This window comes from Nyctibius grandis, chromosome 20, assembly GCF_013368605.1.
Source record: "Nyctibius grandis isolate bNycGra1 chromosome 20, bNycGra1.pri, whole genome shotgun sequence".
Taxonomy (NCBI): domain Eukaryota; kingdom Metazoa; phylum Chordata; class Aves; order Nyctibiiformes; family Nyctibiidae; genus Nyctibius; species Nyctibius grandis.
The window spans coordinates 9,534,226-9,677,288 of NC_090677.1; the positions used below are offsets into that span (position 1 = coordinate 9,534,226).

Below are 143,063 nucleotides of genomic sequence, written 5' to 3' on the forward strand. Positions count from 1 at the left end.
CAGAGAAGGGGGGTAACTGCCAGTCCAAAACAGCCAATAAACCCTTTGTGCTCTCGACGGTAAAAGACAGCACACACCGACCTAGTCAGAGGTAAGCCACGTGCTTGCCCAGATTTCAGCATCACGATGCTTCCAGGCGCCCTGGCGGCTGGCAGCGTGCAGAGCTCCGACCCTGGTGACAGGCAGCACGTCTCCATCAGACATGTGCTCAGTTGCTGGGCCAGGCTGGAGCTGTGGTGTTCTCCACGCAGCACTGCAGGCTTGGTGCTACGAGCAGTTTGGGGACTGTAAGAGGAGAAGACCATATGGCTGCTAAAAATTATCTGAGAGGCAAAACACTTTGTCATGAGCTGAGCATTTCAGCAGAAGGCAGAATAGGTGACATCCCTTTTAACAGCTCAGGAGACCATTGAGGGATCTTCTCACTCTCCATGGCAGAAACCACCTGAACCCTGCCAGGACAGCCCCTCACACACGTAGCTATGCCTTGTATGTTCTTGCAGACCTAAACCAGAACACAGCAATAAGACAGACCCAAGAGCACAAGTGCATTTTCCTGCACACTCGGGAAAGCCGCAGCCCCCGTTCCGTGTCTGGAGGCACAGCCATGCCACCGCGACCTCCACCGCGAAACCATTGCGGGGCTGTCCAAGGGAGAGTGTGCTAGCTTATGCTGTGAGGGCTAAAAGCCTGTTTCCAAGTCTCTGTGAATGGTAAAAATGCCCAAGTAAAATCCACAGGAGGCAGAGGGTTACAGACAGGAGCCCTCAGAGGGAGGGCTGGGAGAGCAGGAGCCAGGGAGGAGCAGGTCTGGGCTGCAGAGCCCAGGGTAACACAGCTTGGACTCCAGCAGAGAGCCAGGCACAGGGATGGGAGAGGCTGAAAACGCCTGGCTGCTGGGGAAGAGTGAGCCCTTGGAGAGCTGATCCCAGGCTAAACTGGGGGACTGAGGCGTGCGATTAGCTAACAATGGCAAGAACAAGGTGTCGGTTTTGCCAAGATTCACCAGTGCTTCAGCAGCCGCTGACGGCGCAGCCCTTGCTGAGGGGGTCGAAATTCAGCACGATCAGCTGTCCCACAGCCAGACAGGGCGTGTGGACCAGTGACCCATTTCATGGATTAACGAGATAAAAAGCCATAAAGATTAAAAGACAAGATTAAGGACACTCAAAGAGCTGTATCCCTGTCTTTCTGAGGAAAGCTGACTTAGTACGTTGGATGGTGGCTTCGCAGAGGTACAAAACGAACAGTCCAAAAACAATCACAAGGTAAAGCAGATCTGAACCCCCAAAGCAATGAGAAACTGCTGGTTCATTATCAATTTCCTCCAGAGGGAAAAAAATTTTGATGACAAATGAAGATCTATCAGGTTGACAGCACACAATCCATGCGGGACCAGGAGGGCTCCTTGCAACTAGTTAATGCAAGACAGTGAGTGAAGACTCATTGGGATTATTTTACAAGTAGAAAGAATAAGTCTTAAAAGCGAGTCTGATGAGAGGGCTGCTGCTTCTGTAATTTCACTGCTCAGAGGTTACATTGCAGAAAAGTCACTTCTAAAAACACCTACAGAGGTGAGCCTCTGGAGCGAGTGCGAGAGTAAAGTGGCTGTTAATGTACACTTAACCTCTACACCACTGAGAAGGTAATAACTGAGAGCAACTGCACCAACAGGAGCCTTGGAAAATGTGAATTCACCTCCACCAAATGTTAGTTAAAACCTGAACAGACCCCGTCGATCCCTTCGGAGACTGCAGTATTGCCCTAAAAGCTCTAACAGGACGAGCTGCGGGTGGAAAAAGGGTCAGCTCTTACGTTTCACAAACCTTGTTCGCTGACTTCTGCAATACGGTAAAAGACAACAAAAGCTCCTTGCTTGCACAGCACACTGCCCAGCAGAGCTGAAGCCCCTCAGCACGGACAAGGCTGGGGGTGTCTGAGCTGCTGTGATTTCCAGCCACAGCCCAGCCTTGCCCGAGGCTCAGCTGGCTCCACTTCTACCGGGCAATGGGAAAGCAGCCGCCTCCTCAGAGCGCAGTGAGGATTTCAGTGTACTGATCTCTACAGCTCCCGTATATAAAGAAACATCGAAGACTGAGCAAAATCAAAGCCCAGAGGACATTTCAGTCCTGCATGCTAGCATTTGCATCACAGCCTGCTCTCACCCCTCGGTGAGGTACTTTGGAGCAGGTACTACAGCAGCCCTGGGCACTCCTGACAGGAGCTGCCTGGAGAGCATCCCTAAGGGACCATCAGGCTGAAAAGCAAGGAGAAAACACACAGCAGTGTCATGGGCAGTGATGGTTTGTGCAAGGCTGTTGTTCTGCAGTGATACCAACTGAAGTCACGCTCTGACTTCTTCCAAGGGAAGACCCATCTCACTGTTGTAATCAGCATCATGCGATGGGAAAGTTGCATCTCCTGGACAAACTGTTACACGGAAGAAATAGTGGTGGTCACCTTATTCTAGAGATGTCCTGTGGTACTGGGCACCCCTGCCAATAGTGTCAGTGTATGCTGCTTCCTCTAGCAGGGCAGGAGCCTTACTAGAGCCCTGGCTTAAAGACTTCTGGCCTCAGCAGAGCTAAGACCCCAGACAGTGGGAGAGAGGGTCTGGGAAAGGGACTCTCAGCAGCCGCTCTGTGTTAAATTACTTCAGTACCATTGCCAGCTACATCGCCCATGGCTGGTGCTGAGGGTCTGCACCACAAGAGCTGGTGGCTTGTGACCTGCATCACGTTCCTGACACCGTGTCCCTACCGGCTGTCGGGGATGGGCTGGACCTTTCCCAAGCTCTGGCTGCAGGGCACCTTCCACCCTCTGCCCCCCAAAACCACCAGTGATGGGGGGACACAGCCCCAGCCCGCTGCACTGCATGGCACGGCACAGAGCAAACCATATAAAACTTCATAAAAATCTCACAGATTGATTTAGGAGTGAGCATTCAATTTTTAGTTACTTCAGGGATTACCTTTCAATGAAACCATCACCAACATACATGGTAGTGGCTAGAGTCTTCAGCTACATTGAGAAAAACATTGTACCAGGTGCTGACTGTGCTTAGGAAAAGACCATTTCTACCCCAAACTGCTCACCATCTAAGTACATCAGACAGACAACAATCTGACACATCAGCTTGTATTTAATATATTGACTTCAAAGATTATATATTAACTAATCCCTTCAAATACCTGACCTTGTTCAATAGCACTTTAAGAAATAATTTTAATAAACAGAAACTTCACACAATACATAAGGAAAAGTAGAATCATTTCTGTGATTTGCAAAGCTATCAGACCTGCCAGAAGGCAGCCACGAAGGCAGGGAAATAGCTACACTGAGCTCAGAAATTAAAGGCAGGGCTGCTGATGTTTACAAAGAGGAAAAACACGAAGTTCATTAGGGAAAGAGTGGTGAAATGATTGGGGGATGATGTCTCCCGAGAACAGAGTACCAGCTGTCTAATATCACCACTCTTCACGTGCGAGTCCCGCACCCTCTGCAGCACTGGGGATTCGGCTCTGGGATCTCTCCCTCGCTATCAGATACACTCATCTACAATTAATCCACTGACCTAATCTATCACACGAGAAAGTTTGCCGATCATGAACGAGCAACAAACGAACAGTTTGTCCTGCTGTGCACTCCAGCCATCTTTCAAAGAGATTTTATCAGTAATGTTATTGGTCACTAAACACAAGGAAAGTGGGAAACAATAAAAAGTCAAGACACTGATTCCTCCACTGCCGTTAGAGTCACAACAGCTCTGAGCCTCTCTAAAATAAAGTCACCGCCTGACTAAGCACTGCACCGAGAGCAGTCACTGCTCACCAGGGTCCTGGGGAAATAACCTCAACGGGGGAGAGGAGCAAAGGCCCCCTTAGCCTCAGAGGAGCATCTTCTACAAACCAACCCACCAGCTCTCAGCTCTTTATAGAGACATCCAGTTCTGCTGTACAGGCTTCACGCAGCAGAGCGCCCGCTGTACCCCAGGGCTGGCTGCAGTTCCGGTTAATCACAGCCAGCCATCAGGACCCATGTCCTGAGTCTAGGCTGAGTTTGTCAGGTTTCAGCGTTCACTGACTGGCTTTTGCTAGACTTTATTTCTGCTAGATTAAAAGAGCTGTTAAAAGATGTTTATATTTCTAGCTGCCAGCTCTGCAAACCTCTCCAAGGCTCTGACAACTGAGCCAAGTTTCTTCCTGGGGATAAGGGAAGCACGAGCTCCAAATAATAGTCTTCATACGCTAAACTTAATCTTCAGTGACACCTGTGCAAACAAAATGCCTTCAGAGGCATTGCTAGAGTATAATTGACCAGCCATGCAGGCAGAAACAACTGAGGATGCAGCAGGAGACAGCTCAACTCACCACTCCCACTGCCCAGAGCCTACAGCAGCAGCAGAGCTAGAGAAAGTGCAGACAGCTTTTATGTCACTCAGACACCCAGAAAAAAAAAATGTCTTTCTGAAAAGAGTCCTTTTAGCATGTTAATGCCTCCACTTCCCCCACCAAGAGGCAATCCACAGCTGATGAGGACATGGGACCAGCCCCATGCAGTTGCACCCAAATGTGACAGCCCCGTGGGGACGGTGCAGGAGCTGTCACCCCTGTGGAAGGCGAGGGGAGAGGGGACAGGGCACGGGGCAGCACGGGTGGTCCTGCCAGGGCAACTCTTGAGACCCCTTGCACCCAGTGTCCTTTCCCTCCTCACCCGCAGCACCACCCCAGCAGACCCAGCTGCTCTCCGACGCTGCGATTTCCAGGTACTCGCGCAGAAAAGCGCAGCGTGGCCAATTATTTTGTGTGTTCAGCTGACAAATTGACCAGACAAACAAGCGAGGCACTTCCCACCCTCCTCCTGCCTCCAAGCGCCAGCTCGCTCTGCGTGCCGAGCTCTCCCGCAGCGGGGAGAGGAGGTCCTTTGAACAGGGAGTGAAGTGCTGCCCGTACCTAGAAGAAATCTTAATTGGATATAAGAAAAGATTTGGTATATTCAGTGTAACGGAGACTAAGCCACTTAGAAAAGGATCAGACAAATCCTCTGAAGTGAGCCCGTATCGTTTGATCAGCACTTGGTGTCTTCAGACTGAGAAGAGATTTTTTCCTTCAGTTTGAGAAGAGGATGCTCCAGTTAAACCGCAGGCTGGGAGCCTCCTGTGCCCACTACGTGAGTGGGAAAGCATTGTCCCCACTGCAGGAATCACTGGCCTCGGATGCAAAACCTATTCACACAAACAAACAATTCCTGTGGTTTAAAGTACAGAGCTGGGGGATGCGCTGCAGCCTGTGATGTAGGGAAAGGCTGGTTCCACCATGGTGAAATAAAGCTATCCCTGAGGCTCATGAAAGGACCAAGCCAGCCTGTTTTACCTACTGCACAGATGATTAAATGGCAGCAGAGTGCTCTCATAGTAAGTGTCCAAGTTCATTTAGGAAGGGCAGAAAGGAGGACAGCTTCTTCCTCCTGCTCCATTCCAGTCAGGTACCAGCATCATCACGTATCTTTGGGGAAAAGAAGTGACGGTAAAGGGCCGTTATGATTTCTGATTATAGGTGGGAATGGGAAACCCAGGGAAGGGGAGTTTGTCCAAGGAATGTAGTGCTCTTCCCCCACCTCAGATCCCAAAACAAGGTTTCCCCCACATCCTGCACACTAGTCCTGAAATCTCACAGTGGTTGTTGCAGAGCCCTGACGTTCCCATTACTGTGTCAAAAATTTGTTTATTTTCATGTTATGAAGATTCATGACAGTGAAAATCGTAACAAGGTCGATGGAGAAAAATATTTATCCTTTCCTCTCTGTCCCCCCGATGCAGCCAGGCCAGGTGCCCTTTTTCCAGGGCAAAGGCAGGGGCTGTCCGGGGCAGGTTCGCAAGGGGAGGAACGAGGCTCAGCAGAGGTTTCCTGCCCTGTCAGTGCGATACCCTGTGCCAAGATCCCAATAAACGAGTTAATTTTTAAGAAACGCTCTGGTTTGCGTGTCCATGCAGCACAGCTGATGTGCTGTGCCGTCACGGGAACAGTTTCATCTGGAGGCTTCTCCAAGAAAGAGAGAAAGGAGAGCGCTTTTCTGTGTACACACTTTAAATGCAAGCTGCGACTTCGGAGCAGCACTCTGGGGTCTGCTCTGCTGAAAGGTTTACACAAAAAGCCATCTAACACCAGACTTTCTCAAAAATGCCTTCACTGGGGAGAGTGCCTCATTTCAGAACCGGCTGGAGACCAGATTCCAGCACACAGATAAACTGAGCTCAGAGGCTGCTGCTTTCTAATGGCACTGCATTAGGCACAGGTGGTTTTCTTTCCTTTTCTTTTAATGGACAGTATGGCATGCTATCTATTCCTACAAATCTGAAAAACAAAGAAACTGAGCCTTTCCTTCACTTACAGGAATGTTAAAGTCACATTTTTCCCACCATCACTCTGGTATGAACCTACCCAATGGCCTCAGCACAGACATAGTGCTGGTCTTGCCAAAAGTGGGCAGGTATCTTTTCAGTCACTGTGGTTTGTTATTCTTTCATCTGTGCTTTATCTAATACACTTCTGAAAAATAGCAAAGTTTCTTTTAAATTATCGCTGAAAATAAATTATTACTGCTTGGTCTGCTTTCCATACGCCCGAAGGCCAGGATCATGATGAATCACAGAATCACTCAGGTTGGCAGAGCCCTCTGGGATCATCAAGTCCAATCATTGCCCTGACACCACCATGTCAACTAGACCAGGGCACTAAGTGCCATGTCCAGGCTTTGTCTAAACCCCTCCAGAGATGGTGACTCCACCACCTCCCTGGGCAGCCCCTTCCAGTGGCTAATGACCCTTTCTGGGAAGAAAAAAAATGCTTTTGTAATTTCATGTTAGCTTGTACAGCATCATTTCTAGATAACAGTAACAAGCCTCAGCCATCGCCTATCAGTGCTCAGTGCAATTAATGAGCCTCTCCTGTGGCGTTAGCAAGTTAACACGAACCCATCAGCTGTCAGACAGGGCACAGCCCCTCTCAGCACGCACACAGGAGCGCTCAGGGCACCCTGCAGCTGGTCATTACACCGGTACCCACGGCAAGGAGCACAAGAGCCTTATAATGCACGTCATTAACACAAGCACTGCAGCACAGGCGCTTTCTCCTTATGCTCACAGCAACGAGGCATGGCACAAAATGTACAAAGGCAACATCAGGCATCTGAACTAAGCGCAGTCCAAGTTATTTATTATTCTCTAAACCAAACTGCAAAATTTCAGATGAATTTAGACACAACTTCAGCTTCAATTTCTGCAAAGCAGGTGTCCTGCGTGTCAGGGCAAAGACAACCTCTGAAGATGAATCATAGAATCACAGACTGGTTTGGGTTGGAAGGGACCTTAAAACTCACCTAGTCCAACCCCCTGCCACAGGCAGGGACACCTTCCACCAGACCAGGTTGCTCCAAGCCCCATCCAACCTGCCCTTGAACACTGCCAGGGAGGGGGCAGCCACAGCTTCTCTGGGCAACCTGGGCCAGGGTCTCACCACCCTCACAGAAAAGAATTTCTTTCTAATATCTAATCTAAGTCTCCCCTCTTTCAGTTTAAAACCATCCCCCCTCATCCTGTCACTCCATGCCCTTGTAAAAAAGCCCCTCTCCAGCTTTCCTGTAGCCCCTTCAGGGACTGGAAGGTGCTAGAAGGTCTCCCCGGAGCCTTCTCTTCTCCAGGCTGAACAGCCCCAGCTCTCTCAGCCTGTCTCCAGAGCAGAGGGGCTCCAGCCCTCGGAGCATCTCCGTGGCCTCCTCTGGACTCACTCCAACAGCTCTGTGTCCTTCTGATGTTGGGGCCCCACAGCTGGATGCAGCACTGCAGGGGGGTCTCACGAGAGCAGAGCAGAGGGGCAGAATACCATAAATTTATCAGTTCTCCCTTTTCTTAGGACCAGAACGCTGTTGTTCCCCAGATCCCACCGTGCCTGACTCACTGCGCCATCTCTGCGCTCCTGACAGATACGAACGGCACAGACCCATCTGTCAAACAGTTTGGTGCAGTCTGGTCACAGGTTTTACATCAATATATGTGGCAAGTTTTAAAGGATTTGCAAAACACCAGCTCTGCGACTGTGTCTGCTCCTCACATGTACTCTGCTCTGCATCTGTTTTCCTATCAAAAAACCTTCAACAAAAACAGGGTAAAAGAAAACCTCAGATGACAAGATGACTTTCCTAGACTCTTGGTCTTTACATAAGTTAACATAAGGCAGATAGTGAGAATGATTATTCATACCCTTAAAGTATGCTGTATTTTAAATCCTGTTTTCACTGGAATGCCAAGAAGAAGAGAAAAACCAGCCACTTCAAAGGAGAGAGATGCCCCCGGTGGGAAGCACGGCTGCCACGCCGACCTCTGCAAGTCTCCTTTCCTATGTTGAGCTACTCCATGTGTGTATATAACCATGAAACTTGATTGCCTGCGCATGTTTCCCAAACAATCCTAGTGAATGGTTTGTGAGTCACGAGCCAAAGCCGCTGTGGCTGAAGATAACTGCCCTTGGAAAGGGTGCCGGTGCTGCCCCGGCTCCACAGCTCCCTCCTCACGCCCGGTCCCCACACGGCTCAGTCTCTCACTGCCCAACCTCACCAGCTCAACACATTAACCCAGCAGTTATGGAATATGGAGTTACTTGTCCACCAAGAGGAGCCCAGCAGACAAGCCCCGCTCCAGGCAGATGACGCAGTAACGGTAACCACTGCCGTGCATCAGCAAAAACGGAGAGGGAACGCCGAGATACTAAACACAGGACTCTGCAATGGGAAATTCTAGCAGGTTATTGCTACTGAACGGTCACTTTCCCTGACTAAAAATCTCAGTTAGTTCAAACAACAGCAGAGAGTTTCCTCTATAATGAATTCAAGGACAATTAGCTGGAATCATCTAGTGAAACCCAAGATACCTCAGAGGAAGTGTTACGGCTTGCCATAAAAATATACACACTTCGTTTGTGATACTCAGAATCCTGTTACAGGCAAAAGGGAGCGCACACCTGAGATGCCAGGAATTTATTGCTAGTCTAATTAACGTTTTACCAGCCTAATCAAAATATGAGAGGCAGTTATTATTAGTCCAGTTACGGCAGCACTAACACTTACATTCCAAATTATCTAATCATTATTTAAAAACCCATTAAAAATACAGCTAAAACCTTTACAGGTAAATTCCCTGGTGTTTCTGCAAGGGGAGCTCCCCAGGGCTGGGGCTCCGCTCCCACAGGACCCCAGGCTGCTGGCATGCTCCTGCACCCATGCTCATCCCCATCACAGCTCTGTTAATGGTGGGGTCCCAGGTGGGTCACACCAACCAGCAGAGCTCCTTGTCAGCCCTAGCAAGTAATTAATAAAATACAGTTAAACGACTGCCCAAACAAACTCAGGCAACAGGCACCCAACCACCGGGCAGCCACTGCCCTGTGCAATCACACTGACTCCATCCAGGAAAGCTGCAGAGGGGCTTTTTACAAGGGCATGGAGTGACAGGACAAGGGGGAACGGTTTTAAACTGAAAGAGGGAAGATTGAGATGAGATCTGAGGAAGAAATTCTTTGCTGTGAGGGTGGTGAGACCCTGGCCCAGGTTGCCCAGAGAAGCTGTGGCTGCCCCCTCCCTGGCAGTGTTCAAGGCCAGGTTGGATGGGGCTGGGAGCAACCTGCTCTGGTGGAAGGTGTCCCTGCCTGTGGCAGGGGGTTGGAACTGGATGGGCTTTAAGGTCCCTTCCAACCCAAACCAGTCTGTGATCCCACACAAAGACGACGCAGGGCTTGAGACCGCCTGGTCAGTACAGAGCCCACAGCACTTTTTTAGCAACAGTAAAATTAAAGCTAATGAGATATTGGTTAGCTAATTTGGTGAGGAAAAACGTCAAGAAAAGCTGAGCCATTATAAAACACTCAGAGACACTCAGGGAAGGAGGAGGCACCCAGCAGGGCGATGGCTGGAGGTACCAGCCGGCCCAGAGCCACACACACCACCTCCATCCTGGGCTTGCTGGAAGGGGAGCGGTGACCCATGCACGGGAGTTCAGAAAGCTTCTCACACGGGCACTGAGCACTACGATGTTATCTCTTACATCTAAGATAATTGTTGGACTAATTAAGAATTTTCTTTGATTTAGAAATCTTTTAAAAACAATTTACTCATAGTTTTGGCCCAGCTATTTTGGCAGCAGCATTTCAAAGAACACACTCTGTGCAAACAGGCTTGTTGCACCCGAAGCAAAGCCCTTGGAGCTGCCCCGAGGAACCCGCTCAGACCTGGGCTCCAGCTCCACGCTCAGCCCCGGGCTACCCACAAACTCAGAAATTTAAATTTTGACTTTTAAGACATCCATACTGTCTAGTATCATTGATATCAAAGCAACTGGATGTAAATTCAATATTCAATATGTATTTTCTCATGGAAAATAACTACAAAGGGATGACTACATTACTTTTCATTCCAGCTTGGATTTATGACTTTTTCAAACATCACAGGGATGCATTTGCCTGTCTCTGGTTTTGGTTTTTTTTTTGCCCTTCCAAGGTCAGGAAACATTTTTAGTCCAAGTTTACTTGTAAGCAGCCAGGGATGCTGCATTTTTAGTATTTTATAAGAAAATATCTGTAATAAACAGCACGACTGTCGAAAGCTTCTGAACAGAACTAAAAGTAGAATATTAAAGTAATCCATCCCAATCTGTTTCCAGCCCAGAAGAGCCTTTGATTGAACCCCACGTGAGGTCTCGGACCAGTCAATAACCCCGACGACCACCACAGCCCAGCCGAGGGCAGCCAGGCGCTGTCATTCACGTGGCACCATAATCCAGGGGATGCACCAGCTGCTCTCCCCACGCTCACCTGGCCTGACTTTGGGACCATATGGCAACTCACAGCACAAGATTTATTTCTTGGACTCCAATCAGCAGGAAAAAATGAGCCTGTGCAGAATAACAGGTCCAGCAGCACAGTGACCTTGCTTGTTCCCTCTGTTAGAAGCTGGTACCTTCCCAAAAGTGATGAAGAGCAACTAGTGGAAAGCCAGCTCGTCCCCAGACAGACTGGATTCGGGGGACGTGACGGGACTGGAAACAAGGTGGGAGCACGTGTAAGTCACCACATAAGTCCTTGCTGAGGCTCACGTGGGTAAAGGGTTTGACACAATCAGGCAAGTGCTATTGCATCTGCCCTCTCACCCCAGCTGCTCTGTGCCCCCATGGCCACCCGCGGGTCCCTCTGCCCGCCCCGTCCAGTGCCGAGGGGGACCCTCACCGCAGCCCCGCTCCTCCGGCAGCCCCAGCTCCTGCCCAGGGCTCGCTGCCCACAGACGGCCACTCACAGGCACCTGGCTCCCACCTCAGGGCTCTGCAGCATCTGCACCAGAAGGACAGGTGACAAATTCAACGTCCCGAGTGCTTTGTCTCCCCCCTCCATCACCATTTCTGCCAAGTTTGAGTCTCCCATCACCAGAAGAGGTGCTGGGGGAACAGCTCGCTTCAGCTTAGCAAAGCCACTGAAGGCAAAAGCCCACACGTGGAAAAGCGTTTCAGTGGTGATTTATTTTCCTAACACTTTTTGATGGGAAAAATGTATTTGCAATGACTTCGGTATCAGTGAGAACAACAGTGGGAAATGCAAGAGAATTGAAGCGGTTCCAGCCAGCAAAGGGACTGGAGAAAGCAGGTTCTTTAAAAAAAAAATATATATACACAAATGAGCTGGTTATCCCACTTCTGAAATAACCGAGACCTCTGTCAGGCAAAGGCTCCAGCACCCTCGCTAAAATACACAAACTGCTTCTCATGTAAATCTCCCTTTTTCACTGCCTCATTGGTTCTGAATAGGGTGTAAAGACAAATAATGCAAGATAAATTTAAAGCAGAGGAAGATATAGCAAATAGGAGAACTAAACAACCTTCTGGGGAGGGGGGGGGGGAAAAGATAAGACAAGATGAAAAGGAGAGCTGTTAAAGACAACAATCTCTTTTTTCACATCAAATAGTTACATTTGCCATAGAGATAATCTGGAAAAGCAGAAAGGAACACCAGTTCCTCCTGTTTATTCCATTATTTCTTAATAGAATATTCTTGAATATTCTTTTATTGCTTCAGAGACAGGTTTGCAGCTGGGGGAGGAGGGAAAGAGGCTTGATACAAATAGCCACAGCATGACCCGTAGCCTATTTAATGGCAGCTGTTAGTAGGAAGGGACCAAAAGAGACACCTGGTCCTCGGTCAGCAGGTTGCTGGCACAGCAGCGGAGCAGGTTAATGCTAGGAGATGGTGGTGGGTGGGTGGGTGCTCTCCCCATCACCTGCCCCCTCCCTTGCCAAGGGAAGCGCTGCGAGTCTCAGCAGCACCTGCTTGGGGCCACACTCCAAGGATGCCCCAAGGATGCTCTGAGGCAGCGATCCAGAAAGCACTGGGCTCCAGCAGGGTGACGGGGTCAGAACGGGGGCAGGTCCCTCCCCACAGCCCTCCCACCCTATGCTGGGCACTGCTGGGCCATCAGGGCTCTCTCAGTGTTTTGCTGTGCTCCAAAGCATCCAGCTGCTCAGCAGCATGCAAGCAAAGCTGCATCCCACACCCCCAGTGGAACAAAGATAATGAAGATTTAACGCAAAAACATAACAAGTGTGGCAGATTCCTCCTCCCCCCCCTTTTTTTTTTTCCTCTTTAAAGCATCAGTATGTGCTTGGAGACTGCAATGCATTTGCCTGGGTCAGAGGTGGACTGGATTTTACTATTTCACCACACAAGGATGGAATCTACCAGAAAATAAAAAAAACAACAAAACACAACAGCCTTCTTACTCCATCCCTAGTTCCTCTGCATAAAAAAAATTACCAACGTACAACCCTCTACAAGCCTGGGCAGACAGAAGGCACCAGTGGCACGGGGGTTGGGGGTGCCCAACCAGGGCAGGGACCGTGCTTGCCACAGGGGTGACGGGCTGTTTGGGATTCTGCCCAACAAACTGGCCGAGGGGAGAGAGGAAGGGAGCTTGTAAAAGCAGAAATCCCGGGCACCTTCACTGTGAAATCTGTCGAGCGAAAGGAAACCATCACGAGCGAGCGCCCACTCGGTATTCACCACTGTCTCCACAGCGGCCAGTGCGGCTGTGAATGGTAATAAGGATTTTATTGCAAGTGACGGTCACCGACTGTTGTTTCATGCCACAAATACACTTTATGTAAAGCAGAAGGCAAATGCCTGAAGAATTGCTAATGCCCCTTGATAAGATCCCCACAAGAGCCCATTAAGGACACTTGACTTTGGGCACGGTTGTTACTGACATTAGAACAGAGTGGGCAGAGCGGCTGAAGCGGCAGCAAGCACCACCCCAGGGAGCAGACACAGCCCCAGCGTGACCGCGGTGGGAGGACAGAGCAGGGGTGGAGGGGGCTTCCTGCGGTCACACCTGAGCACACGGCAAGTGAAACATGGAGCTGCTGCGCTGGCACAGCCCCGTCATCCGGAGCCTTCAGCCTGGGGCAGTGCCACGAGCTGGGAGCCAGCCGCACGGTGACCACAGTTATTCCCACAGAGCTTGGCAGCGGAGCACCAGAGGTACTCGCCTTGCTGCCAGCACCATTTAATTACCTTTAAAAAGGGGCCCCAAGACTCATGCCCAGTCTTTGTAATGTCTCCTGGGACGGTTTCCTTACACTTGTACTCACTGTCAGCATCTTCCAAGCCAGCCCACGACCAACAGCACAAGCCTTTGTCCCCAAAGGGCAGCGTGTGCCCTGGACACTCAGCAGCAGGATCGCCTCGTAGCGGGGTCTCCAGTTTCTCTGCTCCATAAGTGCCTGGTGTGCACGGCCGCCTTGTGAAGGGAAACCCACCACTCCCTTGGCAGCTGAACGCTCCTTTCCACACGTGCCTTCACAGCGGGCTGCTAGTGTGACTGTACACTCTGCGCCCAGGCACCTCGAGGAAACCTGCCGTGTGACCCCTGCCCGGCACAGACACCGAGCAGGCTGCTCCTTCCCTCTTCAGTCACCATCCCCTTCTTCCTTAGGATACATTCAAAGACCACCAGCATATTTGATAATCCTCAGTCCCAAAACATCACTTCTTGGTTTATATTTAATCCAAATATTGAATCACCTGCTCTCTCCTGAGAGAATATTTTTATAGATGGTTAATCATGCCGTCCCCAGAACTCCCCAGCCTGCCCACCCCCCTCCCAGAGGGAGGCACAGAGGGACCCGCAGCCCAAGGAGAAGTCCCTGCACTCCTCCAGGGAGCAGAGGCAAACCTGCCCACCTCGCAGGACCGCAGCCTCCACGTGTGCCCTCGCTGTGTGCGCGGGGCTCTCGCAGCAGCCCTGCCTCCGGCCGTGCCACGCAGCCCCGTGGCACTCCTGTGCTCTGCTCCCGGCACTGGCTCCTCTAGGTCTGCAGCCTCGATGCCCGGGTCACCCACACGCTGCCCCCGGGACCAGCCAAGCCCTCTCACCCCCAGCGCAGGCTGCCTCATCCAGCCGCAGCAAACACCTCCCATCAATCCCGCAGCCTTTTCTCTGCCTGGTGCCTGGTCCAGCTCACAGCCCGGTGCTCTGCACACACTCTTGCTCAGGACAGCTCTGGGCTGGGGTCCTTCCCTTGGGGACAGGGTGCAGGAGTGTCCATCTCCCACCTCCAGCCAGCCCCGTCCGTGGCCACCCACCCCACGCCGGCTGTGCACAGGGGTACCAGCTCCTGCTCACCCAGGGCGGTCAGCTGAGCATCCCGCGGGCACGGCAAACCCAGGCCCTGCTGCAGCCGGGAAGGTGAGCCCAGACGCAGCCCTCACCCCGCGCAGGGGCTGTGTTTTGCCAGCCATGCCTGTCGGCACTCCAGGAACGCGGCGGCAACAAAACCCACACGTTCCTCCGGCACAAAAATACCTCTGTGTGGGCTGAGCCGTGAACGCTCTTTCCGTGCCATCACGACAGCAGTCGAGGTGTAAAAACAGTGCTGCCCACCCACTGCCCCTCCTCGGGCAGAGCTCGGTGTGCCGGAGGGTTACGTGCCCAGGGGGCCCATCCAGCGCCAGCACTCCTGCCCTGCACCTGGGGCATCTGCTCCTGGCAAGGTGGGGCTGGGGGACCAGCACTCCCTGGGCAGCTGAGCTCTGCTTGACAGCAGTCCACACCGCTCGTCTTGGTGGTGTGGAAACAAAGCCCAGTATTTAACGCCATCGTAGAAAACCAGTTAGTCTCTGAATGGCACCAGGTATTGGCTAAAAAATCAAAACAGAATAGAAAGGGGGGAACTGCGTTCTGAAAGGCTTCAAAACTGGCATCTCATTTCTGTTCAGAGGCTGAACCCTGAGCCTGCCTAGAGCAAGTTTGTGTTGCAGCAGCAAGACAGAGCCCGAAGGAACAAGGAGAAGGTGAAGGAAAACCCTTTACCCAAGTGTGCACACACAGCCCTCTGTGCACCCCCTGCAACTCTCCGCTGTGCCATCCTGTTCTGCCCTGACCCACATGGCATTTAGGGCAACGCTCGAGTACACTCAGATGCTCTTTCCTCACCCCAAGGAGCTGTTGCGATACATGTGGGCTGTGGGGTGGGGAAAAAGAAGCACATGGGAAGCAGGAGGGGTCAGTGCCAGTCACTGCTGGACAGGCTGTGCAGGGCAACCCCTCTGCCAGTGCCCACAGCCCTCGGGCTGGAGCTGCCTCTGCTCTGGCACTGAGAACGCAGGGAGAGCGGCCAGAGCCTTCCCTGCCACCTCCCCGGGGCTGCTCCTCCAGCGCGGCGTCAGCCATGACACTGAGCACGGAGTTCAGTATCGATAGCACGGAGCAGAAGATGACCCTGACAGAGCCCTGGCAGCACGGGCTGGTAGGATGCTGCACCAGCCGGCTCCTGGCAGGGACGCAGGAGCCAGAGCCTGCCCTGGCTCTGAGCTCACACCCCCCAAGGAGGAGGACTGCAGGGCTTGCTCTGCACCACACAAATGCTCAGCAAAGAGCATTTCATAAACTCCATCTGCCACCACACAACAGCAGCTTCTACTGTTGTTTATTTAGAAGAGGGGTAAAGGAAGAAAATATTTAGCAGCTGGATGGGTTTTCATGGAGCAAACCCAGAAAGAGCAGAACAGAACAAAGCGTGCGGCTTACCCAGCACAAGTGAATGAGATGCACAGTGCATGCAGGGTCCGAGGGGACCTGCCTGCATCTCTCATGCTCAACAGAAGGCCGGGTTTGCTACTGCGTGGGCAGAGGAAAGGAGATCTCAGAGTCGGTGTGTCCACACAAAACCCCACGTCAGCGGTTGCACCCCAGAGAGATGCCCACGCTGTGCTCGCTGTTGCTGTTCCCTTGGCCCTAGCCCAAGAGCACGCCTTGCTGCATGTTGACACACACAGGTGGGATCCCCGTATGAGCCCTGTACACATGTGCACCCATCACCCCAGCCTCAGACCTGCCCAGACCACAGCAAACCCAGCAGCTCCCCCTGCGCTCCCCGCACCCGGGTAGGGTGCAGAGCCCCATGGCCCGGCACCAGGAGATGCTCCCACGGTCACGCTTGCAGCTGGGGACAGAAAGCCCCAGAATAGAATCACAGGATGGTTTGGGTTGGAAGGGACCTTAAAGATCATCCATTCTGAATGTTTCCACTTACCACGTTCTCCCTTCAGTACCACAAACATCATAGCGCCTTTCCTTGTGCTCTGAGGCATTTAGGGATGAAGGTAGCAGGTACAACCCCACAGCTGAGCCACACCAAAACCAGCGTGCCCTGACCACAGAAAAGCCTCCTCCCTTCACCTGCATCATGCTTTAGATCTTATTTTAGCATCTATATTTCAGATCCCTGATGAGGGAAGACTAGAAGGAAACTGATGATCGCCACTAACTACAGCAACAGGACCAGAACCTTTGCCAGCAGGTACAACCAGTGGTGAGCCGGGAGGTCCCCTCTGAGACACTGCCTGTCCCACCACCCTCCTCTCTGCACAGTCCAAGCCAGACTTTGCCTGAGGGACAGCACACACAGAGCTGGTGTTAATCATCACTGTGCTCCAGCCACATCCCCTGCCACAGCCCAGCAGCAGCGTGCTGAGGTTGTGCACATCCAGGCACCACGCTCAGCGCCAGCTCACAGGAGCAGGTTTCTGCACGCAGCCTCCCCCGACACCTTCACATGCACCATCAGCCAATGCCCTGGTTTTTATAGCAGGCATTCTGAACCAAGGGGCTGGTGCAGCGCTATCTGCATCCCCTCTGTCTTTGTTTAGCCCACACCCAGGGCTAAACAATAGCAGTATTTCTCTCACCCAATGTCCCTTCCCCAAATGAGGAAGGGAATTGGGAAAAGGAGAGAGCAACTTGTGGGATGAAGTTAACCAGATTTAATGAAATGAAGAAAATCCATATAAATGACAACACAAAACAGACAAAAGTGTACTCACCCACAGATCTCTGGCAAGTTGCTCCAGGAATCACAATGAGAAGGAGAGAGCAGAGGCAAAGAGAGCAGGAAGAGCCCCACCTCTACCCAGCAAACCCTCTTTTATAGTGAACTTGATGTTGATATAGGACACACCTGTGGACCATCAGGAAGAGCCCCACCTCTTCCCACAAGCCCTCCCTTTTATAGTGAACTTGATTGTTAATGCTATAGGACACACCTGTGGGCCAGCCTGGGGCAGCTGCCCTGGGTTTAACTGCTGATGGCCTTGATCACCATGGCTGGCCACAACCTGAAACAAAATCCCAATGAAACCACAACAGAAACACACACACAGCTTCAGCTCTCCTATATTGCAGGGATTTTTTAAGTTCGGCTTATTGCAGCCTGTCACAAATGTTATTTGCAGTTTGTACCCTGCTGCATCACTGTGAAGGATAACCTGCGCCTGCACACACAAGCTAGATTAGTTATTTGTTCATTTAATGTTCGTGAGTGATAGGGACAGAAAAGATACTTGTGTGCTGCATTTATCTACCACATCAGCAAAAACATTCAAATATATTTCAGCCCTGTTTAAAATGCAGCGTTGTTATCCAACAGTTACAGGCAAAAGTTTACCCAGCACAAGTAACAGCCGAGAGCACCCCGGGACGGGCAGCGCAGGGGGAGCCGCGGGCTCGCTCCCCTGCCCTTGGCTGCATTGAATGTGCTTCATGAACTGTGTGAGGACTGCCAGGCCAAGCTGAACACCAGGTTGGATTTTATAAAGAAAGAGGCTGTCTCAGAAAGCTACAACTATTTTTTCTCTACTTCAAGAATAAATGTAATTACAAAATAAATGTTCTTGTAAGTGTTTGCCTTCCACCCACCTGTTATAACGGGTTGCAGCCTGACAAAAATGCTAGACACACATATTCGATTTTCAATTTTCTCTGGTTTCGGTGAACTGCACAAGAAACAACATACTTGTAGGGAAAGAAATCTCTCCTGCACAGGGGCTGTGGAGGCTGCAGGTTCAGAGGAGGCACATCAGCGGTAAGCACGGAGCACTGCACACCCCACCCCGGGGACACAGCACCGTGCCGAGGGGTGAGCCACGGGCTGCACGTGGCTTTGCAGTTACAGGCAGGTGCAGCCAACACTCTGGGTACGAGAGGAGTGATCTGACACAGGAGCTGATCCCTCCGGGCCAGAGCCCAGAGCTGTGCTGGCCAGGCTGGGCCCCTTCTCACACCATCCCTGGGAGCCCAGGGCCCGCAGACCCCCCGGCACTGCCACCCTCCACACTCTCCCCAATGCAAAAGCAGTAATAGATCAGAGAAAGTGAAAAACCAACACAGGCACAGGAGAACGATCCCTCACCCCCCTCTTCTAGAGCCAAGGAGACAAAAACTCAGTGGTCTGAGTTCGCTTGGCTGGGGAAAGCAGTAGACGTCAGGAGCCCTGCATTTCTAGAATGGAATACCACCAAAAAAGCCCAACAGCCTCAGACCATCCCTTCAAAGAGGGGACCTGAGCCCACCTAGTCTGCAGGTGAAGCCCAGACAGGCAGAGCCTTTACTCTTGCACAGCACAGTTGTTCGGTGAATCACCTCAAACTGCCCCTTAACAGAGCCAGGAGCCCCAATGCCCGTGCGGATCTCCAGCTTCCCGCAGTGCATTAACATCCAAAAATCCAGAGGGTGTGAACTCCTCTGTAGAAAACCTGAGCTATTGACAGGGGACAGCTCTTGAACACGGCCCTCGGCAGAGCGCTCAGCCCCGCGGGCTGCACGAGCCACCCCTGGCAGGGCTCTGCTCCTCTGAGCTGTGCGGCGTGAGGAGGCACCGACGTGCCAGGGATGCCCTAAGCCAGGGCACAGACTTCCAAGAAAGTCCCCAAGGCTGTGCCAGCTGGAGAGGCTCCTGGCCCCACGCCAGACCGGTGCCCCGTGGTGGCCATTGCGCTGCTGCTCACAAAGATTCTGTTGGCCCTTGTCTCAAAAAGCCCTTACCAAAGGTCCTGCAAGAGGCCTGAGATGCATCAGCGCTGATTTACAGCACAGAAAGATACATCAGCTTTACCTGAAAACCACGGACACCTTGGCTCACCTCGGCTCACCTCTGCTCAGTGGGGTGGGACCCGAGGGGTCCCTGCCCCAGCCCCTTCTCAGGGCAGGGCCAGACCTGGGCTCAGACCAAGTTCTCAGGGCTTTACTCCGTGGGCTCTCAAAAACCCCCATGGACAGGGATCCCCCAGGCTTTCCTCCCCGCTCCGCTGCCCGGGGGGGGGATGTTCCTCCCCACGTCCAGCCCAGACACAGATTAGATTCCATGTATTTTAAAATTCAGTAGGGTTTTAGGACTTTAAAGGTCAGACAATTTTTTAGGGATGAATACTCTTGAATAATGAAGATGAATATTAGACCACTTAGAAAAGAATGAACATTTAAGAGCTGTATAATTACTGCCATTCAGAAGCACGAGCACAGATGCGGCAGTGGATATCGCACCCTGAAACCATTCCAAAGCACTACGTTATTTCCAGCGTAACTGGAAAAAGGGGTTGCCACGTCATTAATCAACAGTGAAATGTCTGCATCAAGGCAGATGGCAGCAGCGTGTTGACATCCTCCTTATCCCACACTTTTTTTACTGTCTTGTAGCCAGGGAAGGTCTCTTTTAGGAGCCAACCGTCATCCAATGGCTTGTGTCAACTGATCCAGTCCACCGCAGATTTCATGTATAGAAAATAAATTATGGAAGAAAGCTCCTGGAAAACATGTGGTAACTTAAAAGGTGGCCCACAATTCAAAGGGTAAAGATTTTTGCCCCTGGCCTCAGAACTGCCAGTGTGTCTCGTCTGGGTGGGACCCAGAGGGTGCTCACCATCTCCTCGTGCAGGTCCCTGGGCAGCCCCAGCTGCACCGACAGCTGAGAGCTCTCGCCCTGGACCCCGCAGTGACGCGGGTGGAGCCGCAGCCGCACGGTGGGACCCCTCCGAGGAAGGCACCTTCACGGGTGTTTGCTGCTTCCTCGTGCTGGTGGAAGGTCGGTGCCACCTCTCCCAAAACGGGCTGTCGCGGACTGAGAAGGATGAGCCCGACCAAACCCAAAACCAACCAAAAAAAAAAACCCAACCAAAAAAAGACCAAGGAAGTCGTTAGCTGTGTCTATTAAACTCAGCGCTGTTTAATCCGAAGGATGCACCCCCAGTACCCACAGCCGGTCCTTGGGTCCATGCCTCCTCAGGCATTAGCCTTGTCTGCCTGGTCGGCAGGTTTGTGACAAACAGCACTTTGCCATCAGTGTGCAAAGAGACTGTCATCGCTCATGGGACACGGAGCCCACTGCAAATCCAGTCCAGTCTGGGTTTCCTGCTTCCCAGGAACTGACCTTCTACAGGCTGCTCTAGGGTTTAATTTGTCTCTGAACAGAAACTACTTCTTCAATTAATTTTCTCCCACTGAAAGAACAAAAAGAAAACAAAACCAAGAAACAACAAAACCAGAACAAGACATGATAAATCTGTGTATTTCTGTGAAAACAAAGTTTAATCAGAAAATTCCCAATTGGCTCGCCCTAGCGCGTTGCAGGACTGCAAGAGCCGAGTGGAGGCTGTAGTAGCGAACGCTGCTGGGCTGTGATATCTGGGCATTTCTCTTGGAATAGCACTAAGATGTCACCCATCATGCCACCACCACTTGGGCTTCACGCAGACCCTGTGAGCAGCACACCGGGCTGCCTGGGAGCCTGAGCTCCCCAGGAGGCTGCTGGGGAGGGGGGGCTGTAACCCCATCTGCCCTTCCTGGACCACCAGCTCACCACCAGCTCCTCAGTGCCTTCAGACACGTTCTCCTGACCTTTCTCAACCTGTTAAGAAAGCACTTTCCAATGTTAAACCATTCATTTACTTTGGTGAGCACCAGTGGTACCAGCGAGATGTTGACCAGGCCTGTGGAGTCACTGGTCAAGAAACCTTCAAAGCATTCCAGCTGCCTGCCTGGGGACAAACCCCCCGCGTCCCAGGCTGGGCAGAGGACGCTGACGCACAGAAGTCGGCTGGTGCAGAGCCCACTAGGAATAAGAAAATGCTGTTCCTGGGCCAGAATTTCCTTCAGCTTTATCAGCTGAGATGATTTGCATGATTCTTCAGTAGGTATCCAAGTCCTGGATCTGTAACAGGTCATTTTTGTTTGTTGATGTGATGCTATTCCTCCAGTCTCTGGATGTAGGGATGAAATGCTACTGAAGCCGTCCCAGGCAAGGCAGCCCCCATTCCTGGTCCACCAACAGGACCATTAATGGCAGCGCGCCACTCTACTCCACAGACCTTTTTTCCAAAATTTGCTTGCCAACTTCAGCAAATCTCACCCCAGTGAAAGCTGGATTTTAACTAACATTGAGCTGACAGGTGGAACTTACCTTGACAATTAATTAACAGAATATAGAAAGGAATCAGCAAGGGAAAAGCAGCTCTGCTATGTGCATGAAAGCTTGAAATTGGAGCCATTGAATGAGGGTAATAACATGATATTAATGTGAAATGAAATCCTGAGAGCTGATACGGTCTGTGCAGCAAGAGTCTGGAGCTTCTTGGCTTAATAAGGGTTTCAGCAGCTGCACAGCCTAATGCGGGGTGTCAAAAGCAAGCAGCAGCCTCTCAGTTCTTGTAACTCGCACTTCTGAGTCACGGCTTCACCCTGCGCGGCTGTTTCACAGCCCTGAATGTCATCTGCTTGCTCTGAGAAAGGTCAGCTGTCCTGTACCTTCACCGGGGACGCACCTGGGTCTGCAGTGAGAGAGGTGATGAGTTTGTGGACTGAATTTCTACTAAACATTTCATTGTATAGTTTATTTTGGGCTCATCCTCCTCCAGAATTCAAACCCCAGTTTCACCATGCCCTAAGGAAAGGCTCAGGGAAGCGCCAGCGTCGCTGCTGGTATGGGCAGCTGCCCAGCTGCCCAGCCCGAGGGCCACCACCTGCACCACCGCTGGGACCAGGGTCCCCCGCTGAGCCCCGGGGAGCAGCCAGGCCGGGGAAGCCACGTCTGGGCAGCTCCGGCTCCTGCCCTTGGCACAGCCGACGTGAAGCCAGTCCTGCCGACAATAAATATTTATACCAGCTGTAATCTGCTCTTCAGAAGTTATATGAAAGCTGGTTGATTCACTGTGGTTCTCGTAGAAGCTATAATTATATCTCTGAGCCATATGGGATTCTGGATGAGGAAGAAAAAAGAACCAAAAAAAGCCCTTGGTCTGGCTTGGGAAGCGAGACGCGATGGGGAGAGCCGCTGTCCCACTGGCCTGGCAGCACGGCCCCAGGGGCGGCCCCAGGCCAGTCCCCAGCTGCCCTCGCCCCAGGCGGTCCCGTGTCAGGGCTGACACTGCACGAGAGCCGGCGGCACGCCGGTGCCGGGAGCTTTGCCTGTGTGCGTGGCACTCGGGGCACAGGGTGCTGCAGGCGCCCGCGGTGCCGTACCCACCCCAGCCCGGGTTCCTGCCTGGTGCCGAGAGGGGCAGCCTGGCTGCAGGGGAGGGGGCTCTGCGGGCCCAGCAGCCCGGGGACCCCGGGGTGCTCCCTCCGCTCAAAGCCCGGCCCCCAGGGGGCAAAGCCGGGCGGCTCTCCGGCAGCACCGGTGCCCGACCCAGCCCATGGCCCTGGGCAGGCAGGGCTGGTGGCCACGGGCTGGGGCCGGGCACAGCTCGCTGCCCTGGCTGGGCAGAGCCCCGCGCTGCAGGGACAGGGGTAACCCCTGCCACCACCGATCAACCACCGTGCCCGTGCGTCGTAGTAAAACATTTATTGGTTTGGCGATACCAGCTACCACGTTTACAGTCTGTGAGCTCACCCCGGCGACATTGAACGTGACTTGGGACTGCAGCTGTTGCCACCAGAATTTTCATCACAAGTTTTAGTTTTATAAAAACCTTGGACAGCAGAGAAAAAGGTATTTAGACTTAATGTGGCAGACGGGAGACGGGCAATCTGTGAACGGGAGAAAGAAGTTTATCTGACGCAGCCAACCCCAACGGCCTCTTGGCTTCGGCTGCAGCTTCAAGTGAAGGTTGCAGTGGGGCGAGCGCAGTCCGACACATCAACCTTCAGTGGGGTGGAGCCGTACTGTTTCCTGCCAAGTAAGAACATCGGTGGCAACGTTTTCGGGGAGCGGCGGGTGGCAGGCGGCCTGCGGGTCGGCCCCGGCTTCTGTGCAAAGAGACAAAACAGACAGTGAGGGGACGGGGCGCAGGATCCGGCCCTTCCCGCAGCCCCAGGCGGTGCCGGGAGGTGCTCAGCAGGGCCAGCCCGGGCACGGCACCGCACCGCCAGCCCCGGGAGCTGCCCGTGGAGCCGCCGGGCAGCAGCCCTGCCGGGCACCGGCTGGGTGCTGGCAGCCCCGCAGGGCCGGGGCACGGCAGGAGGAGCACGGCGGGTGACAGGACAGAGGGTTAACGGCACCCGGCGTCCCCAGCCACCACCACCAGCTTCAGCCCCGGCTGGAAGTGCTGGCACAGTGGTGCTGCTGCTGAAGGGAAAACCAAACCAACAAAAACCTCCCCCAAAAAAGCAAAAAGTAACCAGTAAAGCTCATTGTTGCAGAATCCAAGAGATTTCCAGTTTCCAGAAGGCCAGGCCCTTCTCCATGGCAGGGATTTCACCTCTGCTGCATCGCTCCAGCAGTTTGCACGGAACTGAGAGCACCAGAAGGGAGCAGTGGATGGGCACGAGTCCAGCACCTGCCTCCTGAGGTGTGCGGGCAGGGGAAGAAGGACACATGGAGCTCAGTGCACTGGGCTGGGCACACCAGGCTGGTCTCAGCTTCCACACTCAAAACAGGAACGCTGGCTGAAGCGCAGTGCCTGAAGCAACCTGAGGTGACACAGCTTGTTCCAGCACAGCACAAACAGCAGAGCTTATTCTGCTCATTTTCAGACCCAGTTGCCGACGTGGGCTCTCTCTGCAGCCAGCCATGTGCCACGTTTGCTTTTTTCCCTTTGTGGTTTCCTTCCTCGCACGCTAAGCTTCCTTCTCTCTCCAGCAGCAGCCTCCACGCCTGGCTCTGTGAGCAAATCAACCGCACTGACCGGCAGCAAGGCCAGGAGGGCTCTCCTCGGCCCCGTATCACCGATGCCGGGGGGTAGGTGCTCTAACCCACACCGCTGCAGCCCCACTAAGGCTTTTGTTCCGCAGACACCCATACTGTTGCGACAGCAACACCACAGCCACACTCACACAGTCCGGGGCAGAGCAGGGCACGAGTTTTCTGATTTAGAGTTGACTTAATCCGACCTTCAACGCCCAACGCGATGCACCCGCCTGCAGCTGCGCAGAGGGGAGGACCACGCTGCTGCCCATGCGGGGTGGGCCGGTGCCAGCCGGACTCTCGGCGGGCACCCGGAGGGTCGGTTCGGCTCGGAGGGCAGCGATGGCAGCGGGCAGAGGGGACGGTGCCCGGCGGGGCAGGGGTGCTGCGGCAGGGTACTCACCCACGTCCCGCAGCACGGGCTCGGCGCTGGGTCCCGACACACAGAAACACGCTGACAAAGGGAAAACACGGGACACTTGTTTTCTGTACTTGGGAGCCTATTGACTTGGCCATGGTTTGCTGCTTTTAAACCAGAACTTTGACCGACATTAGAATCATAAGTTACAGGGGAAAGGCACTGTGATTTCATGGCTTTAGGAAAGCAAAGGGCCACCCCTGGCCGCAAGCAGCACCCTGGAACAGGACAGTAAATGTTCCCGAGCTACTGCAACGCTGACAGATGTTGCCACTCTGCGAGCGGCACCTCTGAGACTCCAGCTCCTCTCAGTTAATAGGAAGAGAAGCGATAGTGAGTGGTAGCAGCTGTGACCATTACTGGTCTGCTGGCTGAATCAATTGCTGGGGGAAGAAACACGCTCCCCCCCTGTGCAGGGTGCCTGCCGCGGCTCTGGGCATGGTTTGTCACGGCACGGGAAGGGCTACGCTGGGCACGGTTTGGCACAGCACGGGAAGGGCTACGCTGAGCCTTGAGGGCACACACACGGTGAGGACCACCGGCTGTCACAGCTCGGTGTGGCTCCACCAGCCGGGATGCTCAATGCCAGGCGTGCGCCCGGCTCGGTGACCGTGCTCAGGTGCGTAAGGAGTTACAACAGAACGCAATGTGCAGCCCCCAGCAGTGACCCGCGGGGTTCCCGTGGTCCCCGGCAGGCAGGAGCATCCCTGTCCCGCTGGCAGCCAGCCTCCAGCCCCCAGCAGGGACAAGACAACCCTGCGGCGGCACCTTGGCGGGACCCCCCGGGCAGGCAGCGTGCCCCGGCAGCAGCCACGGGCCCTCCCCAGCCAGCGCGGCCATGCCCCTCTCCCGGGCATGGGGCCATCACTTTCCAGCCCTCTCCTCGCCATGGCAGGGCCGCCCGGGTGTGCGGGGAGGGCTGTCAAACGCACACTGGCAGAAATAAAGCTGACGGGCACCCGGAGCGGGGCAGTACTGTGTATTCCCTATGAAGCACACACCCAGAACAGGAGCAGAAGGGCAGCACAGAAAAAGCTTAACAAACTTCCCACCCAAAAAAGCCCCGCTTCTCCATCCCAGCGGTGTTTGTACCAGCCCTCTAGCACAGCACGTGTGCTCTGGGAAAAGGACTAGGAAAGGCGTAAGGGGAAGCACGGGCCAGCAGTTCTAATGAGAGTGAACAAATTTCTGAAGCAGTTTCTCCTCCTCTGGTGCTGGTGAAAAGGGACACCATCTCACAGCTAAAACCTCGGGTAATCTGTCTCCGAGAAGCACCACGAGGAGCGGACCCGCAGGCTGGGGGCAGGTCTGCACCCACGGGTCCCCCCCGAGCTGCACGAGACAAACCCTCCGCTACCCGGGTCTAACCATTCCTGCACAGTTAGCACAGAATTAAACCAAACGCAGGGACATATGGTCCTTCTACGCTGCTTATCCAGACGCACTGTGGACAGAACACTCAGCTTCAGCGTTTAGAAAATTATTCCTTTGAGTAAAAAATTAAAAGTATAAAAATAAACCTCCCTAAACCCCAAGAACTATTAATATTTTAGCACTTCCATGGAACATCAGACACATTTACATCCAATTTTAGACAACATATAAAGTATTTTAATATCATGTTTTTAAAACGCCAAATTCCTCAGCAGAAAACCTTTAAAGCCACCTCCCTACCGCAGCTCACAGCAAGGGTACCGTCCGCCCAGAGCGGCTTCTCGCTGGGGCACGAAGCCCTCGGTTTTCCCGAGCTTGACCTTCGCTGCTGGACTACCAAAATGGGGACAAACAGCACGGTCCCTGACACTGCACTGCTTCAATAGCCAGTTTCGGTGCACACATCCCCTCGGGAAGAATGTGGACTTCCAGAGAAATATAAGGAGGGATTTTTTTTTTTTTAAACTATTCCAGCAGAAAGCGGTTATTCTAATTTTGAGGCTTAATTTCCTTTTTGGTCTCTGCGTTTCCCAAGGGAAATAAAAGGGCTTTCTAAAAAAGAAACAGCCTTTCTTTATGTCACTTACACCATCCCCACCCGGGCTCTTTTTCCACAAGCAGTAAAACCTCCAAGAGAGCAGCACACGATGGCCGAGAGCAATGGGGTCGCCCAGCGCCGTGCCAGTGGGGCCTTGGAGGCAGAGACCCAGCGCTGCCCCAAGCACGGGTGCCCTCGGGCCGGCCTGCTGCCCCAGGAGAGCCAGGGTGTCCCCAGGCACCTGCTTGGGTTACGCTGCCCTCAAGAACAAGCACACAAGGCGTGAAATTTAACTATTCTGTCACTTCAATGGCTGCAAAGCCCACACGAAACCTCTTGCTTGGCATCTGGGAACGCACTAATGTTGCAGAGCTGTCTCTGACCCAAACATGACAACCATGAGTTTAATTAGAACCATAGAATCACAGAGTCGTTTGGGTTGGGAAGGACCTTTAGGATCATGGAGTCCAACTGTTAACCCAGCCCTGCCAAGGCCACCACTAACCCATGTCCCTCAGCACCACATCTACGCAGCTCTTGAATCCCCCCAGGGATGGTGACTCCAAATTAACACTAATTGTAGCCTTTCCTTCAGAACAAGCAGAGCAGCAGGAGCACACTTGCCACCCTCACAGCACGGGGTTTCAGTCGCTATCACCTATTGCCGTATGTTTACATCCTCACACAGTGGCCTGAAATCATTCTGTCCCACACACACCACAAAGAGCGGGTTAAAGACGAGACCATCCTCCAGCCCCTTCATTGCGCACAGGGATTAAAAAGAACTGAAACACCATGGAGCTCACAGGAAATACGCCCCAAAAACCTAGGAAAGGCGGCGATGACCATCACTGTCCCGACCACGCACCGCTATGAGCCGCTGAAGGGCTGCGTACCCCAAGGCGCTGGCGCTCTGCCTGGAGCCCCACCAGCTCACGGCGTTGGCACTGGGCAAAGCCATCGCCGCGGCGGCCGCGGAGCTCTTGGCCAGGGCCGAGGAGGGTGCGCTCGAGCGGGCAGCCGCCGCCAGACCCAGCGCCGGGGGTGAGGGTGCTCGGGGACCGCAGGCCGGGCCCAGCCCCAGCGAGCCGGACCCCGTCAGGAGGAGAGGGACCCCCGCCCCGGCGCCCTCCTGCTGCCCCGCCGAGCGCGGCTCCGGGGCGGGCAGTCACCGCGAGGCTGGCTGGTGCACCGAGTGGATATTTTATTTTACACAACATAACAACACAGCGCTGTTGTCTCTGTACAGCATCCGCCTAAAAACAAAGGCAACACCATTGTCACGGGAAAGAAATATACAGTCTGGCCGTTTTAAAAAATATCGTTTTACTGATTGATCCAGAAGTGGTTATTTGTTACCTTGGAGGAAATTTCATTTCCTTTATAAAAGGCTTTTTCTGTGAAAACTCTCTCTTTTGTTTTCTGCTACTGCAGAACCAGGAAGCCAGTCCTAGAGCAGGGAAGGCACTGGTGCTGTTTCATGCTTTTTTTTCACCCCCTAATCTTTTTTTTTTTTTCCCCTTTTTTTTAATCTCTGAATGTTGCCTTCGGTTTTGATATTAAATAAAATAAAATGAAAACTAAATAAAACCCTGTGTGCACTGGTGGCTTATACAGAACCCCACATGAACAAGCCATTAATCAGCGAGACAACAGTGGACTTCCAAATCCAATTCCCCGGGAGAGGGAGTTTCACACAACGTTTGGTGTTTTGCTTTTCATTAAAATAAAAAGTAAAATTTTTTTAAAAAAAAAAGGAAAAAAAACAGCAGGTCACACAGTGCTTTCCAATATCCACTCAGAGCTGGAGAAAGTCGCTTTTCCGCTCTGCCCTTCGGGGCCGTCCGAGCGGCCGAGCATCCCGCTCATGGACACGCTGCGCTGGGCCCGCAGGCCGCCCCCGCCGCGGGCGCTGCCCGGGCCGCAGGGCTCCATCCCCTCGCCGCCCAGCGAGAGCCGCCGCTTGGCTCGGGACGCGTCGGCTGGCAGCGTGAGGAACTTACTTGGCTTCGGTTGTGCTCTTTTGTAGGCGGGGGCCCCTCGGGGAGGGGCGGGGGGGCGGCTAGCTAACTGCAGGGCGGTGGAGTTGTTCCTGTTCGTGTTCTGGGCCTCGATGCCGCCCGCAGCGTCGCTCTGCGGCTCGCTGCTCGGCCTCGGCCTGCGCTTCTGCTTCTGGGAGGCAGGAGCGCTGGGAGTCCAGGCGGGGGGCAAGGCGGAGGTAGTGGTGGCCGAGTCCTGGCTGGAGCCGGTCTCCGGCGACTGCGTCCCGCCATCGCTGGTGGCCTTGCAGCACTGGACGCCCTCTTCGTGCCCCACAGCCTGCTTGGACACGGACTGCAACAGCACCCCGCCGCAGCCCTGGATCTGCGCCCCGTTCGTCTGCGAGTACACGTTGCTGACCTTGGTGGCCTTCTGCTGCCCGTTGTTGTTACACACCTTGTAGCGGATCATGAGGATGATGATGAACACGAGCACGGAGGCCACGATGATCCCACCAATGATGATGATCATGGTCCCACCCAGGAACTGGGACTGCATGAAGTGGCAGCGCACGTAGTCCTGCTCGGTGGTGAACTGCGTGCAGCCCACCACCCTGGTGGCCGTCAGCGAGGTGATCCCGTCGTCGTAGATGGCCAGCACGCACAGGTCGTACACAGTCCCCGCGGCCAGGTTGTTGACCAGGAAGGTTTTGCTTGTGGGAGGTATCATTCTGGGGGAGAAGGAAACCAGCGTGAATGACCCGGCAGACCCGCAGCCACCTCCCCGGCCGTGGGGAGCACCACCAGAGCCCGGCTCCCCCGCTCCTGCCACCATCCCCGCAGACCCGCTGCCCTCGTTTGCTGTGGCAGCAGGCACCACCCAGCACGGCAGAGCCCCCTGTGAGAGGGACCACGTCAAAAACCTAAAAGAAATTACCAAGCTCAGAGAGTTCTGCATGGTGTGACGGTCGGGGCTGGCAGACAGCGGCTCTCTGCGCTCCACCAGCACCCCGGCACGGACACTGCCGGAAAGCACCGCGAGGAATGCACTTACGGACACCTTTCTCCTGTGTTTGCATAAAGCTGAGAGCGTTTACATCCACTTAACTCATCTGACTTTAAACCCTCTCTGCCAATCAGGTCAGTTCAGAGGGTCAGAGGTCCATTTGGATTATCTAAAAATAACACCGCTCGAGGTAATTTCCCGGTTTGCGAGTCTTTCCCAAGGTTCCCACCGTCTGCTGCCACAGGCAGGCTCTGCTCAGCTGGCACGGCATGGGAACCTGCCCCTGCAGCAAGAGGGGCTGCCCGGGGCGAAGGGCTGCCCAGGGCGGAGGGCAGCATGGCAGGGCCCTGGCACAGGCGGGCTGGGGCTGCCTTACCTGTAAACAAGGGAGTCATCGTAAGTACCGTTGTACTGGATTTGGAACATACGTATCCCAGGTATATTCCTCTGAAAATTGAATTTCAGCAGCACGGTAGAGGACGTCGCTTCCGCCACGACCACCTTCTTATCTTGGCTGACTTTAGTATCCCCGTTGCTACTGCTCGCGTTGGAGCCCGACTTGGTGGAAGTGGAGATATCCGAGGAGCCGGGGTCAGGCTCATGGATGTGGTTCGTGCTGTTCAGCAAGTGGGGGAGTTTGATTATGTGCAGGTCCACCGTCTGCGTGGCCTCCCCGGCCGGATTGGAAGCAATGCAGGTGAAGGAGCCTGTGTCCTTCACTGTCGTTATAAGGATGTCAAGCGTCCCGTTGTCGTACACCACGGACCTCGTCGCGTTGGAGATCAGTTTGCCCTCGGGTGAAATCCAATGAATCGCTGGCTCGGGGTCCCCCCGGGCCTTACAGCGCAGCGCTGCCCGCTGCCCCTCCAGCACCCGCAGCTCGTGGGTGTGCCGGGTGATGAGGGGAGGCTCGCACAGGAACTCCTCCTCGGGGATCGACCAGAAGTACCGGCCGGTCAAGAGCGTGGGAGACGCGCAGGTCTCCAGGTCGTCTTCCCTCGAAAGACGCCTCAGCCACAAAAGCTCACAGTTGCAATGCAAAGGGTTCCCACCAAAGCTCAACGCAAAAGTCGAGGGGCTGATAATTCCTGAGGTTGCTAGTACCTGAGCTCGCTGGAAGAGAGGATCAGGCGGTAGCTTCTGCAGTTTGTTAGACGTGACGTCCAACCTGGTCATCTTGTGGAGGTGGGAGAAGGTCCCCTTAGGAATATGGTCAATCATGTTGTGGTCCAGACTGAGAGTGTGCAAACTAATCATCTTCTCCACTGCATCCCAGGGAATGGTTTCCAGATTGTTGTAAGACAAATCCAATTCCTCAAGAGCTAAAACATCATCGAAAGCTGTGGAAGAAATCAAAGTCAGCTGGTTGTTGTTAAGTATCAAGTGGTGAAGATTGGAGAGCCCACTGAACATGTCGTTGGTGATCTTAGTCAATCGGTTGCTGTTCAAATGCAAAGCCCGCAAATTGCGCAAGTCAGCAAACGCGTGAGGTGTGATAAAACTGATTGTATTCCTGGACAGCGTCAGGTCCACCAGGCTGGTCATATTGGCAAAGTCTTTCCTTTTAATGTTTGTAACAAAGTTGTCTGCCAGCCGTAACTCCACGGTCCTCCTGTCAATGTTGGGAGGAACAAACAAGAGCCCTTTCTTGGCACAAAGGGTGGCAAGGTTCGGAGACAAGATCTGACAGACACAGCGCTTGGGGCAGATCTGAGCTCTCACCGCTACGCCAGTGAACAGCAGCAACAAAAGCAGTTTTTCCATTGTAGATCAGGTTCAAGAGCCTGTAGGGGAGAGCAAACGGCTGTTAGGCTCTGCAAGATAAACTAATACATCATAAAAAAGCAAAGACAAACCATCTGCGGTTAAACCATGAAACTAGGGTTCATGCAACAGCATGTCATCCTCATCTCGTTACCTGATGACTTTATCATTCCCTGTATCTTGACATAAGAGCTTCTATACCACCTTCCAGAAGAACAGCTGAGAGATGTATATGTTTCCACACACACAGACACCCAGATGCTTACATAAAAGTGACAAAGCAATCTGGGAGCAGCTGGTGGCACCGCACATGGTGTCAGCGGTGCCTTTCGGGCCCCTCCTGCTAGAGCCCATCCCCGCCATGCAACGCATCTCCACCCCGGACACCCAGCTTTCAGAGATGCTCCTGACCTCCTGGTCCGGAGTTACTCTGCCGTAATGCCATTTATGTTTTGAAATCGAGGGATGTCTCACACGTGCTTTACCTGCTAAGCTAAAACTCTCAGCTGCCTCTAAATCATGGCAATTCAATGGGTTTGCAGCCATCTCCACCAAACATTTAAGTCCTTAATGCTATTTTCAGAATAAACAGGGAGCTAATTCATGCCATTCAAAGCCCCAAAATGCAAATAAAACAAACAAACAGAACACCAAGAAAAGCCCCCACAACAACGAGGATCTAAATAAAAATGGAACATGGGCTAATTTTAGATCATCGCTGCTTTCCCAGCTGCCACGGCCAGCAGCGCCACACTCCTCTCCCAGAAGCCTGACAGTTCAATTAGCCTTATCTAGATCTCTCATTGCCAGATCCAGGATCCTCACGGAGTAGGGCAACAAGGAAGATAACAGTGCCCGCACCAGCTAATGAAACCATTCATCAGTGGCCGTGGAGAGCTGCAGCCCTGCGTCAGCATCCCCCCGGCACGGGCCGGTGCGGGGAGGGAGCGGGGTCCTGCGGAGAGGGACCGACGTGTCTGAGAGGGACCTCGTGCAGCTGTGAGCAGCGGGACTCCGCGTCAGAAATGGAGCACCCGGCTCCCTTTGGGACCGATAAAATTATACGTGTACGGACGGGATTACTCAGACACATCGTCATCCCAGAGACGCACTGATAAAGCTCATCTACAATAAAGCGAAGTTTCACAGCTAGCCATGAGCTGGAGTCCTGAATCGTCACGGATATTAAAAGACACTTAACGTCAGAACAATAATTACTGCTCCTATTGTCCAGTCCATCCCTAATCCACCCACAGCGCCATGCAAAGTAAGAGGAGCCAACATAAAGCTGCAAAAGGACGAATGAAAATATCAGCTTCTAAACCCTGCCCTTCAGCACTATCGGTTTGGTTTTTCTCCTGACGCTTCTGGGGACTGTAGGTTTTCATGACTACTGGCTCCAACCCTCGAGTCCCCACTGGAAAAAGAAACTGAGTGTGCTACCGGGGCCTTCAGCTGAGCGCGGAGCTGTGGACACGGCCCATCACTGCTCGGTGCTGGGCACCGTTACCAGAGTCACTGCTACCATTAACTGCAGCACACCGGGCACCTTCCGACGTGGCCACCGCCGTCACACCCTGGGCTGTCTCCCACGGGACTTTTCCCTTTTAATCATGATCTGGCACGTACCAGATCCAAACGGACCCAGCAGCTCAGGGCAGCCGCAGCACGGCCACCGGAGTCCCCAGACAGCCTTGGCTGGGGACACCACGCTCATTTACATTTGCTAACTTAATACCGCTAATCTAGATTTGTGGCTGTGATTAAAGTAATGTGCTTGGATCCAGCCAAGTTCATTTGAAGAGCCGCACAAGATTAAAATCAACTCCGCAAGGCCCGTTTACAAGTTTGGAAATACTGTCACAAGGTGAAACAGTGACAGAAGGAGACATGAACTTAAAACATCGCAGGAACGACAAGGTCATGACAAGGTCACCCACCCGCGGACATGGGGCTTTTTGGATTTTAGCAGAGCTTTTGGTACTGTCTCTGTGTGTCCTCTGGACAGTGTCTGGACATGAGGCTCAGAGGTGACCTTAGTGCAGTCTACAACTACCTGAAGGGGGGTTGTAGTGAAGTGGGAGTCGGCCTCTTCTCCCAGGCAACTAGCGATAGGACAGCCCGTGTCCCCCAGGACGCCAGCCCCTGGCTGCAGGGCCAGCCAGAATGGCTCACCCCCTTGCTGCAGGGACGCAGAGGGGTCCCCCAGGGCACGCTCAGGGCCACGGCCCGAACAGAGATGTTCCAGGAGACGGCAGGGACCGCAGGACGTGGCGGCTTAGCAGAACAGCTGCCGTGAGAAGACACGTCCCTTCCAAGTCAGCCGGGCTGGCCATGCGTCCTCGCCTTTCCCGGCACTCCTTGTCCCTCACCCAAATAACCCACAGTGACAGCAGCGCTGACACAGCTTACAGCTCACGACAGAAAACACTTTTTCAGCTAAGCAAAGCACTAACTGATTCTCATTATTTGCTTAAAAAATAAAAACGAAGAAACAGAAAGCACATTGCTACAGTAAAACCAAGAGGGCAGTGCTAGTTTCCTAGGGAGGCACGCGCTGCTTTCATTTACTATCGGTGTCTGCAACCAGACAGGGACAGCCAAGCTCCTCATGTGCCATCTGTGACTCACACAAAAAAGGCTCTCCTGTACCATGTTTAAATCAATTTCATTGCTATTTGATAATTCACACTGTCCCAGCCCTGCTCCAGTGCAGACTTGGGGCTGCTGCCGCCCCAGTCCCCGGGGCTGTACAACACCCACCCCAGCACAGAGGGAGCACCGGTCCCTCGGTGGGTGCCAGGGCAGCAGGCTCCAGCAGCCCCCGCGCTCCCCCAGCACACACAGACCATCCCTTCAGCATCTCCCGAGGAGAAGATCCGAATCAGAAACCTCCGCAGGGTTTTGCGGGGCGAGGCCCGGCACCAGGGCACGGCCAGGGTGTCCCCAGCAGGTACAGGGCACGGACACCCCAAAGCCTCCCACCCAGCACAGCCGGGTCTGCACCCACACACCCCTGAGGCACCCGATCGGCAGCGGGCTGTGAAAATAAACAACCACCCCTCAGTTCTGCCAACAAACCGAGGTCATGGGAAGAGCTAATGCATTTGAAACTCCTGCCTGGAACTGACCCAGGGGACACGGGAACGAAGTGTCACTACACCAGGCTGACATTGCCTTTCCCACCCACGTGCAGCTTGACAGGTTTTTTTTGCCCCCATCTCCTTTGGGAGCAATGGGTTTACGATGCTCGGTGCAGCATCTGCCCACGTGTCCAGCGTTACAAAGGGCCATTTGCATATCGTGAATCACGTGACACACGGAAGCAGCGGGATCCAGGAGATGGTAATTAATTAGCAAACGATTTCCGCTGCATCCGCTTCTGCTCAGATGGTTGGTGCGATGCAGTCAGTGCGCTGGGAAGCCCAGCACAGCACATGGGCAGCTACTCGGAGCCAGCTGCTACCCAGAGCCTGGCTCAGACATCACCCGTCATCGCTAAGGTCAGGACAGAAGCTATCGACTGCCTTCCCTGCCCCTCAGGCCTCCGCATAAGTTGTGATTTTCAAGGTCTTTGCAAATGCAATTTCGTGGTGGGGAAAAAAAAAGGTCTAGTAGCTGATGACATTCACCTGCTGGGGATGAAGGATGGGGAAAGAGCTGGCACCAGCCACCAAAGGCATCCTGCAGCCGTGCCAAAACGGGTGCATGTAAATGAAGATGCTGTGATAGATGGAGTACGAGCTGCTAAAACTACTTAAGCAGAGAACAAGGAGCTTCAATTTCACAAAGGTCAATGGTTTATAAACACGCCTGAGTGTTTTGCTGAGTCAGAAACAAAGTACCTAAGAAAACAAACACTCGGATCACAGAACCTCACCAACGTGTTTCCCTGGGGGCTCTGCCCAGCCACCCAGGGCCACAGACCAGGGCCACAGACCAGGGCCACAGACCAGGGCCACAGACCAGGGCCACAGACCAGGGCCACAGGCTCTCGCCCCGGCAGCACACATGACGTGCCCCACCAGCCCCAAAGCCCTCTCCTTTGCGAGGAGGACATGCGGTCGGGTACGCTCCAGAGGTGACGTCCCCTGTAAGCCCCAGAGCACGGAGGCGGCCGGCTAACGAGCTGCTCCACGTAGCTGCTCCCGTTCCCCTCCAGCCCCAAGCCACAAGCGATACGCGTGCAAAGCAATGCGTTCCGGGAGGCGATTCTTCTCCCCGTAATTAGGTCTAAACTGGCAAGATTAAAGCGAACAATAATTGTTTTAATTAAAGAGACTTCTAGAGAAAGTAGAACCGGTATCAGTAAGCCCTAGACCGTGCCACGCGCCTCGCTGACGTCTGAGCAAAGCGTCCGCTGTCCTCAGGGGACAGTGACAAAAATAAAGTGTGAGGCGTCCCCTGCCCCAGAGCTGGTGGGGTCTGCGCCCCTTCCCCAGGGGGCAGCGGCAGCAGCACCCAGAGCTTGAGGCACCGGGAGGAGGCTGGGGAAGGAATAGTGGTGGGGAGACAGTGTTGCCCCGCGCAGGGACGGGGCCAGCGCGTGGCACGGCGTGGCAGCTGGAGCGCTGCCGGGCATCCCTCGCCTGCTGCCGGTGCTCCCGAGGAAGGACCACATCAGCACATCCCACCCACCGGGGCTTTCCGTGAGTGGCCACAGAGCCAGAGCTGGAAACACAGGTTAGACTGACCTTTCGTCTGAGCCACAACGTCCTCTCCGGTTCTGAGACAGAAAAACAACTGGTTTTCTGCAGAAATAAATAAGGTGACCACAGTGCTGTGGTGTGGACAGCAAAACTGCAAACTAGAGCTTCCAGGAGGCAAAGATGCTTAAATCAGCAAGCAATGGCAGCAAGAAGGGCAAGGCAGGAGAGGAGACAGGGTGTGAGGGGAGGTGAGGGTGGGTCTGCCCACACAGAATCAACGAGGTTGGAAGAGCCCTCTGGGCTCATCAAGTCCAACCATTGCCCTCAAACCACCATGGCAACTAGACCAGGGCACTAAGTGCCATGGCCAGGCTTTTCTTAAACCCCTCCAGAGATGGGGACTCCACCACCTCCCTGGGCAGCCCCTTCCAATGGCTAATGACCCTTGCTGAGAAGAAATGCTTCCTAATGGCCAACCTGAACCTCCCCTGGCCAAGCTTGAGGCTGTGTCCTCTTGTCCTATCGCTGGTTGCCTGGGAGAAGAGGCCGACTCCCACTGCGCTACAGCCTCCCTTCAGGTAGTTGTAGACTGCAATAAGGTCACCTCGGAGCCTCCTCTTCTCCAGGCTAAACACCCCCAGCTCCCTCAGCCGTTCCTCATAGGTCAGACCCTCCAGACCCTTCACCAGCTTGGTCGCCCTCCTCTGCACTCGCTCCAGCGCCTTGATGTCTTTCTTGTAGTGAGGGGCAAGATTACAGCAGAGAAATCACGCAAAGGCCAGCCAAGGGCCGGGGCAGGGGACACTTCTGCCCTTTCGCCCTGCCAGGGCGGCCGATATGGTTCTCTTCCTCCGGAGACCCCTCGTCCGTCCCACCCCTGCTCAAGCCAGCTGCCAGGGCCATGTCCCTCGGCCGCTCCGTATCCCCCGATGCTACGAGCCTTGCTCAAGTGTGCACGTGGTGAAACTCCGGCCCAAAGTGGGGCCACAGGGTGGTCCTGCCAGCTCACACGGGGACGCTGCATATCCCAGCACAACGTCTGTTTCTTCCTCAAAAGCTCCGCTTCGGGATTTGTCCTGTTCCGCACCTCTCCTACATAACAAAACGCTTCAGCTCTCGCCGTCGCAGAGTACAGCTTATAAACATGCCTGTAAAGATCAGAAATTGAGGAGAAAAATAGGGTAATTACCCTTTATTTACTTTTAAAGCACTTTATTTTAGCATTGTTTTGCTGGGCCAGCGAGCCCCCCCGCCTCCAGCACCAGCTGGCTAAGGGCTCGCAGCAGGCTCACCAGGGGTGCGTGCCACACCAGCACCACGCCCTGGTGACACCAGCGTGAGCGCCACTGACACAGCAGGGACGCAGGGATGGACGCCCAGGAATCTGGCGTGTTTTCCCTTTCTGCCCTGCTCCAACAGTGGTGTGGCGGGGCCGGCACGGCAAGTCCCCTGCGCGGGCAGGCACGGGCGGTAGCACGCTCCCTGCGCCCCTCCTGCACGGCCCTGAGCGAGAGCTACGCACGACGCTGCCCAGAGACCACCACTGCCAGCTACAGCAAACACACTTGAAAGGCAGAACACACGCCAGAGGAAGGAGCACCCCAACACGCGGGGCTGCGGCGGAGGCAGCTCGTTAGGCGTTTGTATCGCAGACGAGGAGCCGAGTGATACACGGGATGACTCAACGCGGCAGCGCAGGAACACGACTGCAGCTCTGCGATTTATTAATAGCTGCGCCGTGAGGAACACGAGCCAGGCCATCCCCTGCAGCCCCCGGTATGGGGGGCTTGGGGGGCAGCTCTCCCCACCTCCGCCATGGCCTGGGGAGACGGACACGGGTATTTAACCTGCAGAGGAAAACATCTCCCGGCTTCATTTGTACTTACAGAAAGGGAGGTGTGCGCACTCTGACCTGCCCCGTGTAAGACCCAGCGCGCTGTGCCCATGCCCGTGCCATTCCCTGCGCTCCAGCAGCCGCAGCTCAGAGCCTGTTTCGGCTTTTTTTGCTCTACTTCCCCCTTGTCCTTGAAGCAGCCTCAGCAATACACCCCCTTGGCCCGGCAGCAGGGCTCCCTCCCAGTGAAAGCCCAACTTCCCGAGGCGTCTCCAAACCGGCGCACACTCGTAATTCCCACCACCCGACCTGTCCCCCACCCCTGCACCCATTCCCCTTCTGCCCTGGTTGGAAGCAGAGGGTGCTCACACACCACGAGCACCCAGGGCTTCCTGCTCCCCCACAGCTGGCAGGGCTCTGTACACACAGCCTCTGCCCAGGCCCCTCTATAAGATGTGCATTATTAATTCCTTCCTTCTCTTCTCTTTCCCACAGAGGGGGCTGCACAAAACCCACCCCACGTACGGCAGCAAACCAGCGTCGGGCTTTAACGTCAGACACACCAAGCTATTGCCATACCAAACACCACACAGATACGCTAAATGCTGGCTCCAATATCGGCATTAATTACACAGCTTAAAAATGCAAACAAGCCTAAGTGAATAAAGTGAATAATTGTTTAAACGAAACAGCTTTTAACTGATCAAAACATTTTTATTCGATTGGAATGTCGTGGCGTTTTCAAAACAAAGTGGTTTTGCAACAGCTGAACACAACGCGGACGCGAAGGGCTTTGCTCTGACACCTCCCTGTCACCCCGTTTGCCAAGCGGCACATTCCCACACGTGGTTAAAACCACTTTTGCCAGAGCTGCAGATCTGCTCTGCCAGAGTTTTAATCCCAGATTACAAAATTACTTAGAAAATTTAACTAAAAAAAACTCAGAATAGGTTACTCTGATTTTTGTTTTTCACAAGCAGCCCTTTACAGAGCCCGGGGGAGCCCCATGGGGAGCCCCCCGGGTGCCACCACCTCTCCCACCTTGGCCACCGCTGCGGTGGCTGTGGTGGCCGTGTGTGGCACGGGGCCCTCCCGAGCGCCGCGGCTGGCCGTGCGGTTTCCACCTCGGCAGCTTTTGACAGCAAACAGCGTTTCCCAAATCTAATTTTCCCATGAGGAAAAATCTCATTATTTCTATCAAAAACCTGATTTGCCATTCAGAGAACCAAAGCGAGACACTCTGTTCCAGCCTGTTTGGGTGCTCATCAGGACATTTCACACTGCTGAAGGACACTACTGCTTTCACCTGCCTAGGAGAATGCCAGGGTCCGGGTCCTGGCCCCCCCGGGAGCTTTGGGCAACGTGGGGCTGGGGCGCGCTCCCCCCTGGGCCAGGGCAGCAGTCCTGTGAGGCCAGACAACCCCCAGCCCCATCCTGGCTCTGACCTTGTGCCCATGCCCGCTCCCAGCCCTCCTACCCAGGCAGCCTCCCCGTCCCACCAGGCTGCTCCCAGCACCCAGCGGTGGTGGCCACGGTGTCCTGCAGGACTCTGCTCCACCGCAGTCAGCACCCACACCTCCTCGTCACCTCGGGCCAGTGACAGCACAAACCACTCCACAGGACAGAGGCTCACGGGCAGAAAGATTTGAAAAATTCAAAACAACGTGTCTTGTAGTTTAACTCAGATAATTTCAAAATTACATGTTACATTAAATTGAAGAGAGACTAAGCAAGCGCCCTGACGTGTCCCAAGTTCAGCCAACTCAGCGTGCTCACGTGCAATGCTCTGTGCCCCGGCGTGCTGGGGGATGGTGACACAGGCTGTCCCCATTCAGCCCATGCCCATGGCGAAACACTAACCGGTTGTTCTCTGACCCAGCATCCCCTCCCCAACCGAGAAATGGAGCTGGGAAAAGGAGGGAGACTCGTGGGTTGAAATTTAAACAGAATTAATAAAATAAGAGAACCCATATCAATGCTAATACAAAACACACAAAGTTATACTTAGCTCATAGAGTGGCGGCAAGTTGCTCCAGGGACAGCAATTATGGAGAAGATACAAGAAGGCAAGAGAGAAGATCAGAGTAAAAGACCCCTATGCCCCCAAGCTTTCCCATTTATAGGGAATGTGACATTAATGCTATAGAACACACCTGTGGCCAGCCTGGGGCAGCTGCCCTGGGTTTAACTGATGATGGCCTCGATCACCAGCCCACAGCTGGGCACACACTGAAACAGAAAAGGGATTGGATAAATTTTATTCCCCACGAAACCAGGTCAGAGGCTCAGATTTCCCTTCCTCCCCACCCGTGGTTTGGAGGCTGAAGCCCCGTCCCAATGTCTGACCAAGGAAGGTGACCAAGCTGGTGAAGGGTCTGGAGGGTCTGACCTACGAGGAACGGCTGAGGGAGCTGGGGGTGTTTAGCCTGGAGAAGAGGAGGCTCAGAGGTGACCTTAGTGCAGTCTACAACTACCTGAAGGGAGGTTGTAGCACAGTGGGAGTCGGCCTCTTCTCCCAGGCAACCAGCGATAGGACAAGAGGACACAGCCTCAAGCTTCACCAGGGGAGGTTCAGGTTGGACATGAGGAAGCATTTCTTCTCAGCAAGGGTCATTAGCCATTGGAAGGGGCTGCCCAGGGAGGTGGTGGAGTCACCATCTCTGGAGGGGTTTAAGAAAAGCCTGGACATGGCACTTAGTGCCCTGGTCTAGTTGCCATGGTGGTGTCAGGGCAATGGTTGGACTCGATGAGCCCAGAGGGCTCTGCCAACCTGAGTGATTCTGTGATTCTGTGACTCGGGGGCTCTTGCTGCCGTCCCCAGTGCCCGTTGCAGTGCCACAGCCAGCGAGCGGGGTGGGTAAGCCCCAGACAGCACACGAACACACGTGGGGATCTGCCCATTTCTCTTCCAAGGAGTCAGGAGAGCAATTTTTATTCAGGTACCCACACGGACATGGGGTAGCAAAAGGGAGCATGAAACGATATATCCCAAAACGAGAACACCAGAAGGCCCTTCCTTCCCTCCGCACACGGACGAGCAGGAGGCTCAGCATGAAAACCATCCCGAAGGATTATTCCTTCCGTGATCAGACCCTGCCAAAAGGCTGGCACCACTGCACGGCGAACCCTGGCGCAGCGTGCCGAGCCCTGGCACGCGTCCCTGCGAGCAGGCACACGGAGAGACGGTGCAAGTGGCAAAGCCAGGACAACGTCTGCCGGAGGCTCCTGGCAATGGAGCCCGACCCATTCGGGTGCACTGAGGAGCGGATTGCTGTGCCACGCAGCTCGTGGGGGGGCCACCAACCCCACCTCCAGCGCCCGCGCTGCCTCCTGCGGGGACATGCCTGGGGGTGCCGGCTCTGCACGGCACCGCGGGGAGCAGGTCTGGCCCTCCGGGAGGGCAGCTGGGACCGGTGCTTGGTAAGGCACGGCGCTCCGTAAGGCACTGTGCTCGGTTTGGCACGGGCTGGTGACCCCAAGGGCTGCTCCGCCGGCTCCTCTCCAGCTACTCTTCTGAAAAGTTTGGCCAGCGTTACCAATCAATTTTGATCAAACAAAACGCGTTCTGCAGGGACAAAAGTGCTCGCTGAGCGAAACACACCCCACTAACTTCAATTCTACTCATCCTGCAGTACCAGAGCCAAAAAATATTCTGTGAAGCACTAAAACCCTACAGCGCTGGGTCTCTCAGACGGGTCCATGAGAAAGCGAGCGCTTACACCCCAAGAGGAGCTCTGACCAGCACGCGGCGGGGCCCGCAGCCTCACAGCCAACAGTGAAAGGAAATCAGAATATCCCACCCGTCCCGACCGATGGACAGAGTCCATCTGACACCCTGTGACTCTGCAAGCTGTCCTGCCTGCACACTGGCAGGGACCGAAGGAGTGCAGCACCCCCCAGCACCCCGCAGCACCCCGCAGCATCCCTCAAAGCCTGCCACACACCCTCCTTGAAGTCCCTGAAATTATCTGTTCCTGACTGCCACCGTACGTCTGTACAGGATGCCCGACATTGGCAATTTCTAACTTAGTGCTGTGATAAAAATGTAATAAAATTATTGCTAAGGTTTCCTTTCCCAAACAAACACCGTGTTGTTTAATGCACCAACACCCGCATTCCCCGACGGGCACCAGCCCAGAGACCAAAAGATGACGGGCACAAAGAGGGGCCCCAGTCCAGAGCGCTGCGGACAAACCCACCATGCTCATGAAAGACCCACCGTGCCCACCAAAGACCCAATGTGCCCACCAAACACCCAACATGCCCACCAAAGACCCAATGTGCCCACCAAACACCCACCATGCCCACCAAAGACCCAATGTGCCCACCAAACACCCAACATGCCCACCAAAGACCCAATGTGCCCACCAAACACCCAACATGCCCACCAAACGTCCACCGTGCCCACCGAACACCCAGGCAGTCTGAGCAGGAGGAATCACCAGCAAACAGCACTATCGCAGAGGAGACCATCAGTACGACACACCATGGTAAAACGGGGGCTTAGCCATTAGTAGATTTCCAAGCATTAACCATTAGTAGATTTCCAACAGTTTGTAGGTTTTAACAAGCACTGTGAAAATAACTGATTTCTTCCCCTGCCCCACTTCTTCACAGTCTACAAAATTAAATGAAAAGTAAACTACCAATGATTTACTCCAGATGGATGTTTATTATCCTAGTAATAACGTCCTGCAGTTGTTGCAGGATTAACGGAGGCCAATTCTTTTCTTAGTCACTGTACTCTTACATAAACATACAGTAAATCAAATGATCTAAAACCAACGGGCATTTCTTAGGGCTGCCTCTGCAGTTGCCTGAACATCACTTGTGGATGTGAGTCACAAAACATAAGCTGGATTTTAAGTTCTAATTTAACTTAATGTCAAGTAATACTGGGTACAAACCACAGATCTCTCACGGAAGAATACCTGTGCAGCACTTGGGTCTGCCCTGTCACCCGAGGAATCAAAACAGACGTGGTCAAATTAGCTGCTGAAATGGCGTAAGATGTGCCACGTCTGCAGCAGCCTCGACACTCCAAAGCCAGGATCAGGGAATCTCAAGGAGATAAAACATTTTCACCACAATAACACACGATGTGCTCCGGCAGAATACGTGTAGGAGAAGAAGGACAACAAGACCTGAAACGGAAATTTGTTTTGCAGAAGCCAAGAATAGTAAATGATTTATATTCACTTATTTTAATTTATTTTCAGGGTGAGTGCAATTTATCTAAAGTCATCAAAAATTAATAGGCCATACAGAAAGGAGCTTTAATAAATCCAAACTTAGGGGCATACAGCAAGTACATCCCTTCTCCATTGCTATTAGCACTTAACTATCTAATTAATCCACCGCGTTATCTCGCCTGGAAGCCCCAGCAACCCCCCTTCGCCGGGGGGGACTGATGGCCGCAGCCCTGGCCCGGCTCCCGGCACAGCCCTCGGCGTGGGCAGTCGAGGGTGGGGGATCCCTGCGGGGCTCTGAGCGGAGCCCCCGGCGCTGCTCCCAGCCCAGCTCCCAGACAGCCCCGCTCCCCGCTCCCCGGAGCTGAAATCAACCCAAACGCAGCCCACAGCTGGGGCTGCCCTGGAGCAGAAGCCCTTCGGGGCCCCCACGAGAGCGAGCCCACCCGGCTGCCCAGGGGGTCCTGCGCCCAGCAGCAGTGCCAGCTCCGGGAAACGCACCGAGCTCTGGGGTGACGGCACTGGTTCTCCCCACCTGCCCGAGGCCACGGCTCAGGAAGAGCAGGACAAGGCAGGGCAGCAGCACCGGGGCAGGGGGGCTACCGGGAACACGACCACAAGAGCTCGCCGACCGCGCAGGACACCGGTGGAACTTGGTCTGTGCTTAGAGCCAAAGGAAATCAATGGGCGCACAGTATTTTCCTCTGCCTACCAAGGGTGACAGTTTCAGTGAAATACCGGGACCCGTATTTTTTAAAACTTCAGATACGTCTGTCAGGGTTGGGCAATTTTGCCTGAAAGAGAAACTTTCAACGTGCCATAAGGGAGGAACTATTTTTGCAGTCACCCCTTTGGCTCAAAATCTGCTGCTGGGACTTTTTCAGGAGGTAGGGCTCGGGCACACTCAAAGGAACCGACGGCTCTAAATACATATTTATGGTTTCCTGATATAGGGAAAAACAACAGAAGAAAGCAATGACAAGCTGCACAAAATGTTAGCAGAGCTCTGGAAACAGGACAGGCAGCGAACTGGGGATCAGTGGCAGAGCCAGGGGGAAGGCAGAAATTAAAGGGTTACTCAGGCAGAGGCACTGAACCCCAGCCACTGCCCAGGGGCTGTCTGCCAGGGGCACGCCAGGCGGGCGCAGGGGTGCTCAGCTGCAGGGCTGCTCGGTCACAGGGATGATGCTCAGCTGCAGGGCTGCTCGGTCACAGGGATGCTCGGTCACAGGGATGCTCAGTCACAGGGATGATGCTCAGCTGCAGGGGTGCTCGGTCACAGGGATGCTCGGTCACAGGGGTGCTCGGTCACAGGGATGCCCGGCCGGGTCTGGCAGGCAGACCTTGGCCATGGCAGCACGCACCAGCTCCGGCTGCACAGGCTGCCATGACCAACGACCGCTGCCAGCGGCCCCATCCTGGCAGCACCTGGTGAGTTGTTCCCTCGGGTGACACACAACGCAACTCATTGCACCTCCACTGGATCCAAAAATCAGGGAGCTGACCCTCCCAGAAAGAGTGAACATGATTTTGCAGGGGACACGGGGGAAGATAACACGCTGCAGAAGGTCATTACGCCCGTCTCTGTAGTGCAATCAGGAAGCCATACGCCAAGCCCACACTATCAGTTCCTATCGGTTCTTTCCACAATTGCTGGCTTACTCTTTAGAAGCAACAGAACAATGATGCCACTAAAAACCTGGCACGCTTGGGAGACTGTATGAGGTCCCTGGGCACAGGGAAATGTGTGAGCAAGGCTGCGTTGGGCAGGATGGAGACAGGAGAACCTGCAGGAGCCTGTGAAACGCAGAGCCTTGCTCTCGAACGAGGGTCCGTCAGCAGAGACCGGGACACACGAGAACCATCGAACCAGACTCATGTGTACCTACGCGTAGGGGCGGGGACTCGTCGTTGTGCCAGGCTAGTGCCTGTGCCTGCATCGTCACACGGTCACGTCACACAGGTGCCCAGCTGGCACGTACCAGGCACAGGGCACCACAGGTCTGGTGTGGCAGCAGTCTGCGGGGCTGCAACGGGACCAGCGCCCGGGGATCACGTCCCATCCCAGTAGGGCATCGCACCCCGTCCCAGCAGCCCACCGCATCCCCACAGCCGGCTCCCCGGGAGCAGGAGGGCAGGAGACCCCGGTGCCCCGCACAGGCAGGCCTGCGGGAAGGGCCTGTGGTGGGCACGGCGAGGGCATGCGAGGGGAGGAGAGCGAAGCCAGCGGCAGCTGGCAGGGAGGGGAGAGGGATCCGGCCCGGGAGGAGCTGACAGCACTATTCCCCCTGGACCCAATCATGTTTAATTTTTCTATCAATTTTCATTAGCCTTTTCCCATTCCTCTGGTTCGTCCACAGTTCTGGTGCCAGGATTTGTTAAAAATAGACCATTACTGTCTCGGGGAGCTCCTTGGCCAATTATTTTAATACTCCTGGGTACCAGTTATCCAGTTCTGCCACTTCTAAAAAGCCTTACTTAAACTGTCACTTTTTAACCTTTTTCTTGGTTCCTGTAGAAGTAGGAAACACCCCACTGTCTCTGTGAGTTTGCATTCTCTGCTCCTTCGCAAAAGGCAAACAGAAATAACCACTGAAAACGCCTTTCTCTTCCGCATCACCCTGGGCAGCGTTTCTCTCTCTGCCTATAGTTAGGTCCAGTCCTATGACAGGCTTTTATTTGTGTCTAAAACGTAATTCTCCTTCTGCACCTGGTACCTGACCCAAGACTATTAACCATTTTAATTAGAATACTTCCACCGACCTCAGAAGACAGATATTCAGGCACAAAAAAAAGACCCTCAGCATGCAGAGGTTTTTCCTGGGCAGCACGGCTGAGAACTGGAACCGCGGGCGGCAGAAATGCGGCTCACGGAGGGGCAGCGAGAAGGGGGCTCCAGGGCACCCGCCGCCCCTCGCCCCGAGGGACAGCCTGCGCCCCAAAGGCACCCACCTTCTCCAGCACCTCCCCAGCTCCTCCAGCACCCCAAAGGCACCCCGGCTCCTCCGGCACCCCACCAGCTTCCCGGCTCCTCCGGCACCCCAAAAGCACCCCAGTACCTCGGGCACCCCAAAGGCACCCCAGCTCCTCGGGCACCCGCCAGCCCCCCAGCTCCCAGCCAGTTGCTCTGGGCCCGCAGTTTTACACCAGTCACCGCCTAAGCAAGTACATCATTATTCCCTGTGTTAATTGGCCGTTTATCCATCCTCTGTTGCTTCGCATTAATAAACCACGTTGTTGGGCTACTCGGGGTAGCACCGACACAAGCGTTTACTGGTTGTTAAGCACCGAGCCCTGGCTAACACATAAAGCCTACACGTAACACGAGGCCATTTCTTTTAATAAACCACAGCTCAGGACTTGCAAAGACACCAGATTACCGAGGGACAGCACCGCTGACACGGGCAGACGCCATACGGTGATTATTTTCATGACTTCACCTCATCTCTGAGTTATAGTTTTGAACTGATTCTGAATCTATCAGAGATCATTTTAACTAATCGGGGAGGGGCTGACAGAACAGTGTTGGATCTTTTTGTCTTCTTCCAAAAGGCAGCTACAGAACCACAGAATCACAGAATCAATGAGGTTGGAAGAGCCCTCTGGGATCATCGAGTCCAGCCATTGCCCTGACACCACCATGGCAACTAGACCAGGGCACTAAGTGCCATGGCCAGGCTTTTCTTAAACCCCTCCAGAGATGGTGACTCCACCACCTCCCTGGGCAGCCCCTTCCAATGGCTAATGACCCTTGCTGAGAAGAAATGCTTCCCAATGTCCAACCTGAACCTCCCCTGGCCAAGCTTGAGGCTGTGTCCTCTTGGCCTATCGCTGGTTGCCTGGGAGAAGAGGCCGATTCCCACTGTGCTACAGCCTCCCTTCAGGTAGTTGTAGACTGCAACAAGGTCACCTCTGATCAAACATCTTGTAGGACGGAAAGAGTAAAATAAGCAAACAAAGGGGGTTTCCCTTCAGCTGGACAAGACCAAAAACATTTCACGTGGATTTTTGGAAAAAGACAGAGAAATCCTTGGCCACTTCCAAAACTTCCAGCCCAGAGGAATTCTTCCGAGAGGCCTTTTCCCTCCTTTTCTACATCTTAGCGTGTAAAGAAGATGCCATCAGATCTGCAGCGTGAGACCCAGTCAGTTTGCAGGTTTTATAGCTCTCTCTCTGTGCCAGATAATTTAATGGGTCTCTTGGTCCTGATGTCCTTAACTCAGCAATGTGTCTGAGCAGCTCAGATAAGAGACGTACTTAAGGCTTTGGCAAAGAAGTTTAGATTTTAATTGCTGCTTCAAACACTGACCAACCGTGCTGCCGCTGCAGGGTTTGTGTTGAACTCATGAAACGAACGCTGAGACGGACACCGACCCCCCCGGGGCTCGAGCCGGGAGGACGCGGTCCCTGCAGTGCTGTGCACAGTCCACGACTGGGCCAGTGACTTTAACCTGGAGTTCGGGCACGTTTTAAACTTACTGATTTTCCACTGAATACGTGTAGGTATAATTCTCTCTTATCTTAATTAATACCAGGAAAATTACGCATTTCCCTTCTCACAAGAGGAGAAAGAGCAGCATTATGTGGGAAAGTGCTCGCAGAAACAAGAAACCTCAAACTTTTACCTCAGGTAAATCAGCGTGACTTCACTGAAGCTAATTGAGTTACCCTGAAATTACGCACAGAAATCAAAGGAGGCACTTTGCTCTCCCCAGAACGTCCTCTGTAAAAAGGCATCCCTTTCCCCATTCCCAGGCACGCCTTTCCCTGTGACGTGGTGCACGTCGCACCCCGCTCACCAGCCCCAGCGGGTTTGTCACAAAGGAGCCAGGGGAGGATGCACGGGAGAGCCCATCACCCATCGCCCAGCCCGAGCAGGCTGGATGTGTCCCCAGGTGCCACCAGCACGGGGAGCAGCACCCGGCCACGACTCCCCCCTACCCCCGTCTCCCCCACCCCGCTCAGGCTGCTCGGATGCCCAGAGCTGGTGTACCTGCAGTTAATTTCATGGTGACACAGCATCCATGCACCAACACGAGCTGACACCTAGAAGTATTTAGGTGCCGTCCTACCACAATGTGATTGTATCCTATTAGCGTACAAACCTCTTCAGGGGAACGAATGCCAGGTCAGAGTGACAGCCTCAACCAGCCGCACGTCCCAAAGGCAGCAGCAGGGAGTGGGCAAAGAGAAAACAAGACCCTGCACCACGTGAGGACGGGACAAGGGAATACATCGGGGCAGCCGCTCGCTGCCGGCACGTGGAGACGCAGAGCGAGCGTCCCGGGAGAGCTGCCAGGCTGGCACCGACACGGGGGGGCCGAGCTCGTGCTTCCTCCAAGGAAATGGGCTCAGATCTTGCAGCTTTGGGAAGGGCTGGAAGAAGCTGCTTGAGCTTCGTGGGGAGAAGCAGCACCTGGGAGGCTTAAGGCATTACAACACCGTGGTGGAAGGCGTCAGCCCCCGGAAAACAAGGCTGCCAAGGAGGCAGCCGGGGCCAGCGCCAGCCACGGGCCAGCGGTGCCAGGCGGCGGGGAGGGGACGGCCCCCGCTGCCCTGGCCTGCACCACGGGGACAAGGCATGCCGAAACGTCTCCTCTGCCGACCCACGTCCTACGCCTACGTCCTGGGTCGGAGGGCAGGCACGAGCGAGCCACCGCGCTGGGACGCAGGGCTCGAGGCTCTGACCTGGCTGGCATCCACATCTTGACATCAGCAGGTCAGCCTGTCACTAATTGAATTACACCTGCATTACTTCATAAACAAAGAATACTCTCCACGTTATAACGATGTAATCCTTTAATTGGTTTATGAGCGCAGAGTCCCCCGGGGAGTGTCACAAATCCATCAGGATGCCCTGAGCACTGCGTTCCTGAGCTGGGGAGATAAGGAGTGCCACACATTGGCATTGGGCTCTGGGCTGAGGGAGGGATGGGCTCTCGGCAAGGGAGGCGAGCCAGCGCCTCGCTCCACACCGCACTGCCCGGCACCAGCACCGGCACAGCTCCCAGGGGCTGCAGAGCCGCCGCGGTGCCCAGAGCCGTGCCAGAGCAGGCACACGGGCCCCTTCCAGGCGAAACGCAAGGGAAGGCGGGCGCTGCAGGCTCCTGGGTGCACGCCAGCCCCTGCCCGCACCCCGGCCAGCACACCTGACCGACGCGAGCCCTGCCTCAGTCCCCAAACACACGTGGTGGGGACATGGGGAACTCGTCACCCACCACCTCACCCCAGAAATCCTCTTCTGTTGCCCCACACAACTCACGAACGCAGCTGTACACCAGGGCTGTGTCCGTGAAACTCAGCAGGCTTCGGAAAGGCAGCGGAGCCTTGGCAGAGGGAGACCACACTCGGCAGGGCTCAGACACCCTGCTCCGTGATGCCCACCAGCTGCCCTCCCTCTGCGCTGCCCTGCGCCATGCTGCACGGGGTGCTGTGCCGTCCTGTGCCGTGCCATGGTGCCCTGCGCCGTACCGTGCTGTGCCATACTGCCCTGTGCCATGCCGTGCTGCCCTGAGCCATGCCGTGCTGCCCTGAGCCATGCCGTGCTGCACGGGGTGCTGCCCGCTCACACGAGGACGTGTGTGCTGCTCCACAGAGACGCTTGGTTTGGATTTTCTGTGTCCAGCATTGCAGGAGAAACCCACTGCACCCTCGGAGCATGAGTGATTCTCCTGACCCACATGGTAACTGCAATGCTGTTGCCCTTCACTCTCCTCTTTTATCCTTCACCTCCCTTCGCATTCTCCACATAAATCATGGAAGCATCACTGACCATTAGGGAACCACTTGGGGATCTGGTTTCACGTGTGGCCTCAGCTCCAGCCGGCCAGGAGCAAGCCCAGCCTCTCCACAACACTCCGAGCCCCGCATCCTGCTGGGCACAATTTTGCTCCTCATCGTTGCCATTTATTCATTATTTTTATTTTCTAGATGCAATTTAAATACAGTCACATGGTCTGTCCGTAAGCTTCTTTAACAGTTCTTAGAAGAAATCAAGCTTATTCAGCTCAGCTCTTTGTACCCTTCAGCGAAATCGCGGCAGACAATAACCCAGCCCAAGCGTGAGCAGCTCGGGGCTGCGATGCTCGAGCAGCCACCGGGGAGCACGTGGCTGCGCAGCGCAAGCACCCAAAGGGCATTTACCTGAGCAGTGCATCGTTTACTCATTTTTATATACTGCGCAATGCTACACACAGAGCTAATTTAAAAACTATTTCCATAATTTGTTCTCTTAGAAATTAATACAATCTTCATTTGGAACTGGCAGGCAGCTGTAACCGTCCATCCCAACCTACCGTGTCTTTTTGCACGGCGTTTATGTTTTCTCTCGATGCACCGGGAAGGACATGGGCATTACTTCAGCCCACAGAAGGTGTGTGTTTGCAGAACGTTTCTTAAATCAAACAAGTCAGAAGCAGGGTGCCTGACGCGGGGCAGTAATGAACACAACAGAAGCGGGAGCCCTGGGGAAGTCACCTCCCGCTGTGCCCACCACAGCACAGAGTCCATAGGTCGGGCTGGGGAGCCCGGGCAGCACCCCGGTGTGCCCCGCTCCATACAGCCGGGCAGAGGGGCTCTGCGTGGGGCGGCGGGGGGGACACGCGCGGTGCCATGACACGCTGCTGTCCCCAGCACGACGCGTCTCCGTCCCCGGGAGATACCCTGCCAGGGCAGCGGCACCCCAGGCCCCTCTGGCACCCGCAGCAGCAGGGCGAGTGCAGCCGGGCGCTGGGCAGAGCCCGGTGGGTGCCACCACAGGCAGCCCCCCCGCCCCACAGCCCACCCGCGTGTCACCGCTCGGGTACGTGCCAGCGCATCGCAGCACCCTGCTCGGCCGAGTGACACCCCGTCGGGCCGGGGACCACGTCACGGCTCCGTGGTGCCCAGCACTGATGGCCAACCCTCGCTGGAGGCTCCCGTACGTCACACACAGGAACGCCAACCTCCCCAGCCCGGCAGCCTCTGCAGAGACGTGTCCTACTGCAAACCTCCCGCCCCGCACACAGAACCGCTGGCACTGTGATTTTTTATGGCTTCTATTAAATTTTTAGAAGCCAGTGTTTCACAGCACGCACAGCTCTGCTGTTTCCAGGAGCTTCTCCACGCCCAGGGGTCTCAGCGCACGCCTGGTGCCCCCCGCCCCAGCAGGGACTCAGCTACATAGGCTGAAACATCTCCTGTCTGGAACAGGAGCAAACCCCCCCACCTGGACAGCCAAAGGGATGCTGTAGGGCACTGACCGCCCCATGGGTATTTCCAACACGCACCAGACCCTGCCGGGAGAGCTCCTCGCTGCTTGCCAACACGGGCACACAGGGAGGGGAGCTGTAAGGGGGGCATCGGCAGTACCCGCCTGCAGGGAGAGGGGGGCTCCAGGCAGGGCAACAGGGAGCACCTGGAAAGGAGACTGCACCCTCCAAACTGCTCACCAAGTGCAACCCTTGCCCCGTGCCTGGGGACAAGGACACGTCTGCTCGGCACAGCCCAACCCACCACTGCTAAGGCCAGGGCACCAAGCGACGCACAGCCCAAGGAGGGCTCCCTGTGCGGGGCGCTCTGCTTGCAGCCACAGCGGGCTGGTGCCCCCCACGTGCATCCCACAGCCCCAGTGCCCAGCACTGCACCCCACAGCCCTTCCCAGCCCACAAGGAAACCTCTCTAGGATCCAAAGCCATGACCCACAGCCGTGCCGGAGGCCCCTGCGCAGCGCCTGCCGGGACACCCAGCCCCTGTGTGCTGGCAAACGCCGCTGGAGCCTGCACTGGGGCTTGTGCTGTTCTCATCTCCCTACACCGCAGTGGTGGCAGACGCTCAGCTGTCTGTGTCAGCTTGCCTGGCATTGGTCACAGCACCCAGGGCCCCGCCGCCCCCCGGCCAGGTGCAGACCCCTGCAGACCCCTCTCCCACGGCCAGGGCTCGGCTGGCAGGAGAGAGGCGGTCACCACCCTGGAGGTGCAGTTCGGAGCCTGGTCCGACCCACGAGAGCAGCAGCCGGGCTCCGGCGGGGGTGAGATGCGACGCTGACGTGTCGGGAGGAGCCCCGAGCACAGCAGCTCTGCCCGCAGCACAAACATGAATCACGGCCCCGAATAGAAGGCGCTCTCGTGAAACACCACGCACCCGGCAGAGCCACTGAGTCACGGCTGACAAGGCGACAAATCCCGCTCGCCTTACTCAGACCTGCTCCCACGGAGCCGTACCAGGGGCTCTTCACACGAAGTATTTTAAACGCGCGTTGGTGAAAACAAAAACAACGCAGCTCCCGGAGCACCAGTGCTGCCGGCTGTACGTGCCTCTCGCTGCTGGGGCAGAGACTGCGCTAACGGGTGAACTCTTAACTCCGGCTAAACTTCTCTAGTTTAACCCACAGCTCACCCACACGCAGCAGAACGTCTCTGCGTTACTTCTCCGTGTTGCTAAAGAAACGGACTGGATGATCTCCAGAGGTGCCCCCCAACCCCAACCACCCTGTGGGTCTGTGCAGTCCCACCCCAAACCCTGGGACCGGCGGCACTGTCACCAGCACACTGAAAACAGAGTTTGGGGCTTCCTCTTGATGTGATAGGACAAGAGGACACAGCCTCAAGCTTCGCCAGGGGAGGTTCAGGTTGGACATTAGGAAGCATTTCTTCTCAGCAAGGGTCATTAGCCATTGGAAGGGGCTGCCCAGGGAGGTGGTGGAGTCCCCATCTCTGGAGGGGTTTAAGAAAAGCCTGGACATGGCACTTAGTGCCCTGGTCTAGTTGACATGGTGGTGTCAGGGCAATGGTTGGACTCGATGATCCCAGAGGGCTCTTCCAACCTGATTGATTCTGTGATTCTGTGACTTTTTCTACCATGGTTTTTCTTCCTCATATGTGTTTTCCTCGTACATCTGCTGTATTACAGCCCATGGTCAGTCCTTCTGCCAGAGGACGCACAGAGCTGTCACTGCCCACTGCTATGGGCTCTTGTGTCAAGCTCAGGCCTCCTGCTCCTCTGTCCCCTTGGCCAAGCCCAGAGACTCAGCAGTACAAAGAATTAGAAATAAATACTCAGGGAATATCAGGTATCTGGCAACGGAACAGTGCTGAGGCAATGGAAACCGAAGAGTTTCATCTGGCACCAATCCAAAAGAAGTCCAACACCATCTTGACAGAGAAGCCTGAACAAAAACTTCAAGGGAAAAAAAAAGATATTCCACTTTCAAGTAAATCATGTGTTTTCATGGAAATGTTTTGCTCACAGACAGTTCCTGGTGAGAAACTTCATCTAGAAGAGCAGCCTCCAAAGCAAGGCGTTGGACACGGGGTGTGCAGCACCAGGAACCCCCTTCAAACACTCGCGGTCACGGCTGGCCACACACTACACAATCAGGGAGGCATTCGCCGAGGCTCCCATTAACGCTTGGATTCACCATTTGACAAATCACCTTCTGCATTTTTCAGCCTGCTCGGGGCACAACTTATTTGTAGAGCGATTCATTCCGCGGGAACACGAGAGCTGCCCCCCGGCTCGGGCCGCGACCAGGAGCACCGACGCCAAAGGTCCCCGCCGGCTCCCCAACCTGCTACACCCCGAGCAAAGGAGAAGCTCCTTCTTCTTCAAGATTTGGCATTTTGTTTTAAAAACAATGTCTCAGACTTCAGGGTACCAGAGGGTACATCTGACTAATTAGAAGCAAATGATTCTATTTCATTGCAGAGTCAATGATTATTGTATATATATTTCTAGAAAGAACGGTTCGCTCCTAAACAACAAAACCTCACACTGGTTTGGACTTGGCTTTCCAGGCTTGAGCACGCCTCCAGTATTGCTTCTGTTCAGCCACATTTCTGTCTGCTATCCGTCCACATGGACAACACGCTTTCATTGCCAAAGCGTTTCAGGTAACTACCTCAAGAACGGTTTTTATTTAAAACACACGTGCACACACACACCCCTCTCTCAGCACAAAACTCATCAAATGATGTCAGCAAGCACATTTTAACACCATGATATTGAAAAGTAATTTTACTACCAGCTACAAAAGTCTGAAGACTGCAGAGGATATATTTAGGTGCGTATAAATAGACAACACTCAGTGATGTCTGGTCAAAGGAGCACAAATCTTCCCTAATGCATGGAGCACGCCTGGCCCAAAACGCTTCAACAGCACTTAGACCAGCCTCTTCTGTTTGGCTCAAGTTCTGCAGGCACGTTAATGGCAAAGCCATTAGACTGATCTTCTGGCCCGGCTGCTTGCTCAGAGCGTATTCAAAAGATTGCTCTATAAAACTGAACCTGTTACCGCAGCTGAAAGCGCAGGCGGTATCGATCAGCCACGGAAAGCCATTAGCTCTCCAGCACCTGAAATACCTCCATGGGCCCCGGCGGACGGACGAGCCCTCCGGGCACCTCGGGGTGCTCCACCTTCCCCAGGCACCTCCAGCCCGCAGGCACCCTTGCCCAGCCCGTGCCTCCTGGCTCACCCACCTTCGCGCCTCCTCAGCGCCAGGGGAGAAACCCCACGCTCAGCCACCACGGGACGTCTGTTCAGGGAAGATCTGGCTCCTTCTTGCCATGCTGCTCTGCCACGTTTCTTCTCGGGTTCCCCCTGGATTGCCCCATACACCCAGGCCGGTTCCTGGGTTGGACAGCCACCCCTCACCCTCCTTCCCCTGTCTTACGGCCGCGGCCTGTCACCGTCCACACCTTTGGTGGCAAACGGGAGCTTCTCCAGGCAACAAGAGTTGCACAAACAACTCAAACCAAGCCACTGGGAAGCCACCCTGTGCAGCGCCACACCGCAGCCCCCAGCCCTCCTCCTGGTCACACTCAGGACAGGAGCGCTCAGCCCGCAGCCCTCACCGGGACAGGACAGCCGGGAGTCCACTCCTGCAGCCACACGTGGTTCGGTCAACAGGCAGAATCACAGAATCAATGAGGTTGGAAGAGCCCTCTGGGCTCATCGAGTCCAACCATTGCCCTGACACCACCACGTCAACTAGACCAGGGCACTAAGTGCCATGTCCAGTCTTTTCTTGAACGAACCAGTTCAGCCTTGAACTTGTGCTAGGTGCCTGAAACACCCGTGGTTTACTTCCACTGGCTGCACTGCCACGACAAAACCAGTAATTGCTCTTTCTGAAAGCAGAACGGCGAGCTAATACGCCAGGAGAGGCTTCTGAGGGAGGCTTGTGACTCGCGGCCTAACTGGCAAGCTCTGCTATGCCTTTTGATACAGTCTTACGCACTTACATGCATTTATTATGCATTGAAACAAGTGCATAATCCCTTGAGTGCAGTATATATTTAGAAACGTAGATCAGGAAGGTGTTTGGGCCCTGAGAACGCTCAGGCTCTGGTACGGCTCTGTGCAGAATCGAACCCCGTTCCCAGCTCAGCGGGGAGATCGCCGGCCCTCGCCCTGGAGCCCCCGGCACACCCACCCCCGCCGGGACAGGCCGTGGCAGCACCACGCAGCCCGGGGCTGGCACCACGGTGAGGCACCGACACAGCCCACAGCGCTTGGGGAACGTCTCTGAGCTCCCAGGGAGCCTGGCCAGAGCCCCACACAAGGCACGCGCAGCCGCCAGCCACCCACAGACACGCAGTGGTAGCCAAGAGAGCTCTAAAGACCCAGGATGGATCCACCTCGTCTCACTGGTTTGGTGTCTGGCCGCACTGACTTGAACAGGCCTGGTCACACCAGTGCTCACCCGAGGATGCTCAGAAAGGAGGAACCGACACCACGTGGCTTTGGGAACACGTGAAATGTAAGCGTGGATGGGAAGGATCAGTACCAAGAGAGCACGATGACCACGGTGTAGGAACTGCTGGCCTGTCCAGCTCCATGACAGTCAGCTGGAGGCTGTGAAGGGCTGGGCTTCGCTGGAGGCAGCCAGCTTTCCCATCCCAGTCTGGGGGACTGGTGAGGTCACGTTCATGCCCACAGCTGAGACTAACACATCCTTCTGCTCTAGACACTCAATGCAACAAGAAACAGTCCCTGCCCCAGAGACACGATGGACCAGGTGAGAAGAAGACGAAGGTGCAGGAGAGGAAACCGTGCTGTCCAGTGCCACAGAGGGAAATGAGAGAGGGCAGCGCTCGCGTTAGCTCCCGTGGCAGAGCTCAGCGGGCTGCAGACCCCCTGCCTGCCCGTGCTGGCAAGCAGCAGCACTGGAAGGGGCTTTCATAAGCACTTCTAGCCCAGCTGTGCCCGTGCCTCCCTAGGCGTGACGGCCCCCAAACCGGGCCTGTGCCCGTGCCGCTCCCCCTCCACCGGCCTCTCCTCAGCTCCAGCTGCTCCCGGGAAGGACGTTTGTGTGCTCCCGACATCAACATGGCTGCGAGGTTTCCGCTGGCTCCTCTACAACTGCTCTGCTGTCTCCCCTAACGGGAACCTTCCAGCAGGAAAAAAAAGGTTTATCTTGTCCTACATTTGCTTTCCTGCAGATGAGAAGTGTTCACCACACAGAGGACGGAGGGGAGGGAAGGGAGAGCAGCGCATTCGCACCCTGGTACGCTGGGGACAAGCGGCCGCCCCCCGGGACAGAGGAGCCGGGAGCGGGGTGTGTGCCCCGGCGGGGGCTGCAGGACGGGGCGGCCCTCCGGCGGGCAGCGGCTGGTGAGAGGCGCACGGCGGCAGCCGCGGACCCCCCGCTGCACCCGGAGCGGCTCCGCGCCCCCCCCCAGCCGGAGGAGCGGAGCCGGCCCCGGCCCTGGCGGGACCCCCCGGGGTGGCTCCGCGCACGGCCCCGGGCACGGGCAGCGCCCGCCGCAGCGCCGCGGACGCGCTCCCGCGGCACCGCGCGGGCGGAGACTGCGCGCCCGCGGCTGCGGACGGCCCCGCCGCGCTCCCGCCCGCGGCCCGGCCCGGCGGTGCCGGCGCTGCCCGGGCGGCGGCAGCAGCGCGGCGCGGAGGGGGCGGCGGCCGGCGCGGCGCGGCACGGCACGGCGCGGCACGGCACGGGCGGCCCTGCAGCACCCCCAGCCGCGGGCGGCCGCCGGCGCCGTCCCGCGGGCAGCGGCGGCAGCGCGGCCCGGCCCGGCCCCTCCGCGCTGCCTCCGCGCCGCTCCGCGCACCTCGCGGCCGCCGCCCTCCCGGGAGGGGCGTCCCGCCGCCGCCCCCAGCCCCAACCCCCGGCCCCGTCCCGCCGCCGCCGCTCGCCCCGCCCGGGCCGGCTCGGGACCCCCCCACCGCCGCCCCCCCCTCCGCGCCCCGCGCACAAGCACCGCGGGCTGCAATGCAGCTGCAGCCGGGCTCGGCCGCCCGCCGCGATTACCTGGCGCCTCCCGGGGAAGGACGGCGTCCGGAGCGCTTCCCCTGCAGGTGCGGCCGGGCTCCGGCGGGCTCCGGGCCGTGGCGGCGGGCAGGCTGGCCGCCTCTCCGCCCTGTGCCGCCGCTCACCAGCAGCATCCTAGAGCGGCTCCGCGGCGGCCCGCGGCCGGGGCGGGCAGGGCGGCCGGCGCGGACGGCCCCATGCGGCGCGGCGGCGCGGCTCCGGCGGCGGGCGGCGGCGGGCAGCGCTCGGGCACACACGCGCGGGCGGCGGCGGGCGGGAGGCGGGGGGGCGGCGCGGGGCACGCAGCGGCGCAGCCCGCCGAGCCCGCTGGCATCGCCCCGCCGCGGGCAGCCCGCTCCGCGCCCGCCGGCCGCTGACCTTGCCGTGTGCCTGCGCCAGGTTAATCCTCGCAAAGCGCCGCCGCTCCGCGCCCCGCTGCGTAATCCTGCGCGCCGGGGCGCTGCCGCTGGACGGGCGGAGGGACGGACAGACGGACGGGGCGAGGAGCGCGGCCGCGGTCAGCCCCGCCGGCGCCTCCCGGGGGTGGGGGGGGGGGGGCGGGGGGCGCAGCTACAGCGGAGCGGCCGCGCAGCGCGCAGGGGCGGCCGGCGGCAGGGCCATGCGGCTCCGCGCCGGGCGCGCTCAGGCGGAGCAGCCGCGGCGGCGGGCGCTGCGGCGGGGCAGGGCGGGGAGCTCGGCGCCCGCGGCTCGCCCCTCCGCGGCGGCTGCTGCTCCCATCCTCCGCGCCGCCGGCTGCCGCCCGGCCCCGGCCCCGGGCAGCCGCGCCGCTCGCTGCAGCATGGAGGCAGCCGCCGCCTCCGCCGCGCCGTGCCGCGCCGTGCCGTGCCGCGCCGGGGCGGGCCGCAGGAGCCGGGCACCTCCCCGCCCCGCCGCACGCACGGCTGAGCCGCAGCCGCCCGGCCGCCGCGCAGACGTGCCGCCGGGCCGCCCCCCGCCGCGCCGGGCACGGGGCTGCGCTGCGCCGAGCGGGGACCGGGGAGCAGCACGGGCACCGGCACGGACACGGGCACCGGCACGGACACGGGCACGGCTCCGCCTGCCCCGCCGCGCCGGCGCCGGGCTGCGGTGGGGGGGGGCCGAGCGCGGCCGCGGTCCTCGGGGCGCCGCCGCCCAGCGCTCCGCCGGGAGCCCCGCGGGGCCCGAGTGCCGGGGCGGGCGGGGCGGCGCGGGGTCCGCGGTGGCCCTGCGCGGTGCGCTGGGGCTGTGCCCTGGGCACTGCCCGGCGGTCTCGGCCTCGCAAGTCGGCCCGAGGGTGCGGGAGCGGCGGAGGCTCGGCGCTGACCTGCATGGTGGATCGGCTTCTGCGCACCTCCGGGGGCAGCGCCCCGCGGACCCGTCCTCCGAGCGCCTGGGCTGAGGACACGGGCCCTGACACCTGACTTGTAGGAGGGGATGATCCCGGCAGGAAAAGGAAAGGCTGGGTTGTCTTTGGGGTCAATAAATTCGGGAGCTTTTAGGGATTTAGCGATCGTTACCTGCCTCCGGGGCTCTAACGGGGAGGAGAGTGCGTTTCGTGCTATGAAATACTGACACCTTTCTCTACAGCTCTTTTGTGAGAAAATGTCGGTGATGCTGCAGGACCCGAAGCGGAGCAGCAAGAGGAGCCTTGAAGAGGAGCTCGTGAACCCCATCAGCTGCCAGTGACCCTGCACCCGGAGGGAGGTGTAGGCAGGCGCCCTGCACCCGCTGGGCGATGGGCCCCATCTCCTCGGACACCCTCCCCTTGGGACGGCAGGCAGCTGCCTGCTCTTCTGGGGCTGCCCAGGTCTGCTTGGCTTCTCCAGCCTCGGCACTCACGATGCTGTCTGCAGCCGGACCAGCACGCAGGGCGGTCACTGCCGCGGGGTGCAGGGGGAACTCATCGACTGCTCTGTGCGCTCAGAGGCAACGGAAGCAACGTTGCTGGGACAGACACGCCGGTGTTTCGCTGGGGATGCATGTGGAGGGAGCCCCGTCCCAGAAAAGGAAAGGTGCGGTGACAGTCCTCACACCTCTGCTCACACTGTGCAGAAGATGTTTGTGCCTTGGGATGCAGTGTCTGGTGTTGGTGCGGGTGAGAAAAGAGAATGCAGCAGCGCTCCCAGGCTCCGCTCTGTCCACGCAACCTGAGAAAATTGCTGTCCTTGCAAACTCTGCCTGGAAAGGGAGTTTGGTTTTGTGGCCTCCACAGCAGCGTGTGACCCTGGTCTGGGGAGGAGCGCACGTCCCAGGGCAGCAGCCAACAGCCTCTGAAGCTGGCCGGGGCCTGGCAGCCAGGCTGGGTCTTGTAGGTTAGTGTTTATCTCCACATCCCAGCTGCTGGTTTGAGTTGTTACAGGGCAGAGGCTGAAATGCTGGCGGGAGGGAATGACTCTAAGTGACCCATGTGACTAAGCTGATTTTGCTAGGGTTGGCTCTGTGGTTTCTCTCCCTAACACTCAGTTCTAGCACAGTTGTCCTTTGGAGCTGGAGACAGTCTCGTGCTCGGCCCTGATTCAGCTTTCACAGCGTGCTCTCCTCTGGAGAGAGCAGAGAGACAAGAAGATGCTCTGTGGTAAAACGTCTGTTACCTTGGCTGGTGTCCACCAGATCAGACAGGCTCCCTGGGCTTTGTGTTCCAGCGTGTGCTGCTCTGTCAGTTCTCTGCTGCCCCAGGAGCAGGACAGCCGGCGTGATGGTGATACCAGCTGCGTGGCAGGCATCAGGAAAGGAGGCGGGTGTCTGGGGAGGGCTTTCCTGGCCAAAGGGAAATGAGAAAGCCCAGGGGGAACTCAGTGGAAGCTCGCGCTCAGAGCCTTGCGTGTTCTGGAGGGTACGTGGGTTTGCTACCGTCCAGCACAAACGCGCCACGAGGACTGGTTCGGGACCACTCTGAACTGGTACTGTTAGAGCACAGGCCAGAAGCTCCATGTCCTTGCAGACAGCTACAATAATGTCCTGCACCCTCTGGCCTCGGCGGTCTGAGCAAGGGCTTCTGCAGCTTCTTTGCCACCCTGAAACCTGTGGTGGACATGGGATTGAAGTGGCACCACTGCCTTGTTAACGTACCCAGTGGAAAAACTGCTCCTCCCTGGAGCGTCTGGGAGTGTGGGGAGCTGTGGGTGTGCTGGGCAGGGTCACTCCCTGCGCGGTGAGAGGGACAGCCCGTCTGTCAGGTCACTGGATGTGTCTGCAGTGATGGCTCTGACTTTGTGTACTCACAACATGTCTCTTCCAGCCGCCTCCCACTCCCTCGGCCTTGTCGTCAGGCTGCCTCATGGGTGCTGTCCCACAGAGGCAACAGGGCAGATGATGGGGTCTTCGTTGGAAAGCAGGGCACCCCGAAGGCATTGGGATGCTTTTGGCTGTGATCTGCTTGCAGAACCAAGCCACTCCAGCTGCTGGAGATCATGTATGTCCCTTCCTGGGAACACAGCGTCAGTGACCAGCATCTACTCTGGATCTGGAGGACCTGTGGTTATATGGTGCCTTGCCTTCAGCCCAGCTTCTCCGTGGGTGATGCTGCTGGGCAGTCCGGCTCTGCCCGCTGCCTCTGGCCTGGAGGCTCTTTGTGCTGGTGTAACCGGGCACTTGCCCACCACCAAGTGTAGCTCCATGGCTAGTTAGAGCGAAACCCCAGCAGCTTTTGAACGGGAGCGGTCAGCAACGGGTTTTAATCCGTGTCTAAGCAAATAAGCAAATCCAGGACCCAGACCTAAGTGACAACGTGGAACTGTTGTGCTGTTGCAGGTCTTACCCTGAAACCGTTCCCCTCCCTCTGGTTCACCCCTCCACTGTGGGCTCTCCCTGGGGTGCTCCTGGCTGCCGGGGTGACACCGCGGGGGTGTCTGTGCCTGCACACTCCCTTTGATGCCTGGGGTGGGAAAGACCTCAGTGCCTTAGGAAGGGGCAGGTCTGTGTCCCAGGGAGCCCCTGTGTGCCTGGCAGCGTACCCCCAGGTGCCTGGCAGCGTACCCCATAGGTGCTGTTGGCCTGCATGGCCCCCGGGGCTGGGGGTGCTCAGTATTACCCAGCTGAGGTCCCACGTAGTCCTGGTCAGGACTCGCCCTCCCTCGGGGACTCCCCTCTCCCACCGGGGCCCAGCCACCATGTACCTCACCCATTACCCTTCCTAGCAAGACTTACTGTGAGTTTTGTCTTGCTCCAGCCTCCAAGCACGGTATTAATGACTTTTTCGTGGTAGAGCCAGTAACTCCTGAACCTGGAACCTTTCCCCCCTCATAGATAACATTTTTAAATGATTTCATCGTTTCTTTTTTTGGCTGAAATAAGGAGAGCTTCCTGAGGAAAGTGCTTTGTACAAGTAGTACATAGGGCTACTTTTGTGCACTCTTTCTAACCCTTAATCACCTCACAACGCAGGGACCGAGGCCCTGGGCACGGTGCCACCCCACTGCAGCCGGCCGTGGGGTGCTGTGCCCACCGAGCTGGCTCCCCGCACCGTCCAGGCCCGCGCGTGTGCCCCCGCGGTGCTCACAGGGGCTGCTCGTCCCTCACAGCCTCAGGTGATGCTGTTCGGAGGGCGTCCGCGGAGGCGCAGGGCTCCCCCCCGCTGTGTGCGGTGGATCCGCGGGGCGCAGGGCTCCCCCCCGCAGCCCCGCGGCAGGCGCCCGGCGCGGCTCCCCCGCAGCAGCAGGAGCGGGGCCCGGCGCTGCCCCCCCGCTCGTTCCCCGGGGTTTTCCCTCTCCCGGTTCCTCGGTCCGTAGGACGGGGGAGCTCTTGCACCGCACAAAGCGCGGCGGGGCCGCTCCTCGGGCGCGTTACGTCTCCCCGCACCCGGCTGCAGCCCGCAGGCGGGGGGAGCCCCCGGCGCCGGGGAGGCTGCGGACAGCGGCGGCGCGTCCCGGAGCCCTGGAGCACCGGCACTTGGCTTTCAAAAAAGCGGTTTATATCGTTCAGCACTTTTTAATCGGTAGGTGTAAGCTGGAGGACTGACAAATGAATGCCGGAGGTCCAGTAGCGATCTAGCACACTAGATCACACTAGATCACTCGGTGTTGCGTGGCAGGAGCACATTTTTGGCTGGGAAAGACCTTGAGGCACAGCTGAGAAGCGTTTGCTGTGCTTCCTAAGAGCCTTTTCCCCCTCGGCCCCAAACCTCTTATTTTTTATTTTTCATCCCAGCTGACCGCGAGCTCACCATGGCCCCAGGAGAGGACTCGGTGCTGCAGTGCAGTGCTGCTGTCTGGAGCTGGTTTGGCTCTGAATTCCTTCCTCAGAGGGAGATAAACCCCACCGGATCCAAGAGCAGCGATCGCCCATCGCCAAATGAGGATGTCGGATCACCCATCGCTGAGTGCCTGTCACAGAATCACAGCATCAATCAGGTTGGAAGAGCCCTCTGGGATCATCGAGTCCAACCATTGCCCTGACACCACCCGTCTCCTCCTCCCTCCTTTGGGAGTGTTTGGGTTTGCCCTTGATGTTTTAATAACGTGCTCCCTTAACACTTGCACTCTCTTTGTGTTGGGTTTTTGGGTTTTGGTCTTTTAAAATTCTTTCTTACTCACGTTTCTTTCTTATGCAATTTATTCCTTCTTTGTTGAGGTGGCTTCTCAGTAGAAAATAGCAAAATCAACATCTCCAGCCTGCTCCAATTCCTGTAGCTTGCTTGCTGCTCTGTAAGAGCCATGTGGAGAGCTCGTTTCCATAACAGACCGAAAAATTGTTTGCTTTTCTACCAGTTGCTGATTTAAGTGTTTCCCTTAAGCCAAATCTTGCGTGGAAAAGAGTATCCAATGATTCAAGCCGTTTGCGCTGCCTTCCTTCTTCTGCATGTCCCATATCCAAGCAACAAGCTGAGGGCCCGTGTTCAGCTGGCTGGGAGGGGAGAAGGAAGAACTACCAGAGACCTCATTTATGCACACAAGGAAAAAGTAAATAAATCTTTCATTTACAGTCTTTAATTTACAGTCCTTACAGTCACGGTTCAGAGCCTACAGAAGCTCACCACTGCCACAACCACACCGAAGCGAAAAAGCTACACGAAAAATGAGTCAATTGTGACTGCAAAATTTCACTGCTGAAAGCAGGCGAGGTCTGATTTTGTCTGATGTTTTGCTCCACAGACAAGGAACGTGATATTCCGTCAGAACAGGAGGAGAAAGCACATTTAATGAGTACAAGGCATAAGCATCCCAAACAAGCAGAACTGGGAGAACAATAAGGTAACGAGTATTTTTGGGAAGTTGCTAATTGGGAAAAGAATACAGAGACACACAGGCAAAAGAAGTGTAGTAATAACTCTTCAAAAGAGAGCGAGCTGGAGTCTGGCATGGATCCCCACAGCTCCCGAGCTTGTTCAGTGAAAATCAGCCCTGAATGGGCTCTCTTTCATTTCCATTACTCAAGCTGCATTCTTCAAAGGGAGAGCAAATGAGTGATATGCATATGAAAGAGCCATGGAGTATGAAATTACAAAATGATACGGGGTTTGGATATTTGCACTTCGAGATATTAAATCTTCTGAAGGAAAATATTTGAGCAAATTCTGAATTAAGAACCCTACAGAGGAAGAGGGAAGAGCTGCGAGATAAATCTAATAAGGAAGAGACTAAGCAATTTCCAAGCACTGTTGAGTTACTCGGTTTAACCACGACACAGTGTTTCCAGTCCAGGATTTACTCCTCTGTCTGGTCAGGGCAGCGAGCACTCTTCAACGGCCTTTCAGGCCCACCTCTCTATACGCGTTGCCGTGGGGCAGGCTATGGGGAGCACTTGTGTCCTTCCCATGCGGTTCCTCTGCCACCATGACCGAGGCACGGGAGTCCCCATGCCCGACACTCGATATGCAAAGATGCTGCCTGCAGGGGACGGCCAGCTGCAGGGGACAGGGAGCTGCAGGGGACAGGGAGCTGAAGGGGACAGTGAGCTGCAGGGGACAGAGAGCCTGAGGAGGAGTCACAGGAACGGGCACAAGTGCCAGGTATTCCAATCGCTTCTTTCTGAGGGGGCACGAGGGGAGGGCTAGGGCTACCTTCTGCATGGCTACCTGCTGCATGGCGCTGCCCGTTCTTGGTCTCGGACTACCAGCCCGCTTTATTTTTAATACTGTGTACAGATTAAAAGGCATTAAAAGTCACCATATTGGCGCTGAATCTTCTCATTTCAGGAATATGCTGCATGGAAAACACTTCCAAAGTTGCCTTAGAGAACTCGTGGCCCCGACGGTCTCTCTAATCACACACGCCTTCCATGCTGTGTTTAAAAAATCTCAGAATGCCACAATGTGACAGTAATTAGTGATAATTGTTTCACACACGGGCACTGTGTTTGACTAATAACTCCCTTTACAAGAGTCAGGGAGATCAGGGACGCCTGGGTCAGGAACCGTCACTGTTAATTACCCTTCACTCCTCCTGTTGCTAACACCAGCTTCTCCGCAGCTTGCACGGGTGTGACCTTTCAAGGAGAGGATGCCCAGTCCTGTGGGGCCTCGAGCACCACAGCACTGTGCTTGGGCAGCACCAGCAGCTTCCCGTGCTGCATCCCAGGTGCCCTTCAAAGGTGGCAAACATGGATTTTTATTTCTTACAGAACAGGGGCGGGCAGATGATCCCCAGCCTGACCTGCCGCAGAGCGCAGGCCAAGAGCCATGCGCTCCTGCTTTTTGCTGCTGTCTGAAGTTCTTCTGGAGACAAACCCAGGTTGGGTTAAAGAAAAACAACTTCAGTCGGCGAAACTCCAATGGCCCCTTGGGTAAGTTCCTTGTGGTGGATAATCTTTTCTCCCCCACACTCTTTGCAAGTTTTCTCACTCCTTATGTTCTCTTTAAAACTGTTCGTTCATTTGGGGCAACTTCACTCAAATCCTCCCTTTTGTGGAGGAACCTAAATAAAGCAGCACACAGCTAGATTGCAGGAAGGCACTTCTTGGTATTCGAGTGGGATTTTTCTCTTTGTTCATTCCGATGGAAAGCTCTCATACAGTAAAGAAATAGGTACTATTGTCTCCATTTGGCTTTCTCTCTCATCACTCCCCTCTCCAATTTCAAACTATGTAGCAAAAGCAGCTGCTGCCAGAAAAGCTTTTTACCTTCTGGAACACTACAGATACTCGTGGATAAGATGCTCTCAATCAGTAGAACCACAAATCTGCTCCATGTGTGACCACCAAAAAACTCTTCATTTCTGAGACAAGCTTGTTGAACCGCTGGCTCTGTCCAGGAGGGGATTGTGTTGCTGGTCACATCTGAGAGCACTGCATTTCAAGGAGAGCTTTGACTCTGAAACAAGAACAATGAATTAATTTTCTTCCTCAAAAAACAGAAGAAGAAAAAAAAGAAATAATCTTTTACCCTGCTTATCTGGCTGGAAAAGCATTTCTAGAGATTTTATTAACTCTGATTTTAGATTAGCTTTGTAAAGCAAATTTATCATGGCAATTCAGTAAACCTGAGTATATTTCCTCTAGAAAGCCAGAAGAGTTTTGTCAATCCTGTTTTTACCTCCAAACATGAGAAACACCAAAATGTGCAGAAGAGCTCACACATGAAATACCAAGTCCCATTTCTGCAGTATTTCCATATTTAAGATAGGTTTAATGAAAAAATGTGTAAAACTTCCCTGCTTCTGTCATGTGTGTCAAGGCAGGCGTCCCTGGAGCCCATCTGCTCACAGCAAGGCAGCGACAGCTCCCAGCCTGGACCCCAGCCCTCACTCAGCCCCCCCAGCCCTCCTATTGCTCCCTCAGCCCCCCCCATCTGGCTACCCCCGCCCAAAGCAGTACACTGGCCAATTCTCACACAGCTACTCCATGACCTCCCACACTGCTGCCATGTGATCAGTAACAAACACGGGCTGTTCGTGGGTTAATTTTGCAGTTAAACTCCCACTAAGGCCGGCAAATGGTACCAACAAACACCTCCTGGCATCGCCTTCAGCCCTTTGCTACAGAGGAAATCCAGCACACCCAGAAGTGGAAGCAGGATGAGGAAGAGGTGGGTGAGCAAGATTTCCCCTTTCAGTGGCAACCGGCTGGTGTATCCACTTAGCCTTGGCTTGTAACTTCATCCGCACGCGCTCTGTGAGGATGCTGAGCCACTCACTTTTCCAGCCCTGGCCTTATTTCAAGCCTGCTTTCTGTCAAAAGCCAGTAATTAGATGCATTCTTTAAATCGTTAAAGTGTTTGTATAGTAAGCAATTACCAAATTCTACATTACAATCATACAATTAGCAGTTCTACATTGTTAATAATGAATTTAAGACTTGTGTAAGAGCTCTCAAGGGCTTCCATCCCTCCTGGAAGGATCCCGTTCCATTACAAAAGTGAGGCTGTACACTGGGCAGCCAGGTGCTAACTCTGGGTCTGGAAAGGGCTGACATTGCAATAGCAAAGTCAAACTCAGCGACCTGCATCTATTCATTAGTAGGGAAGCAGCGTTCAGAGCTGTGACCGTGGTGGTGAGGGCTCACAGGAGAGGCGTGATGAGGCAGGAGTACTCTGCGGGACACCCAGCAGGACAGGGCAGGGATCCCTGCCTGGGAGGACTCTCTTGGCGAACAATCATGGTGGTTTTTCCCTTCCTCCCTCCCAGCTGGCCCCAAAAACACCGTTACAGCCTGGCCTTATATTTTTCTTAAGCAACAGCTTGAACAACTGGATCTCCTGTGACCTCTGCAGAGCAGATTTTGTGGGCGGTTTGTGGTTTATTTACACGACCCACCAGCATTATTACAGTTCTTTGATGGTGAGAGGTTGACATTTAATAAAACTTAAATTACTTTTTTTTTCCCATTCCACTTTCCCAAAACTCAGTACTAACAAATACAAGAAATCCAGGCATGAAGTTGTAGTTTTCCTCTCTTCTCTCCTTTTTGCTCTCTCCCTTCATTGTATCACACAGCAAATGTTAATTCATTCCCTAACAAATGCTTGTGGCCACTGCTTGGGGAATACAGGAGATATCGTTAAATTCATGAGCACCGAAATGAGGGCAGCGAAAGCATCGAGCTCAGGAGCTGGGTGGACTGTGGGTTGCAAAAGCAAAGCAAACTGTTGTTGGCTGTTTGTCCACTCCAGACAGACTGCCAGGGAGAGGAGAGGATGGCTGCAGCTGGGAGTGTGCAGCCCCGTGGCACAGCTCTGCCACGGCCGGGCACTGGCCGTGAGCTCTGCACTGAGTTTGCCAGGCCTCAGCACCGCAACTTTAACTGCTGCGTCTCTGCTGTGGGACTGGTGATGATCAGATTTCAGCTACGCCACGGTGAAGCCTTGGCTTTACTCACACAGACAGCGTGCCCATGAGATGGCTGCCTGGCTGCCAGCACCTTTGGGACCCCTGGAGCCCCCCAGAGAGGACCCCGGTGCCCACGATGTGAGGGTGGGCTGTGGGGACCCCTGGAGCCCCCCAGAGAGGACCCTGGTGCCCACGATGTGAGGGTGGGCTGCCTCTGGAGCCCCCCAGAGCCATTGTGTTTGATGAAAAAGTAATTCTGGGGCAGAGGGGGAAACCTGCTTGTGAAAAGTGGGGTAGTGGTTCCTCGGTGAGTTCCCACTTTTACCAAAAGCTCAAATCTTCAACATTTTTGTTTCATTTTCCATTCCCTCCATTCTTCTTTTAATATCCCTTTTCCAGTAGAGACAGCTGGGAATGAACTGGTGGGCACAGGGAAGGGAGACCTGAAACTGCAGGTGGGAAGGGCTTGGAACTAAAAGCAGTTTCTGGAAAAGAGAAAAATCCTCCCAAATGTTGATTCTTACTTAATAAAAAGTGCAGGAAAAAATATTGAAGTATATATTTACACTTAATTTGTGTGTTTGTTTTGCAGAATTATCTATTTGTCTGGCAGAAAAGTAGGGTGTATTTCTGAGCAGCTGTGGTGGCTTATGACTTATGTTCAAGGCAAACCCAAGACAAACGAGGTGCCCCCAGACAGCTGAATACCAGCCAAGCAGGGCTCACTGCCGTGGGCTCCAGGGATGAATAATCACCACTATTCAGTATAGACTGAATAACTGGATAAAAATCAGGAAAAATAAATAAATCAGGAAGGAGACACCTGAACAGGCACAGCCACACAACATTGCAGCTCATAAACCGGACTGTGAGGTTTAGGAAGATGTGGAGGACAAGTCTGCAATAAATAATTGTTTCTCTGCTGTGTGTAATACATCAGATCGTTTGATGTATGATATGATACAAGGTGTGCATTGTATGCCATTAATTATGTCAGCAATTGAAAGCTTAAAATAGTGTTTGTACCACAATAAACGCTGGTTTCTGGAGGGCGAGGCTCCCTGCAAAGGCTGCACGTGCTTCACCTCCTTCAGCCTCCTGTGCCTGGGCAGTCCCTGGCGGGACAACCTGCCGTCCCCCACGGGGAGGAAAATGATGTCCCCAGTACCACCAAGGTCACGGGCACTCAGTCATCATCATCCTTCCCTGGATTCAAATCCTCGCCAAGCACTCCTGCAGAGGCACGGCAGCCCTGCCCCACGCCCCAGGAGGAGTGCCTGTGCCGGGCTGGGGTAACGTGCCGCAGTGATGTGCCACGGGGGTGATGTGCCACAGGGATGATGTGCTGCAGGGATGTGCCATGGGCGCTGCTCCAGCAGCCACCAGACCTGCGTGCCTCCCCCGTGGCAGTTCTGCAGAGCTCCCTGGGCAATACAACAAACTGTTCATCCCCAGCATCTCTGGTGTGAGAGCAGAACAAAATGTTGCTCCAGCAAATGTTAAGAAAACCCCTGAAACATTTTATATTTATGGTATTTCAGCTTTTTATCCCTGTTTGCAATTAAAAAGAGCTTGAAGCATCTAGTTAGCCAGACTAATCCTTACTCTGTGTAAGGCTCACACGCGTTATCCACGGCTCAGTGCAGTACCAAAAGTGAAAGGGGCTTCTTCCCGGGTGCGTTGTTGTGTAAATCTAAAGGAGGAGAACCCAAACATTGCTGCCTTACAGGGCATTTTTTATCAAATTAACATTTATGTCAGCAGCTTCATGAGACTATTTTTCAAACGGTTGATTGGGATTCTGAACCTGCCGTGTTGCTCCTCAGAGGACAGAAATGACGTTGCTTGTCTCACGTGGTGCAGCAGTAGGGCTGCTGCAGCCACGATGCTCCGAGGTTATAAGCAAGGGAGATTTACAGCACAGACGGGATTTTTTACTTTACCACCTGATATAGCTGGGAGAAAACAGGCAATATTTCAGAAACAAAAGCTCTTCAGATCTGAAATTCCACCTGCCATGTCAGTGGTTCTACTAAAATATATAACCTTGCTCTACAGATCTTACCTTACTTATGCTTTTAGATTATCAGGGCTATAAGTTTATTATTTCTGCAAAAAGGTAATAACATTTTCCACTGTGAGAGATACATCAGAAGACACAAACAGCCACTGGGTCCATCCAAGAGTCCATATGACCATTTATCTAGCATGAGCTGTGTCAGAAAGCAATGTACTTCCAAATCCCAGACCCTAACAGTCTGTGCCCATCAGTGCACTATATCATGAAAGGAACTGAAGACTAATGCTGGGAATAACAGAATGTAGCTCTGGAAAACGCGTGCTGACTTTGCAGATGAAATCCTGAAGCCAGAAAATCTGGCAGTCTGGTTTATAAAAGCAGAAAATGCGCCAAAATCGATGCAAAATATGGAGAATGCAGGAACGAGAAAGACGTCAAAGCAAAGACGACAGACCTGCACGCTACCTTACAGCAGTTAACTGGAAAAGAGATTAAAGCATGCAATCCCAGAATGTTCTTCCAGTTTCCAGTGATTTGTGGCTCAAATGGGTCTCACGTTGGGTGAGAGAACAACCAGTTATTGTTTAGCCCTGGGTGTGGGCTGAACAGAGACACACCATCAGAGCATCATTACACACCCAACACTGAAGTGAAACCCCCATATCCCAGTCTGGAAATCTAGTCTGCATCTAACGCCACGGGCTACCCAAAGCACGTTCCTTTGGGTAGTAAAAGGATGACAAGCCCAGGAAAAATTGCAGACGTTCTCAAGACAATTCAGCGGCGCAGCACAGTCCCACCAAACGAGGACCATGCCCGCCGGCTGCTGCAAGCAGAGCTCGTGTGGCCCTCCCTGCCCGGAGCCCCCGCAGCAGGGTGCTGCCGTGTGGCCTTGCACCCTCCCAGTCGGCTTTCGGGCACATCACCGAGGGGGTTATTTTGCTCCTACGTGGCCATCCCATCTCGCCACCGCTTGCACGCTCAGAGCGGGGTGCTGGCTGCTGGCACACAGCCACGCTCAGAGCTTCTGGCATTTTGAAAGCCTGCTGATCAGACTTTAATATTTACACATCTAAATCACAGAGTTATAGAGATATAATCTCCTGACTGAATGTCTTCGCATGCAGGAGGAATCTATAGAATTATTTCAGCTGGAGTTAACGGTTCTATCTTAAACATATTTTTTTTTAAAGTGATAAAGTTAATTTACCACAGCTTGCTGTCAGCAGGGGACTCCATGCTGTCATGGGCAAATGGAAAAATTGAGGAGGTAAGAATGAGGGCAGGGTTTGATGTTATAAAATTAAGCAAGAAGTTTACACTGATTTTTGGAAAAGCCTGATATTTTGCAAAATATTTTATATTCTCCTTGGTGAACTGACTAAGCTGTTCTAGGTAACCTCTAAGGGCAAGGCTGTAATTTACTGCCGGCTCTATAGTTTCAGTAAAGCTCAGAGAAACCTTGTATCTGCCCAGGGGCTAAAGTTTTCAGCCAAAGTTTTATCATCTCAGTGAAATGTCATGGATGTCGGGAAGGACATTGTGTACGTGGTAGGGTCTGCAGTTCTCCATGTCAATGTTACACTTGGGGAATTACTTAAAAGTGAAGATGAGGGGGGCTCATTATGAAAGCCAGTAAACTAGACCTGCTGGAAAAGAATGAGAACGGCAATTTTTTACTCCTATTCCAAGCCAAAATGAGTCACTAGTTTGAAATCCTGAACTGTTTCTACCAGATCGTTTTCTTTACCTGTCCCCTCACCCCCATCCAAAGTTTTATCCTAATTCTTAAAAAGAATCAAAAAGCCTGTGAGCATGTTGGCTTGCTCCATTGTTCAGGGAATTTGGGGTATTTTCCTCACATGGGAACACCAGCAAACTCTGTGTCGCATCGGGGCGTGCGGGCCAGTGAGCTGTACTTGGGCAGGTGCTCTCCTCCAAGTGCTGGTGCCAGCAGCTCGAGGGAATCCATCAGTCGTGTTCGGGTGTTGGGTGTCGATAAGGGTCCCTGAGCCAACCCCTCCGCGCCCCGGGGAAGCCCCGAGCAGGGGACCAGGGCAGCTGGGGCCAGTGCCCCGCTGCAGCCCCTCTGCGGGAGGTGATGGAGGAGTGGTCCGGAGGGGCCCCGAGGCAAGGACACCCTTCCTCTCCCCGCTGATGAACAGAAGTGACACGGATCCCTCTCCTCTCATCAGGGCTGTTTCTTCTGCTACATTATTTATGACTTGTCAGAAATAATAATTGCAGGATTGTTCGGTGAATGGTGTGCCATGAGTAATGCACATTTACTGTTTCCTCAGCGCTTCCATCTTGCTTCACTGGGAAGAGCAATTTGTTGATTGCATTTAAAATGGAAAGGCTGTTAAGGGGCACGTTTAAGCCTTTTTGCTCAAGCCCTGCCCGTTGTTATTGCATGACAGCAGCCCACAGTCTCCCAAAGCCCCTTTATACACCAGTACCCCTGGGGTGGGGCAGCCAAAAGGACAGCGAACTTTGGGAAGGTTTCCCTGGGGAGGGCAGGTCCCCGAGAGAGAGGAAGGACAGAGCACCTGCCCCCACGGCACGTACCGGGGGTGTGAGGGCTCTGCCTCGTGCGATCGCCCGAGATGCCCCAACGCCGGTGTACCCTCGCCCCGTAGCCGATGGTGCTCTCCAGAGCAGCTGCTGCAGCAGCTCCAAGGCGTTTCCCAGCCACAGCTCCACGCGTGTGCTGGCAATTTAGTGCAACATCAGATTTTCACATGAATATTGGATTAGACTGAATTCTGTCAGTCTTGTGGCTCCGCTTGAAAGCATTGCAGCTCTGTGTGGAATTGGGACCTCTGGCTTGAAAACACTCCCCTAGAGGCAGCTTATCTGAGAACGGGTGGAAATGTGGGACTTCAGCAACTCCTTCTCCCCGCTGAAAAAAGAGCTTTTAGTTTTTATGGAAGGTTTTAACGGAAATTACTTTCATGGGGTTTTTTCCTATGAAAAATTTCCATGGGAGAAAGCACAATTTCTGATTAGCTCTAGTTATTAATCGGTTTTGCAGGGGATATAAAACTTAGGGATCACCAGACTGGGCCTGACGTCCCATGTGTTTGTCTCAGCGGTTTCCCCTACCTGCTGCACTGCTATTTCTCACAATGTTGACCCTCCCCGTACTTCCCCGCTCCACGTTTGCGCTGCCGTACAGGTGTCACACGTGCCTGCGCGGAGGGAGAGGCGGCACGGCTCTGCAGGCAAGGCCAGGCTGCTGATTTATATAATATTGATATTAATTATTGCCCTGCATTGCACACATCCACAAAACCTAATCTTCTGCCGGAATGCAGCTGCACAGTGATCTTTAATGAGAGAGGAAGAAAGGCATCACACCGGTTTTCTTGATGCTTAGAGACACGAAAGGGGCACCAGGACTGGTTTCTCCCCCGCGCAGGGTAAGCCCTGTCCCCTCCGAGGCAGGCTGGCTGCTGCCATGGTGCTGCCCATCGCCGCCTCGCCTGCTCCCCGCGGAGCCCTCGCAGCCCCCCTCGGCCCTGCTCCCTGGCACGGCTCGGCAGCCTCTGCCCGCCCGGCACAGTGGGCACCAGGGTCAGGCCGGGGGTCCCTCACCCGCTCCCGTCCCGGGGAGCCCAGCCGGGTCCTTGGGGGGGCAGCTGGCTTCGACGAAGGGGGTGCACATTGCCCCCGCAGATGAACAGTTAACCAGTTCATGGGAGATGACACCTGCTGTTATTCCTTTTTTTTGTCTTTTTTTGCCTCCCGCACCTTTCTCATTGCGCTGCTGCAAACGTCGGACCCTGGCCGGGAGCTCAGCCTTCCCCTGCAACACCACTGATACTTGAATGTTACAAAACATCTAAAGTAAAGCATCGCCTAGTGATGCAGCTTGTAGATCTTGTAACAGCCCAGGGACCGGGCAGTGGGGGGGGCCTGCAGCCCGAAGGCAGGTCACAGCCTGGCCACCCCCGGGCTGATCCGTTCAGCCAACAAATGAGCCAGGGCAGGTCGCACACGGAGCTCACCCACCGATCGGCAGCTCCGAACCCGCCGCTGCCAGCACGGCCCGCGGGTCCGGTACCTCCTCGTCCGAGGGAGACGTGATGTACCGCTGTGTTTTCTTGTTGGTGCTTCAAAGGTTATTAGCTTGTTTGTAGTCACAAGGTCACCTGCACAGGCTGCAATCGGTTTTCAAAAATACTGCTCGTTATGCAAATTCATTATTTACAGACGCCATTCGGGTAAGGCGGATGTGAGGGACAGAGTAATAAGAACCGCGCTTCTGACACAGGGGAAAAAATATTTGACAGAAGATGAGTTAGGCCTTGGGCAAATGAGTAAAACGTAATTTGGAGGACGGGAATACAGAACCTTCTCGGTGCGGAAGCGATGGAGAGGCCTTGGCAGGAGGCGCAGCTGGAGGCGGGTGAAGGTGGGAGCTGGGCTTGGCAGCGCTGCCCGGTGCCTGCGCCGGCCCCTCGCTGAGACCCCCTGGGGAAGGCTCCGCAGCCCCCGGCTCCCCCCGCGCACCGCGGGCCGGGCAGAGCTGCGGGTGCCGGTCGGGGCCGGGCAGGGCTGCGGGCGCTGGGCCCTGCTGAGGGGACATGCACTGGCACCCTGCTGCGGGGTGTCTGCCAGACCTTCCTGCGCCCGCCTGGAGATGCACGTTTCAGTACCCACATCTCTATGGAGGAAATGTATGAACCATTAAATTAATTTAATTTGAGGAAGCCTGTAGCTTCGGGGTCTAGAAACTTAACCATGGTTTGCACTCCTTAAAGCAAACACATTTGCTGTTCTGGCTGTGCTGCTTATTTGTTTTTTGGCTCCTTATCTGCCTCCTGTGGGGGAACTAGAGTAAAACTTATTAATTCACTCAGCACAAAAGCATCAGCTGGAGTCTTGCAAGCAGGCTGGCAAACACAGAGGCTGTGTGTCCTATGGCTGTGGCTGTCACCAGACACAACTGTGGGTCCCGGCCCCAGGACAGCCCCGGGGAACCTTATTCTGACACGTAATTCACATTAAGTCAGGACACTGCATGGCCATGCTCTGGAGTAATTTTTGCCTCCAGCAGTCAGTGCAGGCTTGCACACCTGCTTAATGCATCACACCATTTCAGTGGTTGCTTGTCCTGTTCTCTCTTTGATGGGCCGTGGGAACAAAACTACTAATTCCTTGGTCTGTCACTGGTTTTGTCACATACACAACCTCCCACGAAGTACCTGGAGGTGGCCAGGCCTCGAGTGGCACTGTGCAGAGTCCTGCCTCAGAAGACAGGGACCATTTCACAAATTCTGCTCAGGATTAAGAAGGAGAAAGAGTTAGCTTCCTTAATTAGAACTGAGAACAAATAATCTACCAGATGGACAGCACATCTAGACAGTAATCTACCAGATGGGTGGCTTTGATTTAATAGTATGTTAAAATGTGAGAAACATCTAAAATGAAGCAGTTAAAATAATTGTTCTTGAGCTCATCAAAGGAGAGGAAAGACAGGTAAGGTTTGTGAAGATGATGCATCAAAATCAAGTGGAAATACATTAACTTGCCCCTAGGACAAGCATGCATTCAGGCATTTCAAACTGCCTTGTACAAACAGTGTAGTTTGTACAAACGGGGCAGTAAGGATCTCTAAAGCAGTGGGAGAGGGCAGCAGCCCTCAGTACCTGTTTTGGAAGAGATCAGAAGAACTTGACTTGTCTAACCTGGCAAAATGAGTGCAACAGGGAGACGTGACTGCTGCATGTCAACACAGTAGAAGGACTAGAGAGTGCAAGTACCAACTCATGATAACCGTAATCTGAGCACAAGAACAAATGGGTAGCAGCTGCTGAGGAAACCCCTCCAGGGCCGGTCACCCTGCACACAGGGGCTCTGTTTGAAACAGACCTGTTGAAACCTCTTCAGACCTTGCTGAAACCTCTCAGCTTGGCACAGAGATAATAGCAACATGCAAATATGCTAATACCTTACCTCGAGGAAGCGTGCAGACACTCAGGTGATGAGCACGGAGGCAGGCTTAGCAGCAAACCAATCAAGACCAAAAAAAAGAGCTATCCAATGGAAGACAAAGAGGGGAAACTGAGGCAAAGAAATTTACCAACACCGATTTCTGCCTTTGGGCCTCTGTGAACTCGTAGGCATTCCCTGTGGCCTCTGCCCTGGAGCAAAGTGCCCACCTCCACTCGCGTCCACCAACAGCAGCGAGGAAGGAAGACCCACAGCCATGGAGAGCAGAGCCTGCCGGGACCTCTGCAGGGCTGCGGACCAGGTCACAGCAGGTCACAGCCCGGCTTGCTAAAGAAGAGGCAACATTTAAAAAAAAATCACCAGGCAGTGATGGAGCAACACTGTTTTGCAGTGAGGTGTGGACAGGAACCAACTGTGCTTGTGCAGACGGCTCCTGAAGCTTGTCACAGTGCCCTACTGCCCTACAAACGGTGGGAGAAATGCTTCGCAGTGCAGGAAACCGCACCAGGTACAGGCTGGGGACAGCACGCCCGGGCAAAGCACGTGCTGCCCCTCCCTCCTGCAAAGCCCTGAGACGAGGTCACCCCTGGAGCTGCTGCCACCCCCTATCTCAGTGCACCGCTGTCTGGGTCACCCACGCACGGTTACAGCCCCGCTGCTGCTGTCTGGCCAGCTCAGTGACAGGATGGCACAGCGCACCGGTGTCACAGGAGGAACGGAGACATCGGGGTTAATCCTACGCACAGGAGCAGAGTTTGCCTCTGATGATGATGTCTCCTTGCACTCGTGGAGGTGCTTCCCCCTGTGTCTGCTGCCATGGGACAAGGACGGTGTCCCCAAGCCGCAGTGTGGGCCCAGGCTGAGCACAAGCGAGATGCTGGTAACGTCTGAAGCGAGTTCCCAGACTCCACTGGGGTTTGGGTGATTTTTTCCCTTTTCAGCAGCATTCATCCCACTCTGTCTGCCCAAAGTCTTGGTATCAGTTGCAGATCAGAGGCATCATTTTTCCTCTCTGTCAGTGCGGATTTTGCCTGGGTATGTAGGTCAGGACTGGTCCTTTTTCATCCCATTGTCTGTCGTATCTTTCAGTCTTCACAGAACCTAATATTTCTCCTGACTTTTTCAAAATATTCCATTTGCGCCTCTTTTTTCCTCAGCCGGGCTGTGCTCTCCTGGCATTGTGGCTTCTCTCCATTCTCTGTCTGATGTTAGAGACAATGCACTGGCCAATGTTTTATACATGATCCAGAATTTCCTTTGAGCCTTTTGCTCAGATACCCTTCTGGATTTGTCAGACAGACACTTCCATTACACAACTCAAATGTTCAATAATAATAGTCTGGATCTTTTCAAATATCAAAACTTACTCCCACGGGAAATCAATCATCAGACAGACAAGAGACAAGTAGGGTAGTTGAGAATTGCCTGCCAACTTTCTTTCCCTATAAAAGCTCATGAAAGCAGGCAAAATATAAGTGACTTGTCAAAGACAGATTAGAGAGAGAAACTGAGAATATAATTATGGCCGCACAGAAACAAAGTGTGTGCGCAGATATGCTGCGGTGAGGGCACGAACAGGGAAAGACGTGTCAGAAGCACACAAATTACAGGGTGACAAACGTGGCACCATTGTGGGCTTTAGGCTGGAGAGCAGTATCGCTTGCCTGACCCCCAGCCTCACTGGTCATTTGCAGTTCTGGTCCAGTAACTGATCCCTACAATTCAAGAAAGAAGTGGGCGGACTGGAGAGGGTCCAGATGAGGGCCATGAAGATGGCCAAAGGGCTGGAGAACCTGCCCCGTGAGGAAAGACTGAAGGAGTTATGTCAATTCTCCCTGGAGAGGAGAAGGCTCAGGGGGGACCTCATCACAGTATTCCAGTCATTAAAGGGTGGCTCCAAAGAGGATGGAGGCTCTCTCTTCACAAGGAGCCGCATGGAGAGGACAAGGGATGAGTACAAGTTGCACTGGGAGAGGTTTCATCTCAATGTGAGAAAGAAATTTTTTACAGTGAGAACAATCATTCACTGGAACAACCTCCCCAAGGACATGGTGGGGTCCCCATTGCTGGAGGTTTTCAACATGCAGCTGGACAGGGTGCTAGAAAATCTCATCTAGGCTCCCTCTCCCACAAAAGACTGGATGAGATGATCTTTTGAGGTCTCTTCCAACCTGGGCTGCTCTATGATTCTATGATTCTATGATCTGTAGAAAATAAGGATGTAAAAATATTATGGTGGTTTTTTCAGTTGTTACTGTACAAGAACTCTGCATTTGAAGATCAAATATGGTGGCTACCAAAACAGATGAAGGTGTCTCACAGCATGTTTTTCTTAGTAATTTGTTAATTTTTTTAAATAACTGCAAATAAACATTGGCAAGTACAATCGTGTATCACAAGAAATGAAGAATGTCTGAGACATGACAAATACGATTCTGTGAAAATGAGGTCTGTGAGTCTATGGAATACAAGCATAAATCCGCTACACTCCCACACGCGCCATCGCCTTGACCGACATTTTCTGTGCTCCACAGTGATTTCCTGGGCTGAGTCAAAGCTCTCTTTTGTTCCTTCTCTATTCCAATGTCACGTCCACCGTACTAATGCTCAGTTTGCGTCTATCATTAAACATCTTTTTATTTATGCATGAATAATTGAAACCTTGCATTATTAATATTTTAATTAACCTTTACATGAGGGGTTTTTTCAATTCCCCATCTCATCTCCCTATCTCGAGCCGTCTTTATAAGGTGTTTAACTACTGACTTTCTCTCCTGTCACTTGTACAAAGTCTTTAACTCTGCACCATGTGCAGAGATCTTCAGGACAAGTCGCTGCTGGAAAACATGGAGCTCACTCTTCATAAAAATACTTCACCATTTGTGACTTCTGCCGTTGCCAAGTTCTCTCTTGGAAAGGTTGATGCATTTTGTCCTGTATTGCTGCAGCTTTTCCTACCCCTTCTGACAGCCTGCTCTCGCATGAAGGCCCAGAATCACTTTGGTTCATAGCTGGCAGCGCTGGGAAATAACCACACGCTTTCCCTTGGGGAAGACAGACGGGGAGCCAGTGGATGCCCACGGCTGTAGGATGCTGAATTATTTAGTATTTTGTTTAATGTTTCTGCCACAAATGTGGAAATGAGCTAATCAATCTACAGTGAAGCTGTACGTCTCTTTCCAGTGATAACTTGTGGAAGATGAGGCTGGAGGACTTTGTCAACACAGACAGATTTGGAATATGGGGGGGTGAGCGCAGTGCTGTTAGAAAGGTACAAGGGAGCTTGAGATGTGCCTCCCTCTGCCTGAGCTGAGCAGCTGGGCAGAGCAGAGCCTGCACTGGCATCTCATACCTGCAAAGGTAAGGAGACAAGCTGACCTGCTCTTCCTCCTCCTCCTCACATCTCTTCCACAGCTATTTCTTTGTGGGCTGCAGTGCAACCAGCAGGAATTGGACTTCCCCTTATGTGCTAAAATCCTGTCTGTTTGAGACCACAAAGCTCAGTGATGTTTGTAATGATCTGAGAAAACTAACACAAAAGAAAACCAGTGCAGATGGGGAGAGTTTCCCTCCTTGCTCAACTCATCCCCTGCTGCAATTGCTCAGGCTGGTATGAAGTCCTCAAATAGCGACCAACAGACATGGGCCCATGAATTATTTTTTTCAATCAGGAGTCCAAAAACTCCCTTTCAATTTTTTCCTCCATATGCTCACTGCTGGAAGAGAACGAGCGTGTTTCCTGCCGCTGGCGGGGACCCCCACCACGTACCCAGCTCTCCATCGAGCTCAAGCGGGATAACTCCAGGCACTCGCTGTTGTCCCATTTTGTCTGCTGTGAAGGACCTGCCCTGAACTGTGCACGGTTCTCCTCTGTTTCAAACACTTTAAGGACTGTAGAAGGTACCAAACAAATATTAGCTGGCTATGACCTGTACTAAAGTGGTATTTTTGTGTACGAATCACTTTATTGCTAACTGACAATGGCACGCTCGCTCCTGGATCAGCCTAAGTCAGCAGACTACTGCTTAATTGGGGAAAAATAACAGGACAGGAACTAAGCAATTGGGCTGAGGAAGGTATTCCATTAACTGATCACATATGCCAAGTAATTCAGCTTCAAAATTTGTCACTGTCACTTTTCCAACACAAACTTAGAAAGAACGGTGCTTCATTAAATCTGTAAGGCTCTTCCAGAGTGAGCAGGGACTGACCACTCACAATAAGTTAATTAATTATTGTTTCACACTAGAAAGAGCAAATGTTGGTGGAGATAATTGATTTCCTGTTACTATGTACTCGGGACTGAGTGATGGACTAGAGACACTTTATCTACATCCACTTCATCTAAGTCAAGTGCAACCTTTAATGTGCAATTAATTTCATTTTTTCATTAGTAACTACTATCAGAGCAAAGTTAAATACCATAGCTGTCCAAGATATAGTTCCAGTTTTTCCTCAGTTTACCACGCAGTCTCCAGGTAATAGTTTATTTTATACCAAGCTATACACCTAAAAAAAAACCCAAAAAATGGTGGCAAAACCTGATGATTTATTCACATTTCTCTGTGCCTTCATCTTTGCCAATTACATTTAATAATGCTCACCATCTGAGCACTGCTCGTTATTGTTTGCATTTCCTGGATGATTTCTGAGGTCGGAAGACGGGGAAGGATGGAGTGCAAGTCTGGATGTCTTTCACTGCACAAACAGGGGTAGAAGTGTCCGGGAAAGCCCTTCTTGCCTCTCTGGCCTTTAAGCCAGCTTGGCAGATACGGAGTGGTTCAGCCAACTGATGGAAAAGAGGCTTTAAGTGTTAGACAGGAACATCTCTAATAAATACCACTGACCCTGCCTGAGTCCTCATTACCTTCCCTCTGTCGGAAGGACTTACCAGCAATGCAGGGCCAGCTCCCCGCTCTGCCTACCTCTCGCCCCGCTCTGACATCTGCATTGCTAATAAATCACAGTCATGTGTCTTACCCTCAAGCTGAGGCACAAAATAAATAACCTTGGTGATGCATGAACACCAGACAGTCTCTGTCCTATGTAGGAAACTTCCCTGCTCCAGCTCCACAAAATCCTGTAACTCAGGATTAATTGTTGATTAATCAAGATTTAATCAACAACACTCTATCAAAAGCTGATTTTTTTTTTTTAAACCATTCCTACACCTCCTGGCAATATCTGGTCTAAATTTTTTATGAAATAATTCATTAGTTACAGAAATACAAGTTCAGGTGCAGTGAAATTGCATGTAAATTCAGATGAAATACAGCAGTGAGTTTGTTTCTAAAGATAGGGAAAAAGTGAAAAGGATGAAACATCTCCTTAGGGAGCTGAAAAAGTTCCATTTGCTTAAAGACAAGGTTGTGAGACTGGGTTTTATAGGCAGGAAAAGTGCCTGTTCTGGATGAATGAAAACTCTGAGGCTGCACGCTGACAAAGAAGAGGTGACGCCCTGAGTAAATCGCCCCTTGTAGAAGTTTTCTGTAGGCTCTGACATCTAAAGGCCGATTTGGAGAGGAAACAGGACTGTTTGTATCGCTCCTAAGAACTCTAATTTTGTTCTGGTTTTTAGTGTGCAGAATTGTAAATGTTATAAGTGTGTTAAATTCCTCCTTTAATGAACAAACAGCTGTGTAATTACAGCAGCGTGTTCACACCTCCGTGATGGTTGTTTAAGCATTTTAATTACACACCATTTCCCAGTGTTGGACTCTTCTCCGGGAGTGCACTCCTGGGTGCCAAACGGTTCGCAACCCCTTAGTCTAGAAACCTGTTCTTGCTCTAATTTACCGAGGAACAGCGTGAGAGCTCGCGGGTGCGCCCAAAGCTGTGACACGGCTTCTGGCCTTCGATTACCTCGTCTGTGCCTCCCGAATAAAAGTCCTCCACAAAGCCCAGCAACCTCCGCGGGTCCCAACGGCAACTACCAGCCTTTGAGCTCTCTTGGGTTGCAGCTTCCCTGCCTAATGCATGGGTGTGACAAGAGGAGGATTTATCCAGGCCTTCCTCCCACGGTAACACAGACCTTTCACTAGTGTTAACTGTCCTGGCACGAAGCACACGGAGCAGGAAGGGGCCTCCCGCGTCACGGCGGCAGCACCCTGAATGCGCTGCTGCTCCAGAGGTGCATGTACAGAGGAACAAAACCATGGCAGCTAAAGCACTATAGTAACAAAAAAAAAAAATCACATTTCAAAATGAAATGACACAAGAACTCTGCCATATGGCTTAGCAAGGAAATTGTTGACAACAGCTGCTTTAAGAGTGAAGGTTTTAGTGACTCTGTCCACAAACAGCAGGAATACAGAGCTTCAGAAATAATTTGTGTGTCTGGCAAAAAATCTTTATCAGCAGCTCTCTATCCTACTGAACATGTCAGATGTACACTTGGGAAATCCCTCGTTCTCGGAGTCTGATTTGACTTGCCAGACTCTCATGGGCTGCAGCTTTTACAGAAGAAGTTGTTTGCTGCCAGTCCCAGCTACAGCCATGGCCACACAAAGGTCCTGCGGGCTTGTTCTGGTACCTTGCCAGAAAAGGAGGAGGAATCCCTGATCTCCTCGGGTCCTGCCCAGGGCGGCTGCCCTGCGTGGGCAGGGACGAGCTCCTGCTGCGGGGCGGCTTCATGCCCATCAGCGTGATGGGCTGCAGCCCCTCGGGCCAAGGACGGCTTGCACAGAGGCAGGGGGGGGTGTGCCAAGGAAACGTGTCCCCTCTCAAGAGAGATGTGACACAGATTTTCATACACTTCTGTTATTTTTGGCGAAAGAGATACACTGATCCCTTACGCCGTGCTGCTGCCCGCTGCCTTCTCTCAGGGCGATCCCCCTCCAATGGCGTACGATTAATATGTGCATCATGTTCACTGGGCTGTTGGTTCCAGCAAATGAGAAAGGACACACTGTCATTATGTTTTGATACCTTTCCAGGAGGCGGGGAGAAGGCATCCCCCCCCCAGATTAACTGACTTTTGCCTTGATGCAGAATCCAGCTTCGAGCTTTTCCCTGCGGGGAGGGCCGGTAGCAGGTCGCACGCTCTTACTGGCAATGGGAGCTGGCACGCATCCCCCTTCAAACCTGGGGGGACAGGACCCGGCTCCATGCCTGGGGACGGGGAGCTGAGCAGGGGGACAGCTGGACTCAGCCCCTAGCAGGAATAAAGGGGAATTGGAGCCAGGTCAGAACTTCCCATCAGTGTTGTCTAGTTGACTCCTGCTGCCCTACGGGCAAGCACAAAATGAATGTACAGGGCAGACTGCGACGTCCTGCAGCCCTGCTCTGGCTTCCAGCTGCCACACGTGGAGGTGCGGGGAGCAGGATGTCACCGCAGGGCTCCCAGGGTGGCGTGACGGCAGTGCTCGTGGTAGAGAGAAGGGTTTGGATCCAAGTGTTCATCTACCTGAACCCCCTTGATCTCATCTGTCGCCTGTAGCCTGGCCAAACACAACAGCAATAGGGTCAGCCTGCAAAGCCAGCTTTGTCCCACTGTCAAAAGCCTCTGATCAGCGAGGTCAGAGATGAAGCCCGAGATTTACATTTCAGTAAGTCTTCCCACAACAAGATGAGACCATTAGTATGACCCCAAACGCATGCTCTAACACTGGGAGGAGGCGAGAACTGCAATTCGGCTGAGATCTGAGAGCCCCGTAGTTTGCCAGATTGGACATATTGTAACTCCAGACTCGTTCGCCGAATTAATTATGCCACATTTGCAAATCACTGCAAAACCATTTTCATCTGCAGAAAAATTATTGTGCCATTTCCTCTTGCTCTCAGCTCTGGTGAGAGCAAATTTTCACATCCTCCCTCTAAACAGACCTTGCCAGAAAAACATTTCCTGCAGCGATCCGTGCAGCGCTCCCACCCTCCCCTCAGCTCCACGCCGTACCGTGAGTGCCACAAGCACTTCGTTGCTCTGTCTTTGGGTGGGTGGTGAGCTTGGGTCAGGGACAGCGTCCCCCCGCACACGTGCGCGATGCCGGGAAGGTACCGAGCCCGCAGACGGCGCAGGGCAAGGGCAGCGCCGAGGAACGCCTGCCTGCGGCGGTGCTTCGCCCTGCGGAGCGTGCACGAAGCGCTCGGTGAGAGCCAACAGCTCAGACAACACCCCGCGTTTCTATCCTTCATCTGCCTGAAGTCTGGGAAAGAGCGACCCAGGGCTCAGTCGGGGTTGTGTCTGGGAGCCGGTAAGAGCTGAGGAAATGAGCAGAGACGTCTCGCAACAACCTTCTCAGAACAACGCGAGGTAACGCATAAAAAGCTTACAGTAATAATGTATCCAAAGATGCTTTTCTATCATTGCTTAATCTACATTCATGTAACACTGGGAGGCTTTTTAAGCAACTTAGGCTGACAGAAACCTTTATATTACACCCATTTATCTCCATATTGTTCCTTGCTCTCAAATTTCCGCCTATAAGGTCAGGTTCCTTAAATACTCCTGGCATTCTTTTCTGGCTAGATCATTTCTCTGTCTTCAATAACTTCTGCACTTACAAAATCTGACTTGTTTGGGGTAGATTAGTTCTATTTCCGTTCCTTCTCTTTGTGCCTCTATGAAAGCAATATGTGCCCGTCCTTCGAGTTATTATAGATCAGGCTGCAAAGGACTTTCAGGAGCAGTTCCCAGATACGAATGTCCAAGACGATTAATTCAGAATATCCCATCTCAAAAATGCCCAGCAACATTAATTGAAGATTCCTTGCTTCTATGAGCACCCTCACGTATACACGCATTACCGGGGATACTCACAGAAAGCCGACACATGCAAAGCTAATCTGTTAACTACAGGGATGTTACTGCAACGTAACCACTTTACCATGCCTCCCCTGACCTGCGTCACCTCCTCAGCCCTCAGTGTGCTCTCCTGTCGGTCTCAGGGACCATCCCATCCCTGGCCGCGGGCAAGAGCTGATGTCAAGGGGAAGAGGAGCAAGCTGAACATACAGTAGCAATTCCTCAAAGTGCTTGTGAGCCTCCAGCAACTTGTAGTAACGACTTCTTCAGCCAGAGGTGAAATCTTCACCTTTAAAGTGGTTTTATTCTTAAGAATAAAATCATCAGAACTGCACAAATTTTGGGTTCTGGGGCTGTTTCCAAGTTCAACAGAAATATTTTTATTCATTTTTCTCAATGCCCTTGATGAATTAGGGCCATGCCGAGAAAAGTGCTTGGTTCTTGTGTATTTTTAGCTAAGTTTCAAACTAACCTGACTATTTCCCATGCGTAGGGTGGTGTTCGTGCACGTGGCTCCTCACGCCTTTCTAAAAATCAAGCCATGCACAACTGGCAGAGACATAAAGACGACCGTAAAGCATTGAGCATTTGTTGCTTATGCTGATTTGGTCTTTGCTTATGCTGATGGTCTTATTTCATCACCTGCCTTCAGAAGGTCACTTAGGGTTTGTACAGAGTGCAGAAGCCGTTCCCCCTCCAGCCCCCCTCCTCCAGCTCAGAAGAAACCGTCGTTATCAGAATTTCTGCAAAGGAACAGAATGATGAAAAACGAGCCCACTGAGTCAGTATGTTCGAGCTCTGTCTGATACAATTCATGTAAAAATCAAAAACAACCTTCTCCAGCCAAGATCCTTTGACAGAGATGAGCACTGTGCACAGACTGAGGAACAGATCGTCACACTGGGTGATTGTATTGCTCTGGCTGTGATAAAAGAAGGTATCACAGAATCACAGAATCACTGACTGGTTTGGGTGGGAAGGGACCTTAAAGCCCATCCAGTTCCAACCCCCTGCCATGGGCAGGGACACCTTCCACCAGACCAGGTTGCTCCAAGCCCCATCCAACCTGGCCTTGAACACTGCCAGGGAGGTGGGCAATTATTATTATTTTTAAAACTTTATTACCAGAACTAAACCTGAACCGTTAATTCAGAGTTTCGATCAGAAGGAACCTCAGCCACAGCCAAGTACAAGTTTAAACTCAATCGAAAGAATTGAAGGGATGCGAGGTTTGATAGAGAAGTCAGGGCAGGGCACCGACACCTTCCTGCTCGGAGTCTGGGGCTGTTTCCAGTGTCAGGGGATGGTCAGAAACAGGCGGTGGAAGAGCTCGTACCCCCGGGGAGCCCCCCTGCCCCAACCCACACACCGGGCGGGCAGAGAGGACGATAAGAGCCCAGCAGAGAAACCAGGGGGGTCCCGCGGGGCAGCAGGTACCGGGAGGGGGTCACGGCCGCCCGCCGCAGTGCGACGGGTCCATGTGCCATCCCAGCTCCCCCCACGGACGGGCTCTGTCCCCTCCGCTGTCCCGCGCTCAGCACGAGCCCTTGCACACCAGCTGTAACCCTGGAGACCGCTGTTCTATCTGGCACAGAATACCTTTTTAAATGGCTCACTTCCTGATGCCTTTCCAGTCTTAAATTATGCTGAACAACAACGAGCAAAATCACCTTGTATGTAGAATTTGCACGATCAATGTACCAGCCTGTAAGCGCACCCTTACACAGGATCGTTATCTCCTTTACGACAGCCCCTCTCCTGCGTTCAGGTACGTGTATTTTACGCTTCCATAACTCAACACAACCTTCTGCTGGGGAGGAGATAAACTGCACACGCTGTTAGTTGGTAACATGTGTCAGTGCTGTCAGCTGAGTGAAAACCCTCACATTCAAAAGCTGATACCAAAGAGTAAAAATTAATATTCGGTGGCTTCTCCACACAGAGTTTTAATTATTGACTGAGTTATATAGAAGAGTGAGTGTTTCCGTGAAGCCTGTCAGTGCGGGACATGGGGATGGGGAGGGGCAGAAGGACCTGGGGGGGGACATGCAGTCCTTGGCGCTGTGACCAAGGTCTGTCCTGGAGGATGCTGGCAAGGGGTGGGCGAGGACTGGGGTGGGTGAGGGCCGTGGGGCATTTTTGTGCACTGTGGCTGGCGCAGGCCAGGACTCCTCCTGCTGCTGGTTGTGCTCTGGGTTTCTTGCTACCACCAGTGATGTCCAAAAGTTACAGCAAAAGACAAAGTATTTCCCTGCGTCACTGTCACCGCTGACTAGCGCTGCTGTTTGCCCTGCGGCTTGTACTTTCCCTTTTAAACAATTCTTACCCTTGGAATGGGACGGTGACAGAGGCGTCACAAAGCACAGTCATTGTTTCATTGTTTTGTCGGGGGGTCTCCACATAACATCTGGGCTACCTTATCAGACGGGCTTATCAGCCCCCATGGGACCGCTGCGTCCCCTCTCACCAGCGCCCTGACATAGAGCTTTCCTGCTAATGCCGAACGAGCCCCAGCGTGAGCTCCTCTGATCTGAGATTTATTCAGGGGTAATCAAGGTGGTTTAATTTCTGAGCAGCTCTGCTGCATTTGCTCTCGAAGCCGCAGTTTCCTCGGCTGATGCGTCGCGTTGTGCCAAATTGCAGCTGTCACGCTGCATTGTATCACAACACGATTTTCAATGGAAACGTATCACCAGCTCCAAATGATTGATGGAGGAGAGGCTAAAAGGAAGGCGTGGAGCACGAGAGCTGAGGAATGCTGTTTTCTGTGAAAAGCTGCAGAAAATTTCATGGCAAAATACGCCAACGTTCCAGTGAGCTCTTTGTATTTTGCCCGGAGACCTGGCATACTAACTGCAACTTCAAGCAGTGATCTTTCCTGAACAATAACGTCAGGTACACAGGATGCAATTTTTTTTCAGTACAGTCCATCCTCTAAATAACATTGTCAAAGACGTATGAAGAGAGACATCTTTACGGGGTGTGCTGGCCTTGGGCTTGGACTATCAGAAAGCTATCAGAGCACTTTGGAGTTAGCTGTCCCTTATCGCTTTATATAACCTGTGTGCTACAGAAGTGGATGAAGACATAACCAGAGCGCTGACAGCCCAGCCAGGCCCAGGGAAGAACATCCACGTGTTAGCTGCAGCTCTGTTTACTCAACAGCAGTGCGGCTTTGCGTAACTATTGCTCCTGGGGGGTGGATAGAGCACCCAGGGAGAGCCAGGAGATCTCACCCTGTCCCAGTTCCCATTAACCTACAAAGTGGAGATATTAATTACTGATGCCTGGTCTTACAAGGTAAAGGACCCATAAAAGCCAGGCAGAATGAAGATGTCAGTTAGAAGCGCAGGCTGCCTCTCTGACCAGGCTCCTGCAGGTGATGCTCAATGTCACCTCAACGCCTGTCACAGCCCCGTCGGAGGCCTGGGAACAGCAGCAGCACGGCCACACCGCAGTGCATCAGCTCTGCTCTGCATGCCTGACGCGAGGTGTAGGATAATTTGAGCATAATGTATGCAAAATCTCTATCAGCTTTCTGTGGAGATGAGCAGCAAAACAACATGCTACCGGCATAAATGTAAAGCAAAACGTTACTCACTGGAGAGGGAGAGAAAGATCTCTCCAAGCGGTTAAATCCACATGATATGTGTCTATTGAAAGAGGATTTGCACGTGGCAATCCAAACACAGAGATGCCATTAACCCTCGGAAGGAGCAGGAGCCAAGGAAAGGTCCTCCCTTGGATTTACACAGGGAATAGGAGAGCTGCTACGGGACTTGTCAAAGGCAGCACAGAATCTTCCAGGTCAGTGATGTGAACGTGGCCCATCCGTTCAGTTACAGCTGCATAAACTCCTCCTCTTAGTGGTCAGTCTCACTGCAGGTCACCAGGAAAAGGACAGTTTGAGCAGTCAAGCTTCTACTGAAATACCAAACACTGTGGGGTCTTGCCAAGAAAACGAGCGCACAGCCCCATTGCAGACAGGAGATTGAGTCTGAAGCCCACGATGAGCTAAAGGCCTCGTTCTCTCACTGGCTACATCCTGGAGTGTTAAATGCTCCGAGAAAGGAAAGCAAAGCTACTATTAATAATTCTAATGGCTAAAGAGCATATTATTTTCAAGTGGCTTGTTAATCAGCATGGGATCTGCCTACAGCTATTGCAATCAGTCATCTTTCACCAGTAGTAGCTAGTGTCTTAATAGGAAGCAACAAGGCATTCAAGGGAGCTAAAATTGTTCGGGCTAAAAGGAAGTTAACAGAAATGATTAACCAGCTTGGCTAAAAGCCACCGAACAAGATGGGGATGCTGCTGGCAGGGCAGATCATACAGCCACGATGCAAACACATAAAGCCAGAGAACAAGCTTGTGAGAAGGGCTGTTGCGAAGCTGCTTACCCCTGGTGGAAACCTTATCAATGGGAGGAAGGATGTGCTGATTTACACACAGAACGGGCGCCGGTACCGGTATTTCGTTACTTCTCTCCCCTGAGCCCTGGACAGCCCCTTCCCGGACCCTCCCGGGCCCAATCGCTCAGCCTGGCACGAAGGCTGCAGGAATGGAGCTGATTTGTTTGAAGTTTCCAGGCTCGTTAGCGATGGGGCCCTGCCATGGGGTGGGCAGGGGGCTCGCTGGCCCCTGGCTGCAGGGGGCTGGAGGAGCCACTGCCTGCCCCCCCCCCAGCACCTGCAGCCCCAGGGCTGGCTTTGTGACCCCAAGGACAGAGCTCCCCAAATCAGCAGCGCCTCGTTACGAAGCACAGGCAGATTTCCTAGGATGCATTTTTTTTTTCTCACTTTTGAGTTGTTTCTTTAATTTTGAATCTTTTTATAGCCAGTCGGGAACAACTACATTACCATTTTAGTTGTACTTATAATTTTTTCTTAAGTTGTTTTTATTACATTCCCAGACTACTTTCTATACAATAACAACAAAAAAATCAAAAGCTTTGATTAAAAAGCAGCCCCTCATCATTTATTATTATCATCATCATTATATTATGATTGTAATTATGATTATCAGTGGCTTGACTGGGGTGAAAAGCATCCTGGTTGCCATAGGATGACAAAGGCCAATGCTGCAGCTGTTAAATGACATACATTGACACATCTGCAGGGAAAGGCACCAACTTGTGAAGAATTTTCCCCTCACCGGTGCTGTGGAAAGAAAAGATGAAGTGTTGCATGAACAAGACAAGGGATGGAAACAGAATCAAGAACAAAGAAACAAGTGACCGGTAAATTGGAGGTCAGTCCTGCAAATGCCCCGCAAAGGGACGTTTTTCTCTCCCAACCGGGATTGTTTGATGGTTCCAGGGGCAGGCAGCGGCTCGGCGACGGCCCCAGGGACAAGCTGTGGGGTGCCGGCCCTGCTCAGCTCAGAGGGGAGCAGGTGAAAACAGATTTCAGGGCAAATCTGCAGGAAACTGTATGTGAATAAATGGTCACAAATCTGGGAAGGAATCTATTCACGTGATGGTACAGATAAGCCACCTGCCATATGGGATGACAGAAATACAACCCTCGAAATGTCTGGACCTGGCAAACCCCTCTCCAGTGCTGTGAAATCACACTAGCCCTTTTTTCTCTCAGCTGTTTCCACTCCTTTCGCTGGGCTGCCAAAGCCCTGACAGAAAAAGAGACAGAGCCCGGGGCTCGCACCTGCACTGCTCTGGATTTTACCTCGGCCTCCGGCAGAAGCCCGCGGGTTTTGCGTGCAGGTGCCATGGACCCGGACGGGCTGCGTGGGAGCTCCTGGCCCCCGGAGCTCCCCAGCATCCCAGCACCCTCCGAGCACAGCCCCGTCACCGCTCCTCCCCAGCTGCCATCCCCGGGGTCCCACTGGAACGCTGCCAGCCCGCGCCGCCTGCCAGCTCGCAGCAGGGATCACCCAGGCAGCTCCACGGAGGGGTTTATTATGTCTTTATTAATCCTGTTCTGTTAAATGACATGCAATAGTGGTCAGAAGGAAAAAGAAGAGTGGAAAAGTCTTGTGCAGAAAATACATATGAGTTCTCATGCAATGGTAAGTGTTTAAACCTGCCCCATGCCACACGACGCTCTGCTGGAGAGAGTCTTTCAACGCAGCTCACGCTTACTTCAAGCCAAAAATCCAGCACTTCTTCCTGAAGTGAGGGAACCTCCTACAGCATCGCTGTCTGAACGTGGGAGAGTGTCTCACTGACTGCCACAGTCAATCCGTGTCAGTGGTTAACGGGACGCACGCCACGGCCAGACAATAAGCAAGCTCTCCCCTGGGCAGCACACTGGCTCCCTCCATCCCTACCCGACGTGTCCTGTTCAGGTTTGCTGGACAGCCAGGTCAGGCTGCGTCTCTCTAACACAGGCAACAGCACCATTTTCAAGTATTCTACAGGACCGTGAGCGCTTCTGGGTGCTTAAAACTATTATAATAAACAGCATTGCTTATCCTGTCAGCACGAGCAAGGCGCATGCTGCAGCCACCAAAAGCTGGCGAGAGCTCTCAAACCGCGTTGTGAAGGCAGACGCTGGGAACGGAGCCGTTACCCCGGAGCCAAGCTGCTGTGCACCCCGATGCACCCCGCTGCACCCCGTCACCAGCCCCCGGCAGCAGCAGAGGCACCCACAGCCCGGCCTGGCGGGTCGGGGCCGTGCAGGGTGGGCTGTCGCTGCACACCCCCGTGGCTGCCCGGCTCAGACACGCTGGGGTCCCATCCCAGCAGGGCGGCAGGCACCACGCACCATCGGGTGGCCACAAGTCCCCACCGCACCCACCAGCCTCCCAGGGGCCGTGGTGGCAAACGCAAACAGAGCAAACGCAGTCACGCAGCAGTGGGTAAAACCAGGCTGTGGAGCAGCCTGATCCGACTGATGTTACCCCTGCTTTGGGCAGGCGTTGGAGCAGAGGGCTCCAGATGTCCTCTACAGCCTGAATTAATCGGTGATTCAAAAAGGGGCACAGAGGGTAGGACTAAATAATGAGTGAATAGAACAGAACTCCTCAAATTGTGAAAGAGAAATGAGAGCAAAGAAGTGCTAGAGGTCTGGAAGGAATAACCAGCATGGAGGAAGCAAATGATCTCCTTGCTCTTTCTTTTGTGCAAGAACTGGGAAGATCAAACAAAAATACCAGGCGACAGTTCTGAAGCAACACAAGTGATGTGTAAATAAATGGTGCTTTTCGCCGAGATGGACTGTTACAGAGACCAAAAGCACAGATAACTGAGAAATCAATACGACAGATTCTCAGAAGAACATTGTGCTGAGAGCCTTTAACCTTAAACGCAGAGAGCTTGTACCCCAGGCGCAGAGTGGTGAGAAGCAGCAGTTATGCTGTGGAAAGCAGCCGCTCGTCACCCACGCAGCCCACAGAGGGAGGTGGGCTGTGGGGCTGGACAGACCTTCTGTGGATACCGAACCGTCCTGAGATACCCAGGGACGGTGATTCCTGAACTGCGCTTGAAACCAGCTGCAACTGAGAATTGGTTTGGGATTCACCCATGTCGGCTTTTCTAAAACGCGCCGTTTCACCCTCCCTGGCATTCCAGGCTGCACGTTTTGGGGAGCAAAACCCACCTCAGCCAGAGCTGCCCACGGGTGCTGAACCCTGGGCAGCAGCAGGCAGCCCCCTTCTCTGGAAGTGGAGATGGGAAAACAGACACAAAGACGAAATTGGGGAGGATAGTTCTTAAATAATGTGAAAATTCTCCTTTTTTTTCCCTGCATCCTCTCTCTACATGGATGTTTTATAATTAATTTGCACTCAGTAAAATTGGGGATTTTTTTAGATGACTGGTATCTGAAAATCAGATTTCTTCACTGAACTTCCTTTAATGAAACCACAAGAAGCAAGGGACCATTTTAATGCACCAACCTGCGCAGCGAAGCGGCCAGCGCTCGCGCTCCTGCAGTGTGACTGAAGAGCTCCGGTGCACAGGTACCTGCCGGTTCATTAATACTCCAGGCAACACATTTCTTTAATTATCCCACACACAGCAGCTGTTGCCAGCAGCCAAAGGATTTCACTCGCCCTTGTTTAGCCCCATTTGAGCCCAAGAACCAGAGCAGATCCTGGCGAGCGGCCGTGAGGAGTGTCCCTGGGCAGCGACAGACCCCAGGAGCGAGGATCCAGCTGTAACCGCAGCAACGCAGCTCGCGGCACAGATACATGTCGCAGATTTAAACCAGTGTTTGCTTTGTCGTGTCTTTCATCACCGTTAGCACGGAGGGACACTGCACATCAGCTCAAACAAGCTCATGATGAGGCTGTAGCAAGTCTATTGAACAGGAAGCAAGTCGGTGATTACTGTGCCTGCCCTGATGGATGGGATTGCTCAGGGAGTTACACGGGGTTTCCGTAACCTTTTATGGAGATACCATAAATCACAGCAGACAGTGACCCATGAGAAGCTGTAGCCAAAAGAGAAGAGGACTAACGTTAAAGACTAAAACTCAAAGGGCTGACAATGCCAGATGCCTGCTGGCACAGATCAGAGAGGATTGACGCAGTGTGAAGAAGTGATGTGAAGGCTTGAGCCATCAGGACCCTCCTAAGGAAGGAGCGTGAAGGTGGCACAAGGTAAGGGACAGAAGTGAAGGGCTCAGGATTGGTGCTACAGGGCACGTTTGGGGAGGATAATGGACGCATCCCGGGAAAGGTGCATCCTTCAGGCCTTTTCTCCAGGGCTTGAAGGTAGCAAATCAAAATTAAACTAATACTAAGGAAAGAAAGGGAAAGAGCAGGGAGACACTGTGTGCTTTTACACAAGGGTAGAGGAAAGGGTGAGTGAGAATTTAGCAATGGGAACTGGAACATCAGAAGGTAAGAGGATGGGAAGTGGCCAGAAATGAATGATTAATTCCCAAGAACAGCAACTGAGTCGATGACAGGGTCAGTGACCAGGACAGTGGCCCGACAAGCCGGGGAGAGAGTGCAGGCAGGTAGGAGCATGGAAATGATCGTGCACTTCTGCCAAGAGCTGGGGGGCATCAGGCTGCAGAGACCTGCAATTCGGGAGTGACATATGAGAGCTGGTACTTTGGGTAGCAGAAACACAATGGAAAAGTGATGATCAGTAGGACACAGTCTGACCGACTAGCATGAAAAAAGGTGGTATGAGTAGGAGGTGCTGGGGACAAACTACTCCAAATCAATGCCAGCCATCTGTACCGTTTAAAAAAAATCATTTGTGGTATCTTAAAAAAAGACAGCAGCACATTGCAAACCAAGAGTCTCTAGGAACTCCTGTGTAATTAATACATTGTAGGACAATAGTTCCCAGAAAAGCACTCCAGAACATGTACGTCGCATTTCAAGGCATCAGAGGAGTCAGGTAAAGCTGGCATTCAACTATGTACTAAGCAGCACAAAGACAAAATAAAGGAAAACATTCCAAAGTACCCTCTAAAAACCTTCCATTTCAGACAGCCTAACAGTGTTTCATTGCAATTTCAAAGACATAATCAAAACCACAATTCAACTGTGTTAAGAAAGGAGTTCCTGGAAAGAGCTTGGCTGACTCCTCTGCACTTCGATACCAGCTGGAAAGCAGATACCAAACGCTGGTAATGAGCACTGTGGGACAATGCCCGGGGAAGCAGGAACATCAGCCCAGCTGCGGTGGCAGGGACACGCCTCGGGGCACGGTCCTGTGCTGGGGAGGAAGGGGGCTCGGACCAGGCACTGGTCACATCCTACTGGGTGAGATTTGTTTCTCATTCGAAATTTTGTCATAAAAGCACTGGATCGCTTGCTGCGCTGTAGTGCTCTGCCGCTGTCCCTCCGAGGCACAGAGCCCACGCAGCTCTGGCAGGGAGCCGTGCTATGGCTCTGGGTATGAGCAACCCTGACACGGGGGCACGGACACGCTCCTGCCTCCGGTAAAGAGCAGCACTGGAAACCTGTCAGAGAGGTTTGGGGTAGGTCATGGTGGGACTTTGTCATGGAGCAGGGATGGCCCTTCTAACTCTGGACACCACATCACTATGGAAACTTCAGAGACAAGGAGCAAACAGCGCACGTGGTAGCGCAGATCGGTTGCAGGACATGTGTAACCACTGGTCCAAAGAGCATGAACCACGATATTCTGGAAAACAGCATGAGCAACACGGAAAACTTGAAGTCATGAAAAGTAACTGGATGGAGGGATCATGACCTGAATTGGTGTGCCTCAGGCTGAGAAATCCTGAGTGTTGTTGTACACGCCTTATCAACACCCGGAATTCTGTAAATAATGCTAAAATCTTGTGACTAAGAAAGACAGACACACACGGGAATGAAAGCGGAGAAGAGTGGTGATTGCAGTCAGTGAACGGCCCGACTTAATCAGCCAGAACGTACCTAAGGAAAGAGCTTATGCACCAGCCCCCTGCGAGGAGCAGCGGGGTGAGCTCGCCAGCCACGCTCAGCGTGGGTCCCCCTCTGCGCCCCAAAGGCTCTGGGTACTGCACCCTCCCTCGTGTCTCCATTCAGCCCACACCCGGAGCTAAACAATAACTGGTTGTTCTATCACCCAAGACCCCTCCCCAACCAAGGAAGGGAATTGGGAAAAGGAGGGAGACTTGGGGGTTGAAATTTAAACAGATTTAATAAAATAAGAAAACTAATATCAATGCTAAAACAAAACACACAAAATTATACTTAGCTCATAGAGTGGTGGCAAGTCCCTCCAGGGATAGTAACTGTTGAGAAGAGAGGAGGAAGAAAAAGCCAGAGAGCAGAGCCAAGAGCCCCCATCCCCAGCAGCTGCCCCATTTATAGTGACCCTGAGGTTAATGTTATAGATTACACCTGTGGGCCAGCCTGGGGCAGCTGCCCTGGGTTTAACTGCTCATGGCCTCGATCACCAGCCACAGCTGGGCACACACTGAAACAAAACGTAACAGAAAAGTGATTTTATAAATGTTACCCCTGCAAAACCAGGACACGTGGGTGCTGCAGGGGCCGGCCCAACAACCTGGGTGCTTTCTCCCAGTGGGATGTCAGTTTTCCTACAGCAGGGTACATCCCATACTCCCTGGGCCCACCTTGCACCCATTCCTGCAGCCCTTTGGCCACCGTTCCTGCCCTGGGGTAGGTCCTGTACAAATACAGCTCTAAATAAACACAGGGTGTCTGACTGGAAGGGCCAGGGTGATGGGGCAGCACAGTCTGACTGCAAGCCACATGCCCAAGCCCTCGGAGACTCCTGGGAAGACGCGATGCAATGCCCCAGCCTGCTGGCCATCACGAGCCTGTGAGGCAGGAAAAGGCGTTCGGGCAAATACAGGGACAGACAACGAAGCTGCCTCTCAGAGCCTCACTGAATGTTCGTCCCAAGCTGAGGGACAGGACAAGGAAGCACAGGAGAGGTTGCCCAGAAAGCTGGCAGTGCGGTGCTGAAGGCTGCCATCCTGAGCCGTTCGGGGTGGGAGCTCTCATCTCACCAGCGAGGGGGTGACAGACAGGGAGGGGAGCGGGTGCCAGGAGCCCTCTGCGTGCTGACAGGCAGCTTACGCTTCGTATGGCAGAGAAACGGGTTCCAGCGCAGCGATCTAGAGAGTGAGATGGCACAGAGAAACACAGAGATGTTTGCAACAGCTTTGTGACCAGACGGTACTGCGCTGGGATTGCAAGTGCCAAGGTAAGAGAAAGGGACACTGCAAACGTGTGCGAGAGAAGGAAAGCTGCAGGTGGGACCCGGGCTGCGGGAATGGCCAGAAAACACTGCCTGCTACACTGACCCTCCGTGTTGGGGGGTGGGAGGTGGGAGGACAGAGCCCTTCAGCAAGAGGCAGGTCTGGAGCAGAGGGTGCATCTGTGAGCCACCAACCAGGATGAGTTTGCCACAGACGAGGTTTCACAGGGCTGAAGGAAACAAGCTGGACTGAGGACGCTGCAACCCCAAAACACTGATGATGAAAGCATCCTCTGACAGAGCTGTTTAGGAGGCAGACAAGTAAGAGGAGAGCAAGGAGGAGGCAGGGCTATAGAAGATGTAGTACCAAAAAATTGATATAAAAGAGACTGCCTGACAGTCTTCAGGGTGGTTAAATAGCACAGGGGGAAAACAAACAGAGAAGGTCGAAAGGCTACAGTGGGTTGTAGGGTCCTGTCAGCAAGGGCTGTCTGGACTTTTGTCATCACACACAGATGCTCCCCTACAGACAGCCAGTGCCTTACACGTGCCAAGTGTCCAAACACGTCACCCCGCCACTGCTTCATGCTCTGGTCTCGTGGAGGAGTTTAAGAATCTCCCTCTCTATTCTTTAGAGAATCATTCTGTACCCTTTACAGATGGCTAGGAATGCCATGTGTAACGTGTGCTTTAAGTATTTGTTTATTCTGATTTGAGTGGAGCTTTTGATGTAGGTCTATCCATTACTTAAAAGCCATAAGTTGGAAAAGGATGAAAGCAAGCGAAATGGTCTGTATCACACCATTCTGTACAGTATTTGCGTATGCTGAATATTTCATTTATCCTGTAATCTGCAGATGGCTTGAAATTGAAAAGCTGGGCTCTTCAAATGGCAGCCCTTTTGTTCTTGGAATGAGCTTGGCTTATTCAAGCAAAGCAAGCGAACACCTGATTAATGGCAACATCTATCTTCAAGGAAAAAGGTTGTCATTGGACTAAGCTATTGTGTAATTCTAAAGTGTTTTAACGTTGCGTTTTCCGTGGCAGGAGCTTGGGTGGGTTTCTTCCTTCTGGTGAGATCAAACCAAGTCTGGGGGATCTTCAGTCCCCACTTGGTGGGTGGGGGGGCCCAGGAGCAGCGGTGGCGGGGAGTAGGGAATAGCTGCACACGCAGACCCTCCTCCAAGTACCCCGGGGCACCAGCCAGGGCCCTCTGGGAGGGCAGGAGAAGGGCTGGACCCAGGGCACCCTCACGGGGTGTGTGCTGAGGCAGGGGTGTCCTCCGGCGGCAGTCGGGACTGTGGAGCCCTGCCTGCAGCACCTCGAGGGGCACTGGGGCTTCCAAGGGCCGGGCGCCATCCCACACAGCTCCGTCCAGCCCCAGCGCTCGGCCTCCAGGCTCTGCTCTGGTGAGAAAGTCTTTACTCACCGGAGTATTCCTGGAAAGCTGCTGTTGTTTCCAAAACACACAGCTTGCCTGAGAGTTCCCGGAAAGGCAGGAGGAGAGCGTGGGTTTAGAGAACAAGCCGTGCTTTGCTCTTCCTATATGCAAAATGGTTTGTGACCCTGAGAAAAACTATTGAACTGTGGACACTGAAGATACTTAAAAACCTTTTAATACTAGTGGGAAAAGTTACATTATAGAGGATGAACAAATGTGGGTTTTCCACAAGTGAATTTTTTCTTTTTTTTTGTGGTTTAAACAAGAAACTTTTTGCTTCCTTATTTTAAGGCAACATGCAGAACTTAGCCTTTTTATTACAGTGATCAGCAATGGAGTTAAAATTCATCATGAAAGGGCAGAAGATTAGTTTTTCACAGAGAGAAATCTACATATCCCAACGCACCGGCGGAGGCTTGCTAGCCGTACCCAGAGCAGCGCAGCGCTGGCTCCTGGCCGCTGTCGGGGGCACGGCTGCGGCTCTCAGACACACTTCTGGGCCAGGCAGAGCCACAGGGCTCCTGTCCGCGTAGGCTGGGACCGACTGCCGCAGCCCTCAGCCTGCACACGTCTGAACCACCGCAGTCTGAGCCCAGCTCTCACCAGGTGCACACAGTATTGCAGAGAAAGCCTCTCCTCGGGCAGAGTCGGGGATCCCACCTCCCCCCGGACTGCTCTGGACACCGCGCAGAAGCAGACAGTACTGACGCCTCTACAGGTACTTCCACGGGTCTCACAAACCGACCTGTGACCAGCTCAGCATCCCTTACCTCTGCCCGGCGGAGGGGTCCTGGCTTCCAGGAGGCACGCCTGCCACTGGGCCTAAAATAGAGGATTTTGCAGTTAGGAGGTGAGAGAGAACAGCACTACCCCTTCAGTCGTGACAGCTTCGTACTGGAGACGACGCTGCAGGTTGTGAAATGGGCATTTCCTTTCTAAGCAAGAGCTCTCGTTCTGTCTGTCCTGAAAACCGGGGTTATCCCCAAGGCACTCCACGTGAGGGGCTGTGGGCAGATATGACAAAGTGAGAGGCCCACACTCACAAAGATTTGCAGTCCAAATAGACTATAATGAGGAGAAGACAGAAAGGAAAGGTGGACAAAATCAAAAGAGGGACGAAGGGAACAAATGGTTTGGAAAAATGACTATTTGTCTGTCAAAAACTGTCCATTTTGCCTTTCTCAGAGCAGTGTGCTGAGTGTCAGGCTTTCTGGAAGCAGGAGGTTTTAAAGAGCACATGGGATTAGTGCAACGTGTGAATCTGAACAGAAGAGACTGATGGGGCAGCTGGGGTCCGCGCGAGAAGCAGCCAAACTGGCAAAGACAGACCTGGTACGTCCATCCTGATATGTTTATGGTAGAGGGAAAAGAGGCTGCAGAAGCTGCATTTTCCACCTCAGAGGTTTTATGGGGTTTTAGGCAATGTCCATTGGATTTTACTGAGTTGAAAGGACTTGTACATCTTTGATCATTGCAGTTTCGGGGAGACAGCTGCCCAAATCTCTCCAGACTCCTGTGTTCAGAAGCCCGTTCATAATTTTTCATGCAAGCTGATGAACTTCAGCTAAGGTGAAAGTACACATAAAAGGGAACAAAAGTGTCAGCTAGTGGGAGATGGAGTCAGTGGTTTTAGCAGTAATCAGAGAAAAGTGCAGTGGGCAGCGTGGGAAGCGGCGTAACCCTCGCAATGCTATAGCTCAGCTTTTGCTGGGCCGGGTAAAACTGGGAGTTAAGAAAAAAGCCAGAGAACAGCTGGTTCTCGCTGGTTTTAACGCCTTTGATTTCTGCGGAGCTAGCGTTACTTTAAGTGAAAATGCACCTTTAAGTAAGGGTGAAATACACCTTTTCCAAAGGGAAAAGCCAACCGCACGCTGCCTGGCCAGCAGTAAGGGGCTGCAAAGTGCCTGCCCTTCGATCTCTGCACCACGGGGCTGCGGGCTTCTCCCTGCTCACTCACTGGCCGGTGCTGAGCTGAACTCGGCAGGAGCGGTACCAACAGACCTCGCTCGTGAACAGCTAAGCTGCCCATTAACTCTCATCTGTTTTGCCACAGGTGTGGAGAAATAAACTTATAAAATAAAACCACTATAAACCAGTTTCCCACTGGCGATTTTTTTTTTCTGTATGGAAAGGAAGCTATCTCTAGAGAAGGGAAAAAGAATGTTTAAGTGTTGATTTTAACATAGGTGGTAATTCATTTTCAGAAACACTCTTGGTGAAAGACTCCGTCACAGTCAGACAACACAACAAAAAGCTGGGCAGAATGCCACACCACTCACCAGATGTGCACTTCCGTCGGTCTCGAGGGTATGAGCACACAGAGCTGACAGCAGAACAAGATGAAAACTTCTCTATAACCCCATGGCCAGGCTGTGTCGAGAGGGCACATACTCCTCGTCTCGCTGGGGATCCGGAGGTGCTGGGGAACATCTTTACTCCGCTCTCATGAGACCCCCCTGCAGTGCTGCGTCCAGCTCTGGGGCCCCCAACATCAGAAGGACACGGAGCTGTTGGAGCGAGTCCAGAGGAGGCCACGGAGATGCTCCGAGGGCTGGAGCACCTCTGCTCTGGAGACAGGCTGAGAGAGCTGGGGCTGTTCAGCCTGGAGAAGAGAAGGCTCCGGGGAGACCTTCTAGCACCTTCCAGTGCCTGAAGGGGCTACAGGGAAGCTGGAGAGGGGCTTTTTACAAGGGCATGGAGTGACAGGACGAGGGGGAACGGTTTTAAACTGACAGAGGGGAGATTGAGATGAGATCTGAGGAAGAAATTCTTTGCTGTGAGGGTGGTGAGACCCTGGCCCAGGTTGCCCAGAGAAGCCGTGGCTGCCCCCTCCCTGGCAGTGCTCAAGGCCAGGCTGGATGGGGCTGGGAGCAACCTGGTCTGGGGGAAGGTGTCCCTGCCCGTGCGGGCACGTACCCACCGCACGGCCCGGCTCCTGCAGGCGGTGCGGGAACGCCGCGGTTTGTGGTTCCGGGACAGCGCGCCGAGCACGGACGGCGGCGGGGGACGGACCAGGCCACCAGCGCGTTGCGGAAACCGAGCACCCCGTACCGCTCATTACCGGAGCACCCGCTCTTGTCTGTAACCAGGCTGTCACCGAGACCCCAGAGCCGTTCCAGCGGCACCGGCCAGTGCCCCGGCAGCCGCTCTCCGCGGCGGGGGCCCTCACGGGCTGCCGGGTCCTGCCGGCTGCTGCCGCCGGCCTGCGCGGTAGGTACGGCCCCGCAGCTCCCCGGGACCCCGCCGCGCACCAGCGGGGCCGGGAGCCGAGCACGGGGCTCGGGCGGGGCCGGGACCCCCGGAGCCGGGCCCGGAGCCGAGCCCGGAACCCCCGAGCGCGCCGGGCCGGAGCGGAGCGGGGCGGACCGGAACTGGCAGCCGCCCTCCCCGCGCGCGGGCTCTCAGCGCCACCTGCCGGGCCGGCGCGGCGCTGCCGCTGCTCGCTGAGGCGGGCAGGGGGGGCCGGGGCTGACGGGGGGAGCGCGGCGGGGGGAGCGCGGCGGGGGGGCGGCCCTCAGGCGGTGGCGGGAAAGGCGCGCGCTGGCTGCGGGCGGGCTCCCGGCCGCGGGCCCTGCCTGGCTCGGCGGGACGGACGGGCGCCGCCGCTGCCGCCCGCAGGGCCCCGGGCAGGGCTGGGGCACACACCAAAGCTGGAGCCGCTCGGGCTGGACGTGGGGAGGAACCTTCCCTGTCCGTGGGGGTTTGAGAGCCCACGGGGTAAAGCCCTGAGCAGCCTGGTCTGAGCCCAGCGCTGGCCCTGCCCTCAGCAGGGTCTGGGGCAGGGGCTGGGGCAGGGACCCCCAAGGTGCTTTCCCAGCCCTTGATCGCATGATGGTGCGATCCAAGATACTTTTCCCTTGTTTAATGTTGATATGCCCCATATATAAAATGATTCAAGAAGCTTTTGCTCATGAAGAGACCAGTGCACCCCTGGCAGATCTCTGCTGCTGTGAGGCAAACACTGAGGGACTCTGAGCCACAGGTCTGGTTGTACAGAGAACAGCACCAGTGTAAGAAGGCCGAAAGCGAAGGCGTGGTGCGGCCTAATCTCGCCGTCAGAGAGCAGAATGCGTGCCTCACGTCACTCAGAAACCATCACCTTTTTACAGACCTCAGAAGGATTGTTCCTCAGTGTTTAATCAGTGAATCCTCGAGGCTGGCGAGGCCTTGGCCCCGCTGTGTGGACAGGCGGTTGTGCACCCAGGCTGGCACCCCTGCCCAGGGAGAGAGGTGGGGTCGGTGCCATCGCAGCCCACTGCTGCAGCGAGCAGCCGTGTCTCCTGGCCACCCAGCTGGTCCCCGGCAGTGCCCCAGCCCCTGCACGCTCACTGAGTCCCATTGCCCCCCTCACGCTGCACAACGCTCCCCCAGACATGACCCGCAGCTCAGAAGCCATCTCTGCCCCAGAAAAGGAGGGTCCCAGCTCCATCCCGCCTTGTCAGGGCCATGAATAATTCTCCCTCCCCTGAGGATTCTCATTAGCCGTGGGGAGCTGAGGACTGGGGAGGGCTGCGGAGTGGTTCTGGAGGAAATCAATATTCTTTCGTTACCTCTTGCTGTGTACAACCAGCAAAGAGAGGCTAACAGAGACTGAAGCTACACAGACTCTTAGCCTCTCACTTTATAGACCATTAACTTTACAGACACTGTCCAGACTGACTGCTCCAGTTGAAGAGTCTCTCTGGTTATCTTTCCAGGTAAATTAATGCCTGACATATTTCTTTATTAGATTTTGAAGGGACTAATAAATGAATTTACTAGGTGATTTCTTCATTTAATACTGCAGTTTAAACCAACAGACAACAGCAGGAAACTGTTTTATTGAAACCTGCTCATTGCCATACAGCCGGTTTCATGGTGCTGGTACCTGCAAATCCTCACTGAACAAGGCCGAGTGATGCTTCTCAGCTGGAGGCCACAAGCTTTATAAATCTGGCCCCCAGAAGACAAGACACAGCTTTTGCAACCTCAGCAGTTATAACCTTAAAATCCAAACCGTTTGTCTCCAGAAATAAAGCTAAAAGAGAATATTTAAATTCTAGGTAGGAAGGAGAAGGAAGAGAAAGCGATGAAATAAGTAGCAACTAAGTACTGCTTTGTAAATGTAGGATGCCAAAAGGTCAGTTCCTTTAAAGAAGTTATTAAGGTATTAAAGCACCAATGTGTCATTTATTTTCCACATACTCAGTGTTTAACTGAGTGATTATACTGCCAGTTGCTAAAATGATGGTATGCAAATGAAAAATGAGTTTACATGTCCATGATCAACAAGTTTTTGTACTTGGACATGGAATAAGTACTAAAAAGACAAAAATCGTTGTGAACCCCTCCAATAGACACATCCATATCGGTTAGATAATCATGGCTGCAGTGCCATTAAGAAGCATTCTGTGTTTCAATTTACTAAAGTATAACTGAAAGACAAGATGCTAACTCTCAGAGCCCTGGAAAAACTCATCCCATTCCAGTTTTTAAGAGTGCTTTTTTCTTCTGCAAAGAACTCAATTTAGAAGTTCAGAAACACTTTTTTCTCGATTTTCACATCTCTCTTGTAATGTCAGGAAGCTAAAATCCATTTTGGTGGTATATATTCCACACAGACTTACAAAAGCTGAGTATTGTGTAAGATTAAAGCCCTGGAATGAGAACATTTACATTCAAAAACCCGCCGCGGTACTGCCCAAGGAATACCTCAGTTTGAGATTTCTTGCTGTATTTGGGCTCTCAAATGTGCAACATTCAAGGCAAAAATACCAGGAGAAAATACCATTTCCACATAAACATACAGCCTGAATAACAGGGACAGCACAACACGTTTACTTTAACAGAAGTAAATTCGCTATGGAAGATAGGATAGTGAAAGACAATAGCTATTTTCAAGTCATTGGATTTATAAACAATTTATAACGAATTTATCAAGACTAATATATTGACGTATTTCGATTTGCATATGGGACATCTCAATAAAACAGATAAAAGGTACATCCAAACCCAGGTTTGTCTTTGCAGTGCCAGCTGATAACGGGCAAAACTATTGCAGTTCTCTCTTGCTAACGTACAGGTGCAGCACTAGTTAGTGTTACACTGCGCGTGTTTGGGGGACAGAGATTGATTTTCACCTTTTCCCTGAAGCAGTCACCACAGAAGCATGGCTGAGTTCAATTAAGCTTGTTTCTTGGAGAGAATGCCACACTTCTGACATCAGCTGCTCCCTCCCGTTCTCCACCTCCCCGATGCAGTTAAATCAAGCCCTGGCTTCTGTCCTCCTGTTTCAAAGGGGAACACGCACTTCAGGGTTGTGTGTTTGTAGGTTGTAGTCCACTGGCCTCCACCCACAATGTGTAAATGAGGAGTCTGCTGAAATTACTGTGACTGGGGTTCACTCCTAAAAGCAGCTCCGTCCTTACCCACTGACTTCAGGGCATCTCTGTTTGAGACTCCTCAGGTTTTGTAGCCAAGCTGTTTCTGAGCAAGAGACGGCACGTGGAGGATGTGCTGTACCTGCAACACCCAGCCCCAGGGAGCACAACAGGTTAATGAACTCTCCCAAATCATGGGTACCTCTGTTTTCAGGTATTACAGTGACAAAACAAAACCCAACTATTTTATTGCTACTACCCTAAAACTGCCTGAAATCTGCTCCATTTCCATACATGTTATTTCTAGCAAAATATGCAATTTAAGATTCCTAATTGGATTATCTAATATGTGAGACAGAGCTAGTGAAAACTTGTTAAGGAGATTTGACAAGGTTTCCATTCAACAGAGAAGTTTAAATTGATTCCTTAAGTTCCCCGCTCCCCCCAAACTCAAATGCATTTCATAATCCTATTATCACCAACAAAATTGCCAAGTAATTTTAAACAGAATTACTTTAACTGCAAAAAAAAATCTTGAGATTTATCCTTTTTTCCAAAAATATTAATCTAGATCCCAGACAGTATATGCATGCAAATAAGATTTCTAAACTCAGCTTTGAACTGTGCATGAGGAGGCAGAAGCTGAGCGGAATGCCAAGAAGCATCTGGAAGGGACAGGACTGTCAGATTTGGGCTCCAAGAGAAATGTTCGAGGTCAGATGTTGCCAAACACCAAGAGCTGTAGGACACCCCGGAGCAGGGCACCGAGCGTTGCCCTCGGAGCGGTGGGTGCAGCTTTCCTGAAGTCTACGTTTCCATCAGGCAATAATAAGCTTCATTTTGCCTCCTATTAGCCTATTGTATAACTTTACAAAATAACGATGCCTTCCGAGCCGTCTGAGCAGCAGCGTACTGACAGCCAGCCAAACAAACGCGCATGAAAGCAGGCACACGCGTAAACACACCCTTAATATATGTAAAGATAGGAAGAAAGAGGTCAGCTAAAGCCCACTTTTGCACAAAATAAAAAAAAATACACTCTGGATTTGGTTCAGAAAAAGTTTTGAGGAAGTCTTACCTTCACTTTTTTCACCAGGGTCGGAGAGCAGAAATCTGGAGGGTGCTTCAAGAGGTCCCCGAGCCTACGTCCACCCCCCTGTCCTGAGCCAGGGCCAACAGCACCGAGACCCTCTGAGAAGGCACCAGCTGTCTGCGTGGTCATCTCAGCTCTAAATCTCTTAAATGAACTGTAGACAAAACCACATCCACGCTTCATGTTACATTCTTTGCAGTAGAAGATATTATGTTCTCTCTGTTTGGCCTAGTTGTAAATTCATCAGAAAAATTATGATATTATTGCTTTCTCAGAGAGCGAATTATATCTAATAAATCAGTATTATAAACAAAGCAGGTAAGCTGATTGCTTGGGAACTGAGTTTTAGAAAGAGTTATTTTCTAATGTTCATGTTGGATTTTTTCCTTTGTACTGGCTTTGCAAATTCTTCAAAGAGAAGTTACTATTTTAAGGGTTCCCTTTCTCACCCTTTTTGTCCCCATGTTATCCACGAGTGAACTACAAACACTTGTCAATTAGTGAGTTGGTTTAATGAAACTTCAGAGCACGCTGCCCACCAAACGCTCCCAGCAGCTGGCGTTCCGGGTGGTCACTATTGATTCGGTGAAAGCCATTTCCAGTTACCTCTGAAAATAGCTGCAGAAGCAGTGCTCTTGAGCACACATTTGTGTGAGTGTGTGATTTATACATGGGACATGAATCCACAAAGTTAGAAGGATTCCAGAAAGCTAATTAAAAAATCGGATAAGGATTACCCCCGGACAGGACCATTTCAGTAGGAACCCATTTGCAGCATGCAACTCAGAGCACATTTTTTTGTGAGCAAAGACACTGGAAAGAAAACAAATTCAGCTTTTGTACAAAGGGATTTAGTAAAGAAAATTCGTAACGTTTGTTTAATCGAAGAACTGAGCTTCAGAACAGAAATAGTTCCTTTCCAAAATATTACACTGATCATTGGAATTTAAAATCTAGGTTGAATTAAATGCTTAATATGCCTTTATTCAGCTTTACTTTTCATCATATTGGTCTTTGATCCATTGGTATTCCTGTGCCATGGCAAAAAAAAAAGGAAAAAGAAATGCCTCTGTCACTTCAAACCCTCAATTTTAGATTTACACAAAAATCAGCAAGGTTAGCAAAGCTCTTCCCGTCTTGTGCATCTGATTTTTATGTTCTGCTTTTTTTTTTTGTAACTTCTATGTATTATGGAAGATAGAAAATTAATGTGTTAATGTCATAAGCAGTGATGTGTTAATTATTAAGGACTCTAAAAGGCTGAATTCATTTTTACTGAATGAGCGTAAATTATATAATAAGCCCTTTGATCATGATTAGTTGCCTTTCCTTAGCTTTCCCTCTATAAGTTTAGTCTTCTCATTTACAGCCTTCCCTAAGAAGTCTATTAGTGTGTTCATCCTTGTTCTTTAGACACAGAATAAATTAGGTTCTGCAGAAAGTCCCACATTAACATGCTTTGCAAGGACCTGCTAATCCCCTGGTAGGGGGGATCTGGAAATAAGCCGTCCTCTTCCACACGCATGCAGAGCAGAGCTACCACAGGAGCTTGTTGGTTTAGAGTTTAGCATTTTTAGAAGCTTTGTAAATTATATTGATTCAGGGAATTTAGGCATCAGATTAAGACTTTCATACGCATTTGTATGCAGTTTATATGCAGTTGTATGAAGTGGTTTTGTGATTGAGTTTTGGGTTTTGGTTTGGGGTTTTTTTTGAGCTACAAGGTAGCCTTGTGGAGCAGCACCAGCCCCTCCGAGCCCTGGAAGAGGAATCTTCCACCCCAGGGGTCCCAGCACCCCCCGCTATTGGTGCGGCTCAGCCACCCGTCACCCCTGCGAAGCCATTGCCCCTTTGGCCACCGCCACGTCCCACACCCCTCTCTGTCCACCCGGCAGCATCTCTTGCCCTCGCAGAGCCAAGCCAGCGCACCCACATCCTGATAATTTGACTTATGTTTGGTATATGGCCTTGGGGGAGTTTCCCTTAGGGCTGTTGCAGGAGAAGGGGTACAGTACAAGCCTTTCTGGCCTTACCGCTATTGATCTGTGAAACTATAAACTTCAGGTAAAACTTTAAAAGGGGCTTCTAGACAAGCCCAGGTCCACTGGAAAGTGTGTCCCAGGCTGTGAGGACAGAGGGTGATCCGTTCTTCGCTGGGATAGCTGCCTCCAGCTTGCCTTGCTATAGACCCCACCTCACTACCTTCACGGGGTGCGGGGCTCTGCGGGAAGACTGTCTTTTGCTTGGTGCCTTCACTGAATAAACGCATCAGCCAGTCTTTGAGTACATGTCTCGCTTGATGCTTTGGAAGTTCCCTGGCCAAAGAGCAGGGGCACGGCTCATCAGGCAGCCCTTCTGCCAGGGACAAGTTCCCTCGCAACGTCACTACAGCTGACCCACGGGAGGAGAGCTGTGAAATATCCATGACAGTATAAACCTCATCAACTCTCCCCCAAAGCTTCGTGCAGCAAAGGGCCATCTGAAGTCAGCCCGTCCGGATGCCCTGTGGTCTGATCTGCTCTGTACGTGTTATCACTCAGGGCTGAGAAAGCTGGTTGTTGCTCGATAGCTATGTAGGCAGCTCTATCCTTTCCTGCCCTTCACGGAGGGTGAGTGTACACAAAATGTATTTCACCTGAATTTGCTATTGTGATTTATTTTTGTGAGTGGGTCTTTTGTGCTTGCGATGACTGTCAGCTTGTGATGCTTCCACTATCTGAAAGAGAGACAGCTTCTCCTCCCATTAAGAACTCTCTGGGCAGGAAAACTGGCACATCAACATGAATATTAGCTGTGTTCTTGCATATGCGTTATATCTACAGCTACAGAAGAAAGATGTACGTAAAATTACCCGAAGCAGATAAAAGGGTAACCTCTTCACACAGTAAATTTATTCTCCTTGCTCCGCTCTGAAGCTTTAGGGTTTGAGCGAACCGAGTTTCGACAGTGCAAGATTGTTCAGAAAAGCGTTAGAATTGCTTTCATTCTCTCAGTGGGATTTTGTTTTCCCTTAGGAAATGCCCCCACCACAACTGCAAAGGGAAGCTAAGAAGTTACCAGATCAAATTTAAAGTAGCGGCAAAGGAAGCGTTTGAGAGAAAGTCACCTTGTGATTTCTTTCCACTGATGCTCAGGCTTTTCTCGGAGGATCCACCAGCACCTTTTGCCTCAGCAGAATGTTGGTGTTCACAGCCCAGACATGAGGAAGGTGCGTACTTGGTTGGATGCTGTAGAGCAGTTACTGTCCCGCTCCTATAGATGACAGGGAGCTCAGCCCTTCCCTGGTAGATCTGAGGAGCAGTTTATGGGAAAAGAAAGGCTACAGTGAAATAATTAGAAATTTATATCTACGACTTAGGGTTTATTGAGATATCAGAAATTGCCCCTGCTGAAAATCTTGGCAAAAGAAAAAATGATGTTGCCCATACCCTCATCTGTATGTTGCTGCAAAAAGCTGCCTGGGAGGCACACTCTCCTAAGAACATCTAATAAAAAAAATGCCTGTGCTAACTTTTGATGGCAGAGGTTTTTACATGGGTAAATGATCTAGACCAGGAAAAAGTAGTCTGGCTGTGGTCGCTAGCTGAAGTGCTGTCGTGAACATGGCTGTTTCAATTAATCCTGGAGACCAAAACTGATGCCAACACACAAATGATTGTTTATTGTTCCTGAACCAGAGCTTTCTTGTCGTTAATCTTGACTGCTGTGTCTGAAAAGTGTCATTTAAGTCCATCCTTTATCACTGCTGTTATAACTCATGAGGGTTTCAAACCAGCCCATACAACACCCTTCATGTCTTCACTTTCCACATATCTAAGGCTGGACACTTTGAAAGCACGAGAGGATTTCTGCATGGACAGAAAGGACAGGTCATGGTCCAGAGGTTTCCAGGTGTTTACACTCTCCTGTTCGTGTCCTTTTAGAAAACCCACATCTGTGCATTCATTTAGTAACAGCATGTGACATCCCATCTCACAGCGCCTTTCCTGCAGCTGATGGCACAGCTCTGCAGTTTACAGAATGAGCCTTTAAGGCCAGTGATAGGAAATGAGCCAGAGGGAAACACATTTCTCCTCCTGAATTTTAATTTCCGCAGGCACTCCCCTGTGAAATACACACAGTCCATAACTCGAGAGCAACTCCACTTCTGTGGAAGTCATAACGATGACTCATGTCACGAGTGATCTATTTTTACTGGCCCAGGAAAATGCACTTTTCTTTACTAGTTTAGAAACCGAGTCTGAATAATTTACACACAAGCCTCACTTCACGCTCATGTATAAAATATGCCTGCTATGAGTAAGGATTTCAGCTGCACGTGGTAAGCACCCATTCACCCAATCGGTGCTTCCACCCCTAACACTGAGGGGCAGGATGCAGGGAAAGTGTTGCCTTTAGAATTTACCATCTGGTTGAGAGAAGCCCACGTGTGCCAGAGAGAGGAGCAGCTGTGCCATTATCCCACCTTTAGCATATGCAACCGTGCACAAACACACTTTCCTTTCATGTTTTCCCTGCAGGGCTGTTTCCAGTCTCCGAGGCTGCCCCATTCCCGTGCTCCCGCACCGGCCTGGCCACCGTGAGGAAACATCAGCAACATCTCCATGATTTCTGGTCCTGTCCCTTGCTTAGGGCAGCCAGAGGGACAGCTGCTCCCCGTCTGAGGCCACAGCCCTTAGAAAATAACATGCGAAAATAACATGTGATAGCAGTAAAACCAGAAACACTTGAAGTAGATTTGAGAAATTATTTGTTATTGTTTGCAGACAGATGCAATTAATGTTTTACACGTGCTTCTCCAAAGGCACTCTGCTGCACTTAGTTCCTCCACATTTCACACCCTCCCTTAGGAACAAGACGCATCGGCCTCGAACGCATAAACAGCTCCGTGTGTTGTTATTTGTCGTGCTGCCCTCGGGAAGTCACGGACGGGGCATGGAGCAGTGCAGACCTCACAGAACAGGCTCCGCTCCATCAAGAGGGGCGTGATAGTTTCAGCAGTGTGAACCTTGAAGGGTTTGTCACACTGACACCTGGGATGGCGTGGATGGTGTCTGCACGCCTGCATCCCCCGGGCACCTGCTGGTCGCTGGTCACTGGCTCCCACTCAGGACCAGGCGTGGGGTGGCAGAACCCCCGCTGCCCCCGTGGTGCCCAGCAGTCCAGGCAGCTGCCAGCTCGCCTGCCCTGCCCTGGAAGAAGACCGCTGTTCTTCCTCAGCGTACACTCCCGTCAGGACAGCACGGCTGTGGGGAAGCCCTCAACCATTTATTTCTGCCAAAAGCAAGCCGTGCTGGGGCCTCTGCCCTGGCAGGGGCTGTCACTGCTGTTTAACACTTCCACAGCTGCCGTGCTTTATCTGCCCTGGTCTGTGGCGTCCCTGAGGAGCACAAGTCCTGGTCCCAGCAGGACAGATGACACTTTGCTCCTGTGCTGGAGGGCTGGGGAAAGACAGTGAATCACGTCCCCAGCACATCTGAGAACCTCCATCTTCCCTGACAGTGGGCACCACTGAGAAGAGCCTGGCTCCCACCTCTTTGCACCCTCCCTCCAGGTATTTAGCCACATGGATAAGATGCCCCAGAGCCTTCTTTACTCCAGGCTGAACAGTCCCAGCTCTCTCAGCCTTTCCTCACAGGAGAGATGCTCCAGACCCTTCATCATATTTGTGGCCCTTCATTGGACTCTCTCCAGCATGTCCATGTCTCTCCTGCACTGGGGAGCCCAGCTCTGGACACAGTCCTCCGGGTGGGACCTCACCAGTGCTGTGTAGAGGGGAAGGATCACCTCACTCCACCTGCTCTATTTGAGCACTGACCTTAACAAAAACATCTGAAACACATTTTAAAAAAACCCAACAAACAACAGAAATTCAAAGCAATAATCATTCTGGGGGTCTTTTTTCTTTTTCACACAAAAGATCTCAGATGAGAGATTTTCAGGTTTTTCAGCTCATGGTTCAAGCAATTTCCAGTATAATGAGCCCTGTGGTGGTCTCTGAAGCAGGTCTCTGAGGAAACAACTTGCTTTTGGAAACTGGAAATGTGCCTGACAGAATTTGTGCTCTGTCCTCTACCACTTCTCCAAGGCATGCCAGGTCTCAAACACGCCCTGAAAGCACCGACTGCTGTTTAGCTTCCCCAAAAAAGTGTTCTGCTTTGCTCTGTTTCCGTAACAGAGATCCAAACTGTCCACTGGCCCTTCACAAAAACAGCAAATTAATGCTGTGTTCCCTTCGGTTTCATGTAGAAAATAATCACAGGGCTTTGACAGCTGAACAACAGACAATTGCTCGTTGTCTCCGTGCTTTCCCTGAAGAAATCTGTACAAAAAAACACCAGCACGATTTTCACATATAGTTAATCAAGCCTATGAGACACTATCAAAGTTTTTTAAAATTGAGGGGTTTAAGACGGCGTGATGGTGCTGCCATGGTAACAGAGGTGTACTGCACGTGTCAAACTACGGGGCAGCTTTCCTAGGTACATAAAATACGGGAAAGCATCAGAGAAGAATTCTGTAATTAGGGTACATTTATGTAAGTGGTTAGACTGCACGCATGCAAGAAACTTGAAAAGGAAACGTTTCCTTTCCTTGCCGTATTGAAAGGTGCCTTGTGTGGATGACTGTCTGCACCGACAGATACCAGGGACAGCAAGCGTCAGAAAAATAAAGTCAGTGCACAAACAGCATCCAAAGAGGAAAAACAGTGTATTAAATATGCAGAGAGACCTTTTGAAGGGGCCAAGAACACCAGCAGACTCTGAAAATTGCCAGATGACATCGGTTGGCATTAAGATAAATTTAAAAATTTATTGGGGGTGTTTCACACAAATACAAATAAATAGATAAATAGACCTAACAGGAGCTGTTTGTGTGAATACACAAAATGAGATCTGCGATCAGGAATTCCCGTAAAGGGCACCGACTTCAGACTGCAGATAAGCACAAAAAGGTAGAAAATTGCTCAAAACTGAAGACCGTATCAGAGGTCTTTTATTATAATTAACTGCTTTTTCAGGCTTCCCTGTTGAGATTGCTTTCAACCTGCAACCTCCCGCTCTGTATGAAATGCTAAGGTTATTAGCTGTACTAAATGAACTTGGACTCCAAATCCCCTTTCTCCTCTGCTGAGACAGCACCTTGGAGAGTGTTAGCGTGGAGCATCCACATCATTCTGCCAGTGTCCTTATCGACCTTTCCTTAGATCTCTAAAACATCTGTGGATGAATTTGCACTTGAAATTGGATAGCTTTTTTCTGCTCAAGGGTGTTAGTGCATTAGAAATGTCAGCCTTTGAAACTGATATCACAAGGCATTTAGTTATGAAAAGCAACACAATTTTATTACCTCACAAAGACAAGCTTAAGACATTTCAGTTAAGAGACACAGCTGGTTTTCACCTAAATACAGCAGGAAAAATATACTGTCAGTTGTTTCCCAAAGCCACAAAGCTGATGCAGCAAAATTGTGCTCATGAGTTCTGGGGGGAAAAAGATTTTTTTATTTTCTCCCTTCCAACAAAACAAAAGAGCACACGGCAAATGCAGAGCCAGACGGATAGCAGACAAGACTGTGAAGAATTAAAAAGTGATTGGAAGAAATCAAACTCACTCTACTTGCTATGTCATTAGGTTTCTGGTAAAGCAGCCAGGATCCCGAGCTCCCTGCGCACACTGGCATTCGGCACTGCTGGAGCAGAGGGCACAGAGGGTTTGCTGCAATCCTTGGGCACTGCATGCACGGCTTGTCGATCCAGTTATCATTGATCACCACTTTATAGACGCCTTGTCATGCCCTACGACACAGACATGGTATGGAGTTTGGTGTAGGGACACAGCTCTCATCAGAGTTAGGTTTAAATTAATTAAAAGCAAGTTTCAAAGCAAAGACAACTTCCCTTCTTAATCTGAAGAGAGGGCCAAATGCCCAGATGAAAGCTCCTTATGTCCTGTGTCACAAAAACCTTAGTGAAAACCATGTTGGTGGTATCTGGTAATAACCCACATCCTCTCTTCACATTACAATCAATACTCTCTTGCATTTCCTTTTCCTCTCTTTGCATTCTGAGGCTTTGTTTCATCGCATTCATTAGAACCTACAGCCAGGCCCTTGATAGCAGGGATTTAACACGCTGTGAGACCCAGCACATTTCCCCAGCCCCTGCGGGTACCCAGCGCAGTCTAGGGGAGATCGGGGCTGCAGAGGGGAGCAGCAGCCACGGGGGAGGTGTCGGTGCCAGCGTTCACCCAGGAAAAAACACCCCAGCTCCCTCCTCTTCCAGGGCAGGCATCCAGGCTAGCGCTGGGCGGGCAGGACCCTGGCAGCCCCAGCACTGGGTGCAGAAGGAGAGAATGCTGATGTGGGAGAGAAATGTCCTTTTCTCCATGCCCATGGCAATGTTTATGTGTCTTGTTGAAATGAGCAGGTTTCTTTATCGGTTTTAATTCCCAGTTACACCAAGGGTCTGCTTCGTCTGCATCCCCAACACGGGAGAGCACCCCAGGCAGCCCAGCTGTTTCTGCACAGCCGGCCAACGCCAGCTCAGCACGCAGGTCCCTTCTGCTCTGTGCTCCCCTGCAAGCGTCATCGATTAATTCATGATGGAGGAGCCAGCAGCTGAAGTCAGCAGCTCGTCACAGGCTCTTTTCCTGCTTTTTTCTGGTGTTTTTTTTTTTTTTGAGAGCACATTATGAGACATGCATATGTGCCTGCATAGACACTGGCTCCTTGAAGATTTTCAGTAACGTTAACCTGACCGTAATATCAGTACACAAAACTGTGAGATACGCATAATTTCTGATTTCTCAGGTATATCCTCACATTTCCAGTCTATTTTTCTAAACATGTTATCTTGTCACACCGAATTTGCATTAAAAGCAGGAGAGTAGCCAAGAGAAGTCAGAGAAAACAAAGTTAATTGCTGCAGCCATTAAGCCCTGGTAAACAGAGCTGCGTGTAAATGAGGAGTCCTGGGTTTAAGATTATTGGCACTAGCATCAAGCTGAGAATTTGTGAGTGGGAAGCAAACTACAAAGAACAACATTCATCAGCGCAGATTCTGACTCGAATGTGATGATAAATAAGAACATTCATCATCAGCGGTGAAGTAGAAACAACGAAAATCTAAAGGCAAGCCTACATCTACTGTTAGAATACTTGAGAAAGCTTTAACGAGCCTGAGGTGTCTCCGAAAATATGTGCACAGGTGTGTTTTGAATAATGGAGAGGATTTTTAATGTAATAAACTGTGATAAACCGATAATATAATTACCAGAACTTATTCAGCAATCAGAACTGTCGTCAAACGTTGATGCTCTGTTTTTTCCAGAAGCTTGACAAAGAGACTGCCAGTCTCCATAGGGAAATGAAACAAGATTTATACAATTTAGTCCAAGTACTCCTTCTGTCTTCTCTAGTGTTTGATCAAAATAAACGAGGAGCGGTGTGTACTGCACATGCTGCTGACCAAACCTCGCGTTCTAAGGAAAACACTTCCCCAGAGCCCACAGCAGAGCCCTTTGCCAAAACGGATAAACCGAGACCTGTCTGCTGAGGATCTGCCTGCCTCAAGTGTATGTTCAAAACATACACTTTCTTCCTTTTTTCTTCCTTTTCCTCCTTTTCCCACAAGACCGATCCGTGGGTCTGTGGCTGACAGGCCTGGTAGATCTGAATTTGAGATTAATAATAATAGGAAGAGGTGAAGGAGAGAACAACCCCCAGATCTTTATCCAGAAGTTTTACACGCACTTTTCCTGGGGCAGGAGCTGCCGCCCAGGACCAGCAGGTTGGGGAGTGCCACAGCTTTAGCTCTCTGTGGCAATGAGGACTCGTGAGAGCCGGGGATCCCTGGGAGGGGCTGCTGCTGGCAAGGCGTGACCGACACTGCCGCAGAAACCTAAATCTGCTTAATAGGGAATGGTGCCATCAAACGATTTAATAAGAAGGGGCTGTTTCCATAGCAACAAAAAGCAAGAAGAAAAAAAAAGAGTCAATAAGAATTCCAGCACTCTATTCCATGTTAAACTGATTTCCCCCAAATCTAGACCAGCAATAGACTGACTGGTACCAGAGAAGGGAGAATGCTGCTGCCGTGAGTGTTCTCCCCTTAACAAACATTTCTGAGGCTGCATGTCTTAGGAAATGGAAATAGGATATTTGCCATCCTTAGTCAACCAAGAATGTGCCCTATTAATAATACATTGATTTGCATAGTGGTAAGCAGCTACATCATTATTTTTACTATTTTAATAGGAGATAAACCGAAAAGACATGCACAGGTTAGCAAAGAAAAAGGCAGAAAAATGTAGGTTTTTTTGTGACTTGGGAATAAAACCAATAGAATATTTAACCAATACCTGTAATTAGAAGCAATACCTGAGTAGCCCACTGAAGGGCTTATTTTAATTTCTAAGCATGCATCTTCTCCAGCGTCGCTGTGGTACACCCAACACACAGCAAAACCGTCTTTGGTCTGTTTCTGTTTGGTTACTAGTTTATTATTATGACAACCAGAGGAGCAGTTTGTGAGCACAGATGGAAATATGCACCGAAAGACTAACGGAGGACTCTGCCTGTCCGCACCGCGGGGTGGGGATGCTGGAGAGGGGGGCATGGCCTGGGTGGCAGGTGGGAACTCAGGGCTCAGAAACCCTCTGAAGGGCAACGCCTCGCCGGGCCAGGGTGCCCAGCAGGTGTGTGGCACCCAGCTCACCCAGTCACTGAGGACAGTGGCCACCTCCCGGTGACATGCTGTGACACGGAGCTTCTTCCGAAGCCACGTAGTTTGGGACAGTCCTACAGGGTCTGGACCACTCTCCTTCACCCAGGTCTTACTGCTGTACACAGGGTAAAAGCCACCTTTCACACCAGCCCTGCACTAGACTGTACCTCACGTCTTCTTGTTGAATCCCGCAGCCCTCGGTGGGCACCTCCTGCCAGCTGGTCCAGGACCAGCATCACTGTTTTCTTTTTGGGAAGCAGTTGGCTGAAGCACACTGAGCTGCTGACCAGCACCGCGTCCCCTGTCCTGTTTTATTTTCTGACATAGGTATAGTCATTGCAGCCATGACTTTGTTCTAGTGTCTTATTCTTTCCACACAAGACGCTGAGGAAACAGGAAGATTTCTGGGCGGTGAGAAAAGCGTTTGATCGTACAGCACAAATACAGAGGAGGAACCCTGCCCGCTCCGCTTCCCAGGGCAGCCCACTCCTTCTGCAATTAGCACAGATGTTCCCACCTCCATCATTACTCTGGCACCCAAGCGCTCTTCCAGCGATTTATTGGGGATTTTATTTCCAGCAGCATGCTGCTGTGTTTGTCATGTCAGTCACAGGCTGCGCTCGCTGCAGCTCCCTCAGTGCTGCCCAGGAGCAGCGACCTGCTGCAGCTGGTGGCCTGGAGACGCACCGGCCGTCTGCAAGCTGCTGCCTCTGGAGAGCTGAGCTCCTGGTAAATACCCTGGCATGGAGCTCTCACACATTGACCAGTGCCAGGAGAGCAGCTTCGCACAGACAGGCTTCCTCACAGTGCCTCGGCCATTGCCCCGCACAGCAAACAGCGAAACCCTTCCTGCAGCTCCTTGTTCCGAGCTCACAGCATCTGACCACGCTGTTGGAGCAGTGCTGGCAGGTGAGCCCTGGCAGAGGACAGGGAGGGCCGAGGCTGCCTCGCTGCCTGCTCTGTGCCTGTCCCCGCACGTGTGGCAGGAGCCAGCCCCGCAGCCCACAGCAGGATCGGGCCATCACACGCCGGGATAAGCACCAGGAGGGGAGGATGGGGCTCAGCCTGGATCCAAGGCCATCTCCTGCCCCACCTGCAGGTGCCCAGGGTCTCCATGCTGAATGGGGTGGTGCCTCCCTGTGACAAGTTTCCACAGTTCTCCCCACTCGGACCTGGTCAACCTGCACAGACAAAGCATCCTCGCTAACACTTTAATGTCAGCCCTGTTTAAAACTTGGCTCTTACCATTCCTGATTCAAAGAATCTTTTAACTATAAGGCACCAAAGGTTGTACCCAGATACCATTGTCTGACATTTAATGTACTTTTGGTCTTTTATAACTCATTCTGGTCTCTAATGGATGGTAATTTAGTTTGCCACAATTGTTATGTCAATACAAGGCCATTAGCAATGCCGGTCCAAGGACTGAGGACCCAGTTCTTTAACAAGAATCTGGACACTCTGCATGATCTTCATCTGGGCTAAACACACATTAGAGGGTTGTGCCTCTCTCCAGTGAATTTGCTCCGCTCCATCCTTGCCCCTGTGTCTCTGGGAGGATGCAGTCCTCCTGAGGGCAGCCATGGTAACCAGGTAAGAGAGTACCTTGGCCAGCTGCAGCCCTCCCCTCCCAGCCCGCAGGGCCCCGCTGTTTCCCAGGCTCTCCTCCCAGCTCCGCAGAGCTGCTGTTTGCTGCCCTGAGCAGCTCCTTCTGCACCCTTAGTTCCCAGGAGCTCTGAACCATCTCAGTTGTGACTGTAATGATGCTCTTCAAACGGTTCCCAAGAGCTAGACACGGTGTTTCCAAGAGATAACTATTACTTGTTCCCAAAATTACATGGAGTAGAACCGCTGAAGAATCTTTTGTGTACCCAGCCATGCTCTATTAAGCAGAAGAGATAGCAGGAAAAAAATTGCAACTGCCCAAATATTAACAATTATCTGTCAGCATAGATTAATAGCACCCAAACTTCATTGCCTGAAAGGCTCCGCTTGCCTAATAAAACAGCAACAGCTTTTATGTGAGACCTCGCTCTAATCCTTCTGCATTCCTGGGCTGTTTAGACTGCCTTGCTTCAAATGTCAAACCTAATCAGTGTGCCACCTTCTGTTAAAAACACGCTCTTTAACTAAAACTTTGATAGACATTTGTCTTACATAAAACTTATCCTTCCATGGAAAGATCAAAAGCAGAACACTGCAGGGAGGATTTGTCTGAAATCAAAGAAACACTCTTTCTCTAGCTGTCTGCTAAGTGCCTCATCCTCAGAGTTCATTGCACTTTCATTACAAATCACCCTGTGCACTGCCACCACTGAGTAAGAGAATTAGGAATTTACCTCTGGAGTTACTCACCAGACTCACGGAGCGTGGGAGCACACCTTTGCTGCCTGAGGGCATGTGAGTGCCCTCTCACACTTGTCTGGGGGTGGGTGCTTTTGCGTTCGCTGGTGACCAATGGATTTGTTTGCACACACACTCTCGCTGACTGGCTGGCTCGAGCTTTCACAAATCAAGGAAAAACCCCCCAGTACGCACAACTGGCTGAAAAGGCTCGTCCCAGGGAGAAAGAAAACCCCTGAGGCTTGGAGTCCTCCTGGAAAGTATTCCCTGTACAACCGCACCAGCTGGCAGCTGGAGCATTGTTTTCATTTTCACCCTCATTTATTTCTCTGCCACAGTTTTCAGAGATGGAAAGTTACAGGTGAGCCTTTGGTTCTGAGTTTTCTCTGGCTTCATCTAATTCATTTGAGAGAACATCAGTTTCCTAGACCAGCTTGGCCCTAGGAAACTGCTGTCTCAAGGCACAAGCAGCCACAGCCGAGCTCCAGCCTGACTGCAGAGTCCCTGGCTGCGGGGCAAGAGCTGTTCACTGCCTCCCCTCTGCCCCTCAAACACAGCCAGAGGGAAGCACAGACTTGCCACTGATCTCAAAACTGTAACTATCTCCTAAATAACAAATTGCAGTGACTCATCTTGCTCCCAAACGTGATAAATTATGTGAGCAGCAATTTTTGAGGAAAAAAAAATGAAAGTGAAATAAGAAGTCATGTTTATCACACCTGAGCCTCAACAGGAATTGGGACAAACGTGCTGAGACACTGAGGTCAGCAGAGAAGCAGACAGAAGGAACCCAGCACCTGATAATTTGCAGCCTCTACTACTACCACCTATCATACATGAAAGCTCATTTACTCACCATTAACCCAATTAAGAGTGGACCTGCCCCAGCAGGAGGGCTCACAAGGCAATGGGGCACTCCAGGACAGGGAGCATTAAAGCTAAAGGAGGAGAGCTTCAGAGGTGTCTAAGGCAGAGAGAGATTGCACAAGAGTCCAAGGGGGAACCACAGGAGCTGCAAGATGACCACAAAATTGCTGCAGGAAAGCAAGTGCCTGCTGGATTACAGCTCAAAGAGGCTAAAGCCCATGAGGTTCATCTATTTATTCCAAGTCAAAACAAAGTTATATGAAATTTTCTGAACTCTTCCTCCCATATTTCATTTTGCATGTGTCTCTGTTTAGCCCGGACCCAGTGCGAAACACTAACCAGTCGTGCTACCACCCAATGTCCCCTCCCTGACTAAGAAAGGGAACTGGGAGAAGGAGGGAGACTCATGGGTTAAAATTTAAACTGATTTAATAAAATAAGAAAGCTAATATCAATACTAAACATTATTTTATATATATATATATATAAAGTTATACTTAGCTCATAGAGTGGTGGCAAGTCCCTCCAGGGATCACAACTGTTGAAAGAGGACAGAAAAAGCCAGAGAAAATAGCAGAGCCAAGAGCCCCCCTCTCCACCAGCTTGCCCATTTATAGTGACCCTGAGGTTAATGCTATAGAATACACCTGTGGGGCAGCCTGGGGCAGCTGCCCTGGGTTTAACTGCTGATGGCCTTGATCACCAGCTACAGCTGGGCACACACTGAAACAACATGGAACAGAAAAGGGACTCTATAATTTATCCCCACAAAACCAGGTCAGCAAGATAACAGATCAAGTATGCAAGTAGTGACAGGACGAGGGGGAACGGTTTTAAACTGAAAGAGGGGAGATTAAGATGAGATATTAGGAAGAAATTCTTCCCTATGAGGGTGGTGAGACACTGGCCCAGGTTGCCCAGAGCAGCTGTGGCTGTCCCCTCCCTGGCAGTGTTCAAGGCCAGGTTGGATGGGGCTGGGAGCAACCTGGTCTGGTGGAAGGTGTCCCTGCCCGTGGCAGGGGGTTGGAACTGGATGGGCTTTAAGGTCCCTTCCAACCCAAACCAGTCTGGGATTCTATGATTCTACATTTCTAAGTCTTACTTACTGATTTATTTCTTACATGCACAGAAACCCTTCAGATATGGGTAGATCACTGCACACCGGACTGTGGTCTGCTCCCAAGCATATAACCAGCTTCAGTACAAACTGTAATCCTACTCTCTCTCTCTCTTTATATTTACATATATGTAAAAATACACGTGTGTATATATATATATGTTCGTGTATGCATGTACATTTTTCCACTATATGCTGCGCTAAAGGAATCCCAATAAATCACATATGGAAATATATCCTGTATCTGATATATTTTACTTAGTAGTAACCATGACGGTGTGAATAAGGGCAAGGAAATAGTTTCATATTTAAATAACCATAAAGTAAACATGAGGTTGTAAATGTGTATCTCCCATTTGTCACTGTGGGGAAGGGCTGAAGAGGTGATCGTGGGCCGTTCGTACCGGCGTCATTGCTGAGCGGGGCTCTAGTTCTGCCGGGCACGGGGAGTGCACGCACTGAGACTGTGCAAACACCGACACCAGTTTTAATCAAGTTAAACTTCAGTCATTTCACTCAGTATTATTCCGTTAGAAGAACCGTGCTGTGAAAAAAATAATTTTCATTAATTAACATTTGGCTAAATTAATTATTTCTCTCAGAGGAGATCTGAACTTTATTAAATTATTTGAAAGAGAGCAAACACATCTCGACAGGGGTATTGCAGTAATTCAATGCGACCCATAAGCTTCCGTTTCAATAACGGCTGTCATTTGTATTGATCTTTGCAAAACTTCTCAAATCAATAATCTTTCCCAGAGGTTAAATTTTGCCTTAAGGCAGAGACCGTATGAAGAGAAATGTCATGTCTCAGACTCCTGGAATGTCTTGCAAGCACAAAATGAGACATGAAAAAGCGGCAGAGAAGCAGCGATGTTATTTTTGCCCGGAGGAACGGGGTTCTGCTGATTTTATTAGCTGTGCAGGCACTGTGAAACCCAGGCTCTCTGTTCGAGTTAGCCGGGCCCGTCTGACAGCTGGAGCCTCCTCTGGGCCCCGCAGCCCCGGCCCTGCTGTAACATCTATTTCCTCGCTGTCAGACACCGTTCAGAAGAGCGTCCACCCACCCGTCGCCTCTCCTTTCCGTGCGCTCCCATGCACGCTGCCCGCACCCCGCCGTGCCTGGGCAGCGCTCCGCAGCACCGGGACCCCGACCCCATCACTGCCCAGGGGAGACCCGTGGCCGTGCCCTGGCACAGCCCCCCGCGCTGGGCAGCTCTCTGCTGGTGTGGTGCTCCCCGAGAGCCGGGGCCAAGGATGGCAACCGGGCACCAGCCAGCCCACCTGAGCCGGTCCCCTGGCCAGCACCCCCCTCCTGGCCACCCCGCTGCCCTCCCCTCCGCCCCGCGGGGCTCCCTGCTCCCCACCGCGCTGCTCCGAGAGCCCCTGGGGGAACCGACGTTTTCAGTTACCAACGCAGGCGTTTGGAGAGAGTGATTAGTATTCTCATAAAGTACCTCTGAAATCACTCTGCTCCATAATTATGCCCAAATTCATTAACAAGAATATTAGAACTATAATTAAGTTCCAAGAAGTGCTTGAGCTCCAGACAAAACCAGAACTTGTTAACGATGGCTACTGGAGTCACCAGCATCGAGGAGGTAACATTGCACCCACAGCAGCGCGAATACATTGCTTAACAGTCTTGAAATCATATTTTTACTTTGGTTTCTTTTGCACCATCCTGGTGTAAAGTGTAATTTTAGTATCTCATTTCTATCTTCTTCTTTCTGTTGTTGGATCAGGATTCCTAACAAAAAAAAATTGCACAGAAAAGCTGGCTTACTAACTTACTTAAAATTACTTTAAAATTCATATAAAGTTAAATAATTTAGAGTATTTGAAGAAGCTAATGGTGACACATGCACCAGGGGCAGCAGGCATGAGGAATCAGAAGCCCCTGCAGGGCTGCGGAGCTGTGACCTGGCAGGGATCACAGCCCCGGGGCGGGTGGCTTTGCACAGCTGGGCAGCGGACGGGTACCAGTGACCCTGGTGTGCTGGGGAAGGGTTCGGGCTCTGCAGAAAGGGGCAGCCCAAGTGCCCAGACCACATGGAAAAGAATCCATGGAAATTATAGTCCAAGCAACTTCGCGACCACTGTGAGCTGTTATTGCTGGGGACACTGTTACTGACAGCCCAAAGGGACCTGCAGCAGCTCTGCCAACACCAGGCGAGTCCTGGCAGGGCTGAGCGAGGCGGCTGGGACGGCGGCATGGCCTGGGCACGGCTGTCGGCCACGTGAGGGGGTTGTTTCTTTGAAGAAAAAACATAGAGAAGTCTCAGAGAGGGGGTTCAAGGACTGTCAGAAGTTAATTGTTTTCTGTTCTTGTCTGATAACGGCAAATGGGAAAAAAAAAAAGATACTCAACATAAAACCTCAGATAACAAAGCTTCCATTACTGTGCACGTACCCATAATTTTCCTTCAGAACAATCTGGAATTTGTACACTTTTCTTCACTTGAGTCATAACTGTTTCAAATATGGATGATTTATCTGTTTCCTTCTCTGTTCTTCTGACATATTTGGTTATATACGTGAGAACAAAAATAAGGGGCTCCATGGAGTCTGAGAGAGTAAAAATTGCACGAGCCCTGCAGAGAGAACCCGTTATCCTCATCAACTCTTATCTAAATAGAGAGCAGTAAATCTAAATCTGTTTTCAGGGAGCCACACACCGCACATTTTTCAGAACAATTGTGAGATTTATCTGATTCAGCGACACCATTATTAATGGGAGTAGGAAAAAGCAGCACACGTGTCTCTCCACTGGCCCTCTGACAATGGTATCTCACATCTGCCGTCCGATGGCACCACGGCGGCGTGTTCCCCAGAGGTGTTTTCTCAGCAAGAAGCAAAATCAAATGAAAAAGGAGAGCTCCCCGCTAAGGCTCTGAGCCGGGGAGCAGGCACAGGTGAGCCGTAGTGCTGCAGTGCTGAGCACCCTGCGGGACGAGCTGTCAGAGGCGGCCCCAGGGACGTGGGGAGCTCTGCTGGGGTGGGTGTCACTGGCCGGGCTCCCGACGGGCGTACGCAGCTCCCGGGGAGCCCCGCACGGGGCTGCAGCAGGGCTGGGCAATCCAGCCGAGGGCTTCTTCCAGCCAGGGCTGAGAGGAGCTGAGCAAGGTGTTTCTTGGTCCCCAAAGCACTCCCTCGGGTACGGTGTAAGAAAAGCTCATATAGAAAAGCACGTCTTCAACCTGAGAAAGCAGGTCCACAGTCAGCTCCATGGCGTTTGATGAGACAGCTTTTGCTGACCATGAATTAATCTAATGCTACCATATGTCTGAACTTCACCCGCATGCATCCCTTTCTCCACGCCAAGGCTTTGTCCCCGTGGGCACTCAGTGCCTGCTCAGGTGTCCAGGGGGCTGGTGCTGGGTCCTGAGCAGCCCCAGCTGCTGGGTGACTGTCCAGAAACCCAGACAAGTCCTGCACTCCACGTGCGTGGGCTGTGCTTGGCTGCCTGCTCTGGTGACACTCCTTCTTGGGGGGAGCACACACACAACCAGAACACGGACAGCCCTGAGGCCTGTGTTCAGAGCGACCCTCTGGTCCCTGTCAGGTGATGCTCACTCTTGAGTGCTTCTCCAAGCCAAGGAGCTGCCCACCTTGTCAAGGTCACCAATGCACATTTTTGTAATCTTTGTTTAATTTGGGTTTTGGATATAAATAAATGATGCTTTCTCAGCAGAAGGTACTTTCAACCTAACCCACAAGGAGGTCTATGCAACGCAGAGCCCTAGACTAGAAAAACCAGTGTGCTAACGGCTGCTTGTGACCCAGCCCTGGGCATGGCCCCGTGTTGTAGTGCTCACACAGCCAGGCTGCCCTCAAACCTGGGCAGACCCTGTTGGGAGTGAAAAGTGAATAAAAACATGTGACCGTCAGAATATTGCACCGTGTTTCTGAAATGAACAGATGGCTCTTAGAGGTGGTGCTTGCTGCCCGTGACTCCTCCAGAAGAGCAGCGGAGGGGCTGCAGCGAGCGCAGTGCCGCAAGGCTCTGCACCTCCTGGCTCTCCTGCTGCAGGAGCATCAGCCCCGGTGCTGCTGCTGTTCCCGCGGCTCTCCTGGACCCTGAACATGTCCCTTTCCCACCACTGTCTCCATGACCTTCATGGAGGGGGGCAGTAAATGCTCTGTGGCTGGCCCAGGTGAGAGGCTTTCTTCCATTCTGTTTTTCATGGCTCATATATCTAGTATTTGTTCTGAAAGTCCCTGCTTATATACATACAGTATATTTGATATATAAACCCATTTAAATACCACTGGCATATAATGAGGCACCGAAATTAATACAGACTATGTGCTTAGTGCTGCTGGATCATATTTAATCAAAACTCCAATTTTACTGGTGATGAGGAAGAAATCTTTATTGATGGAGATATAAAATATGAAAAACTGCCTCTCATAAGGAGGCATTAAAGACTAATTCACAGAAAAATCTAGCTTAGGAAATGCATTGCAATAGGAAAAGAAGGGGGGCAGGGAGAAAGGCAGAGAGAGACAAGGAGAAGAAAGGGAGAGAGAAAGGGAGAGCGCGCCAGAGAGAGAAACATGTCTAGATTTACAATGTACTGCAGAAAAAATATTCTCTGCTACCTCTGAAAAGCAACATTGTACAGCATTTGCTCCTAGAGCAGGACGAGGAGCTGAACGAGCAAGTGATAATGAATAATTCATTCGCTGCATCGTGCTTCTCTCCCTGCTCACCTCCTGCTCGCAGCCCGGCGCTGCCTTTGGCCCGGCTCTGCGGGAGCAGCGCGGGGAGGGGATCGCCTCGACGCGCCAAGCAGAGCGTGGGCTGTGCCTGAGAGCTCCGGGGCGGTGTAAGATCCTGTGAGGATTATTTTGCTGCATTAATACCACTCCGGTGAGGAGATACACGACAGCTCGGTCCAGCACTTCCCAGCCCGGTGCCGTTGGTGTTCCCTGTGAGGCTGCGCCAGGAGAGGGGCATTTCCAAAGGAGCTGAGCACGCTCTGGTGTAACCAGGTCACCTCCACACCCACCGCAACACCAGCCAGGTGGCTGGAGAAGGTTTTGGGGCTGGCGAAGCCTCAGGCAGATGCCTTGGATGGAGAATTATCATCTGAAATGACCTACCGTGCTGGAAAAGGTGCTGTGCAGTAGCATAATAAACTGTAACGCTTTCACTAGGCAGACGAGTGCCAGTTTTCCACTTAAAGGCAGGTGACAGCATCGCTCTGAAAGTGTCTTTGCACCCATTTTCATCGTCTGTTCCCTGCTCTGTGCTGCGGGTTTATACCTTCACAGGCACCGGTCAGCAGCGGCACTCCCCCTGGAGAGCGGGGCCCTGGGGATGCTGGGGCACACGGGGTCACCGCCTCCAGGTTCCCTTCGCAGCCTTGGTGGCACGCTGCAGTGCCCAGCTTTGGAGGGTTTGCCCTCAGCCTGCCCGCGGGCTCAGCCGTGGCTGCCGTGTGCTTTGGCTGGGAAAGAGGCACCCAGAGCAGAGTCCCATGCGGCGTGCTTGCCTCCTCCTGAAGGAATAAGAAATCTTCTCTGAGCTTTTCCATGCTGGAGCACATCGTATGAAATGTCGGTTTCCATAGAAATGTCTAATCGAAATGCTGGGGGCATTAGTGACTCTATATTCTGATAAACTGTAAGGCCAACCTCACCCTCGCAGCAGGAGGAATGCGTCGTGCATGGCAACAGGGAGGTTTGATGGAACATGTTGATGGAAGCGAATCCCTGGGTGGGATCCGTAGAAGCTGGTCGGTTACCACAGCAGACTGCAAACGGTTTGCCCTAACACAAAGTTCAACGGCAGCCACAGTCCCCTCGCTGCCGACGCGGGCTGGGACTGGTAAACGTGCGGAGGCACGTGCCCAGGGGCAGGCAGGGACTCCTCACACAGCTTCCAGTGGTGGCCAGTTTCGACAAAAGCACTCACTTGAAAGGATTTGTGAAAAGCTGCCTACATGGTTATTTTCCCAACAAATTTGACCTTTGAAATAAATACTTAAAATGCATTCTGATTATGTTAGAAATCACATCTGTGCATCTCCATCTGACACTTCTTTCCCCCACGCTGCAAAGGTGCAGGCAGCATCACTCCTTCTCCGTTCACTTCTACTGGGGATGCCTCAGAGTGGGACCCGCCTGTCCTCATTAACAGGCAGTTAATGAGCACATTCGGCAGCGCATCCTGCCAGGACAGGCTTGGAGGGGCTCTGGTGTGCTGAAAGCTGTCGCACAGTTTGTTCGCTGTGTAAACTTACCCAGCCAACAACAGCCTCTCTTAACCGACTTGCAAATGCACTTTCTCATTTCAGCCACCTTCAAGAGGACTGAGTGTGTTGCAGGATGCTTGTGTGGTGTCACTGAATCCTGTGCAGCTGGTGAAGGTTTCACAATGGGTCAGATCTTTATTTGGTAGATTAAGTACTTTAAGTACTTCAAGCACTTTGCTATTTCCCAGAGCAAACAGACTGGGCTCTGGTCCCCCAGCCCTATGCCCGCCTTCCACAGCAGCCTCACTGTGCTTCCTTATGACTCAAGGCACTGATTTCATTTAACAATGATTTTCATTAATAGTTACTTTCAATATCTCTCAGCTTTTGCTTTGGCTTTACCAATGGCTCAGAGGTTTTCTTTTGCATGTGCCAGCACATTTATTAATATTCTCTCTCTTATGAGCCATAGCATCTGTGACTCCTAGAGGTAGAAGCAGTGTCATCAGCTCAGACTGCATCTCCCACTAAGTAATTAAAAATAATCAGTGATGAGCATTTGATCATTTACATAAAATGGTGCCAAAGCAGGTGAAGGTATTGGCACAGCTATTCACCTGCTCTGCCCTCCACCAGGTGCGTGTAGCTGGGTTTGGTCACATGGAAGCGCGGTTATTTCGGGTCTGAAGCGTCACTACGCAGCACGACGGGGGCAGGGCAGGGCCGTGCTGGTGGCTGCACCTTCCTCTTGCTGCACGGCCGGCTCTTCCCCAGCACCCTGATCCCTATGGGCACTCCTGGCTGGGTATTTTATCTTATTTATTGTGTGGCAGCTACTGTCTACCTGTAACACCTGATAACTTAATACAAAGAGCCAAATAATAAAGGCCTCAACAGAAAATTTATGACTAGCGCATTTAAACCACACCTACAGAACAACTGTAACTTATTTTCTGTTCAGGAATTGGAAAACATTAACTTTTCTGTTTGGTGGATGAAGAAAATTTCACGTTGAGGAGAAAGCAGAAGGGATGGCTCTGTTTTATTCCCTTTCTCTTTAAGCCTGATTCAAATGCCTTTAAAGGAAAGTGGAGTGCTGAAATAAATTCCTGGAAGAGAGATGGATTAACGGTCCATGTAGAGAAAATCGATGATAAATGCGAAACACGGTCATTGACACCACGCTTACTCTGTCTAGACAAAACATACGTTTTTTGTTTATAAACAAGACAGTGCTTACACTTTAAAATTCAATTGTTTTCTGTATATTAGTCACTCTGAACAGTAAATAAAACCCACAGTTTCCTGTTAATCCTCATTGCTGAATGCAAATAAAATGATTTATGATGTATTGCATGCCACAATCACAATACGCTGTGTACTTTAATGATAATGTCGCATGTATCTTTCTTTGCCAGCCTTCTCTCCAAGCTTTTCAAGGATATTTATTTCTTCATCTGCGTATGAAGAGCCAGTCTCAGAGCAGCCTCTATCCAGGCTGCTGCAGCATTCATAAGAGGGAATTGCAATTAAACAGCAGCTACAACACGATGAACAAACTGTGTGAGAAGGGCAGACCAAAGGAGAGCTTAGAGGAGAACCAGAGCGTGGCTGGAAGAGCCTGTTGGCTGGGACAGGGTTGGTGGGGGCCTGGGACAGCAGGGACTTACGGGGGATCCCCTCGGCAGGCGCAGGGTCACCCATGAACCCCCAGCCCTGCAGCGCAGCCCAGCACAGAGCCTGTGCTGGGGGCTGAGCGAGGGCTGGGAGGGTGAGCGAGGGCTGGGGGGGTGAGCGAGGGCTGGGGGGGTGAGCGAGGGCTGGGGGGGCTGAGTGAGGGCTGGGGGGGCTGAGCTGCCCTCCGGGGTGGAACCACGACAGCTGCAGCAACCTTGAAGTGAAACTGTGCTGTTCTCTGGACAGAAATGGGGTGCAGGCTCCTCTCCTGCTTACCAAGGGGGAACAGAGTTGGCCGCAGGAGTTAATTCCTTTGCCAAAATACCCAGTGCAACTTTCCCAGTAAAAAACAGTGAAGGCTTCAGCAATGGCAAGAAAATAACCTAATTAAAACAATTCCATAAGTTTTTTGCACTGAGAAATTTTTTCCAGAGGCAACATAAGCAAATGCAATGAACTAAGAAAGCCTGGGTCGCTTTAGATTTGTAATAACATGTTCTTCTCTACGAAAAGGAAAACACAATTTTACACTGTGTGTGACACTGTTCCTTGCGTGGCTGACTGGTGATGCAATTGAACAATGAATGAAGCATGCGTTACAAATTTTGAAATCAAATATACTATTGGAAATTTGTTTCTGAATGAGAATTGGGTATTTAAGTTACATTCTGTGTTCATAAGTATTCACTCTAATCCACCCAAGCAAAATCAAAGGTAGTCAGTACCTGGAATCTATCTTTTATTCCAGTTCTAAATGTGTGTTCATTGTTTTTTTCCTCCTATTACTTTGTTAGAGCTTCTTGATAGGTCTGGAGGCAAAAATTGCTGATTTATTTTCCAAGATCACGAAACATAGACTTAGAAGTGTTTTAAAAGCTTTATGTACCTCATCCTTCATGTTAAAGTTCTACTTGGAGTGGTTGATGGAGGACTGATAAGTGACAGGAAGATGTTCAGTAAGTGATAATAAAATGTTTACTACATGATGTGTATTAAAGATAATTGTAAACTCATTAGCAAAATGTGTTTGAAATGGTTCTAAAACATCAATAACAATGAAAAAGCATTAACACTATTGATACATTTTCAAGTATTTTACATTTAAACTCACCAATAAATTTACAGACTTTAATATAAATTGTGACTCAGTTTCCAAACAATTTTTAAAAGCCTACATTAATCAAAACTTAGCTATTATTTATTATTTCCCTCATCCTCATAGTAGATAGCCTCTCAAACAGGTCTGTAAGGGTGGTGAATGCTCTAGACACGAGCGGTGCAGCACTCCATGCAACGTGGATCTAAGTTCGCACAGTGCTGATATGCTAGAAGCAACTCGTAAAACATGGGGAGGATCTGTAGGGGTGGGAAACACCCTAAAATGATGTGCGTGTACTTAGAATAAAAGGTTGATTATAAATGCTCTGTCTACCTTTAGTTTTTTGCTGTGGTGGACTGGAGCGAGTTGCCACGTGCAGACATGCTGGTCACCGTGGGTGCTCTGCGCAGGGATCGTTTCCACGCCTTGGCTGGGGAGTTCAAGCAGCAGAAGCTCTGTTTCAGCCTTCACCTTACTGACATGTTTCTCAAGGCCTTTTGTAAAGCTTGTGTAGCAGCATTGTTACACTTTATCATCCAGAAATTACTCTCAAAGTTGAAAGGTTTAAACTAGAAGTAACAGACTGCCTGAAAGAGTCTGGCACATGCAGTGGTGTAACTGCTGTAAGGTTTCGAGCCGCAAGATCACTGCGAATAATTCGCCTGTTCTGACCCTCGCTGGGGCATCCTCCTCCTCGAGGGTGTCTGCACTTGCAGCAGCCTCAGAAATTGGATTTGAATTCTGCAAGTGTTAGGAAAATAAACGCAGAAATAAGTGGAGAGGGTCTTGCATTGCTTTCCAGCTCCAGCCATGTGGAAACCCCTATGGCAGGGAGCGTGGCCTCGGCTGCAGTCAACAGCACAACAGCAACTAAAAAAGAAAGTCCTCATCCTTTACCACTGTGGAAATGCAAAAGCCACAGTAGTCGTGCAGTTCTGCTCAAACAAGCAGGGTTTTCACTGGCTTGCCTGATGTTACATGAGATCTTCCACAGAGCTGGGGCTCCCGACAGCAACGTGCGGGAGTGAATGGAGCTCCACCAGTTTTGGTGTTTAATTGGTACAATTAGGAAAAACGCTCCTGTTTTGGGTTTTAAATCCCCTTAGCTCTGGTATGTGGCTCTGCCAGCCCGTGCTGATGGCGCAGGGAGGCTGTCACTGTGCCACCCAAGCCCTCGCTGCTCAGCCCAGCAGCCCGGGACGCCGCTGCCAGTCTTGGTGTAAATCGTTCTAGCTTGATTCTAGCTCGATTCTAGCTCGATTTTCCTTTGTGTGTTTCTTCCATGCAGTACGTGACAGAGTGAACCTTCCCATCGAGCTCTGTTCGGTCACACTTTTACAAATTCATATTAAAATCACTTTTGCTAATACCTTTGATGTTGATTCTTTAAACGATTTAAATCACACGTTCGCGACACTGGGTTATGCATGATTTATAATACTTGTTATATTCTTCCCTTAGATAAAGCACTGCCTAATCTCACTAATCCTGGGACCTCACAAAACTCTTGAGTCACACAGGATCTTGCTTATATGGAGGTGTCTTGATTTCAAAGATGCAAGTATGAGACCTGAAAACACTCTTGAGCCCAAATTATGGAGGTGGAGAAGGTGGAAGCTGTTGGAGAGGAACAAGGCTAGCTACACCTAGGAAAATATGAGTGATTATCATGTTTTTTCTCTTAGCATCTAAGCTTTTCCTTTGTCTGAAGATTATCTCCTCTGTCCAATCTGTCACGCATGATTAAACACCTTGCACACTTTGTCCTTAAATGACAGAACCATCTTAGTGGATGCAATAATTTCTGCTAGGGCCAGCTCTTGCTCTGTATTCCTTTCTTACTTCCTTCGTTCCACACTAACCTGGCAATTACCAAAAGCTTTGCTGAGACTCCATCCATAAATGCAGCTTCTTGCTGGGATGGGCACATGCCTGGAACAGTTTCCACTTCGGTGTCCTGGCACCGAACCCCTGGTCACAGTCAGGGAATGGAGACTTGACCTCAAGCAAAAATGATTCTTAAAAGCTTGTGGTAAATTCAATTTACATGCAGGGTAACTTGAGGCAGAAGGCCACGCCAGTTCCTTCTAAATGCGAGTTTCCCTATTCGTGCCTGCTACATCTTATGTTGACCATAGCACCAGTTTGGAAAACAGCCACTAACATCTCCCAAGGGCTGAAGGACGGCCATGGCCATGGGATCTGGGCTGGGCTGGTGGAGCCAGGGCTCGGGCTCAGCCTCTCGAGGGCTGCAGGAACAGCGGTGGGAGAGTGAGAGCTGCGAGCAGAGCGGGACGGGAGAACCGGGGAGGAACAGCGGGCAGGGAGCGTGGGGTGTGGAGCTGGACGTGCTCGCTCGAGGGCCTCATCCTCATAAATGTGGGGACGATCGCCGAAGTCAGGCACTGCGACACCGGGGCTCCCTGTAACACGCTCTGGATGGAGTCATTTGTTCATGGAGCCCATGGATTTATGCTTCCAATGTGACTTACTCTATACTCCTGCAACTAGAGCTGGTATTAAGTGTGTTCATGCATGTGTCCGTCTGTTTGTACATTTTCCTCCCAGTCTCTTTGAAACACTGTGTTCATATGACAGCTTTCATGCTAGGTTACAAACTAGGAGTGTTCCTTGTTCATATACATGTGACCACGGAGCACTGGATGTGACAGAGAGGAATGCAGAGTAAAGAGATTTTTTTCTCTCTTTTGAACAGAAAAATATTTCTGTCTTGTTACTAGGTGATTATTAGCTTTTCAGCAAGAAAGATGTGGTCATGCAAAGACTCCTCTTTTCTTCCTTACTTTTCTGTCAACGTCTCCAAACAGCCTGATGTGAGTGGATGATGCCCTTTCCTTTCCAAGTGCTACAAGAGCACTGAGTTGTGATTCATTGTTCTGTCTTCAGGGGCTCGGGAGACAGCAACACGCATTCCTATGTTACAAGAGATCACACGCTAATTAACAGCATTATACATTTATGAACCAATTATCATATTTACACAGGACAAGCGCATACTACATTTAATTATAATTTAAGGTCTCACTTGAATAAGCCTGTGATTGAAGGAAAGCCCAGTGCACCCTATTAGCATTTTACAACTGAAAGGCAAGATACTTGGCCAAGTGTGCTTTGCAGCTTCCTTTTCTAGTGCTATCCGTGATATTAGCAGGGTTAAGTCCCAACCTGTGCAGCAAAGGGGCTGACTTGCCCTGACTCAGTGAGTACTTCTCGTTTCCCCCAGACATCCTCCCCAGCCTGCTTCGCACAGACGGGGCTGCTCAAACACGGGCTCGCAGGGCCGGACCCTCCCCAGGGAACGCCTCGGGGTACACGAGCGCGCTGGCCCTACTGCCCGTGCTGTGTCACCTGGCCAGGGACCCGGCCCTCTGCCTCCAGTGTCCTCCAAGGGCCTTTGCCAGCATTGGCACACAGACTCTCACTATTAATTTTTAATGAATTGTTATATAAAATCTTTCACAGGAGAAAAACTGACTTTACCATGCAAAGAGTGGTTCGTTTTCTTTTTTTCCCCCAGGAGGCTGGAAAGTACAATCAAATATTTGTGTAATGACCTAAAACAGAACGATGCAATGATTTGTAACACAATAAACTGCAAATAAAGACAAGTGAATAATGCGTCAAATTATGGATCTGTTATTTTTAAATGAGCTGTTATTCTGCTATACAGTCCCACACTGCTATGCAGAATTATTTCGTGGCCATTTTTATCTCATGAGCTATCTTTTCATGTGAAATTAAATTTTAAATTAGTTGTACGGAAGGCTAAAATTGGGAGACAAATTTTTTTAAAAAGTCTCTGGTGACTTTATACCTCTCTTCTCTGCGTGGCTGTCTGCTGACAGGCTGGATTTTCTGGACTTTGTTCCTATTTGCTGTGGCTTGGTAAAGATTTCTTGCCTGTAGCTCTCAAAAATGTTTGCTGTGTCTAATCCTTGTGTTGTAAAACAATCACAATTTCGGTGTATGGTTAGTCACCCTAAGACATATAACACTATTTTTCTTTTCCCCTTGGAAACCTTATGAAATGCATCTTGTTCCAGCCATTATGAATTGTGTTTTAGGATCAGAAGAGTTTGGCCTTTACACGCGAAAACTGCTTTCCACAAACACCTCCTTGAAAACTTGCTGCTAATTTCTCTAGAGCCATTGAATTCCATTGAGGTGACAGCCTTAGGGTTATTTATCTGGGTTTCTGCGAGATAAAGATGCTCGGGCTTGGGACCCGAGCCCTGCCGCGCCGCCTGCTCCCCGCACGCAGAGCAGGGAGGGACTCCGTGCTGCGCTACGCAGCTGGCGAGGGAGGGACAAGCAGGAGGAAATCCAGCTGTGCTGTCTCCTCACTGCCTCCACTTGTGTGATATGAGAGTGTAAAAGCAAAGAACTCTGCAAACAGGACACTGTCGGCTACTGAACTCCATGGGATAACTGGAGCATCGGATATTGCCTGAGACAGGCACTGGGATGGGAATGGAGCACTGCATTAGCACGGCTATTTGTCACCACATCAGCATAATGATTATATTGTGGGAATGAAAACAGATCTGCTGCTTTGGAGCTCTCTGAAAGCAGAGCCAGGCGACGGCTGCCTCCAGCAGCATCCCAGCTACCAGCGGGCACCCAAGCTTGTGTCCACGCAGCGTTTTGATTCTCTGGGCCACAGAGAGGGGACCAGGCAGGAAGGGATGTCCTCATGCTTGGCCAGCTATGAACCCCGAGGTTACTCGGCAGGGAGGGGGGCCTGGCCCCTCTCCTCAGTACAGGTGTCCCTGCTACCCCAGCTTCAGCCTTAGCTGCTGGGAGCTGAAGGCTCTGACGTTCAGTTCAGCACTTAATTTCTCCTTTCTCACTATGAACTATTGGTCACAGAATCCCTAGCACTCAAGAAGCAGAGAAGCGAAAGATACAGTAATAATGAAATATAACAAGAAGTTTGATTTGATTAATTTTTTCTGGATTATGTTGTGCCTCACTAACACAATATTTTTCAGACTATTGACATTTCTGATCGTCTACAAAACAGCTCAAGCTATTCCCTCAAAAAAGGTCTGCATTTCAACGACAAAGCGGGTCCGCAATCAGAGCTACAGTGAAGTTCTTTGGCAGCACAGAGGACAGAGAGTTCACAGCACCCCCATGCATGGGAAGACCTTGGTTGTCACTGGGGTTGTCACACAAGTGCGTATTCAAACGCCTCTTGTAGTTTCAGAGACGTACAGGTGTCATGCACACTCTCCAGGCACTTTAGAGGCTCTGGTTACCCCTGACACTACACTAACTCAGTGCCCGAGAACCTGGGCTTTGGCACGGTGCCTGTTGTGCTAACTCCTAAACTGCCAGTGCTAAGACAGGGTCCTGCAGCCATGTGAAAGACCAGATGGCTGTCGAGGAGGCACAACTGTTTTCAGTCGTGCTGTGGCTTCTCTGACCTGATGTAGCCGTCTGTGCCGTAGGCAACTTGGCTCCGCCACCATAGTTTGAGCTGCTATACAGTTATTTTTCTCTTTACCTTATGTATTCTCTTCACAATAAAAAGTGAACAGGGCCAGACTGTGGGATGACAAACCTCAGGACCTCAAAATACTGACATTGAATTACTTGGTTCAAATCTGACCTCTATACGTATTAATATGATATTAGAAAGATGAAAAAGGTCACAAATATATATTTGAGATCTACAGAAAATGCCTTGAACTATGTGATTTAATAAGGTCAGTTCTCTTAGTTTAGTTTAAAACAAAAATAAATAAAAGATGGGTATGAAAGCCGGTTATTACAAAAGTTTTGCGTGGCAGACGACACTAGAACTAAAGGGTTTCTGATCCAGTACAGAAATCTGGGGCAGGATTCTCCAATTGTAGATTAAAGCCAAACATGTTTAAGCAAGCAGTCAGGCACAACACAAAACACTCTGAATTAGTCTCCTGAAATCTAATAAGATAACTTCTTATCTAATTAGATGGTGGAGTCAAAAGCTAATTGCTAATTAAGAGTTCAAGATCTGCAAAAAACAGGCTGTGGTGGGCACAGACCCTCTCCCGCAGACTGCACCCAGCAAGCGTCTGACCCCACGGTCCAGAACACTCTGGGCTCCCTACAGAATGGTCCTTTCGTCCCTCTGTTTTGCCTCCCTTTCCTAGCACTACCGCAGCTGGATGAAGTGTTTGACAGCTTCAAGGCTGCTGAATGCTTTGCCCACAGCAGTAGGTCAGGCTGCACTTGATTCCCTGACTGACACTTTCTGTGAATGGCCTCTGAGGACATTTTAGAGGGACTGAAGGGCCTGTCAGGACTCCCCTTCCTCATAGATAAAACCCAACGCTTTGCTGTGTTGTGAGCGTAAAGAGTTTGCTCACTTTTCTCAAGTACTTCTCAGGAAACTGGTACAAAAGCAGTTTCTTGTTCCTGTCTTCTCTGTGGTTTCCTGTTTCACTGTCTCACTCACTGTTTCGAAGTTAAATTTTCCTCCTAAAACATTTGACCTTTCGAAAATGTGTTTTATAATGCATTTTTAGTTTCTCTGTACAGTGTGGCTAAATAGAATTACCATTTTTTATTCAGTACAAATAAAATTCTAAGTGAGGCTAGTGACCTTCAGGAGAAAATATTTGCCCTTTCATGGATGATTTTTTCCCAATTTAAAGAGAGAAGCGAGGTAGCGGTTTGTTTTCTAATACTTAATGTACCATAAAAGTAGTAGGGTTAGCAGATACTTGATGTGACACCCTCCAGAAATACCATTCGCATTTTCCCTCAGATGGCGGGGTCTGGTGGCAGGCATACATGATGTTCTGCACCACAGCAGGTGAGAAGCAGCGAAGGGTGAAGTGTGGAAGAAGGAAATTACTTTCAGCAGTGATGATGACCGTGAGTCTACAGACCTTGCAATGGTTTGGAGTCTACGAGATATGTTCACTGCCAAAATGTGGACAGGAGAGCAGCACGTCTTTGGAGGATGCTGGCAGGGCACACAGCACCCTGGAGATGGCCTTTGTCACCCAACTCCTGCTCTGAGCCCGAGGCAGACCCGAGGGCGATGCCAGCCACACATGGGGCATGGTGCTGGGGCAGCGCGTGCACGTCATGCTGACTGGCTGCGTGGTGGCTGAAGCAGGGGTCAACACTGGAAGGCAACACCCGTGCCCCATCTTTTGCACCACCCAGGGAATGCTGGAGCCCCCCGCAGCTGCACCTCGGCTGGGCAAGCCAGCCCAGAGCACACTGCTGGCACTGCCCCAAGGGCACAGAGAACCCCGTCAGGTCACCCCAAGAGCTGCCCTGTTTCTGGGCACGTGCCCGTCACCCCCAGGTAGCACCCAGCTGCATTGCCTCTTCTTTCTCAGGCAGCCACAGGCAGCTCAAGGCTCCTGCAGGCTTTTGCTCTTGGGCACAGACCTCGCTCCGCACTCGGCCACCACCCTCCAGAGAAACCATCCTTCAGAATGCGAAGCTGACATGGGCCTGTCCCACAGCAAAGCTTTGCATCTCACACTGTACACATGCCCTCACTGGGGGCAAATACCCGCACAGACAGAGCAAATTTGCTGCCTGCTTTTCCACGAACAGCAATACAGATCCTGCATGAGGCATTTCTTCTGAATACTGCTTCTGAGTGAAGAGAGGCACCTACAAGCACTTCCCAACAAACTGCACATCAAAGACAGTTACTACTATTTTAAAACACACTACAGTCATGTCACACATTAGAGGTACCTTTTGAGGTAGGCAAAAAATCTGTGCCTGGGGAATGCGAATGAATCTGGGGAGTACTCATCTTAAAACACTGCATTGATTATCACAGTCTTCCACCTGGCAATAAAAGCTGCAAATAATGCAAGGCAACACAAATCTTCTCTTGCATAAAACAGTCATTTGCCTTTGTAAAAAAATTCTTCTTTTGTCAAGGTTTTTAATCATTGTTTGCAAATGTTAAAACATTAAAATAGCAACAGATCAGGATCTGTCTTGCATATTATTATTCCCCTCAGGAGACGCAAAGTTTCTCGTGCCTTGTAGTGCTCTAAAGCTTGTGTTTTCCTTTAGCCTGATGAGCGAGTTACATCACAGATAAGGGACTCCAGTTGCAAGTTCCTCCCAAGTCCATCTTACCTGAGCATTCCCCATCCTTTCTACTACTGATACCCTTAAGGGTATTAAAAAAGGGTTCCAATATTCAAGGAAAAGCTGTGTATTGCTTTGTTCCATGTACATTGCTTAGTGAATACTTATCGCATCCTTCAGTCTGCAAAACTGGGCTGTCACTTGAGAAGTGCATTCATCCCTTAATGAGGTCCAGATTAATTTATCTGAGGGAAAATAAAAAGAAGTGCAAATAGCAACATCATTTGCAGTCTCTTAACAATGATAGAGCTAATGAAGCTTTAAGATGAATGACAAGATTAATTCCCTAAACTTTATGTCAGTATGAGGGAAAATGCAGCTGTCAGAGAAAAGAGAGGAGCTACTTTTCCAGGGAAAAACAAACAAACAAACAAACAAACAAGGAAAGTGCCTTTCTCCCCTAAAACAGCAATACTATCAAAATTGCAGGTCAGAAAGTACCTGTTTGAAATTCCGAGCAAAGTTCATTCCTCATCCAGTAGGAATATGACTTCATCGAAGGTTTAAAACACATTTCATTTTCCTCTCCTGTCACTGTTACAGTGGCATCGCCCTGTAGAATTCCAACTATTTTTTTCCACAACCTTTTTCCTTCCTATGAAAACAATGAGGAGTCTTTATGATAACCTAAGAAAATCCTCTTCCCAGAGCAGCGTTTCCGTATTTAACATGTCAGAATATATTTAGACCTTGATATTTTAATATATATTTTCAATAAAGGATCACAGAAAAATTAGTGGAAGTAAAGATGCATGATACGCAAACAGCAAAATGTTGTTTTTCAGATGCTGTGGTTCTGCTGCTGTCTGTCAAGTTGTTTCACTTAGCATGGGAAAAAATGGTACTGCAGACCATTCCAAAGAGTACATCGGGTATAGTGTGAACTGCAAGAAGTTTTCCTCTCTCCTTGAGGGGTGGTTTGCACGTTTTTTTGGCAAGGAGTTTTCTCTGTCCATGCAGTAAGCTACTCACATGTAGGTGGGCTCCGAAGAAGAATCACACAGCTGTGAACAGGGTGTGATGTGCTGGAACTAACAAGCACCGCTTGTCGTGACCTGGTGTCTGCTCTCAAGTGGCTGCTCATCAGCAGGTGAGTGCTGATGTCTCAAAGCAGAGTCTGCTCAGAAGGGTAAACTGCTTATTTCAGCATCCGTGGAGGAGGGAGGGAGGCTGTGAGTGATACCAGACGGTTTAGCAACGGTTTAGCAAGAGTAGGCCTCTGAGTAGGCCTCTGAGTAGGCCTCTGAGTAGGCCTCAGAGGAGGCTCTAAAAGGCCTGCTCTGTGTTACCTTTACACAGAATCAACTTTCCTGTCAGTGATTTTCCTTTCAGCTGGAATAACAGAGAATAACAGTATGTTCTGAAGCAAACTGCATGTTTTATAGATAGAGTCTGCTTATGGAACTGATTACAGTGTTATAGTCGTCAATGATTCTTGCTTGCGCTTAGTCTTAGAAAATCCAAGGTCTCTGTTAAATTCCTTGCTAATTCTAAAGAAGGGCCAAAGACAAACAGGACTGTGAAAAACTACTTTGTGATGTCTAAATTAACTTGATTCACAAACTCTGGCACCAGAGGAGAGATAAGTCCAGTGAGAACCAGAACAATATCTTCTCCTTGAGGCCACCTGCACTTGGCAACAAGAAGGCCTCGACCACGCTTGCACAGAAGCACAATTAGGGGTGATTGATTGCCACCACCAGAGACCCCCAGAGACCACCCAAAACCCCTTCCCCAAGTTGGTACGCATGTGCAAAGACAATTATATAATGTATTAGCAGATGCATAAGTTTCTTAGAATATGTGGGCTTTTTTTGGAATTATATGAATATTCACTTTTCTGTAATGTATATAATGAGCAAGCTTTTGTTCCTAGGTGTGCATGCTAGGAGGAGAGATCCCCCGTGCACCCAGCGCTGCAATAAACCAATGACGGCTTTCTAAACTATCATTTGGTTTATAGAGTTTTCTTGGTTACTATTTTCTGGTAACATGAGGTCTGTGATCTGCTCTGTCCCATGAGTGGTTCCTCTGTGCATGTACAACAAAGTGCAATTGAAGCAGACACAGGCTCTGTGGTACTCACTCCTCCTGTCCATCTTTCTTCAGGAGGAATATTACATTGCCTCACCCTTCTCCTCTGTTTAGGCCAGGCTTTCTGATTGTTATCCAGCTTAGCTTTCAGTAGGTCGCTCTGCCACAGGTGACTGACTGGTATGAAGAGGGGAGTTTTAATATTCATCTGCTTCATCCTAGAGCACCTCCCTCCTAGGAAAGAAGCAGACATTGCATAACAATCTTTCCTCTTCTTTTCAGTAGTTCACATTAAATGTTATAAAACATATGAATCATGCAACAGCTCTGCTAAGTTTATGGATAGATCGTATGGCATATTGCACATATCAGGATTCTGCTGGAAAGCGCTCATTTTGTCAAAATAGATTTTTCTTTTCCACAAAAAAAAAAAAAGTAGTTTCAGGTGAAATAATTATAGGTCACCTTCTGTTGGCTTGTCAGCCTTAGTGGTATCCCACACTGTCAGCATTACTTGTCCCAGCAGGCTGCCCCAGAAGGAGGTGGCAACTTCCTTGTTACTTGTCATCTACAGGGGTTTTTGGTGGAATTTTAGGCATTCATATACATTGAAATCCATGTATGTCGTGACTGTCCTTCAGACAAGGCATAAAAACAACAGTGTTTTCCTGACAGTGATGTTCTAGACAGCTTAAGTTCGGAAGTTTGAGTATGCTCAACAAGTACATGATGAAGCAAAAATACTGAAGACATTTAGAAATAATGAAGAATTATTACACTGGCTAAGTTTATGTGCCCTAACAGTTGTTTTAGCATAAGAAAAAGTGAGAAAAATCTATGGTGGATAAATGATTAATTAGGGAAATATAGCTATAGCGTACCATGTAAACTCTTTTTTTTTCCTCTACCTTCCCACAGACCGTAAAAAAGGAACATGTTTGAGACTAGAGTGTAGCTAACCAGTGCAAACCCTTGTTAAACATTCATATTCAACATGTAAAAGTCAAAATCACTCACCATGAGGTATCAGCATATTTACTCATGTGGCTGACATGCAAATCTACTTTAATTGCTGTCATAGTCCAAGCACTGTGAATATTGCCTGGCAAATACTCACAAAAGTTGCATTCCTGTGATGTTCGTCCACTTTCCTGCTTCTGGAGGCTAGCAGAATAGTCAAGAAACACATTTAAAACTCTAATTCTATTATTTTGCAAGCATCAGAGAAGCAGACCATGTTAACTTTTAGACCATATTGGTTTTAATGCATTACTACCAGATCACAATTTTTAAAAGTAGTTCCCTGACTTTTTCAGACTTTCTCAGCTACATTTGTTTAATCATTTTAAATCGAAGGGGCCAGTCTCACCACTCTTTATTCTCCTGTTAGGAACTGAGTAGTGATTAGAGGACTTCTTAAAATTTATATTTATAATGACCTGAGAGAATTTTTAAATACTTTTGCAAAGAAAAGCGTGCAGTATGAATACATCAGATGGGTAGCTCTACGTGCATTGATCTTCTGTTTGGAAAGAGAATTGTTTCTGCTCACAGAAAACCATATTCTTTGCTGTCATTTGTAGCAATTTTACAGTTGTTGAGCTGATGGGCAAACTGAGCATTTTGCATGCTTTGAACTTCAGCCTTTCCACACAGCTGCAACAAGCCACTTCGAGTCCTAAACTGACATGCTTAATCATAGATTATCAGTCTTCCTTTAAAGCTATTTTAGGAAGGCCTGTGATGTTTGAGTTGCTAGGTGTGCACTTTGTCAGAATCCTGTAGTAGAAACACCACTTCTTGGAAATGTCAACAGAGCAAAGGCAGAGCGCAGGTTGCAGCTGCTTTGGACAGCCTGGAAAAGCAAGCATGGGTGGCACATAGAGAACTGAGGACAAGGGAAAACAGGAGCCCTAGCTGGGTTCTTTGTCATCACTTTAGCTTTATGGACCAGAACAAAGCATTTTCCAGTGAAGGGATGAATTTCTGTACAGCCCATTCACCCTGAGGGCAAAGGGCTCACTTGTCTCAGCCACCTTCCAAAGAACATGCTGAAGTGGCCCATGAAGCACCTTGTCAAAACTGCTACTCTAGAAGAATATACAGTGAAGATGTAGAAATTCAGTGAGAAGTAATTTTCTGTGGGAGAAATAGGGCTGGGATAGTTGGCTTTAGTTTGACATACTTGTAGTCTATCAATACATTGACAATATTTTCAGCACTGGAAGGGATGCAATAAACAGATCACCAAGAAAAACATACGACAAAATGAATAATCTGCTTAATGAACCAAGTTTTAAAGAATGAGCCTGTAAATTTGGTATGGGTTTATTTACAAGTGATCTCATAAGGCAACAATGAAGCAAAGTGCACAAGCTCATCTTTCTGGTTCCATATTTTCTAGGGTTTATTTTGTAACTCCTTGTTGCCCATAACTTGTATTTTCTAATGAATTTTAAAATAAGTTCAGAATAGTTTTATGACTAAATGGCTGTCACCAAGAACTTGTAATATCCGTTTTATGTGTTTGAATTTTCTTTAATGAAGCTATGAATTTGATAATTAGAAAGATTTTGATTACTACAAAATGAGCAGTAAATTTCCACAATAATAGTAGTGGGATTAATTTATTTTTTTAAAGAAAACTCAAGCCTTTACTTTTTTTAAGCTATTATAAAAATCCATTATCTAAAATGGAGCTAACAAGATCAGTTTTCATGAAGGTTTGATAATTATTATATTGCAAACTATGTTAATCATTATGAAAGCAATTACCCTGTGTCTGTAAAGCCATAGACTATACTCAAGGAAATTCGAAGTGCCCGTGCAGAGCGCGTTATACTGTAAATTTTATTTCTCCGAAAGAAGCTGATTATTCTATTAAGGAATCCTTTCAACTAAAACACAAGGCATAAAACATAAATGTCAGTGATTCTCTAATTCATTTGTGTGAATAATCACTGGACTACTGCTTCTGTGGCTCAGACTGCAGAATCAGGTTGTAGTGCTTCTCTGTAAAGTATTTCTCAGCAAAAAAAGGTAGCAGGGACAAGAGCTCAAACAAATCTTCAAGTGTTTTTCATAGATATGCTTAAGAAGTATATTCTTAGAACAAGCAAGGGACAAAGCAGCACTAAACTGAAATTTTAACATTTCTCCTGTCCTGGTATTAGCAAGTTACATCGTTCATGTAAAGGCATACAGCTTCCTGGCCCTGCTCCTCTCAGTAGCCAGGCTGCTCTGCTCCCATGCGTCCCCTACAGCAGGTTAGACCGAAACCACGAAGGCTTCATGTGTGCAAGCCAGTTAAGGATTGCCGGGAACGTTCCCAGGAACCTGGTCACCTCCGCCATCGTGATGCCCCAGGCCCGTTGCACAGGTGTCACAGGTGAGGTTTAGCGCCGTGCCCAGGGCACGGTTCAGGAGTCAGCACGGACCAGGGAGCCTCGCCCGCAGCAGCCGGCCTGGGGACGGGTGATTCAGTGTCACCGAAGAGGACATTTGAGCCCCAGTGCCTGGGGACAGCGCCGGTTTAGTTCCCCGTGGCTTGGACACGTTGGCACAGAGGCACCCGCATGGGCAGCGGGAGAGAGCCCGCGGCATGGTGCTGAGGCAGTGCTCCTCCGCTGCTCCTCAGCAGAAGCTCAGAGTTCAACACAAGGCTTCGTTTCTCCTGCTGGTACGGTTCACGACTGTTAAGTAGTCCTTAATCTTGGTCTAAATCTCTTCCTCAGCATATGCATTCTACTTTGGGCTGGATTTCCAGGGATAACTGAGAGCACAGCAGGTGACCACAGCTCCTCTGCCTGCACTAATGACGGGTCAGCGGAGGAGACATCCCCTTCTCGGCAGGGACAAAGATTTGTGCCTTGGCACAGGAGGCTGGCAACTGTAGCGAGCAAAAAAGAGTAAGTGAACTGAATGCA

The 143,063-nt window shown here is 51.6% G+C and overlaps 1 protein-coding gene and 2 long non-coding RNA genes across 7 annotated transcripts; 1 reads left to right on the top strand and 2 right to left on the bottom strand.

The window, feature by feature from the left end:
- Positions 1-28,641: 28,641 nt before the first annotated feature.
- On the bottom strand, positions 28,642-57,618 carry LRFN5 (leucine rich repeat and fibronectin type III domain containing 5). The gene is made up of 3 exons (XM_068416676.1): positions 57,539-57,618; positions 30,230-31,637; positions 28,642-29,578 (listed from the first exon to the last, which is right to left on the bottom strand). The coding sequence occupies exons 2-3, from the start codon at positions 31,615-31,617 to the stop codon at positions 28,642-28,644; spliced, it is 2,325 nt and encodes a 774-aa protein (XP_068272777.1). The 5' UTR covers positions 31,618-31,637; positions 57,539-57,618.
- A 4,822-nt stretch (positions 57,619-62,440) lies between these two features.
- Positions 62,441-100,783, bottom strand: LOC137672467 (uncharacterized). Of its 5 annotated transcripts, XR_011049581.1 has the most exons (6): positions 100,394-100,783; positions 99,757-100,079; positions 98,248-98,299; positions 65,573-65,762; positions 63,049-63,358; positions 62,441-62,838 (listed from the first exon to the last, which is right to left on the bottom strand). It is a non-coding gene; the product is annotated as an uncharacterized lncRNA (long non-coding RNA). The 5 variants fall into 5 exon arrangements; XR_011049580.1 differs by having other exon boundaries at positions 62,441-63,358; XR_011049578.1 differs by lacking the exons at positions 62,441-62,838; positions 63,049-63,358 and having other exon boundaries at positions 63,426-65,762; positions 100,539-100,783.
- LOC137672468 (uncharacterized) lies at positions 100,413-105,243 on the top strand. The gene is made up of 2 exons (XR_011049582.1): positions 100,413-100,691; positions 104,933-105,243. It is a non-coding gene; the product is annotated as an uncharacterized lncRNA (long non-coding RNA).
- The last annotated feature ends 37,820 nt before the right edge of the window (positions 105,244-143,063 follow it).

Excerpts from the sequence above, each read along its gene's own strand:
- LRFN5 (XM_068416676.1), bottom strand. The coding sequence starts at position 31,617 with ATGGAAAAACTGCTTTTGTTGCTGCTGTTCACTGGCGTAGCGGTGAGA. Across the intron at positions 29,579-30,229 it reads GATGACTCCCTTGTTTACAG|AATGATACCTCCCACAAGCA; the intron begins GTAAGGCAGCCC and ends CTTCTCCCCCAG.